Genomic DNA, 144,179 nt, shown 5'->3' with positions numbered 1-144,179 from the left:
TTTTCAATCAAATTTAACTGTCTTCTTCCTTGGATCAAGATTATCTGGGAGTTTGATATAGGCGGATAATGAACCCTGATGTGTTCGGCAATGAAGAACAGGAATCTCTGACTTTCCTGCAAATAAACTGCTTCACAGCTGTTTTAAAATATAATTGTTATATTTTTAACAAAAGACACGATTCCAGAATTATCTATTGGTTATACCCATCGAGATATGATGTAGAAAATAATGTGTTTATAAATGATTATTATCCATTAAAGTAGCATGAACAACCAGTTGGGTAGGAAGGAAGCAAGCAAAACCTTGTCAGGACATTGCTGAACAGAGTTGCTATGATTTCTGAATCCGAACATCATAGCTGTTGTGCCACATTGTTGTACCTTTTAGTGCACTGATTAAACACATCCTAAACTGAAAATGAAGAAAATTTAACAACTTCTGAAAAAGCATATGGATATGAAAGTATCAATTGCTTTGGCTATTGATTTTATCTACTCTGTTTTAACTTCTTGTTTATAATTTAATATGTTTTTTGAATTAGGCATTCGCGCTGAGAGTGCATTTTGGGTTTGTGCATGCTATGTGAGTCATTTGATTATTTAGCAGCATAAAACTGTCTTATAAAAGATCAATTATTTATTTTCACAAGCATTCTGTGTGAATTAGAACACTACATAGATTTGCTTGTTAATCATGTTTTATTTTATTATTCATGACAAAGCCAGTTTAAAATTTTAGTTTCTACTAAGTATTTTTAAATACTAGAAATTTTTAAACCGTCCCTGACACTATATGGTAATTTTAATTAATGTATAATATATATAAAGAAAATCTTCTGGCAGACTTGGTGAGTTTTATGTTTGTTTAAGCCCCTGTTTAGTTAAACCCAGGACAGTTCTAAAAAAAAACTGATTCCATTCTGAGGTTGTTGATGAGTACTGTGCAATGGATTGTTTCCCAAAGCACACGTTTGTTACTAAAAATCGGTTTGAGAATGCCTAAGTGAGCACAAGTTGGCAGATTCAGCAAGAACGTAATAACTTTATAAAAAGACAGCTGCAGGTTGCTTTGTTCTGTCAATATGAAGCATTATGCAACTTTTTTGCATGCTTTGTAATACTATACCAGATTTAGTAGAAGAGTTTGTGCAAATATCTAGGATTAAAAGTAACAAAATCCCTTCAGTGTTTGAAATGACATCCAAACTTGGGACTAAGAATACGATATCTGCTTGCGATGTGCATGTGTGGCTTTAGACAGTCTGGGGAGGGGAAGGCAAAGAAAATCAAATTAAATTCCATGATTAAGCCTTGATTATGCATTAAATAATTTGAAATGTTATATCTGACCTCCTAAATTCAGACTTAACTGAAATGATTGCACAATGAGGCTGCAGGCAGCACATAATGTTGACCTTGCAATTGTGAGATTGCTGTTACAGGTGCTTATGTAATATTTATAAGCATTTTGAAGTTGTGCAGTGGTGTGGCTTATTTGCATAATATTTTCCAGTACAGTATTCATTGCTTTATTTAAATGAAAGAGTCTTTTAGGCTATTTGCCTATGGGCTGCCCAGCACATCAACTAATTTTTTGTGACTGACATTTTTAATAGTTAACGTTTCTTTAGCTGGTTAGTAATCACTTGCTCTTCTGTCATTACTGATAAAAAAAAAAATGACTTTATTTTCTGTTAATCCAAAATGTTGCATATTAACTAAATGCAAGAATTGGATTGCAATAGTAAACTGGTGTAGGGGTGTGTGTGTGTGTGGGGATGTGTGTAGGAGAGCAAACCAAATTGCAGAGAGAAAATGCTTAAATAAATGTAATTGCTGTTCAATTAATATTTTGTTCATGCTAGTGTTTATTTTTCCAGTGGTGGTTATGATTATGAACTGTTTGAGCGGTAGTTTTCTTTTAAATGCTGCAGTTAGGTTAAATTTGTGTCTTGTTTCACATCCATTCCCTATTTTAAGATACCACCTAAAGATAAATTTTAAACTTACATAAAGCATGAATTTAACTGTACTTAATTTAAGAAGTAAAATTCTAAACATTTAACTGATGCACTTAATTCCTAAATAAAAAAATTAATATAGTGAAGGAATTAACCATAGAGAGCATAGGAATTGCTGAGCAACGAAAGACCAAGGTCTGTCTAGTTCATCTTTTACCATCCTGGTAGTTGGGTGATATAACGATAATGGAATTGGTGACTAATCATAGCAATAAATCTCTAACAATTAGTCTGCAACAGGCTCAGGCATGATGCAAAGAAAACACCAGCAGTGGGAAACTTTGGAAACCATAGGTCCAAAGGCATCTGTTGCTGCCAAGCATTCTACACTTACCACCTGTCATGTCTCAAATTACTCACATACTATATCCCAAAATATTATTTTCTGAAGGAAATCTATCTAACTTCCATTTGAATAAATAAATTGCAACTGTTTCGACTGTCTCCCCTTTAAGTGCAGGCTGATAGGGACAAGATTGAATAGGTGCACCTCTCAATAGATTTTTGGAGTTCTACCTACACTGTTTATTTGCTTTTCTGAATTCAGAATTGCTTGTTAACAGTTCAGCATATAGAACACCTCCCTCCTAATCTGGAAGCAGCGTTACTAGTGGAAACTGTTTTGTCACTTCACTGATAGCAGCCTTCCTTTGACAAAAGTCTATTATAAGAATACACAGTTTTTATCTATCTGCATTTTCTGATTGGTCGGTGGTTTGATTTGGTGGACGGAGCCTGTCACACGCACTGCGTTTATTGGTCCCTAGCTCTCTCGCTGCTCACCGGCCTCAAATAATGGGCCCTGGCTTTGTTTACTGGCCCCCGACTCTTGCCACTGCCCAGCCTCAGTTAATGGGCTCCAGCCCCTTGCTCTCGCCGCCACCCGGCCTTGGTTACTGGGCTCCTGTCGACGATGGGGGGCAGGCGGAGGGGGAATGACAGCATGGGAGTAGGGGATGGTAACAGCATGGGAGAGGGGTTAACAGCATGGGGGTGGCATTAGATGGAGGGGGACACCATGGGGGGACAGCATGGGAGGGAGGGGGATGGCATCGAAGGGGAGGGTGAGTCATCCTGGAAAATGTGGAATGGGGTTGGGAAGGGTAACATGGGAAGAAGGGATGGATGGGGATGATATGAGAGATGAAAGGAATGGCGTAGATATGGCTTGAGAGGGATGGAATGGGATGGGGATTTAAAGTAGTACTGTGGCAATAAATACTAATGTCAATGAACTGCAGGTCTCTGCTATTATTACAACATTTTAATAAAAACTGTTTCACCTCTGAAAATATAGTAATTAATAAATGGGGGCAAAAGTAGGTGGCTTTGAAAGGAATTTGTTCCGATGTGCATATGTATGATTTGATCAATGATATGAATTGGTTACAAAGTTTAAAAAATAAGTCAATTCAACTTCAACCAACGATAATTTATTTTATAAGGACAACTGGCATGAATAAGTTAGCAGGGTTAGAGTTCGGAATGAGGCCCCACCTCTTGTGTGCTAGGCTAATTCATAATTCATTTTTCTATGTAGAAAAATATTTCCATAGAGGAGAGGGGCACAAATTGACAGGAAATGTCAACTATACAATTCAATATTTATTTTCTCAACAATTCTTAGAAGGTTCCTTTTAAATCTTTACAACCTATTTTTAACAAAGAATTGTGGACTTGTAGTAAATGTGAAATAAAAAGAAGTTTAATGTTTATGGTAATGGCTACAAGGGCTTTAACCCATAAATAGCTGACCTCGAACCCTGACTGGCAAAGGATCAGGTAAATCATAGATTGTGCCACTAGTGGGATATTATTCCTATTCCTCATAAGTATTTTGCTTATATCCTGTGTTTGTATATTCCCATTATGGTTACCATTACCATCAAGCCAAGGGACCAACCCTAGTTCAATGAGAAGTGTTGGAGAGCATACCAGGAGCAGCATCAAGCATATCTAAAAATGAGGTGCCAGCCTGGTGAGATTACAATAGAGGACTTGCATGCACGCTAAACAGCAATATGCTATAGACAGAGCTAAGCGATCCCACAACCAATGGACCAGATCAAAGCTCTGCAGTCCTGCCAAATCCAGTTGTGAATGGTGGTGGACAATTAAACAACTAACCAGAGCAGGCTCCAAAAGCATCCCCATTGTCAGTGATGGGGGAACCCAACACATCAGCGCAAAAGACAAGGCTGAAGCATTTGCAACCATCTTCAGCTGGAAGTGCTAAGTGGATGATCCATCTCAGTCTCTTCCTGAAGTCCCCACCATTACAAATACCAATCTTCAGCCAATTCAATTCATTCCACGTGAAACCAAGAAACTATTGAAAGCACTGGACACAGCAAAAGCTATGGGCCTGACAACATCCCAGCTGTAGTACTGCAGACTTGTGCTCCAAACCTAGCTGCGCCCTTAGCTAGGCTGTTCTAGTACAGATACAACGCAGGCATTTACCAGACAGTATGGAAAATCATCCAGGTATGCCCTGGGGAGGACAAATCCAATCCAGTCAGTTACCACCACATCTGTCTATTCTCAATCATCAACAAAGTGTGGAAGGTGTTGTCGACAGAGCTATCAAGCGACACTTAATCAGCAATGACCTGTTCACCAATGCTCAGTTTGGGTTCCGCCAGGACCACTCAACTCCAGATGTCATTACAGCCTTGGTCCAAATATGGACAAAAGATCCGAATTCCAGAGGAGACTGATTTCCCTTGACATCAAGGCAGCATTTAACTGAGTGTGACATCAAGGAGCCCTAGCAAAATGCGATCAATGGTAATCGGGGGAACAACTCACCACTGGTTGGAGTCATACCTAGCACAAAGGGAGATGGTTGTGGTTGTTGGAGGCCAATCATCTCAGCCCCAGCACATCACTCCAGGAGTTCCTCAGGGTAGTGTCCTAGACCCAACCATTTTCAGCTGCTTCATCAAATGACCTTCCCTCCATCATAAGGCCAGAAGCGGGGATGTTCGCTGATGCTTTCACAGTGTTCAGTACCATTCGCAACTCCTCAGATAATGAAGCAGTCTGCGCCCGCATGCAGCAAGATCTGGACAACTTTCAGGCTTGGACTGATAAGTGGCAAGTGACATTCGTGCCACACAAGTGCCAGGCAGTGACCAGCTCCAAGAAGAGAATCTAACCATCTCCATTTGGCAGTCAACAACATTACCATCGCTGTTTCCCCAGCATCAACATCCTGGGGGTTGCCATTGACCAGAAATTTAGCTGGACCAGCCGTATTAGTACTGAGGCTGCAACAGCAGGTCAGCGACTGGAAATTGTGGTGAGTAACCCACCTCCTGACTCCCCAAAGCATGTCCACCATCTACAAGGCACAGGTCAGGCGTATGATGGAATACTCTTCACTTGAATGTTGTTGGAGCTTCATTCATCCAGGCAAGAAGCTCAACACCATCTAGGACAAAGCAGCCCACTTTATTGGCACCGGATCCACCAACTTAAACATCCCCCTTCCACCACAGTGGCAGTGTGTTCCATATACAAGAAGCTCTGCAGCAATTCGCCAAGGCTCCTTCAACAGCACCTTCCAAACCCACGACTTCTGGCATCTAGAAGGGCAGCAGATGCATAGGAACACCATCTGCAAGTTCCCCTCCAAGTCACTCACCATCCTGACTTGGAAATTAATTGCCGTTCCTTCACTGTCGCTGGGTCAAAATCCTGGAACTCCTTCCCTTAACAGCACTGTGGGTGTACCTACACCACATAGACTGCAGCGGTTCAAGAAGGCAGTTCACTACCACCTTCTTGAGGACAATTAAGGATAGGCAATATATGCTGGCCTTGCCAGCGATGTCCACATCCCAAGAAGGAATTGAAAAAAGTTATAGTTTGGTTTCAGTGTACAGCTGGATGAGTGTGACTGCTAGTGAGGTTTATTTGTCAGATACTGGTTTAGTGTATTTGTTTTGGGCTGTGCTTTAAAATGAATTTGGAAATGAGAAATGCTTCCTATAGTTATAGTCTGTATTTTACATGAAACGACCTAATGGCAGAGCAGAGAAGAGCTACGAGGTTCATTCATAGCAACAAAGGATTGAGTTATGAAGAAAATCTGTTAAAACATGGGCTTTTTGGCCTTGAGGGAATGGGGCTGAGAGGTGGCCTCAAAAGCTATGAAAGGATATACATATTTGGGTCACTAGAGAGAGGGGCACAGGTACAAGCTGGCAAAAGCCAAATTAAGTATTGATGTCAGGAAAGTCTTTGTTTAAACAAAGAATGATCAATATTGAATGTTCTTTAGGGTAGTGTAGTGAAGATGAAAACCATGGAATAATTTATAATATATGGTTCGATTGATGGTAGTGGGAACTGTATGAATTAATGAACTAGGATAGGGTGAATGATATTCCTCACTCATAACTGTTTTAGGTGATCTAATGAAATGTGATATCATAGAATGCATAACATACTAGTGAACTTAATTAAATATTAATAACAGATACTGTGCCCCTTTCTTGGTTATTGAGTTACCCTGCTTTTGAATTTTCACTTTTTCCTATATGAAGGTGACTTTTTCATTTTCTTAAGGTGAAATGGGTTCTTAGTTACACTTATATCTCAATTACAGGTAACAATCATTTGGATCCTGAAATACTTGTTATAAAAATGGAACAAATGGTTGATTTTAATTATTGATTATTAATTCATGTAATAACTCTTTGTGAATCACTAGTATGTTGGCAAAATTAAAATCACCAGGTCACCTTGCTTACTCAGCTAATACTGTGAATTAATGCACTTCACATAATTAGAAACCTGCAAAGCTAATTGGAGGTAATACATACAGTATGAATTAACAAGTTGAACGTGGAGGGAATCTGTTTTCCAAGAAAGAATGTTCTGCAATTTTCACATCGTCTCCTAAGGCTGCCCATTCATTAGACAGAAGTTTAGGAAGTTTTCCACTTTGGTGCTGTTTGATATTTAATTTTGAAACATATATAAAATGGTGTTTTATAACATTAAAAAAGCTGGGGCAACACACAATATTTAAGTCAGGACAAAGAGAGAGAGAATGGAAACACAACCACATGTTTGAAATTATACCAGGTTCACAGTCCTGCTTTGCACTTGCGGTTAAATCTGACACTGCTTTTGATGATGCTTTTACATTTGGACATTCTGTATTTATTAGCATCTTTTTACCAGAGAGCAAACAACAGAACTTGACTTTAGAACTAGGTTCATAGAATTCTTCAAGCTTAGAGTCATAGAGTCACAGAAGGAAGCCATTCAGCCCATCGAGTCCATGCCAGCTCTGTAGAGCAGTCCAGTCAGTCCGATTTCCCCTGCTCTATCCCTGTAGCCCTGCAAGTTTATTTCCCTCCAGTGCCCATCCAATTTTCTTCAGAAATCATTGGTAGTCTCCACTTCCATCACCCTCATAGACAGTGAGTTCCGGGCCATTACAACTCCTTACGTAAAAAAAGTTCTTCCTCACATCCCCTCCGCATCTATTGCCCAATAGCTTAAATTCATGTCACCTAGTCCTTGTACCATCAGCTAATGGGAACAGCTTTTCTTTGTCTACCTTATCTAAACCTGTTATAATCTTGTGAACCTCTATCAAATATCTCCTCAATCTCCTTTGCCTCAAGGAGAACAACTCCAGCTTCTCCAGCCTAACCTTGTAGCTAAAATCCTTCATCCCAGGAATGATTCTAGTAAATCTCCTCTGCACCCTCTCAAGGACCCTCACATCCTTCCTAAATTTGACTAACATCTAGAGCTTAAAGGCACTGATTAGTGTCACTGCTATTTAACTGGTGTGTACTGATATGTTGAAATAAACAAGCCATGGGGTACATTAACGGTTTCAGATAAGACTACAGCTGTGTGTGGCAATCAGCTGTAGAACTAAACAGCCACAAAAAAGTACAGGAGTCATAGACTTACTTTCTTCCTACAAAAATCAAAAACTAATTTATTTCTTCTGTTCAGACTGACATTTATTTTAAGTGTTCAGATAATTTGCACAGCGTTCAGTACCATTTGAGATTCCTCAGATATTGAAGCAGTCCAGGTCCATGTGCAGCAAGACCTGGACAGTGTTATGGCTTGGGCTAATAAGTGGCGTCACACAAGTACCAGGCAATGACTATCTCCAACAACAGTCTAAACATCTCCCCTTGATGTTCAACAATATTGCCATTGTTGAATACCCTACCATCAACACCCTGGGGGTTGCCATTGACCAGAAACTTAACTGGACCAGCCATATAAACACTGTGGCTGCAGGAGCAGGTTAGAGGTGGGAATTCTGCGGTACTAACCTGCTGACTCCCCAAAACCATCTACACGGCACAAATCAGGAATGTGATGGAACGTCCACTTACCTGGATGAGTGTATCTCCAACAACACTCGAGGCCTGACACCATCCAGGCCAAAGCAGTCCACTTGATTGGCACCCAAAACACCACCTTAAACATTCACTCCTTCCATCACCAGTGCATAGTGACAACAACAGTGTGTACCATCTACAAGATGCAGTGCAACAACTTGCCTCTTTTAACAACACCTGTGACCTCTACTACCTAGAAGAACAAGGGCAGCAGATGCATGGCAACATCACCACCTGCAAGTTCCCCTCCAAGCCACACACCATCCTGACTTGGAGCTATAACATTGTTGGGTCAAAATCCTGGAACTCCCTCCCTATCAGCACTTTGGATGTACCTACACTTACACATGGACTGCAGCGGTTCAAGAAGGCAGCTCACCACCACCTTCTCGAGGGCAATTAGGGTTGGGCAACAAATGCTGGCCTTGCCAGTGACCCTCGCATTCCATGAATGAGTAGGAAAAAAATTAAGTAAAATTACCTGTATACAATTAGTGGAAGTTGAGACCAGTGTGAGAGATGCTTGTGATTGGCATGCTCTTATTAATCCATCAATAAGTGGAGATCTTCTCTTGAACCCTGAATGATCCCTAGCTTCTGCCTGACTGATTAGAATAGCTTGTCCCCTAACTGACCTGACAACTTTTAGGAGTTGATAATGTTATGGAAACTTAATTTAGCTAAATTAAGTGTATTCTAATAGTTTTAAAAATAAATCATGGCCCTTTCAACTGGTGAAAAGAATTTAAGATTGTATATCAATGAGAGTTTAATAGAAATATTTTGCTTCAAAATATGACAAGTACAGAAATATTTGAGAGACTGACCTCGGGAGACTTGAGACAATGGTAGTTTGAGACTATATGCTTCATGCTATGCACATTAAAACCCAGATCTTGCATACACTGCAGTAGTTTAGAAGAAAGACTGGTTGATGTGGATTTATATAGTGGGCACTGAATATGCAGTAGGAGTAGATGTTGCTTTGATGTTGAACAGGAAGAATAATTGGGTTTGTTAGAATAATATGCAATGATAGATCCTTGTTACTTCTCCCCCACCCCCTTCACAATTCAAAATATTTGAAAATTCAATTCCATAGAAGCAACATGTATATAACTTTTTTTTAAAAATGTAACTTTAAGTAATGTTCCTAAATGATACAAAACAGAAAATGTTGGAAATATTTAGGTCCGGCAGCATCTGTGGAGAGAAAAGCAGAGTTAATGTTTCAGGTCGATGACCTTTCATCACTCTGCTTTTCTCTCTACCGATGCTGCCTGCCTGACCTCCTGAGTATTTCCAGCACTTTCCGGTTTTGTTTCAGCTTCCAGCATCCACAGCATTTTGCTTTTCCTAAGTGATAATTTGATATTTTTCCATAGATTTCTTAACCTAATTTAAACCGATTTAAGTGCTTATGAGACTTGCAGGACCAGTAATTTGAGACTAATCCTTGAAAAGTATATTTATAGTTAGAAATTTTGAGGAGTCTCTCGTGAAACTCTGGTGTATAAGGGATAATTCAGTGACTCTGTTGTGCAGGCAGGGTGAGTTGTAGAATCTGAGCACTAACTTGCTGCTCTATCTCAGACCCATGCTCCCTGTGAATAAATCAGTTTGCTGGGATTGCATGAACATGGCAATATCCCTAGGGAAAGAAAATTCTATTGGCACTTTTTCTGCTCAACACTGGTTTAAAACAATCAAGCGCTCTGGTTCATATCAAGCTCTGTAAAGCTGGTCAGGTTACAGAGTAACACAAAATATGTAGTGTTTTGACTGACAATTAAAATAGTTTGTAAGCAACTAACCTGGATAGCATCAAAAATACTGTAATGCAGTAATTCTCCTAAAGTTGTGGCATTTTTCCACTCATTTTACAGCACTGACCTTTTGCCATAATTGAAAAATCCATTGAAAAAACTGGTCGTTTTTGTTTGCTTTTGCTTTTAAAGGTGTCTGGGTTAGACAGCTTTGTGTGCTTTCTTTATTCATTTCTGGTGCTAAGTTTTTGATACATTCGCAATAAAGCAGGTACTGTATTTATGTGGTACCTCAGCACAGAATTAAACCATCTATCAGCTTTATGATTTAATATTTTTATTTTGCACCTACGATATCTCTCCAAGAAATGAAATAACAGCCCTCTTGTATGATATAGTTCAACATCATGCTTGTAATACCCAAGGTATAGCGTTTCCAAATCCAACCAATTAGAAGCTGCGTAGTCCTGTAGTTTTCAGATGCTGATGGGGGTGAAGAAAAGGCAGATGAGTGACTGGCTTTGTGCAATATTTGAACTGACTCGAAGAAACACACTAGCACAATATTTTAACTTTATGGCATTTAACATCATATTTAAAAAAGCAGCTTGTATTTTGAACGGTTATAAGATATCCACTGCACAAAACAGTTGCTTTTAAAATAATAATCCAGAAAAATGAAGTATTTATTGAGCAACAAATAAGTATAAATGAATTTTTAAACTTAAGGAAGCATTTATATAGCAATATTATGAAATGTAAAATACTTGCTCTGTTTTTCTTCCTGTTTTATTTAGCTTATCTATCCTATAAAACCTTGACTTCTATCATTTAATCTTGGTAATATGTTCTGTTTTATTCATTTTTACTGACATATTTAAGGCTGAAAGCCTCAGAAGTACTGCAATCACTTCTTTTAACATTGTATTCACAGTTTTGGTGCTGAAAGAAATTGCTTCTGTTTCATTCAATAAACTATGATATTTAATATATTTTGTTATTTACTGTGTATCTGTGTAACTAATTTTGCTTGTTGGAAATTATTTCTATTTATCTAATGGTTTGAAGGTGTTGGAAAGGCCTGTTCCAGAATATTCTGGTTTTGAGCTCAGTCCTCAGCAAGTGAAGCACTGAAATCCTCAGTGAGAATATAGATTAAACCGAAGGCCAAAATGCAGACAGGTTATATACAAACATATGAGAAAGACAAGCTGGTTTATTGAATGCTCCCCATTCACTTACAGTTACTTAATTTGCTGGAAGAGGCAGAAAAAAATCTTTTCACTGGCCTAGGGCTTCTTTATAAAAGGAAAAAAGAATTCTGGGAACCTCCTCTCCAATCCCAAAGGTGATCAAAAATAAATTCCAGGAGATAAATGGAGGTACGTCACCCAACATACTATCTAACTTTTGTAGGCAGGTGATATCCACCATCTCCAGGAATGCACCCAGCTCCCTTTTGAATATTTGAATCAAATCTACACTTACTGTATAAACTGGCAATTTATTGATTGCAAAAAGGAAAGGTTCTTGATTTCTTATCTAGTTTATGCTTCTGTAACTTGTGTGCATGTCCTTTGGGACTTCCTAACCTATCTAATTCAAATAATCTATCCACTTGAACACACTGTAGTCCCTTCATCATTTTAATTACTTATCAAATTTCCCCAAAGTCTGTGCTTTTCCAGAGGTAAAATCGCTGAGCTCTTCAAACTTAGTGATAACTAAGGGTTTTTAAAGTACGGATTAATCTCGCAGTCCTCTTCTGAACTTTTTCTAGAATGTCTGCATCTTCTACGACATTCGGAGCATTGTTTGCGAGATGTTCACATAAACAATTGGAGAATGAGTTGAAGTGTTATCAAATCATATTGGGCCTGCAGGATAATGTGCGTGATGAACTTTGTTGTCTACACTATATAAATCTTTAAGCAACTTTGAGTAATTCATACACCCTCATTTACAGTAGACCTTAATGCCAAGTAATGTGTGCAGTAAACCTCCAACAGGAATTAACCATAGCATCTCATTGATTCGGATGACAACACACTGTGATACTGACCAGCCTATCCAATTGTTGACGACAATACCTAAAGACAAAAGTACTTTAAATTCATAGTGGCACTGTAACAGCAAGGCTCTGAGCTCGAAAGATTCAAATTCATCTCCCAGATGTGTAATATTTACTCTTTAGACTTCCTTTGATAGATTTGCCAAGGTTAGGAACATAGGAGCAGGAGTAGGCCATTCAGCTGTCGAGCCTGCTCCGCCATTCTATTAGATCTTGATTGATCTACCTCAAGGCCACTTTCCTGCGCTATCTCCATATCCCTTGATGTCATCATAATCCAGATATTTATTGATTGCTGTCTTGAACATGCTCAATGATTGAGCTTCCACAGCCCTCTGGGGTAGAGAATTCCACAGATTCACCATCCTCTGAGTGAAGAAATCCCTCCTCATCTCCGTCTCAGAATAAGAGGTAGGCAATTTAAGACTATGTCCCCTGGTTCTAGACTCACCAGCCAGGGAAAACATCCTATCTGCATCCACTCTATCACACCCTGTAAGAATTTTGTAAGTTTCAATGAGATCACCTCTCATTCTTCTAAACTCTAAAGAATGCAGGCCCAGTTTCCTCAATTTCTCCTCATAAGATAATCCCGCCATCCCAAGGATCCCCATCCATTGCACCCCCTCTATTGGCAAGTATATTCTTCCTTAGATGAGACCAAAACTGTACACAAAACTCCAGCTGCGGTTTCATCAAGGATCTATACAATTGCAGCAAGACTTCTTTATTTCTGTATTCAAAGCCCCTTGCACTGAAGACCAACATACCATTTGCCTTCCTAGGCAGCTGCACCTGCATGTTAGCTTTAAGGGACTTATGAACAAGGACATCCAGGTCCCTTTGGACATCAACATTTCCCAATCTTTCATCATTTAAGAAATACTCTCTGTTTTTGATGGGAAATGATGGAAGAAAACTCAAGTCTCTTCCATGCACCACTCAAGTGCCTCCTGCCAAGTCATCCAAGGTGCGTCATTGATGCTGAATCCAAGACTTTGACCAATTTTTCGTGATTGTGATTTTGCATTTCAAGAACAAATGAGCAGATCAAATAAAGTTAACTTTTCACAATACCAAAAGTGTTTTTTTTAATCATTCATCACTTTTCTTTTTGGGCCTCCTTATCTCGAGAGACAATGGATACGCGCCTGGAGGTGGTCAGTGGTTTGTGAAGCAGCGCCTGGAGTGGCTATAAAGGCCAATTCTGGAGTGACAGGCTCTTCCACAGGTGCTGCAGAGAAATTTGTTTGTTGGGGCTGTTGCACAGTTGGCTCTCCCCTTGCGCCTCTGTCTTTTTTCCTGCCAACTACTAAGTCTCTTCGACTCGCCACAATTTAGCCCTGTCTTTATGGCTGCCCGCCAGCTCTGGCGAATGCTGGCAACTGACTCCCACGACTTGTGATCAATGTCACACGATTTCATGTCGCGTTTGCAGACGTCTTTATAACGGAGACATGGACGGCCGGTGGGTCTGATACCAGTGGCGAGCTCGCTGTACAATGTGTCTTTGGGGATCCTGCCATCTTCCATGCGGCTCACATGGCCAAGCCATCTCAAGCGCCGCTGACTCAGTAGTGTGTATAAGCTGGGGATGTTGGCCGCTTCAAGGACTTCTGTGTTGGAGATATAGTCCTGCCACCTGATGCCAAGTATTCTCCGAAGGCAGCGAAGATGGAATGAATTGAGACGTCGCTCTTGGCTGGCATACGTTGTCCAGGCCTCGCTGCCGTAGAGCAAGGTACTGAGGACACAGGCCTGATACACTCGGACTTTTGTGTTCCGTGTCAGTGCGCCATTTTCCCACACTCTCTTGGCCAGTCTGAACATAGCAGTGGAAGCCTTACCCATGCGCTTGTTGATTTCTGCATCTAGAGACAGGTTACTGGTGATAGTTGAGCCTAGGTAGGTGAACTCTTGAACCACTTACAGAGCATGGTCGCCAATATTGATGGATGGAGCATTTCTGACATCCTGCCCCATGATGTTCGTTTTCTTGAGGCTGATGGTTAGGCCAAATTCATTGCAGGCAGACGCAAACCTGTCGATGAGACTCTGCAGGCATTCTTCAGTGTGAGATGTTAAAGCAGCATCGTCAGCAAAGAGGAGTTCTCTGATGAGGACTTTCCGTACTTTGGACTTCGCTCTTAGACGGGCAAGGTTGAACAACCTGCCCCCTGATCTTGTGTGGAGAAAAATTCCTTCTTCATCACTAATCACACCCAAAAGACATTTTGATATCCAGTTTAAGCCTCGAGTTTTTTTAAGTTTGGCTGTACAAAATTAATTCCATGGCCATTCCATAATACTCCAGTGTCCTAGTCCCAATCATCTTCAGGTGCTTCATCAATGACCTTCCCTCCATCATAAGGTCAGAAGTGTGGATGTTTGTTGATTTTCAATCCCATTCGTAATTCCTCAGATAATGCAGGAGCCATGCAGCAAGACTGGGGCAACATTAAGGCTTGGGCTGATAAGTAGCAAGTAACATTGCCCAGCACTTGTGTGGCACAAATGACAAGAGAATCTAACCATCTCCCCTTGACATTCAATGGCCTTGTGTCATGGTTTCCCTTTTTTCTCAGTTTAAACATTCCCTCATATCCCTTGTTGCCTGCTTTTTCCCCTTTTTCACTTTTTTCTTCTGGGTTATATATATATTCTATATGGTTCTGCTCCTTACTACTTTGCTAGTTTCCAACATTCTATTATTTAGTTAATCTAAATCAAGGATTATTGACTAAATAGCAAAACTATAACAGTGACTAATTCAGATCATATTAAGAATATTATAATGAGGTGCATTGTAGTTGGTACAAGAAGTTATAATGCACAAGCACAGCAAGCTAAAGAAGACAAAGAATTTAGAAAAATATCTGTTAAATAGGCAAAGTATTTAGCAAAATGTTCTAACTTCATATTCATTAAAATCCACATAATTTCAGATGAGAGATTGAAACAATTATTAGTCACATTTTAAATGTGGATAGTGCCGGGTTGTGGAACTTGAGCAGCAGCTGGCGACACTGCGGCGCATCCGTGAGGATGAGAGCTTCATAGATAGCATGTTGATAGATGTGGTCGCCCCACAGCTTGAGAGTAGGCAGGGAGAGAGAGAGAATGGGTGACCGCCAGACAGTCAAGAAGAAACAGGCAGGTAGTGCAGGAGACCCCTGAGTGTGTCTCACTTTCCAACAGGTATTCAGTGCTGAATACTGAGGATGGTGATGATTCATATGGGGAGTGCAGCCAGAGCCAAGTCCATGGCACCACAGGTGGCTCAACTGTACAAGGGGGCACAAGGAAGGCTGGAAGAGCGATAGTGATAGGCGATTCAATAGACAGGAGAACAGACAGGCGTTTCTGTGGCCATAGACGTGAATCCAGGATGGTGTGTTGCCTCCCTGATGCCAGGGTCAAGGATGTCACTCTGCAGCTGCAGAGCATCCTGATTGGGGAGGGTGAACAGCCAGCAGTCGTGGTCCATCATGGTACCATGTGGTTGATGAAGGGAAAGCAGTTGATGTAGTCTACTTGGACTTCAGTAAGGCTTTTGATAAGGTCCTGCATAGGAAATTGGCACAGATAGACACATGGCAGTATGTTCTCATAGCTATTACAGAAACATGGCTTAAGGAGGGACAGGAATGGCAGTTCAACATTCCTGGTTACAGCCGCAATCGAGAGGGGGATAAGAAAGGAGGGGGGGGTTGGCAATTTTGGTCAAATAAACTATTACAGCTGTGAGGAGGGATGATATGTTGGAAGGTTCATCAAATGAGGCCATATGGATTGAGCTGAGGAACAAAACTGTGGCAATCACTGCTAGGAGTGTACTATAGACCCCTAAACAGTCAGAGGGAGATAGAAGAGCAGATATGTAGGCAAATCTCAAAGAAGTGCAAAAACAATAGGGCAGTAATAGGGGATTTTAACTACCCCAATATTAACTGGGATAGTTTTAGTGTGAAAGGGATTGAGGGAGCAGAATTCTCAAGGTGCATTCAAGAGAACCTTTTGGCCAGTATATAGCAAGTCTAACAAGAGAGGCTGCAGTTTTAGACTTGGTTTTAGGAAATGAAGCTGGGCAGGTGGAAGGAGTGGCAGTGGGAGAGCATTTTGGTGGTAGTGATCATAATTCAGTCAGTTTTAACATAATTATGGAAAAAGACAAGAATAGAGCAGGAATGAGAGTTCTCAATTGGGACAAGGCCAATTTTACTAAGCTGAGGAATGATTTAGCGAAAGTGGACTGGAAACAGCTACTTGAAGGTAAATCAGTGTCAGAGCAGTGGGAGGCATTCAAAGGGAAGATTCAAGGGGTGCAGGGTAAACATGTCCCCACAAAGTAAAAGGGTGGCACGGCCAAATCTAAAGCCCCATGGATGACTAGGAGCTTACAGGGTAAGATGAGGCAGGAAAGGAAAGCTTATGTTCGGCACTGAGAACTTAATACTACAGAAAGCTGAGAGGAGTATAGAAAGTGGAGGGGTGAAATCAAAAAGGAAATTAGGAAAGTAAAGAGAGGGCATGAAAGTACATTGGCAAGCAAAATCAAGGTAAACCCAAAGATGTTTTATGAATACATTAGGAGTAAGAGGATAACTAAGGAGAGAGTAGGGCCCATAAAAGACCAAAAAGGTAACCTATGTGAAGGGGCGGAAGATGCTGTATGGTTCTTCATGAATAATTTGTGTCTGTCTTCACAAAAGAGGGGGATGATGCAGATATTGTAGTCAAGGAAGAGGGGTGTGAAGTATTGGATGTGATAAACATAGGGAAGAAGGAAGTATTAATGGGATCTAACCTCAGTAGTGGGCAAATTATTGGAATAAATTCTGAGAGAAAGGATAAACTGTCACTTCGAAGGGCATGGATTAATCAAGGATAGTCAGCATGGATTTGTTAAGGGAAGATCTTGTCTGCCTAACCTGATTGAATTTTTTGAAGAAGTAACAAGGAAGATTGATGAGGGTGGTGCAGTTGATGTGGTCTACATGGATTTTAGCAAGGCTTTTGACAAGGTCCCACATGGCAGACTGGTTAAAAAAATAAAATCACATGGAATCCATGGAAATGCAGCAAGGTGGATACAAAATTGGTTCAGTGGCAGGAAACAAAGGGTAATTGTTGGCAGGTGTTTTTGCAACTGGGAGGTTGTTTCCAGTGGCGTTCCACAGGGCTCAGTACTGGGTCCCCTGCCTTTTGTGGTATATATTAACGATTTGGACATAAATGTAGGGGCATGATCAAGAAGTTTGCAGATGACACAAAAATTGGCCGTGTGGTAGATAGCAAGGAGGATAGCTGCAGGCTGCAGGAAGATATCGATGGACTGGTCAAGTAGCCAGAAAAGTGGCAAATAGAATTCAACCCAGAGAAGTATGAGATGATGCATTTGGGGAGGTCAAATAAGGCAAAGGAATAGATGATTAAAGGGAGAATCCTGAGAGGTGTAGAGGGAATGGGGGACCTTGGAGTGAATGTCCACAGATCCCTGAAGGTAGATGGACAGGTTGATAAGGTGGTTAAGAAGGAACTGTATAAATCATTGATTAGGCCACAACTTGGGTACTGTGTGCAGTTCTGGTCACCTCATTACAGAAAGGATGTAATTGCACCAGAGAGGATACAGAGGAGATTTACAAAGATGTTGCCAGGACTGAAAAATGCAGCTATGAGGAAAGATTGGATAGGCTGGGGTTGTTCTCCTTGGAATAGAGAATGCTGAGGGGAGATGTACAAAATTGTGATGGGCCTGGATGGAATGGATGTGAACGGCTTATTTACCTTGAAAGAGAGGTCAGTGACTAGGGGGAAAACTTTCTATGATGCTACATAAACCTAAATTCTGAAGCCCTACAATTTGTAAAAACATTGAAGGAACTTTATCTGCAATTGGATTTCAATTACAAACAATAAAAACAACTTTTAGAAATCACATTGTAAAAACATACGCATAGAGCATTGAAGAAACACAATAGATTCCTCTCGAATTGCACTAGATGACAAATTCACAATTGATGTTACAATCTTCCTGTTGAAATATTTTTCCTAGACCCAGCTGCAGCTCTATTCCACAAACCTTGGGGAGATAACCTCTGACAAGAACTACTTTATCAGTCTTCATAAATTGAGGTGCAAATAAAAGGTGCAGAAAATTATTCTTGCATAGTACCGTTTGTCTGCATCCCGACGTCTTCTGATGCTCACTCGAAAAATCCGCACAAATGTGAACATCACTATATACAGATGGCAACAACTTGCATTGATAGTGTTTTTTAACTTAGAAAAATACTTCACACCACAACACACAAGCACGAGGTAAAAATTAATGCTGAGCTAAAGAAGGAAAGATTATGAGGGATGAAATAATGCTTGGTTAAAGAGGTGGGTTTTAAGAAGAATCTTAAAGGGGAAAAGACAGAGAGATTTAGGAAAGGAATTCCAGGCTGCTAATGGTGGGGCCAGTCAAAGGAAGAGTATTCGGGGGTGAGGGGCAGGGTACAGTGGCAGATGGACTGAAATAGGCATGGAAACAAATATGGAGGTGGAAGCATGTGATGGAGAGGATATGTGATCAGAAGATCAGCTCAGGGTTGAACAGAATGCTGAGGTGGCAAATGTAATATTACTTGTTCCTTTCGTAGGTTAACATAAGATTCACAGGACTCCAATATCCAAACAAAATGTGGGTTTTTACTGTAACTTAACTAGAACATAGGAGCCACACCAACACGGGTCCTAATCTGTTGGGCTACACCCACAACTCCCTGGTCATGTGTGACATGACATCACTTCTCCAGTTACCTTTACTTACAGCCCCTTAAAGGTGGTCCCTTCTTAAGATGGTTCCACATCCCACAGCATCCCCCTTTTTTCCAAAGATAAAAACATATGTATAATATACAATGAAGCTAACTATACATGATTAGAACAAACCATTTACAAGTAAGCAAGTTTAACACTCTATAAAATGTAGAGGAGGTTTGCTTATTCATTCGATCTTGTTATCACCAGCCTCTTCTGAGACGCTGATGACTCGGAACTCTGGTTAGCATGTTCTTCTGTGCTCGTAGCGTCTATATGTTCATCTTCGGACTTTGTCTTTGAATGTGTCCGCAATGTCACAGGGTTGTCACATGTACTGTTGTCGTACAGCTCTCTGAGTTGACTTCAGTTGTCATTGGGTGTCTGGACCTTGTGCGATCTGGGCTGGTCGCATATCCTAGCAACCTCTGCAGGATACCAAGTTCCCAATGTGTGATTGAGGATTCTGACCTTCTATCCTACTTGCAATTAAGCTAATTCTGGTTCTGCTTGTCTATCATATGATGACTTCATCTTCCCTTATTTAGACAGAAATATATCCTTTACTGTGGAAAACCTAGAGAGATGGTGACCGGGCAGGGTAGTTCTTACCTGCCTTCCTAACATCAACTCTGCAGGCGATGGTAAGCCCATGTCCGATGGACTAGCTCGGAGGTGCAGCTTTACAACCTTGAGATCGTGTCCTGTCTGCCTACACTTCAAAATTAGTGATTTGATGGTGCACACAATGTGTTCAACAATGCCATTGGATTTTGGATAATGGTGTGGCGATGTCACGTGATGGACTCCCCACCTGGCACACATGTATTGGAATGGTCTTCCTGCATATTACGGCTCATTATAGGAGGTAATTTCTTCCAGCCGCCAAATTGGCTGAACGGAGCACTGACCGTATCAGGGACCACTGCACTTGATGTATCTTGTAGCCACCTGATGCTCGGAAACTAGGTGAAGGCATCTGTAACAAGGAGGAAATCATTACCTTAAACATGAAATAAATCTGTGCAGAGCTTCACGCATGGATGTGAAGGTGTTTCATGCGGAATCAAGGGTTACTTCTGTTGATTTGGCTGACAACTTTGACACGCCTCAAAGGATTTCACCATCATCTCAACATCACTGTGGATTCTTAGCCAGTAGACCATCTCTCTAGCAAGACATCTGGTACATTCTATTTCTAAATCCCTTTAATGGAGTTGGGTTAGAATTTCAGAATGCAGAGCTTCGGGTATCAGGACTTGTTTTCCTTTGAAAATCACCCCATGTGATATACCGAGCTCATCTCGATATGGCCAGAAACAGCGTAGACGTTCAGTTACTTCCTGTATGGTGTCAGGCCATCCTTCCACAATCACCTTCCACAGCAACGATAGGGTAGGGTCACGTGCCATTTCGTCTCTTAGTGCTTGCATTTGTGAGGTCCAAAACACAAGGACGATCTTCAGGACATCTTCAATCCCAGTATCCACGCTGTGGACATGCAAATCTAGTGAGACATCTATATCTTTATTTGGGTTAGGCAATCTGCTCAGGGTGTCCGATGTGACCATTTTGCTGCCCAGTTTAAATCGCAGCCCTGGACCTTCAGGAAAAGTCTCTGCAAATGCAGAGGAGCATTTGTCCCCTTGTTTAAGAAGGGTAGCAGGGATAATCCAGGTAATTATAGACCGGTGAGCCTGACGTCAGTGGTAGGGAAGCTGCTGGAGAAGATACTGAGGGATAGGATCTATTCCCATTTGGAAGAAAATGGGCTTATCAGTGATAGGCAACATGGTTTTGTGCAGGGAAGGTCATGTCTTACCAACTTAATAGAATTCTTTGAGGAAGTGACAAAGTTGATTGATGAGGGAAGGGCTGTAGATGTCATATACATGGACTTCAGTAAGGCGTTTGATAAGGTTCCCCATTGTAGGCTGATGGAGAAAGTGAAGTCGCATGGGGTCCAAGGTGTACTAGCTAGATGGATAAAGAACTGGCTGGGCAACAGGAGACAGAGAGTAGCAGTGGAAGGGAGTTTCTCAAAATGGAGACGTGTGACCAGTGGTGTTCCACAGGGATCCGTGCTGGGACCACTGTTGTTTGTGATATACATAAATGATTTGGAGGAAAATATAGGTGGTCTGATTAGCAAGTTTGCAGATGACACTAAGATTGGTGGAGTAGCAGATAGTGAAGGGGACTGTCAGAGAATACAGCAGAATATAGATAGATTGGAGAGTTGGGCAGAGAAATGGCAGATGGAGTTCAATCAGGGTAAATGCGAGGTGATGCATTTTGGAAGATCCAATTCAAGAGTGAACTATACAGTAAATGGAAAAGTCCTGGGGAAAATTGATGTACAGAGAGATTTGGGTGTTCAGGTCCATTGTTCCCTGAAGGTGGCAACGCAGGTCAATAGAGTGGTCAAGAAGGCATACGGCATGCTTTCCTTCATCGGACAGGGTATTGAGTACAAGAATTGGCAGGTCATGTTACAGTTGTATAGGACTTTGGTTCGGCCACATTTGGAATACTGCGTGCAGTTCTGGTCGCCACATTACCAAAAGGATGTGGATGCTTTGGAGAGGGTGCAGAGGAGGATGTTGCCTGGTATGGAGGGTGCTAGCTATGAAGAGAGGTTGAGTAGATTAGGATTATTTTCATTAGAAAGGCGGAGGTTGAGGGGGGACCTGATTGAGGTGTACAAAATCATGAGAGGTATAGACAGGGTGGATAGCAAGAAGCTTTTTCCCAGAGTGGGGGATTCAAATACTAGGGGTCACGAGTTCAAAGTGAGAGGGGAAAAGTTTAGGGGGGATATGCATGGAAAGTTCTTTATGCAGAGGGTGGTGGGTGCCTGGAACGCATTGCCAGCGGAGGTGGTAGATGCGAACACGATAGCGTCTATTAAGATGTATCTAGACAGATACATGAATGGGCAGGAAGCAAAGAGATACAGACCCTTAGAAAATAGGCGACATGTTTAGGTAGAGGATCTGGATCGGTGCAGGCTTGGAGGGCCGAAGGGCCTGTTCCTGTGCTGTAATTTTCTTTGTTCTTTGTTCTTTTTGAGCACTCATGAACAGTTTGCAGCATATGGCTTCAAGTGGCATGTGGTCAGTCTCCACAGTAAAATGTTTTCTGAACAAGTAGGTATGAAACCTAGCGATACTAAAACTAGAGCTAAGGTTTCATGTTCAATGTTGGAGTAATTGGATTGGGTTTGCCACAAACTCTTTGACACAAAGGTAATTGACTTCCCTTCCTGCATGATTCAGGTGCCTAATCCCTTCTGGGACGCGTCGACCTGAAGCGTGGTCTCTTTGGTTCGGTTGTAATATTGTAGAACGCTGTCTTGACTTGACAGAGTTAACTATAAGGACTGCTGGTGGTCTTCCTGCCACAAGTAAGGGGTATCTTTACAGAACAGTTCCCTAAGTGGTGCTGCTTGCTCAGTGAAATTGGGGATGTACGGGTTCAAAAAGTTGAACAGCTCGAGACACCATTGTAGGTCTTCCCGGTCCTGAGGAGTTAGCATGGCTCTGACATCTTCAATCTTATCTGGGTCTGGGGTATTCCTGTGGTGGAATATATCAAACCAAAGAAGTTGATGTGCCCAACGTTGACCTGGCACTTCTTGCTACTAAACACAAGGCCCTCATGACGAGTAGCCAACGTTAGCAAATGCAAGTTCTGGTCATGCTCCATCACCACAATATCATTGGCTGTACAGATACAGCCTGGGACATTTTCCGTTATCCTCTCCATGTACTGTTGGAAAAATTTTATGTGGCTGCCAGTTGCCGTAAAAGATGGTGGCCCACGCATGCGACATTCACTCCACGGAGCCTCCATGATCTTAAATGTGGCGCCTCATTAACATGTCCGAGGTGGCCGCCACCAGATGACATGGAGGGAGCAGGTGAGCCGTCCCCAGCAATGGCGTCTGGCGCCACTGCGCAGGCGCAAGTGCCATCTTTAAAGGGCTTAGAGCCCCAAATGAGCGTTTCAAATATTAAAGGCAAATTTCATTTAAAAGTCTTAAAAAATCTTTTAAAAATCTTTCCATCGCCTCTCCAACCACCTCCCCCAATAGCCTTACATTTAATTCCTTGCCCATTCACCCACCAAAATACTTAACTTGACTACGTGACCTTCTCCCCCACAGTTCACAAACCCTAACCCTCAACCCCTTCCCAATATCCCCCCTAACCAATGTAAAGAGTTTGACCCTGCTCCCTGTCTCCTGCACTGAGAAAAGTACCTCCTCACCCCCTCCTCTCAGGAGTTGTGCCTCATTTCCCCAGACGGGGATCCGAAGGCGCATCGATGCTGGTCACCAGGATGCAAATTTCAACCTGCTGTCTGAATTGCAGCGGCCGGCATGTTGATGAATGGTACGTGCCCATCTGCAAATTGTAATGCGGGTTCCATTGCAGAGCGGCCGGGGGTGGGGGGGTGCCGACACGAGGCCTTGCCTCCACGATCAGGACTGGATCTGCCTGTGGGAGCTCAGTGGCAGGCCTCATCCGGAGCATTCTTTATGTGCACCACCACCAAGCCCCCCCACCCCCCAAACCACCATTCCCAATGTCCAGGACTCTATAAAATTCAGCCCAGTATCTCCCAAATGGTGTTCTAAAAGTTTTGAGTGGCTAGGACCTCTTGGCTAAGTAGACAGATCAGTAGTTATGCTTTGCGTCAAGCTTTGAAAAGTACTTAGCATCAGTAAACTTAAGATTCAGCTCCTCCAAGGTTGGGATTTTATGTGGGCATCTCTTGAGGGCTAAATTCAGCTGTTGCGGGTTTAGTTTAGTTTAGAGATACAGCACTGAAACAGGCCCTTCGGCCCACTGAGTCTGCGCCGACCATCAACCACCCATTTATACTAATCCTGCACTAATTCCATATCCCTACCACATCCCCACCTGTCCCTATATTTCCCTACCACCTACCTATACTAGGGGCAATTTATAATGGCCAATTAACCTATCAACCTGCAAGTCTTTGGCATGTGGGAGGAAACCGGAGCACCCGGAGGAAACCCACGCAGACACAGGGAGAACTTGCAAACTCCACACAGGTATAAGCAAATCCTGAGATTGTCATCTTTCTTCAGCATGCAGGTAATGGAGTTGCATCAATCAGAACGCTGGTGCACTCAGCGGATGACTCTGTTGCACTCCATTCCATCTAGCTCCATTTTAAGCTTCTCTTGAATGTTTACGTTGCATTTATTTGGCGCGTCAATAGTAGGAAATATATGCATGTGCAATATGGCATCACCCTTGAAATCGCTGATTGCATCAAACTTGTCTGGATAGTTTCAGGTCTCTAACCAACTCAGTGTACTCTGTGTTGCAACCTTCCGTACCTTTTGGTGCGGTGCTAACCTCATGTATTGTGAAGATTTGTAAATCTTGGCATACTGGAAGTCCTGTGGCAGCTCATGCATTTGCGTCTACAATTTGTTACAGACAGGTGGTGGATGGTTCCCACTGTTCACCTCCCAACTGACCGCAATTGTATTTTGTTTAAAATGATGAGTTAGTCCCTGAGTGTTTTTAGGGTCAAATAAACAGACAAATGACAGGTTTTCTCATAGGTTAAATAAAAGATAACTATTTTTACACAATTCCCAAAAATGGTCACAATGGCACTCACGCATGCATTTACTGACTCATGCATTCACACGAATAGATAGATAGAGAGGAAAAGGTTAAGTTTAAAGTGAGGTAGATGTTCGTGGTTTACAGTAAACCTATTGAATTTTCTCAGGAGGACAGTCTTTTTTAAAAGGTGCAGACTGGGTGTTTGTAGTCTTGAACTTGTTGAAGTGCTGTAGATTTTTGGTGGTTAAGACTGCAGACTGGAGGTGGTGGTCACTTTCAGTTCGCTGCTGCAGCAAGCTGAAGTGCAGAATTAGCAACAGGGCTTCTTCCTTGCCTGGCTGGACGACTTTCCACAGCCACGAGCTGGACTGCCTTCTGTGATGTTGCTTTATCTCCCCCTCTCTCTCGCCAAAGGGTTGCCTTTTAATGTAAAATTTCATCACATTAGCATTTCTGTTCTTTGATACTTGGCCTTCTCCCTGGTGTGACTACACAATGGACCAGGATATGGAATCCATGGCTAGCTATGGATGTTTGGATGGGTACTATTCTGTTACGATGTGGCTACTTCACACCTTCTTTGTCTCAGAAGAACCCAATCAATTCAAGAATGTCTCTTAATGTTTTCAGGATGGGTGTAGTTAACATCTTAGTCTGGAATGTTTCCTTTTGAGGCAGTGTGTGAATACACAGGCCAGGTCATCTGACCTTTGGTAGCCATCTTTGCAGCACGTTGAAATTTACTTTTCTTCTTTAAAATGTCGACAAAGAGACCACGTTGAATAAAGTTCATATCTTAAAAGTTAGGAATATGATCCATCTTTACTGGGCATGACAAATAAAAAACATTTGCGGTAGCTATTTGGAGCTCCCATAGCTGCACTGCAAGGTTATCAATCCAATATACCTGATTGGACAACCATGGTTGGCAGTCAGCCTAGCCATGGTGGGTTGTACCATAGATTCCCATTTCTTGAAATACATGTCCTTCAGCATACGGATAGGCAGAATATTTGCACTTGCTCTGGTGCCAATCTTTTGAGCTTATGTCTACCACTCTTCTGTGGACATATAATCCCGATTATGGGAAATACCTCAGATTGCGTAATAGCATTGATGTGTTGGTCCAAGTTAACTACGTGAAATGCTTGCTCACTGTTTGCACAAGTGCATTCTTCACCCTTGTCCTCCTGACAATCTGTCACTCTACAGAACTGATGTCCCTGCTTGGGTTTTTGCTTTGTGTTAGTACAACTTTTGTTGTATTTTCCATCCTGTCTTGCAGACATTTTCTCAGAAATAGTGGCAGATATTACATCCAGTGTACAGTATCTGAGCACAGCTTTCTACACTGACCTGCTCAATGTTCTCACATGCCACAAGTTTTGCACTGGTCCTGGTATGCTGGACAACTGCAAGTAGAGTGAGTCAGACCACATTTGCCGCAAGACCTAGCAGACCCCTGAGCCTTGGTTACCATACCAATTGTCGTAGCTGCCCCAATGCTTGTAATTGTTGGCGTCCAGCATGATGGCTTCAAATTTACTTCCATCATTGAGTAGTGCGTCTATGGTGTGCCCTTTCTTCTTTTCTACCATGTCTTTTTGAAAGGCCTATAGTGAGGTCGACAGGATTACTAGCTCTGTAACCCATTCTGACAATTCAATATCTGCGAAGTCTCGGCACCTTGCAACAAACTGGTCAATGGAATTATCTTGTCTTTGCCAGTAGGTCATAAGCTCAGACCTACATACTCAGAAATTGACCTTTACCTTTAGTTGCTCTTCCAGGAATGTAAATAGCTTGCTAGGGTTCTTCTGATCCTCAGCTGACAATCTTGATGTGTTGATCCATTGCAGGCCTTCGTTGCCTAGTGCAATCTTGGTTTTCACAGCCGTCCACATCAGTTTCAGCATCAACAGCAACCATTCCACACCTTGGATGCTCCACTCCACCCTCCCCTGCTCCTCCATGCACCTTATCACCCCAGCCTTTCCTTCCGAGTACCCCTCCCTTGCTCCTCCATGCACCCTATCACCCCACCCTTTCCTTCATGAGTACCCCTCCCTTGCTCCTCCATGCACCCTATCACCCCACCCTTTCCTTCACGAGTACGCTCCCCTGCTCCTCCATCCCTCACCCTGTCCACCCGAGTATCCTCCCCTACACCTCCATGTGGATCCCCCCATGCTTCACCACCATTCTCTGAGAAGAATCACCGGTGCTGGTGCTGATGCTGATGCTGAGCCTGGAGCCAAACATCCATCCCAATGCTGGTGTGGAGGCAAACATTCATCCTAATGCTGGCCTCGAGCCAAATATCCATTCCAATGCTGGCGATCGTTTTGCTGATGAGGTAAAGAGATGAAGTGGAACTAGTAGGGCAACATTAGAAGATCATTTAGCATTAGGATACATTAACAGTCTTAGAAAGAAGATGGAAACACTGTGGTTGTGGGGAACCAGGGCATGATGGGATGTGTGGCAATGGTCATGGGAAATTGTACAACCCAGAGTCTAATTGCCTCCACATCTGTGTAAACATGCTGTCCTTGCTTCACGAATCAAAGAAATAAGTGTGTGACTACAGTAGGTACAGGGTCCCATAAACTATGAGAAATACCAAGCCTCAAGGCTGGGCAGGAGATGGCAGGGGAATGATTAGTGGGGTAATATAATCTAGTTTATTCATCAAGCTGCAGCTTTGGAATGTGTCGGGGGTAGTGTGGACAAATGAGTAATGGTGATTGTTTGGCTGACCAGAGAGCTTCTTCTTGCACTGTGCTTGAAATAAACCTTTATTTACTTTAATCCCATGGACTTGAGACAATTTATTTTCTCCACAACAGAGAGAGAATACAGACCTGAGATTCAACTGCACAAAGCCGACTGCTGCACACCACAGTGAAACAATCGTAAACTGGGTGGCACAGGAATAGCACTCGTGGTTCACTTAATCTGGCAAGTAGGACTGAATTGTAGCTAAGCTTAGAGTAATGAGGATTAATGGCATGTAGATGAATGCAAAGCAACAATCCACCACCAAGCGGAAATCTGAAAGAAGTACTCCTGCCTAATTAAATCACCAAGCATGCCACCAAATCTGCTCTTGCACAGCCCATCAAATTCCACCCATTGAGTTTTATTGGATTAAACATGATAAATGTTATCTTTTGGAAATTGAGGCATCATTTATAAGTAAACCTGTTTCTTCATGCTAAAATTTATTCCCCTCCTTTTCCTTCTCTACACACTGCCCTTGGCAACCTCATCTATTGATATAGGGCCAACATTCACATGTACTCTTGATGATATCGAGCTCTAATGCTTCATCATCTCTCTCAACCCCTCTACTGCCTCTGTAATGTCAGACCAAAGTCATTATCTTCAGCCCCTGCCACAAACTCTGTAACCTTATCACCAACTACATCCTTCTCCGCTACCACTGCCTTGGGCTGAACCAGATTGTTTGCTATTGTGGGATGTGGGACCATCTTAAGGGGCTGTAATTGAAGGATACTGGAGGAAGTGATGTCACGTCACATGATCAGGGAGTTCTGGGTGTAGTCCGACAGAGTGAGACGTGTGTTTGTGTGGCTCCTGTAGTAGCTATTGGATATATAATATATATAGAGAGATATATATATATGTTCTAGTTAAGCTATAATGAAAACCTACATATTATTTTGGATATTAGTTGGTGTCCTGTGAATCTTACAATAGTTCACATACCAAAGGAACAAGTAATATATAGTGGTAGGATACATTTTTCTGAAGAGCGCCAAATACTACATCATGGTAACATCTGATTTTTTTTCTGAAGAACACACCAAGAGAGAGAAGAAAAAGCAGGTTGCTTACCAGGTGTGCAGTCGGCAGGAGACCCCAGAACAGTGCAGTGAGCTAGAACTGCAGACAGGACCCCGAGAGGTGTTGAAACTCTGAGTACAACAGGCAAATTGCCAGAGGATTGGAGCTTTCAACTAATCTGACTGTGGGTTGAAAAATTTGAAAAGATGTAGCTGCTGCCATAACTGCTTTAGCATTCCTGATATGTTTAGCTTTGTAGGTGGGGGCTAAGTCAAAAAGAGAGGGAAGAGCTCAACAGCACAACTGGAGGTCCAGCACAAAGGAAAAGGCTGGCTGTGGCAGCTGCCGGTATTGCAAGCTGCAGCAAATTTTTTATATTAATTACTTACCGGCAGAGCACTTACCGTGTGTGTCTGGCCCAGCCCGAACCAACCCGAGCAGGACCCTGTCCTGCCCAACCTGAGCCCGAAAGCTGGACACGGAAGAGGGGCCTGACCCGACCTGAACCCGACACATGTCGTCGGGTCCTGTCTGGTTCAGACCGGGTAGCAGGCCTTTAATGATGGGTTCAGGCTAGAAGGTTGCAAGGGGAGGTTGGAGGATGGGGAGACTTGCCTGCATTCTACACGCACCATTTTCTCCAATGATAATGCAAACCACATGGCCACTCAAGGAAATCAAGGACAGTGGGAGGAGATAAACGATACTGGGTGTGTCTTCTACCTGACTGCAATTTGAAGGCAGATATAAGGGAACTATTCATTGTCTCGATGTTTCAACTCACTGGCAACAGAAGACTGAATTGCAACGCTCAGCTTATTTTCTGTTCAGAAAAAATGCAGCGTCATGGGTCTCATACACCCAATTTGCTGAGTACCACAGAGGGAGCGACCAAGGAGGGCTCTTTTCCCTCAACTCGTGATGCCGGAATGCCAGCAACAGGCAGAACAAGGTGGTGAGCATGTTCCGAATGATAACATCCAGGATGGGCACTAGCACATCATCACATCCTCAGGACAAGGACAAATTACCTTCAAATGTCTGAGAGGCAGTGCCAGAGATGCCTAAGGAAATGGTCACAGTAATTTGTAGGATCCTGCGGCATGACCTGCAATCGCTTGGCTTTGGTGGGAATCCTCTGCCGGTTGCCCTCAAGGTGACTGCTGCACATTATTTTTTTGCTAATGGGTCCTTCCGGGGATCCATGGGCAACATATGTGGCATCTCACAGTCTGTGACCCATAGGTGCATCAAAGAGGTGACCAATGACCTTTTCCAACGCGTGAATGATTTCATCTACTTACCTGTAGACGAGGACCATCAGGCAGCAAGGTCTGTGCCCTTCGGCGCCATCGCTAGGTTCCCTCAAGTGCAAGGGGTGAGCGATTGTACTCATGTGGCCCTAGGACCAGCATGCTGTATTTGTGAATCACAAAGGCTTCCACTCTTTGGTTTGCGACCACAGGAGAAGAATCATGCATGTTTGCGCAAGTTGCCCAGGGAGCAGTCACGACTTGTACATTATGAGGAACTCACAGCTGCCAGCAGTTTTTGAAGAACCAGCCAAAGTGGACGGCTGGATCCTTGATGACAAAGGTTAACCCCTTTGTACATGGTTGATGACACCAGGGTGGCATCCCCAAAGCGCAGCTGAAGAGCGAGACAATACTCAAGCATCTACCAGAGCCATCATCGAACACACCATTGGCATGTTGAAAATGCAATTCTGGAGAGGCTCTTCAGTACGTGCCAGAGGGCGTCATGAATAATCATTGTCTGCTGTGCTTTGCGCAACCTTGCAATTAGACACAGCAACATTCTGCAGGCGGAGGAATACCAGTCCTCCTCAGATGAGCTAGAATATGAAGAGGATGAGGAGGAGGACAATGCCAATGATGCCATTATTTATATGAGGGCCATGGAGAGACATGCAAGGGACAGCAGGGAGAACCTCAAATTTGCATATTTTGGCCAACAATAAGCCACTTCATCAAGGAACACTGAGAGGAGAAACCCAGAAATTCTTTTGGGCCTCCTTATCTCGAGAGACAATGGATACGCGCCTGGAGGTGGTCAGTGGTTTGTGAAGCAGCGCCTGGAGTGGCTATAAAGGCCAATTCTGGAGTGACAGGCTCTTCCACAGGTGCTGCAGAGAAATTTGTTTGTTGGGGCTGTTGCACAGTTGGCTCTCCCCTTGCGCCTCTGCCTTTTTTCCTGCCAACTACTAAGTCTCTTCGACTCGCCACAATTTAGCCCTGTCTTTATGGCTGCCCGCCAGCTCTGGCGAATGCTGGCAACTGACTCCCACGACTTGTGATCAATGTCACACGATTTCATGTCGCGTTTGCAGACGTCTTTATAACGGAGACATGGACGGCCGGTGGGTCTGATACCAGTGGCGAGCTTGCTGTACAATGTGTCTTTGGGGATCCTGCCATCTTCCATGCGGCTCACATGACCAAAATGCCCTACAAATATTCACATACGTCTGAAGTCTTATTCATTGCTGTTATCTAAAAGAAGCTTTGCTGCACTTTGATGTGAACAGCAGATCAAATCTTCTATAGGCTATGATGGAACCAAAAACACATCGCTGACAAGCAAAGTTAAGTTGTGACCGCACAACCACAACTGTAAGGCATGTCAGCAGTGAAAAAAGTGAATAATCAACAAATGACAAACAGCTATCATTGAAGACTAAAGGCTCAAATAGCAATGAGAAATGGACACTGGACATTTTCTGAGATGCTTTGCAAGCATCAATGTGTTTCTGCCATAGGCCTCTCAATGAACATTTTCCTTTTCATCTGAAACCAAGCAAATAATTTACAAGAGTGCTTCAAGTGTTAAAGTAAATAAAGATGTATTTAAACTTATTGAATAGTTGCACACTATTTACAGTATCCATGCCACCTTCATGTTCAAAACTATTTCTTCTTACGCTTTCTCCCACAACATCTAGCTGCTACCCCGATATTGGCAGCTGAGGTGGAGGTAGTCTGCACAGTGCACTGTCCCGTTGCTGTGGGTGATCATGGCAGGCATCCTCTGGAGGAACGGGGCGTTGATGGCTTCCTCCTACTAGGGGTCTGCAGCTTTTTGTGCTCACCTGCTGGAGGAAAGGGGGTCAATATCGGGGGGGATAGATGAGACGCCGCTTACCTTAGGGGTGTCCTGGGAGGAAGGCCCCGGGGCAGCTGGCACGCACTCCTTCTCCATCTGGGTGCATGATGGCACCTGTCTGTCTCATTGAGGGGAAGGAGCACCCGAAGGGAGGTCCAACTTCCATGCCTCCCTCTCGCTTAGACTCTGCTGCATGGAGCCCATGGCAACAGCGATGGAGCACAGGTCTGATCGCATATGGCTCGAGTGGTCAATCAGACTCACCACGGAGTTCGCCAGACTCTCAACTGAGGAAATCATACGCTCAAATGCCTGGGACATAGCAGACATCATGGCTTGCATGGACTCCTCCATGGCATGTGCAAAGCCACACATGACCTCAGGCATCTCCAACATGGCTTTGCTGCACTTCCAGCAGACGTCTCATTGCAATAAACAGAGGATCAACATCAATGTGGGGATGAGCAGGGACCTGGTCCCCAGCAGTCCTCTGATTGTCAAGGGGATCTGGCTGGCATATGCTCCCTCAGCTGCTGGTATGTGTCTGCATCGTGCACACCAGATTGTGCACATGAGCTCGTACACTTTTATTGGGTGTGCACGCATGTCTGCAAAACTGAAGATGACACTTCATCCTTACACCTTGAGGATTCTGCTTTGCCATCTGATATTGCCCTGCCTCCCTTCTCTCTTGCTATTTGTGCAGCGTCCTCTTCAACCGTTGTCAAGACTCTATTGTCAGCGACACTTTCTCCTGTCTTGGCTCGCTCGCACTGGTTGTGGGTGCGTTTGTCCTGCAGGAGACAGTACAGATTGAATGAGATTATTTTAAGATGCATCACAACTATCACTCATTCAGGACTGGCCTTCGCATGACACATCCAAGCACATCAAAAATGCCAATTGTCAACATTGCGCAAAATAATTTTGTGTATGGAATCAAGGTTTCTCATGCAATCCACTGCATGCCTTGTTTGCCCTCTGTCTTAAAGAGACGGAACCAGGGTGAAAAACACTGGAACAGCTTTGCCAAGACTATTTACCTTCGCCGATCTGAGCAAGTCATTTGCGACACTGTACCCAGGTTCTATGAGTGCCCCCATGGTTTGCAACCTCATGTTACCTCCATCCAGGCCGCCTTGGTCAGGTGGGAGGATCTTCAGACTCCACCTGTAGGGAAGAGGACTCGGCCTTTCCCTGACAGCCTGGATGAGAACCTGCAGGGAAGGATCACTGAACTGTAGGGTGGGATGCTGCCTGCTGGCTGACATTCTTTGGGTGTTGCTGCAGAAATAAGGTAAATGATTTGAAGTTGCTGCTGGATTACAAAAATTAGGGGAGGCAAAAGCATTTTGAATTGATTTCAAGCTTGATTTCAGGCTCCTATGCAGAGACATACATGACAGGAAGGTCTCTAATCCCTGAAGCTGCAAGCACAGAATGCTTTATAGCCGTGTCAATCATGGTGCTTGGCCCAGTGATGGCGGGTTCCACCAATAGGATTGCCGCGGGACTCATACAATCCTGGCCAATGTTTTAAACTTTGAAACAGTGTATGTTGGCATTTAAAATTTACAATGCAGGCCTTGGTATTTTGCTTGGCTCACTCACTTCCACAAAAATCAATTTAGCTCAGTCTACAGTTACTTTATGCACATGGGGCAACAACAGCTATCCTTCCGGTTTTATCAGCGTAGCTTAATTACAAAAAAAGCCTCATTATTGCCAACTTTGCACCAATTTTTATACAGTTTTATATATTCCAAGAAATATTATCTTGTTTTAGCAAGGTGCTCACATTTAGCAGCAAACCATTCATATGTACAAGAAAACAGGAAATCCTAACCAGTGAAACAGAATATCTTAAAAATATGTCTATCAGGGAACATAATGGCAATTATCACTTACAGTTATCCAAGATCATGGATTGTGTGGACTTTTTCAGATGTTACGCTATATACTGCATGATATTTTTACATTGTTTTCAATTTATGGACCTCTCTATTAAATTTTACAGTATTTTTGAAGGCAGTCTTATTCACTTTACCATGGTAAGTGTATTCTTTCAATTTCGGCACAATAAAAATATGGTATCATTACTGGAAAACATAATTAAAAGCACCAACTAAGTTTGTTGGCATTTTCTTCAAACCATATAGAAAATTTCCTCCCTTGTGATGCAATCCAGGCTGTGGTTATGCTAAATGATTTTTTAAAAATAAGTTCTATTTAAAAGTCAGGTGTACAACAACTTGCATTTATATAGTGCCTTTAATGTAGCAAAACATCCCAAGGTGTTTCACAGGAGTGTTATCAAACAAAATTTGACACAGCCACTTAAGGAGATAGTAGGACAGATCACCAAAAGTTTGGTCAAAGTGGTAGGTTTTGAGGGTCGTCTTAATGGCAGAGAGAGAGGCAGAGAGATTTAGGGAGAGAATTGAAGAACTTAGAGCCTTGGCAGCTGGAGGCATTGCCATTGATGGTGGAATGATTGAAATTGGAGATGTTCAAGAAGTCAAAATTGGAGGAGTGCAGATATTTCAGAGGGTTAAAGAACTGGAGTAGTTTACAGAGGTAGGGAGGAGACAGGACATAGAGGGATTTGAAAATTTGGATGAGAATTTTAAAATCGAGGCATTGCTCAACTGGGAGCCATTATACGTCAACAAGCAGAGGGGTGATGGGATTTGATACAAGTTAAGATATGAGCAATTCTTTTCTTTTTCTTTTGGGCCTCCTTATCTCGAGAGACAATGGATACGCGCCTGGAGGTGGTCAGTGGTTTGTGAAGCAGCGCCTGGAGTGGCTATAAAGGCCAATTCTGGAGTGACAGGCTCTTCCACAGGTGCTGCAGAGAAATTTGTTTGTTGGGGCTGTTGCACAGTTGGCTCTCCCCTTGCGCCTCTGTCTTTTTTCCTGCCAACTACTAAGTCTCTTCGACTCGCCACAATTTAGCCCTGTCTTTATGGCTGCCCGCCAGCTCTGGCGAATGCTGGCAACTGACTCCCACGACTTGTGATCAATGTCACACGATTTCATGTCGCGTTTGCAGACGTCTTTATAACGGAGACATGGACGGCCGGTGGGTCTGATACCAGTGGCGAGCTCGCTGTACAATGTGTCTTTGGGGATCCTGCCATCTTCCATGCGGCTCACATGGCCAAGCCATCTCAAGCGCCGCTGACTCAGTAGTGTGTATAAGCTGGGGGTGTTGGCCGCTTCAAGGACTTCTGTGTTGGAGATATAGTCCTGCCACCTGATGCCAAGTATTCTCCGAAGGCAGCGAAGATGGAATGAATTGAGACGTCGCTCTTGGCTGGCATACGTTGTCCAGGCCTCGCTGCCGTAGAGCAAGATACTGAGGACACAGGCCTGATACACTCGGACTTTTGTGTTCCGTGTCAGTGCGCCATTTTCCCACACTCTCTTGGCCAGTCTGAACATAGCAGTGGAAGCCTTACCCATGCGCTTGTTGATTTCTGCATCTAGAGACAGGTTACTGGTGATAGTTGAGCCTAGGTAGGTGAACTCTTGAACCACTTCCAGAGCGTGGTCGCCAATATTGATGGATGGAGCATTTCTGACATCCTGCCCCATGATGTTCGTTTTCTTGAGGCTGATGGTTAGGCCAAATTCATTGCAGGCAGACGCAAACCTGTCGATGAGACTCTGCAGGCATTCTTCAGTGTGAGATGTTAAAGCAGCATCGTCAGCAAAGAGGAGTTCTCTGATGAGGACTTTCCGTACTTTGGACTTCGCTCTTAGACGGGCAAGGTTGAACAACCTGCCCCCTGATCTTGTGTGGAGGAAAATTCCTTCTTCAGAGGATTTGAACGCATGTGAAAGCAGCAGGGAGAAGAAAATCCCAAAAAGTGTGGGTGCGAGAACACAGCCCTGTTTCACACCACTCAGGATAGGAAAGGGCTCTGATGAGGAGCCACCATGTTGAATTGTGCCTTTCATATTGTCATGGAATGAGGTGATGATACTTAGTAGCTTTGGTGGACATCCGATCTTTTCTAGTAGTCTGAAGAGACCACGTCTGCTGACGAGGTCAAAGGCTTTGGTGAGATCAATAAAAGCAATGTAGAGGGGCATCTGTTGTTCACGGCATTTCTCCTGTATCTGACGAAGGGAGAACAGCATGTCAATAGTCGATCTCTCTGCACGAAAGCCACACTGTGCCTCAGGGTAGACGCGCTCGGCCAGCTTCTGGAGCCTGTTCAGAGCGACTCGAGCAAAGACTTTCCCCACTATGCTGAGCAGGGAGATTCCACGGTAGTTGTTGCAGTCACCGCGGTCACCTTTGTTTTTATAGAGGGTGAGCAATGGAGTTTTTAAATGAACTTAAGTTTATAGAGAGTTAAAGATATAGTGTTGTCTCCTCATATAAATGTATACTTTCAAGATTGATCTCAACAACAAAATGTGACAATTTCTTCTGATTATTCAAAATGGCTAAATATTTGTAAAATTTAGCGTAAACAAATGAAATCATTAATTAAATACTGTTTAACCACTGACGTTACATACACTGAAAAGGTTATCTATGTGGTTTATGTTAACTACCATCACATTTTAATTCTGCAAATTATTTTAGAATGACTAATTACCAAGAAAATATCTTTCATTATTAGTCTGCTAGCACTTAATGATTTTATTGAATCTACACAAAAAAAAGTTTCGTATTTTGCTGTAAGCCAAAGCCATGTACTTACAGCTTGGATGTCAACCATGGCTCAGTCGCAACACCTCTGAGCCAGAAGGGCATGGGTTCAGTACCACTCCAGACTTGAGCATTTGAAAAATGAAGTTATCCATGTCAATCAACAGTATAAATTTACCCATTGGTAGCTCTACAGTTGCATGTAAACAAGGCATGCGTAGGTCATGCTCCGCATTACTTAGAATGGCATTTAGATTAGTGATTTATAATGAAGAAAGATATATAAACCAACCGACTTATAACAGGAATTTGAATTCAATCAGGAGGATTGAGCGCAGGAAATGTAAACAGGAGAGAAATTGTTTTCCTAAGTAAGCCTAGTTTGGTTGTAAATACTTTACTTTATTTGAAGCATTAAACTTTTAAGTGAAACTTTACTTGTGAGCATATCATACTATTGTTATTTCATATAACAGCTAGGAGAAGCTAGCTAACTAGCTTACTCAATCAATAAAACCAATTATTTGGTTATTTATCTCACTGCTGTTTGTGGGACCTAACTGCAAACTATCATCTGTGTTTGCCTACATTATCAATCTTGTATTATAATTAGAAACTGCTTATGTAAACTTGCCACAAGTTAATTGTACCTTCCCATCAATGGTGGCACTGCAGAACCTCCACTATGGAAAGTATGACAAGTTTACATTTGCAGTTCCCATTATGAATGTGGAGATAAGGAATTATAATGGAAGTCAACAGGAAAGTACATACAAATTTTTAATTATTTATATTATATACTAATATTTTTGTAGAGTTTGTACAGTCAAAGTGATGACTGGAGATGGAACTCGAGACCTTCCGACTTGTATGAAGTTGCAACTCACTGGATCAACATGATAATCAGGGGAGTGGTGCTGCAAAAGGATTTTCCTTTAAATTCAATTACGCTGATAAGCAATTAGAAAAAAATATTAAGTTAAAGTGGAAGGTTATTTTTATAGTATTAATGTTACTGAAGAAGACCTTGCAAACAACTAAACAGAATATTTATCAATTGAACCTAATTTTACAGGAATTACAAAGTGCAACTCATTACCCCTGATCATTATTGTTATTTTATTGAAAAATCTCACCAGGTTACTTGATCTCTAAGCGCCTTCAGAGGTCCTCCACAATACTGAGCTATCCATTGTTCTTTGTAGAATTAGATTATTCATCCTTCATTTTAAACTATCAGAAATTAAAATATTACTTTTTAATATAAATTAACCAAACAGCAATAGAAGTCTGCAATGTTGCAGTTTTTAATACAGTACAAACAAGTTCTTTTGGCACAAGGGCTTACATGGATTCTAAAATCATAAAATCCAGTTTAAGACACACCATAAGAATATTACAGTATTGCAATAAATCAATGACTCCATATTTGGAAAGACATTAACATATAAAAAGAATTACTGACAGTTTCTGTAAAAAGGACACTGGGTTTGTCAATTTTGGCACAGCTGTTGACCAGCCACATTTTTGAGAAACAATAGTTACACCTAAATAGTGGCATAACAACAGAATAGCCTAGAGCGTTGACCCACCATACCATACATGCTCAGAACAGGAGAGCTCTGTACTATACACTATTAGATTTGTGCCCACTTGTCAACTACAGCATTCAAACACACCTGTTCTGTGCTAGAATAGAGGATTTGAAGCTGATGATATGAGTCAATAACCAAGTACTTCTAATCTCTGTCCTCTTATTCTGGTTCAGAGCCAACATTGTAGAGAATTGTTGAAGCATAATACCATTTAATTCAGAGCTTCAACATGCAACTGTTGCTACATTTAGTAACATGATTAATAGGATGCTACCAAACTAAGACACAGTACCAAATCAAAGATAATTCATGTCTTAAAATGCTTTAACTTCTCCACCCTTCAGAAAATACACTGCATCTCCAGGAAGTTGTCTTGGATGGTACAAATTGATTTTTGTGGATCTATAAAAGCGCAGGCATGTCTGTAGTTTTAATGCTACTGTTTTGATGAGTGTTCTCAAAACATTTACATAAAAGAGGAGGAAAGAAATATGTGTGTAGTTTAATTTAGATCAGACAGGTCAGCAAAGATAGACACAGCCTTTAATTAGCCCTCAATTTCAGCCACCACTGAGCACATTTCTTTTCTTCTGGAATCAACAAATTAGAAAAGAAATGGAACTTGGCAGAATTAAAAATATTACATAGTACATCTCAAAACATCACAGAAACCCTAGTGGCATTACCTTTTGAAAACCAATTGAAAAGGCAAGATGTTCATTTATGTTAATTAATGTAGTAAGATTCATGTTTATTTACCAAGCAATATAATGTCCTAACAAAGTACAGAACATAAAGCTGCAGTTTCCCTTTCCTCTATCAAATCTCATCCAACTTGCCACACAAAACCATTTAGTGCAGTCTAGCTGCACTGTAAACATACTATAGTTATAGTAACTATAAACACAGATTAGCCTCTGTTTCATTAGCATGCAGTATTGGGTCAAGGCTCTATTATATTTCCTGATCCCAGTGTAACAATAAAGTTTAAAAACATGAAAAACAGATCTGACCCCCATATTGAGTGAATGAAAGATGGCACAAATATCCAAAAGTCATTAGGGGGCAGATGAATATTCTGTTGTCCCATTGGAGGGCAAGCCTACATGTGACCAGTTGTATACAAAGCAATAATACTTTTGCTGATCAGGGTACAAGGTTCATAATAGTATGTAGACCAGAAGCTGGCATTGTTCCCAACTGTTGCTTTTTTTAAATGAATGGGTAATCCAGAAGTGAGGACTTTCATGAATCTGTTGCAGGGGCTCCTTATATCCAAAAAATCTTGGTGCTCATCTCCCAAGTTGTTTAGTCTTGCTATAGGAGATAGGACTGCAGTGGTTATTTTTTCACTTGGAGTTAGTGCTCATCTAGCGATAATCAAGCTCCAGTAAGTACCAAATGTTCATTTCTGTTTTGACCAAAGATACTTCTTCACTGAACTATACTAAACCACTATTGGGACTGAGAAAAAAAACTGATTCTCAGAAATTACATTTTACATTGTTTTACTGCAGTGTTAAGAAGTCTGTACAATTGTTCTTCAAACATTTCTTAAATAAACATTCATTTGTTAATAAGTCATACATTTCATCAGCAGTCTGGATCAAGGTCTATTCTAGACTACTATTCTAGCAGCAAGTTCACTTTTTGAAGGTTAAATTTTTGCTTCTGTTCACCAGCTTGGTTCTATGATTCCTCAACTCAATCATTATATAGCCATTGTCACGGTTCTTTTTTCTATTACAGACAGTTTGCAACAATGGCACCTCTTAAATAAACCATGCCAGTGTAGTCTCAACTAGTTTGTCAGTTATTGCAACATCAGTCAATACTTCCAATAGCTTATAGGTTGTGATAGAAAGACAGGTATATATTCTCAGAGAGCCTGATAAACATTTAAATGTGTAACACTCCAAGATTACCATATTATTTCAGATTTATAAGGTACATTGTAAGCCACTTTCACATCTTTTATAGCATGTACAATAAATAGATTTCTCACTTATAATCTGTCCCCCTCCACTTATTTTTTTGATGTCAACTATTTGTTGGAGTCTTCAGTGAGTGAAAATTCACAGACCTTTACAGCACCCACACTGAAACAAGAGTTTCATTTTAAAAATGCAAGTTATTCTCCAAGATTCAAGAAGCTTCATAAACCTTAACCAAAATGTCTGTTCTATTATGCCATGGAAAATAACCAATTAACCATTACTTAGGTCTGCTTACACACCTATAAATTACTTAAATGCACAATAAAAATGATACTCTGAATGAAACACATTTCAATAAATTATACATATTTAAAATTATAGTAGCATTCGATTATTGCTGTATAGTACACATCTTAAAAACTGATGTCTGCCCAATATTACTTTTTTGGATTTTCATAAAGTTACTTCTGGACGTATGTATGGTGAGTGCATCAGCACTACTTTGGAAAACCACAATACATACGTTTTGTAAATAACAAGGTAGCAGTTATATCAAACTTACACTTTCATTAAATTTAAAGAGACATCATCCCCTTTATCAACCTGCACAGAGTGTATCTCAGAATCAAACATTTCTAAGCCTTCTTAAAGAACTATTTAGTGTTCTCAATAAATTGAAAAATCATTCTTATAAAGAATTTATTTGGAGCCCATAAATAAATGCATCAGTGCATCATTTTTCACTGCTATAATGTTTTGACAGCAAAAATTAATGAAACTCGGTTGAGATGCAAACAATATGTGGATGTTACATTAACAGCCTTTACATAACTGTATAAAGATATACTGTCTCTTTGATTCAGTAAAATCCATTTGTTTGCAATTAAAAGGCTTCAATTATCATATCATATAAACCTTTCCAAGTTGCCTAGAGTACATTTTGATGCAGTCTCCTGAAATAATGGGAATTTTAAAAACTGAATGTACAAAATTCTTGACTATAGCAATCAAAGAGAAGAAATAATATGGGGAAATGTCCATTTACAGTTAGGCTTAATGCGCTTACTCCTCCTTAAGTAATGGATATAAAACACTAAATAAAGAGTGCAAAGCATATCTTATGCCGATATAGAATGCTACAGGGAGCCAACAGTATCCCTTCCATTGGGAAGAAATAAAGATTTCAATCTGGCCTTTATATGTACTGTATTTGGATGACAATGCTGATGTTCTCATTTTAGCTACCTTCTATTAACTTTGCCAAATTATCTCGTAATTCTGTTAGTTCAAAAATTTTCCCATCTAGAATTTCTAGAAGTGTTTTTAAGTTATTGCGGAAGACCCCTTGCTCATTCTGGCTCTTCTCTAGACGTTGCTCAAAGTCTGCCAACTGCTCCACCAGGTCTCGATTGCGGGTTTCTACTTCCTATAGGAAAAAAAGATGAAGCAAGAGTTTAATCAAAGTATTCCATGGAGGGTTTATATCATGAGTATTAATAACTGAACTGAAAACAGACAACAAAAATCAAAAAGCCTCTAGGCTGAGAAATGAGACACAACAATAATATTTCCTTGGACTGCTCAATCCAAATGGAAGTTGAATTATATACTTTTTTTTTTACTATAGCTTGAAACGGTTCACTATTACAGTATAAAGAGAAACGGAGGTCAATTGCTAGGTATCCAAATTGAGTAGGTGAGATACAAAGCAACATTATATCTTCTTTCATATGCTATATATATTTAAACACTATGTTTTTTCTGCATATCCTGATTAGAGAACATATTGCCATTACCAGTTTCCACACTGGTAGTTTCTGTAAGCAGATTATACTAGCTGATTAGTTGGTTAGCCTTATGTGGCGGAAAGAATTTAAGGATCCCTTAACTATTAATGGAGGTGGGGGGTGGGGCACACAAACCTACTGGACATACTTCAATTAATGCCCACCCAGAATTTAGGGCCGGAGTTCCAGTCTCCACTCACCAGAGCTGTCTGGAGCAGGGCTTGAACCGCACACCTACTCACTCAAGAGGGGGGAGGGTATACTACAGCAGTACCAAAATGGGTTGCATTAACAGTGACCTAAAGAATTTTTTCCTCAATGTTGAAATATTCTTAAAATCAATAAGGTTGGTGCAGACAATAATCTTTAGTAAAAATGTGAAGCTGTTTCAACATGGTTGTCGAACTGTAGAATAGACCTTAGCATTGACCCGTGGAGTACTATCAGCTTATTTGGCCACATCTAGCCTGCCACTTCATAACAAAGATGCATATTACATCATAACTCATATAGCAATATTGGTTAGTAATGTTATCTTGGCTTTTACTACAACATAAAATGGTCTAGATTCATTCACATACTCTCCGAATGTCTCTCCTAATCTCTGTCATACCTTTGTAACTAGAATTCACTATGTCCATTTGTGTTTGCATTTTGTCTGCTGCACCAGATCCATGCCCAATACTTTTATCTTATTTTATTTTCCTCTTGGCCCCTCTCAGGCCCTTATCTCTTGTCTCCTTTTCTTCCTGCCAGCCAGTCATGCGACTTTATCTTTTCCCCTTTTTGGGTCATTTACTCCCCAATCCATCACTAGTCCACTGCATTCCTACTCACCATGTCACTGCCTAGGATTGAAAGCTCATTGGATAAATCCAATACCCTCTGTGCCTCCTTTGGCATTCTTTGAGGGACCATCAACTCTCTCCTTGCCTCCTCCTCATGAGCTGCAACCTCAATTACCCCATCCTACTCTTTTGACCTTACTGTGGATGATTGGATGGGCATATGGCTTTGACTGAAACTTGGCTAATGGGCGGAGACACCTTACTGAAGCTTTCCCACCAGGCTATACGTTCCACAGCTGTCCAACCCAAACTGCTAAAATAACAGCCTGGTCCTCATCACCAAATTACATCTTGGTTTCTCCCCCTGCTCCTCCGGTACCTGCTCTTCCTTTGAGTATCTTACCTTGACTTAGCCCTCTTGTATCACCTTTAAAATCTTTGTCTACAACCCTCATCCAGTTTCTCCCCAATATATCCTCTCTTTTCCTCCAACAACCTTTGCATTGAGGAATTCTTCTTCTCAATAATTTAAATTTTTATCTCAATTCACCTTGAATTCTCTCTTCATAATTTAATTGCTATCCTGTCCTCCCCATACCTCTTCCTCCGTATAAACTCTCCTATCTATATTCATGGCCAGTCCCTTACCTTGCCATCTCATGTGGTCTTAATTTGAGACATTTCTGACCACTTCCTTGTATCTCTCATCCCCCACGCCCTTCATAACTTACTTCCTTCTAAGTTTGCCTTGGGAAAAGAACCAAGTTACTTTAGAACTGCATTTTCAAACTCCCAACTGCCTAGCCTTTGGTCTTCCATGTCACGATACTTCTGCAACTGTTTATCTGCTCAACTGCTCCCTCACCGCCACTGTTGATGCCCCTGTCTCCAGTGAAACCATTAGTCTGCCAATCCTTTCATTAACCTGGTAAGGGCTTCATCTTCGATCCCTCAAGTCCAAGAGGTACAGACATGAGCATTCATAATGACTCACTTTTCTCTGTGAATACCACCCACCACTCCAGGATCATCCTGATGAGCAAAGATAATTCCCGATTTCTATTCATTAATACCAGTTATCTAGTTAAACCACACTCCCCTGCTCCCTTCATCTTCACCCCCAACAAGTGTGAGGAGTTCATGAACTTCGTTCCCACTAAGACTGATGCCATTAAGCTGCCTCTGCTAGTTCCTCTCTTACACTCGTTCACCAAGAAAAACATGAAACATTTTGAGACATGGGATCAGCTTCCACAAATATGTTGATGAGACCCAGTGCTACCTCTCAGCAACTCTCTTGACACCTGTACTGGCTTTGTGTTGTCAGCCTACTCATACAACATCCAGTCTTGGATGAGTGACATAATTTTTCACCCCCACCACAAATTCTGTACTCATGCTGCTGATTCCATTTCCCACCCTGGACTCTGCCTCCAGTTGAACTAAATCTCAATATCCTATTTGACCCTGGGCTGAGCTTCTGACCATATATTCTTTCCATGGCAAAGACCTTCTACTTCCTCCTCCAATCCATTGCCTGCCTCCACACCTGCCTCAGCACATCTACTGCTACAATGCTCCTCTAAATCTTGGGCACCTCCAGACTTGACTATTCCAATGATTTCCTGGCTGGCTTTCAATCTGCCATATTCTGTAAACTTCAACTCATCCAAGACACTACTAGCCATATCCTATTCAGCATCAAATCCTACTCACCCATCACGCTTCTCCTTAGATGTCATCCTTGGCTCAGCTATAGCACTCTTGTCTCTGAGTCAGGAGGTTGCCACTTCAAGCCCCACTCCAGAGATTTGAGCACATAGTGCAAATTACACTTCAGTGCAGTACTGAGAGAATGCTGAACTGTTGGAAGTGCCGATTTGCATATGAGATGTTAAACCAAGGCTCTGCCTGCCCTGAAAGGTTCATCTAAAAGTTACCATAGCACTAATCCAAAGAGCAAGGGAGTCCCTCTTGTGTACTGACTAGTACTTAGAGCTCAATATTTGAAGTAGGCCCATTGTTCTAGGTTCCCACTGCCCAAGAAACATTTTATCCTCTTCCATGCAAGACTGAACCAAAAGTGACTTCCTTGGTTATTGATCTCCTATCCATTTTTTTTAAAATTGTTGTTTAAGATTCATCCTTTGCTTTCTGCAAGAAAGACATTAAGAACAAGTTTCAAATTAACTCTTCTATTCCCAGCTGTTTTGATCAAAATATTCTTCAAGATGTATGAGGAAAGAAGACAAACCTAGTAAATTTCCACTTAGTTAAAACAATTGTGTTAAATTTCTCACATGTTATAGCACCCTTTGCTCACTTGCAAAGATTCCAAAGAACTTGAATGCTGCTTGCTGGCAGGCATACAGCAGCTAATATAGATCTTGGAGGCAGAATCCAATGAAAATGCCAGCCAATTTTTTAGAATTCTTTTTCAAGTATTTTTCCACTAACAACAAGCTATTGTATTATGATTTCCTTTGGACTCAACAATATTCCTCTACCAAACCAAACAAGCATTTGATGACTTCAATAAAGTCGTTATGACAGATGCACGTAATTGCCCTTTAATTTTTGCACTACATTATGTCTATTTTGTTTATAATCATAAGTTTCTGCCTGTGAGTCATGCATACTTTTATTGTTCTATATATTGTTTTAAGTATCACACATTGCTCTATAACTACTTCTCCTTTAGTAGTCCAGCAGGAAGGCTGTCCAGTGTGTACCTTCCGACAGCTGTTCTGGCTTTAAGCTTTGTAATTATCAACATCTGTCATCTTTCCTGACTGCCGCTGGTAACTGCTACATTGATATTTAGCTAGTCATATGTCAAAGATCTGCACAGTACTCTTTCCATTTTGTTTCATGTACTTCCAGTAGCAACTTTCTATTCTCATCTTTATTAAGATTTCAGTACATAGTCAGTCCTTTGTTTGCATTCTTTCAATTTCTGGCACAAGTTTCTAATATTTCTTTTACTGAGTTCTTCTAACTTAGTGCAAGTATTTTTAGCTACTTCTTTAATTCTATGATGTTCTTAATAGACCTTGTTGAAGAGTTATAGGCAGGGTTAATTCTGCTTGAAGTGCAGTTATTTATTCATCTTCTGTCAGTTAGATCAATTTCAAACTTCATTGCCCAGCCCATAACAGATGGAAGATTGTACTGAGGTTAGACCCTGAAGCAAGATAGATGCATCTCTAGCTAAGGAGAAAGAATCTGGCATCTAATGCAATGGGCACTGGAACCAGAACAGAGGGTATATGCTTTATCAGAAGATGACAAACCTCAAGTTTAATTAATGACACTGATAGAGGGGTGCAGCTTTTTGGGATATATTAATTTCTTTATAACTTTAATCAGCCTGAGTTTGTGATCTCAGCTTAAGAGGCTGTCATCTAGGCTAGGAATCTTGCAATGTTTAGTAAACTATAAAATATCAGGAGCAATACCTCTAGCTTTTTGGATCTAATATAACCTGCCCTCTGAATTAACTGTGTGCTGGTACTGCCTCCGAAGACAGGAACTGCACAAACAACCATTCAGCTAGCTCAATCAACAAGCTTGTTTCTGGGCCCAACCTGATTATTTTTCATCTCTCCACCACTGTAAGCTTTACTGCTCTAAATTTACTAAACTAGAAATTGACCTAATTCCCTTCTGAATCATTAAACATCCAAAAAAACCATTCTAAAATATGTTAAATCTCCACCCTTGGCAATGGTTCAATTTCCCTTCCACTGACCATCCCAGCACTAATGCAGTTCTTTGCTACCCTACAGGACCTTTCTTTCTTTCTTTCTTTCTTAATAACTCAACATTCAACCTTCCAATATCACTGATCATCCTGACATTCATTCGATCTAAATCTTTTCCCTACCTCTAATCCTAACTTTTATACTGTCTTCCCATTTTTAATTCCAATTCTTAGTGTCTTTTGATGACTCTTGCTCCTCTGATTGTTGCAGGAAATCCTGTAACAAATCACACTGTAAACCAGTGCAGTCTTGTTTGGAATTACGTCATATTACAAGGGCGCATTGAAACACCTCCTAATCTCATTACATGCACACTCAACACTTACTTTCTTCTCTGTTTAGTATTAAATTAACCACCTTTTTTTTTGCTACTTTGGTCTACAGTGTAGTTTTATAACAGCTTCTGCTACTGCATTCTCAGTATGCCATTGATAAAGAAGCTATTTGAATAATTTTAATGTCCTTTAATGTGTCAGCTGTGGCTTACTTAGTAGAATTCTTGCCTCTGAATCAAGGTTCTGGGTTCATGTCCCACTCCAGGACTTCAGCACAAAATAAAATCAAGGCTGACACTCCACTGCAGTACTGAGGGACTGCTGCACTGTCAGGGGGCAGTGCAGTGGTTAGCACCACAGCCTCACAGCTCCAGCAACCTGCATTCAGTTCTGGCTACTGCCTGTGTGGAATTTGCAAGTTCTCCCTGTGACCATGTGGGTTTCCTCTGGGTGCTCTGGTTTCCTCCCATATGCCAAAGACTTGTGGGTTGATAGGTAAATTGGCCATTGTAAAAATTGCTCTGAGTGTAGGTAGGTGGTAGGAGAATTGAAGGAAAAGTGGCGATATGAGAGGGGAAAATGGGATTAATGTAGGATTAGTATAAATGGGTGGTTGATGGTTGGCACGGACTCGGTGGGCCAAAGGGCCTGTTTTGGTGCTGTATCTCTCTCTATGACTCTAAGAGATGCTGTCTTTTGGATGAGATATTAAACTGAGGCCCCATCTGCTCTCTCAGGTGGGCATAAAAAGATCCCAGGCACTACTGTCAGGGAGCAGCGCAGTGGTTAGCACCACAGCCTCACAGCTCCAGCGACTTGCGCTCCGTTCTGGGTACTGCCTGTGCGGAGTTTACAAGTTCTCCCTGTGACCACGTGGGTTTCCGCCGGGTGCTCCAGTTTTCTCCCACAGCCAAAAGACTTGCAGGTTGATAGGTAAATTGGCCATTGTAAATTGCCCCTAGTGTAGGTAGGTGGTAGGAGAATGGTGGGGATGTGGTAGGGAATATGGGATTAACGTAGGATTAGTATAAATGGGTGGTTGTTGGTCAGCACAGACTCGAGGGGCCTGTTTCAGTGCTGTATCTCTAAATAAATAAATAAAGAGCAGGGGACATATCCCTGGTGCCCTATTTATCCCTCAATCAGCATCATTAAAAAAGATTTTTTTGTCATTATCATATTGCTGCGTGCAAATTGCCTGTCACATTTCCTACATTACAACAGTGACTACACTTCCAAAGTACTTCATTGGCTGTAAAACACTTTGAGACTTCTGGTGGTTGTGCTATATAAATGCAAGTATTTCTTTCTTTAATGTAGGATTAAGAGAGTAGTGAAGGATGTATCAAGGACTGTTGAGGTGTTCTGCAAGTTCTCAGGTGACTGGAATCGCTGTGAAATGAGCTGATCCTTCACATCTCTTGCTGCAAGGTGTTGAGGTGACTTTTATTTTCTGCTGCTTTCTCATCTTTCTTGCCTGATGGTGAATGCTGCTGCTTTGCCGCCTCCAAATTCTGGCCTCTCTGTATAGCAAGACTCTAAAGTACAAGCACAAAACTATGAGGGATACTCTTGGTGGAGCATTTTGTACAGAGCCCCCACATCTGTTAAGAGCCCAGATCTATTGCTTCAGCATCCCTTTGGTGTGTTCAATAATCCTCCAAGTGGACCGACAGCTTCAATTGTATTTGTGCTGCTTGCGAGTGCAGCAACTGTGGGTGGGCATCCCTCAACTTGCCAGGCTCAAGTATTTGTACTGGGGGTGGGAAGTGGGGGGAAAATAATACAGTGCCTCTGGATAAATGCATTGTGAGAGCTACCTGGGTATCTTGCACAAACTTGCAGGATCCAATTTGTGATCAGCCACTAAGCACATGCTGATAGTAATATTGCTTTCTATTTATGAATGCTGTTGGTTAGTTGTGACACTCTGATGACGATATGACTACAGTTAATAATATTATGGTCATAGGGGAAATCAGTCACAACTGCAAATCCCTGACCTCTCGTGCTGGCTGCCGAGGTCAAAGAGGATAGTTATGTAATAGTTAGCCCAGCCACACAGAGCATTGGTGATCTTCTTAGTACAGCCATGAACTGCAGACTGGGAGATGAAGGGGAAAGTCTCCTATAACAGATGGGAAGGAGCAGTGGCAAAGAAGTTAAGGGCTTTGATAGCCTTGAGAACTAATGGCAACAGGCTAGCTAGTGAAGCACAGTCACCTGAGGCACTGCTCTACAAATAGATCCAATAAACTCAGTTTTTGATCTGTATACCCTGCATGCTGGGTATGGCCTCCCATAAGTAACCCATGACAGCTGAGAGGAGCTACTCTGATTGCTGCTGTGTGTAGAAGGAACCACCAATAATAGCAGCCATGATGAAAAAGAAAGGTTTCAAAGGGTGCAAAATGTTTCAACTAAGTGAACTACAGGTTCACTCTTCTGAGAAAATATAATGATGCACTGAACTGCGGCAGAGTTCTTCAAATTCAGCCTCAGTGCATCTCATCCAATCCCACCTTGTTTTACTGGCAGGTTTACCATTGCACAGCACTCTCATGATTAAGAGTAGGAGGCTGTTACCTTCAAATTTAAATTGTCCCCCCCACCCCCCCCACTTGCTCAGGGTGGGCAATTCCCTCCTGCCTGAAAATAGTGCTGCAAAAATGGCAGCGTGTGCGGGTACATCAGGAACATGGTTTGAATTGCCTGACTGCCATTTTTACCAACTGGTTCATTTAAAATCCAGGCTTTAGCAATAAAAACAAACAAACTTCAATCCACTATTCTTCAGCATTATTCCAGTCCTATAGAGTTGCTTCAATCTTTTACTCCCATTCCATCCTTTTTTCTCCTAAGAAATTTGGTCATGTTCACCCTTTCCTCAAGAAAGTTAATCCCTCTCATTTCAAATCACACTGTAGGCATACCATAAAGACACTATAAAGTTACAAAAGTTCTCAAATTGGCAATCATCTTAAAAATATCAGCCTTATTCTTGATTACCATATGCTTTTTGGCTTGCTCATTCCAGTAGTGACCTTGTTACTTCCTATTATGCACTTCTGCTTCTGAGAACTTTGGAGAGTTATTTGTTCCTGCCTTGGACATCTCCAGAGCCTTTGACAGGGTATGGCACCATGCACACCCAAAACTATTTTCATTATTACATTATCAGACTTACATTCCTGACTCTTCTGATGCCCTCCCCACTTTAACAGTTTTCACTTCTCAACATCTCTATCTCCATTTCTGGGGCACTGACTCCCACAGCTATCTTGATTGCACTGCCTCCAACCTCACTTCTTGTAAAAACTCTATTCCATTCTCCCAGTTTCTCTGTTGCATCAGTTCTAACAATGCCACTTTCCACACCAGGAGTGCCGATACGTCTTTTCCTCAACAGAGGATTCTGTTCCACCAAGGTCCTAACCTACCATCCCAATGCCTCCACATTCAACAGATTATCCACCTCCAATCTAATGCCAAACATATCTTCCCACCCCCTTTCAGCATTCCAAAAAGACCATTCACTGTGCGATACCTTGGCCCTCTCTTCAATCGCCTCCTCTCCTTCCCATGGCTCATTCCTATGCTAGCACAGAAAATACAACACCTGACTTTCCACCTCCTTCCTTCCCACCATACAGAGTCCCAAATATTTCTGCCATGTAAAACAGCAATCTACTTGTACTTTCAATTCCATATACTGTATTCACTGATCATAAGGCAGTCTCCTCTACATAGGTAAGACCAAATGCAGATTGGGTGATCGTTTTGCTGAAGACCTATGTTCAGTCCACTTGTATGACCCTGAGCATCCGGTCGCTTACCATTTTAATTCTCTGCCCCACTCCCATTCTGACCTCTCCTTCCTACACTTTTCCAATGAAGCTCAACAGAAGCTCAATGAACAGCATTTCATCTTTCAATCAAGAACTTTACAACTTTCCATAAACAAAATGGAGTTCAACAATTTTAGATCATAACTGCTGTTCCTATTTTTTTCAGACAACAGCTGTTGATAACGATTCTGCTGTTGCCATTTATAGATCTTGACCCATCTTTTGTTTCTTTCCTTATCCCATTACCACCCCCTTTTTACCTTGCACCAATGTCCCTTTTGTTATTTAATCTCTCCTGCTTGCCACCATATCAAAGACTCTCCCTTTTGTTTCCTCCCATCCCCCTATTTCCTACCTTTGTACTTGCTTAAAAACTGTTGAATCTCTAGCACTGGTCAGTTCTGATGAAAGGTCACCAACCTGAAAAGTCAGCACTGCGTCTGCCTCCACACAAACTGCCTGACCTGATTTTCAGCACCCACAGTACTTGGCTTTTGTTATTTCTTTCCCTCAAATCACTAATTGTGGTTGTTCTGACTTTTTTTGTAACTCAAAAATACCCCAAGGTTCCATCCTACTTCCCCCTCACTTCCTTCTTCACATACATGTCTGCCAATTCTACCCATTTTTTTACTGTCTTCTATATTCATTTTCCTTGAACACTAAATCTCCAGTCCTACCAGTATGCAATGGCTCAATTCACACCTTGATCAGTGGAGTGCTGAACATTGCTGTCCTTTAGACAGCATTTCAATTTTCTCATAAATCTAACCAATAACCATCAACTATGTTTGATAGCTCCAATCTTCAATCTGAGGCTTCATTTCCTCCAACTTTAACTGGAAACCTTACATTTCTTCCTCCATTGCTCAACATGAAGCTTGCTTTCCTCTTATGACAAAAGTTTATTCCCTTCAATAATTCTCATCTTTATATAGAATCCAAGTCTTTCCTTTCTTCTACAAGTTTAGGGCTTTACAAGCCCAAGCTCCACATCACCTAGTCACTAATTCTCAATTCATCTCATCCCTTGGTAGTGTACTGCCCCATAAAGCCTTGACACTTCATCTTGCTTAGCTTCATAAGTTAAAAATACTGCACTAAGTGGCAATTTATTCCCCTAGTTAAGCATGTGTGATGTTATTACTTCATTTTAGCCTGTAGTTCCTTTAGTTCATCAAGACTGATCCAAAGGAACAAGTGACCTCCAGATAGTCTGAGACCTTGGAGTAGGGTTAGTCTTCAGAAACAGACAATAACCTGGCAGAGTAGATCACCTGCATGTTACAGAACCCACCTGATTTTCATTCCACTGAAATGAATGGAATGAAAATCAGGCAAGTTTTGTAATGGGCGGGTGATCTGCTATGCCAGAATATCATCCAAAAGACAACGAAAATGTGTCCCCTTGTGTTCTTCAAATCTGACAAAATGAGATTTAATTCTTTCAAAACATGTCAGAATTCATTGAAACTACTTGGATAATGTTCAGATGTGCATTGGTGATGTTGGGACATGAGCCCCAGAAGCCAGCTTCAAAAACCTTCTACTTTCCAATAATTAAATTCAAATAACCAGCTTTATAATTCAAAATATGGTGCAATAATCAAATTTTGCAGAGAGATCAATGTGTAGCCTAACAAAATTATACACAGTGTCCTTTAGGAGGGCTAGCCAGTTTAATTATCAATTTGTCAAGTTTCAATGAGATCACCTCTCATTCTTTGAAACTTACAAAATTCTTAGAGTGATAGAGTGGATGTAGACAGGATGTTTTCCTCTGGCTGGTGAGTCTAGAACCAGGGGACGTAGTCTCAGAATATGGGGTAAGCCAATTAAGACTGAGAGGAGGAGGAATTTCTTCACTCAGAGGGTGGTGACTCTTTGGAATTCAATCATTGAGCATGTTCAAAACAGAAATCGATAGATAACTGGATACGAATGACATCAAGGGATATGGGGATAGCATGGGAAAGTGGCATTGAGGTAGATGATCAGCCATGATCTAATTGAATGCCAGAGCAGGCTCGATGGACTGAATGGCCTACTCTTGTTCCTACATTGTCAGTCTGGATTGGACAAACTACTTTCTACTGTACACCCTCATTCTTTCTCCCACTTTAATCTGCCTTGTCAATGAAATCCTTGATCCCTCTAAAGCGATTGAAGCAAATATTTGCACAGGTTGGATCAAAATGGTTTCAATCAAATTCTTAGTTGCCAACATCAAGGAAGACCCTCCAGAGTGAATTTACAAATGAAGCATATTCTCCTTCAAGGATTTGAGTGTATTCCAGTTCAAAGGTACAGGAGGATCAACTCAAATCAATGTTTTGACTAATATTCCTTACAAACTGAAGATTTTTTTAAAAATGTGCATTGGGGAAAACAAGAATTCCAATATTACTTCAGTATAAAACAACAAATGCACTGAGCAAAATCTAATATTTCCTGATTGGATAATAAACTTATTCTGGAAAATAAATGAGGAAATATGGGTGAATTTTGGTTATGCTTGGTGCAGCTAGATATAAAATAATGAAACTTTTTAAAAACACCAAAATGTATTCGCTGTCACTTCTTACATCATTGCTGAGTTTCTAGCAGATAAGCAACACAATGGAAGATCACTTTAGACTTTGCTGCCTTTGGATATCTTTAACTGGAAATTGCCCATTTAAGTCATAATGAACACAAATTATTTAGCCTCATTATCTCTAGTTCTATCGTTAGCCACATCTCAGGTTTTTAAAAACTTGCATTAAGTTCCCACTCAATTGTTTTGAGCAAATATTTGAATCATCATTGTGGAATCACATTATTCTTCTCTGACCCTCCTCCTTCAACAGACTGAAGTCTTTTTGAAGGTAGCATGCCTGGAGATAAACACAGCTTTCAACTTTAAGATACAAACCTGGTTGATAACACCTTAGATTAATGGAACTCATTCAATGAGCAATCAAGTCTAAATTGTTTTCTACCACTTCACTTTTTTATTTTAAATACCATCTACCTATACCCAAATAATTCAACAAATTATATTTCACTGGCACTCCTTCCTTCTGTACTATTTATTAGCATTAACTGCAGAGGCTCAGAGGAGACCTCAAGCATAGCACTGCTTAATGCTCCCTAGTGACAAGAATTGCTAAAACAATTGTCAATCAGGTTAAAACAAAATCAAAAGAACTGAAGAGAAGTTAACATTTAAGGTGGAAACTCTTCCTTAGGCTCAATTACGAGTCAATTTGAAACATCAGCTTCATTTTTCTGACAGATTTGTTGTAGTTCCAGAACTTTGATTTTCTTTCAACCTAATTTAGCATCAATCTCATAAGCCTAAGCCTCCTATAAAAGTCTTCTGTGGAATTAGGAATGCCTTCTAAAATTATATTTACCAAACACTCTAATCTACCAATTTAAGTTGCCCTGTCAAAAGAAAACCAGCAATACTGTGAAGCACAATCTAGTACTTTGAAGTCCATGCCGAGTACTCCTTAAGACTTCTATATTCTTCATGCACATGAATATCATCCGACAAAATGCTCTCTCGCAACCCTCCCCTTCCGTAATGCATGCTAGGCTAATCAGTTCAAAATTTCTGGGTTCACGTTCATTGATTTGTTTTCATATCAGTTTTATGTGGCCGTAGGAGTCTACGACCAACACGAGAACACTAGATTTAGAAGGATAATACCTGGAAGTGACTCACTGATGTGGTCTTCAAAAACCTAAATTAAAACCATACTAATAAAAGATGTTAGAATAACTGCTCTTATCTTCAGGCATAACTCAAATATAAACATCACTTTTCAAGAGCTGACAATTTACTTTTAACCCGTGCTGGAATGTCCCATTAGAAATGTTAAAGTTCTGTTAAGCAAGTGTTTTAATCATTACTTGAAGAATATGGGTTACATTGCCGAAGAAGGTAGCAACTCCCATTGAAAACCCATTAGGAGTTTAATTATTGATTACATTCATAATCTTAACACAATTACAGCCTCTCTAACCTTTGACCAGTTGCCGGTGAAGAACAAGAGGCTACTAAAATATGCATCCTGCAATACTATTTTAGTGTTAAATCTGCAGTGGATTATTGACTTTTGCTAAAACAGTAAACACTTGGAAATTGTTAATATTTTCCTACATTTTGCATCGCCAAATACTCAGTGGATTGGAAAGGAATATAGATCTTCCACAAATGAGCTAACCTTGTCCCAAGTTACTCAGCATGGCTTAAGGCTGCAGTTAAAGTGACACTACTGGTGTCACTATAGAAATGCTACAGTTTTTTTTTTATTCATTCATGGGATGTGGGCGTTGCTGGCGAGGCCAGTATTTATTGCCCATCCCTAATTGCCCTTGAGAAGGTGGTAGTAAGCTGCCTTCTTGAACCGCTGCAGTCCATGTGAGGTAGGTACACCCACAGTGCTGTTCAGGAGTTCCAGGATTTTGACCCAGTGACTGAAGGAATGGCGGTATAGTTCCAAGCCAGGATGGTGTGCGACTTCGAGGGAAACTTGCAGGTGGTAATGTTCCCATGCATCTGCTGCTCTTGTGTTTCGAGGTGGTAGAGGTCGCGGGTAGGAAGGTGCTGTCTAAGGAGCCTTGGTGTGTTGCTGCAGTGCATCTTGTAGATGGTACACACTGCTGCCACTGTGCATCGGTGGTGAAGGGAGTGAATGTTTGTGAATGGGGTGCCAATCAAGCGGGCTGCTTTGTCCTGGATGGTGTCGAGCTTCTGGAGTGTTGTTGGAGCTGCACCCATCCAGGCAAGTGGAGAGTATTCCATCACACTCCTGGCTTGTGCCTTGTAGATGATGGACAGGCTTTGGGGAGTCAGGAGACGAGTTACTCGCCATAGGATTCCTAGCCTCTGACTGCTCTTGTAGCCAAGGTATTTATATGGCTACTCCAGTTCAGTTTCTGGTCAATGGTAGCCCCTAGTATGTTGGTAATGGGGAGATGGTTAGATTCTCTCTTGTTGGAGATGGTCATTGTCTTACACTTCTATGGCGAGAATGTTACTTGCCACTTATCAGTCCAAGCCTTGATATTGTTCAGGTCTTGCTGCATTTCTACATGGACTGCTTCAGTATCTGAGGAGTCGCGAATGGTGCTGAACATTGTCCAACCATCAGCGAACATCCCTACTTCTGACCTTATGATTGAAGGAAGGCCATTGATGAAGCAGCTGAAGGCGGTTGGGCTGAGGACACTACCCTGAGGAACTCCTACAGTGATGTCCTGGAGCTCAGATGATTGACCTCCAACAACCACAACCATCTTCCTTTCCTGACTCCAGCCAGCAGAGTTTTCCCCCTGATTCCCATTGGCTTCAGTTTTGCTAGGGCTCATTTAGGCCATACTCGGTCAAATGCTGCCCGATGTCAAGGGCAGTCACTCTCACCTCATGAGTTCAGCTCTTTTGTCTGTGTTTGAACCAAGGCTCTAACGAGGTGAGGAGCTGAGTGGCCCATGTGGAACCCAAACTGAGCGTCACTGAGCAGGTTGTTGCTAAGCAAGTGCTGCTTAATGGCACTGTTGAAGACACCTTCCATCACTTTACTGATGATTGAGAGTAGACTGATGGGGCGGTAATTGGTCGGGTTAGACTTGTCCTGCTTTTTGTGTACAAGACATACTTGGGCAATTTTCTACATTGCCGGGTAGATGCCAGTGTTGTAGCTGTACTGGAACAGCTTGGCTAGGGGTGCGGCAAGTTCTGGAGCACAGGTCTTCAGTACTATTGCCGGAACATTGTCAGGGCCCATAGCCTTTGCAGTATCCAGTGCCTTCAGTCGTTTCTTGATATCACGCGAAGTGAATCAAATTGGCTGAAGTCAGGCATCTGTGATGTTGGGGACTTCAGGAGGAGGCAGAGATGGATCATCAGCTCGGCACTTCTGGCTGAAGATTGTTGCTAATGCTTCTGCCTTATCTTTTGCACTGATTTGCTGGGCTCCCCCATCCTTGATGTTGGGGATATTTGTGGAGCCCCTTCCTCCAGTTAGTTAATTAATTGTCCACCACCATTCACGGCTGGATGTGGCAGGACTGCAGAGCTTAGATCTGATCCGTTGGTTATGGGATCGCCTAGCTCTATCGCATGCTGCTTATGCAGTTTGGCACACAGTAGTCCTCTGTTGTAGCTTCACCAGGTTGACACCTCATTTTGAGGTGTGCCTGGTGCTGCTCCTGGCATGCCCTCCTGCACTCTTCATTGAACCAGGGTTGGTCTCCCGGCTTGATGGTAATGGTAGAGTGGGGGATATGCCGGGCCATAAGGTTACAGATTGTGGATGAGGACAATTCTGCTGCTGCTGATGGCCCACAGCGCCACATGGATGCCCAGTTTTGCATTGCTAGATCTGTTCGAAATCTTTCCCATTTAGCACGGTGATAGTGCTACACAGTATCCTCAATGTGAAGGCAGGATTTCGTCTCCACAACAACTGTGCGGTGGTCACTCCTACCAATACTGTCACGGACAGATGCATCTGCGGCAGGCAGATTTGTGAGGATGAGGTCAAGTATGTTTTTCCCTCTTGTTGGTTCCCTCACCACCTGCCGCAGACCCAGTCTAGTATCTATGTCCTTTGGGACTTGGCCAGCTCAGTCAGTAGTGGTGCTACCGAGCTACTCTTGGTGATGGACATTGAAGTCCCCCACCCAGAGTACATTCTGTGTCCTTGCCACCCTCAGCGCTTCCTCCAAGTCGTGTTCAACATGGAGGAGTATTGACTCATCAGCTGAGGGAGGGCGGTAGGTGACCCATGTTTGACCTGATGCCATGAGACTTCATGGGGTCCAGAGTCGATGTTGAGGACTCAAAGGGAAACTCCCTCCCTACTGTATACCACTGTCCTGCCCATGGGACAGGACATACCCAGGGATAGTGATGGCAGTGTCTGGGACATTGTCTGTAAGGTATGATTCCATGAGTATGACTGTGTCAGGCTGTTGCTTGACTAGTCTGTGGGACAGCTCTCCCAACTTTGGCACAAGCCCCCAGATGTTAGTTAGGAGGACTTTGCAGGGCCTACAGGGCTGGGTTTGCCGTTGTCATTTCTGGTGCCTATGTCGATGCCGGGTGGTCCGTCTGGTTTCATTCCTTTTTATTGACTTCGTAGCGCTTAGATACAACTGAGTGGCTTACTAGACCATTTCAGAGAGCATGCAAGAGTCAATGACATTGCTGTGGGTGTGGATATACATGTAGGCCAGACCAGGTAAGGACAGCAGATTTCCTTCCCTAAAGGACATTAGTAAACTAGATGGGTTTTTACAACAATCCACAATGGTTTTATGGCCATCATTAGATTATCTTTTTAATTCCAGATTTTTTTATTAATTGAATTCAAATTCCACCTTCTGCTGTGGTGGGATTCGAACCCATGTCCCCAGAGCAATACCCTGGCTCTCTGGGTTACTATTCTGTCACCTGCCCCACTGCGATTGGAAAATCAGACTGCTGAAAACAAAAATATTAGCCACCCAGTGAGATTTCCAGGTGCACATCAAAATGGATAGCTAGTGCGCTTGCCTGAAGAAAGGTAGGAACCTTAAAATATTTAAATTGGTTGTAGGACATGGGTGCTATTTTTGTGTAATGTGTGAAGTATCCATGCACACACTTTGCCCATCGGTACCAGGCATTGAGCAGTCTAAAAATTATCCTTAAATTTAAAAAAGGGTCTGATAAAAGGCCAATTAAAAAATGCCCTCCCCGACCAAAAAAAAATTCAGATTTATGTGTGACTAGAAGTAATAAGCTTAGGTCACCCACTCCACAAAAATCTTCAGGGCCGCTGCCAGTTGCTCAATGCCCCCTCTCCCGGGTGCGCCCTTCCCAACTTCTGGGTTAAATCCAATGGCCTCTCCGTGGTGCTGCCTCTTTCCCCCCACTCACACCTACTCCCCCAGCCCTAGGGATAAGCTGCCTCTATTTTTTTTGAGCATTGGCAGGCTGCAATTTAAGACAAGGTCCAACTACAAAAATGGTTTATTCCTCTCGTTAGAGCCATAGGGCAAGAATAGCACACACCCTATCCGCCAATCACCCAACATGAGCTTCAGTTCAAAATTGTATCCTATAATTCAAATGTTGGTTAAAACCAGTCAAGTTTACTACACGCATTTTCCACGGCGAGTGCCACCCCTCTTCCCACAGAGCTAGCCTCACCTCTCTTCTTAGTCTTGACACCACATAGAGTGTAGCTCCAGTGGAATGTTAAGCAGATTTTAAAAAGTGCTTGGGAGATCAGTTGGACCTCTTCGACATTTTGTAAACTGAAGCAGACAAAGATTCTGGATGCTCTCATTGTCAAAATACTTGACCTATATCTACCAGAACTGGAGCTTTATATATGAACCCAAGCTTTCAACAGTTGAATTGGATTTACAGCCAACAATTACCAAGCTCTTAACAAGTCAGTGCATTTCAAGTTCACACTGAGCCAAAGAGTTATTCAGAAGGGACTACCAAAGTCTTGGTTAACAAGTTAGGAATTAAAAAACATGGAAGCATGCAAATAGATAGGCTGAAATATTTGAGTAAGGAAATTCCAAGTACTGTGACCTAGGCAAGTGAAGGCACAGCTCCAAATGGTGCAGCAAACAAAGGAGGGCAGGGGGAAAGGCGAGGGAAAAGAGAATTTGTTATGGCTGGAGAGGAACTTAGAGGTACAGAAGAGCAATGTTTTGGAAACATTTAAAAAAGGACAAGAATTTAAATGAGATGTTGGTGGACTAGAAGTCAAGCAGGAACAAGGATAAGAGTCAATCAGGACTCAGTGTGGAATGGAATACAAGTATGAGTTTTAGACAAGGTGAAGGTTATTGGAGGATGGGGGATTAGCAAAGAAAACATTGGAATAGTCAAGCCTGATAATTGAGTTACGTTAATCTTGTATCGGCCCCAGGTTAGGCCACACCTAAAAGTACTACGCACAGTTTGGGTCTCAATACTATATACAGGACATAGAAACACTGGAGAAAGTGCAAAACTTTTTATAAAGATGGTACCAGGATAAGGACTTTTTTTTTTTTTTAAAACGAGACAAATTAATGAGAAAAGGGAATAGAAAGATATGCTAAAATGCAGAGATGAGAAAATAGGAGATTTGTGGAGTATAGACATCAGCACAGACTGGTTGGGCAAATGGCCTGTTTTGGTGGCGTCTATTTGACGTAATTCTAGGATATAAATGAGGGTTTCACTAGCAGAATGGCTGAACTAGGGGAAGAATTGCTTAGGTTATCAAACTGGAAACAGGTGGTCTTTGTATGGAGACAAAAGGTCAGCTCAGAGTTGAGGACTCAGAGGTTGTGAACAGTCTGATTAAGGCTAGCTGCCTAGGGAGGTTAATGTAGTCTATGCTGGAGGTGGAAGATAATTGCATCAGTCTTCTCAACATTCGTCTAGGAAGTTATGGCCCAATTAAGACTGAATGGCAGGCAACAGTCCGACAGCACTCAAGTATTGGAGAGATTTTTAAAAAGCGGTAAAGCTGGGTGCCACTGTGTATGTGTCTACAGATTATGTTGCCGAGGTGTAGCATAAATTCTACTGGCTACTCATCAATAGAGTGAAATAATATAGGGATTTGTCCACCAGCCTATATTTCAAATTGTACTTCTGAAAGCAAAGCAATTGGACTTATCTACAGGTAAAGTTATCTAACGTTTTCATATACTCATACACAACTTCAAGGAAGTGCACCAAATTCTCATTACCAAATATAGGGGTACACTTTCTTGTTCCCATGACAGTGTACTGGATCACCTGGCTTCAGTGCTTACAGAAGCCACCTAACTCCCTATTCTACAATTTAAAATGAACCAGTTGCCTTTCCAGAATAAAGAATCTCATCAGTGACAATAAAATAATTAATCCATTGTCAACTTCATCCTGTTACTATCCCCAATGTCATAGTCAGTTATACAGCACAGAAACAGGCCCTTCGGCCCATCATGTGTGCCAGCTATCAAGCACCTAACTATTCTAATCCCATTTTCCAGCACTTAGCCCATAGCCTTGCATGCTATGGTGTTTCAAGTACTCAGCTAAATACTTCTTAAATGTTGAGGGTTCCTGCCTCTACCACCTCTTCAGGCAGTGTGTTCCATTTTTAAAAAATAAACCCTCCTGAAGACTCACAGTAAAAACAGCAAGAAACAAAAACTTCAGACCACAGTACAGGTTTGCAAATGTTTATTGAGACAATGCAGCAAGAAAATCCCTCCAGAAATGAGAAGTTGACTTCCCTCATCTGTTCTTTTACCATTAACTGGCTGAAGCTTGAGTTGTTGCCTAATGTCACATTTCTAAAGACTCTCCCACTGAAGAGGGATGCTTTTCTTCTGCATAAACTAGATTCAAATCCAAGGACTATGTTAATGTTTTTGAACTTGGAGGTTTTCCTTCCTAAGGAAAAGCCTTCAAGCTTTCTTTCAAAAAAAAAATCACCACCGTTCAAAATCTCCAGTTTTGTTCAACGTCAAAGTCAACTGCTTTAGTTTCTCTCTTCGGGTCAGAAGGAGCAGAGGCGGACTGTCAGCTGAAAAGGTCAGGCAAGCCATAAACCTTGCAGAAAGCTAACTGCACATTTAAATCTGCTTTTCACATTTTTAAAAATCCATTTTCATTTAATATTGCAAGAACATTTCATATAAAACAAAATCTAATTAAACAAGTTCATTTTGTACAATAACTGCTTAACTGTTCACCGTGGGCTAGATTACATTATGCAGTTTAAACATACATCAAGTATTTAACATTAAGACTTGCAAAAGTACTTGAAGGTTTCAATTTTACACAATTTTATAAAATGCTGCTTAAAAATATTACATGAAGTTCAGCCTATCTTAGTTCCCCCAAGTCAATCATTTTAGCTTTAATATCTTTACTACCCAGTCCATTCGTTCCCAGATGCTTGGTCTTGATGGTAGCAGCAAATGTAGACATCAATGTCCACTGGAGCAATGGATCTCAGAAAAACAACCATTGTAGCCTACCAGGGAACCAGTGCCTAGCAGAAGGATACAATCATTTTGCCTGTAGCCAGCAGCTAGTTGTACAGTTAACCAAAAGTCAATTTCCTCCTCGTTTCAGACCAACCATCAAATTTTAGTCTGTTCTGTGACATGAAAGCAAGGCTTCTTTGTGCAACATGCTAAACAAATCACAATCTTGATCACATTTCACATAGAAGTGAAGTATACCCATGTTGTGTCAATCATGGTGCTGCCGTTCTGTATCCATGCGAATCTTCAAGTTTCTCTCATTAGAAAAAGTACAGTCGCTGTAACGTCACTGGCTTGTAGCATTATGTCCAGCAATCACCATACATCCAGTTAGAAACACTGTCCTCGCAACTCTTTCTGTACTTCAGCTGCAAACAAGTGTCTTTGGGACTTACAATTACAACCTGTTGTTGTAACTTCAATGCAGGAAAGGCTTTGATGTGCTTCTTTTTTAAGCAAGGGTATTTAGTGAGAAGTATGCTCATCTAACACTGAAGTTCAAAAAAAGTACACCAATTTCTTGCACACTATACAGTTGTTATTGCTGAATACATATGGAATTCAAATAACTTGCCATTTACTCCTGTTATCAAACTTGAACTCTTATTTAGCAGAACTGAAGTCCACATCAGCAATTGTTTCCATTCTCTACTTTGGGCATTTCTAGTCCAACCTTCAAGCAACTTCAGGCTTAACACTTAGCAACAACTCCAGTGTTCGCACTTAAGCAACTTCAAACCCACTTGAAACATCCAGCAAGTAGACTGATCATTTCCTGAATGCAAAATGTCTCATCCATTGTGGAACCAAGAAACCTAGATCCAGATTCAAGAAACTATTCAACAGCACAGCAAGACACTGTCTGAATAAATCTCAGAATATGGAGCTATGTTTTCATTAGCTTTGAGACTGGCTTTTTGGATTTTATTTTTCTTCAGTTCATTGTCAACAGCCTTGCACAACATTTAAACAATTTCACTTTAAAATTAGTCAGACTCAGAACTTAAATTAACCAAACTTCAAATCTGCTTTCATATTTCCAGGCAAATTTGGTAGCTGGTGATCTTTCAAAACAAATAGCTTCTGTACTTAGATCAGAAGATAACTACCCTGTAACTTTGGACATGCATTCTGAATATAGAACTGGACCAAAGTTAAAGGAAGATATACAGGTTTCTTGAAGCTTAAGTTACCCAAGCATAGTCTTAATAGCTTAATGAGTTAATATACAAACTAGGTTTCAAGATTTTAAATCTAGAAAAACATTAAAAATCAGAATTGAAATGAAATCTGTAAAACATCAATAGTTACTATAAGTCTCCATTTGCACCACACAGGATCAAAATGTAGTTACATTTAGGAAACCAGAAAACATATGTACTTTGTACACGCTATCTTGTTCTTTTTGGTCCTGAATACAGGGTAAAGAAATGAAATGCACACAACTTAATTTCAGACAACACACAGCGAAATCTACCTTAATTATCCTTTCTCGAAAAGAAAGAGCTCAAATTAGTACTGTTTGAGGTGATGTTTGCTGGGTGGCAAAGGATATTTGGCAACAAAAGCAGTGACCCCTCAAATAGTTCTTCCAATATGAGGGCTTATGAAATCCTCAATAGAAAAGATTTCCACAGGCATTTATTTTCATTAATGGTATATAATTCTTCAAGTAGTAGATTTATGCGACTACATGTTGTCTGATGTGACCTGGCGGGCTTGAGCAGTCAGCCTTTTCCAAGCAGCACAGGTGCTGTGGAGTGCAAGATTCACTTATATTTCATTGAGAATGCCTTCCCTAACTAGAAGGATATAGAGCTGTTACCAACAAATGGAAGAACAAAGATCTATTTATTTGCAATAAGGATTCTGGCCTACTTTAAAATCAAAGCATGAACAAACAATAGCATCCTTTAAAGCAAGGAGAAAAAGTGGAAGTTGCTGAAACCAAACACCCACTAGAACACTGACACTCCTCTAATGGGACTACATTTCAAGTAAATCATTGCTAACAGACATGAACAAAGGGAAGAGGGGAAAATGGATTATAAGCATTCACAATCTTAAATTAGAAAAATGGATATTTTCTCATACTCTTGCAGAGTAATGAAGTCAACACATAGCAAGTCCCAGAGTCAAAATGATGGTTGAAAGCCATCTTGAATTTAAAAAAAGTAAATCCCTGAACGTTAATGGGCCTGAATCCCCTGAATTTTCAGCACTATGAAATGCCAGTATTGCCATGCTTTACTATCTTGAGCCCAGAGGCTATCGCATTCAACACACATGCCATTGCCTGTCCAGTATTCACAAGATTTGTGAACTTTGGAAAGGTTACTTGAAACTGAAGTTTAGCTTTAACTAAATCCCTCAAACTGGCAACTTTATACACTGAATTCCAAGCTGTAGTACATGCTCGGCAACAAAAGTGATCCTTTTCTATAGTAAATTCACCACAGAACACCCTCGATACCTTGCACAGGAAAAACTTTTACCCACCCAAGACTAATTACAGATAGCACCTACTCATGAACCACAGTATGGGTAAATTGTGCCATCAGTTTTCTATAATGATTTCACTAATGTTACAAATACAGTAGGCATACCATGTCTGTAGTCTTTTTTTACCCCTTCTAAAGCTGTTCATATAAAACAAAGAAAAGACATAGGTAGAAAGACTACCAATAGTAGATTATAAACAGATGAATGAGACGTTGCTGATTCTGCCAAGCTCATTCTGCCAAATGCTGCTTTTCTGCTTCAGTTTGCAAATCCCAACCATTTTGCACCCTACTGGAATTTTAAGTTGCAGGCAATTGGAAGTGCCAGTCCTACCCTTTGGAATTATTTAGTGCATTATAAATCTTTCTAAGCAATATGTGCATTACAAAAGCATTAGCAAAGTATGTTGACTTTTGGAAAAAGGGCTCACCCCACTGAGTCATATATGGAGGTATACTTAAGATCAATGTCTGCCATTTAGACAGTGATAAAGTTCCTACACATTGTTAAGAGATGCACTGCAGAATCAAGTATTTTGTCCCCCATTTCTCCCCGTTACCTCAGTCTTCCTTGATTAAGAAAGCACCATCTTCTTGGAATATTACTACATAGTTAACAGAAGGCACTATTGATTGTCTAGAAATTTATATCGAACAATAGAAAAATCTACAATCTAGATTGTGCACACTTCTGGCTAAAGGTGAAATACTGTAGATGGCTGAAGTCAGGACCTATAGGGAAGTTACACACGAATGACCAAGAAATCTGAATGGTGGGGGATCAACTGTAACACTTACCTGTAATTGTTGTGACAGTGTGTCCCTCTGTGCTTCGAGCTTCTTAGCTCCTTCAATATCCTTCTTCAGTCGCTCAATTTCCTAAAAAATGATGTTAGCATCAGTGATCATATTAAAAGTGGTTAAGCCAAGTTATCATACTGCTACCTGTACCATTAATCATTTTCTGAAGATTCAACTTTCCCTGTAAAGAACATTTTTATTCCTTACTGCTTGCAAGAGTCAAATTTTCTAAAATTAGACTGGTAATGGGAGGAATTAATGCGAAGAAAAATTTAATAAGCAAAAATACTTTTGCCAAATAATTTTCAGCAAACTATACCATCCTTTCCTTACAATTTTTGGATTGCACATCCAGATGTTGCATACAAATAGTATTTAACCCATTCTTTTAGTTGGTAGCACTCATGCTTCTGAATGGAATGCTGTAGGTGCCAGCCCACTCCTTGACTTGGATGCACAATAGCACAGTATTCAGGAAGTGTTGTATTGCCGGAGGTGCTATTCTTCGAAGTAGACCGGGGCCCTACATTCCTGTTTGAGTGGTTCAGATGGATTTGAAAGCCCCATGTTCAAGGAGCAGGAAAGAGTTCTCCCAATGTCATGGCCAACATGAGCTTCATCAAAATTGGATTCACCAAGACCTTGCTGTGTGCAAATTGGCTGCCACATTCACTTGTATAACAGCGACGGCACTTCAAAGTAAATTCTGTAATATACAGTGCTATGGGACTTGAGAGATGCTTAAAGTGTTATATAAAAACAAATTATTTCCTTCCTTAATCCCATGGAGTGTTTGTTTTATAACAGATTTGTAATTTTACTTTTATAAGAAATTAAGCTATTAGAACTGGTTTCACATCTGATGAGTGGGAAATGCAAGCAAATAAACATAAAATTTCATACAGAATAAATGCAAACAATTGTTACTCAAGTGAGTACAAAGAGGGAATCCAGCAATTAGTGCATTTCTATTGCATGTTTCAAATGTAGAATGTGACAAGATTCTAAAAACCTGAACATTTTATCTATACTGATTTACCTTTATTTGTTTTCTCAAATATCAGAAAATAAAGGAGGTCGACTGGGATAAAGTAAGCCAAGAACGTGTAGGAGGAAACAATTTCAAAAGCATCAAAAGGTATTTAAAAATATAATGAACACAAAAAAGAGAATGGTTAAAGGCAAGGTGGGATTCCTAACAGGAGAAAAGATTGTCAGTTTGTATAGAATGATCCAAAAATTGCAGAGGTAGTTAATAGTTGCTTTGCATTGGTCTTTGTTAAAGAGAAAGATATGGAAGAAGTGGTGCATCCTGAAACAGTCATGGGCAAGATGAGCAATAGTTTGATGGATAAAAGAAAATTTTTTGGTATGTTAGTTAAGCCAAGGGAAGACAAAGTAAGTATCAGAAACTGACAGATACATCAGAGAATCCAAAAGGAGGAACTTACAAAAATATTTCAGAGTTTTATTGAGTGTAGATGTGTACTAGAGGATTGGAGAGTAATTAATATAGTCCCCATTTTTAAGGAGTGTGTTAAAGCTAATACAGGTTGTCAGTTACCTTACATTTCCTCTACCACAAATGTTAATGAGGAGGAAATTACGACATATTTAGATTAAAGAGAAAATAGTTAGAAGTAGGCAGCCTGGATTTCAAAAGTGACAACTGTTCAACAAATGTCAGAATTCTTTGAGGGCAGACGGCAAGGGGTGGGAGAGGCAATGGATGTAGTGTACATGGACTTTAGGAAAATCTTTTACCAAGGCATTCATTGGAAATTACGAGAGAAGTTTAAGGGTTATGACATTAACATGAAGGTAACAAACTGGATTAGAAATTGGTTAGAAGGGAGAAAGGGGTTAAGAGCAGTTCCCAACCAACTCAAGTGGCTGGAAATGGGTAGTGGTATTCTTCACTCTGTTTACAGTGTACGTCAATGGTTTGGATATAGGCCCGTCAAAGTTACAGAAAACAGGAGGTGTAATTAATTGCTTAAAAGACCAAAAAGGGAACTACAATGAATTGGTTATTGATAAGGAGGAGGAAATGGCTAAGTAGCAGATGGAATTCAATGTTAGTAGGTGACACATTTTGGGGAAACAGCAACAATTAAACGCTGAATGGAATTGGCTTGGCACTGTGAAAGAGGAGGATTTGGAGAAACAGGCTCATAGAAGAATAAAGGCAGCACCTCAGATCAACAAGGTTGTAATAAAAAAAGGGCCAGAATTTTACCGAAAACTTGTACCAACAGCATATGCTATTTATGGTGCAGAAATTCCAGGAAATTATGGAGAGCGCATTATTCCATTGCTTACACCATGCCATAATTTCCTGGCATTTTTGCACTATTCCATAGAAGACACTCACAGAAACAGTTATAATAGTTCTGTCCACCACCCTTCCCCAATCAAAATCAATGGCGATCACAAATCTGCTGAATTAATGCTACGTTGGTCACCACTGCCATTTAGACGGTTATGGAACGGTACTGGTGGATTACAGGATTATCCTAGACGGCTCAGAACCAGTATTGTTTTCAATCAATCATTCAGCAGGTTGCCTACATCAAGGATAATTATTTATTGGTATCTTGATCATAAATTTAAGCAGGTATGGACACACACCAGTTCTATCATTAGACACTAAGGAAATTTAAAGTCTAAATGTTGACTTGACCTTAGGAATCCTAAAATAAAAACATAGGGCTGCATTTTCTAAATATATAAACCTGGACCCATGTCCTTTGAGTAGTTTGCTGAATCATAACTCTATTTACTTCCAAACCATGCATCATTACCAGTTGCATTCCATGCTTAGGCCATGAGCTCAAAAAAAGAAAATCGGTCAGAGATCGCATGGCAATCCAAAAACCTAAAAAAGGTCCAAGTCAAAAATCTTAAATAAACTATTCAGGGTTAAAAACAGATAAAGATAATGGAGAGTGACTTTCATAGAAGCATTAAAATGACCTGTTGTTGCATTCAAAGCCCACTGTGGCACCCTGATTGTGTGTATGCACTGCTTCTGACTTCATTCCTATGCTCAGTATTCTAATCAGTTCTCCAGTAATTTATGCTGTAAGTTTGCTACTGGAAGATCATGGCATTCGCTGCCAATATTGCCACCGCAACAAATTTTGGCTCATAGAATAAATTTTAGGTTTTATTTCAAGGCATAGAATTTAAAAGCCAAGAGATAATGATAAGTCTGTGTTAAACATTATAGTATTGGCTTTAGAGTAGAGAGATAGATGGATAAAGGAAAAGGTGTTGGAGGGATATATGTTAACTTGGTGGGTAAATGTGATTAGGACTATTTGCTTGTGGGGTGGGTAAACACTGACATGGACTGGGTGGGCCGAATAGTTTTTTTCCTGGTTATAATTTCTATGTATTCCTTTGAGTAGTTTACGGAATCAAAGAAAAGTCAAAGAACACAAGGGAAGAATATTGTCATTTTCCCAATCCTGATCTTATTGAAGCAGGTTAGTGATAACTGAACATATGCTAAATTTAATAGAATTGTAATTTACACAGCATTTTGTGAAATGCTTTGAGCTATTTTGACAACAAATTGCATTTTGAAGTACAACATGTAGGTAATATATGCAGTTTTGATTTATATATGTGGTGAAAGTAATTTAAATTTTTTTTAGGTCTTGTTAGATATGCATCATGTATTTCGTTTTACATTTTTACTGCTTGTAAAATGCTCCAAATAGAGTCATTGGTTCAAAGTGATAAGTGTACCACGATATGGTGCTCTAATTGATCAAAGACATCAACCAATTCTTCTGTTCAGATTGAATTCAATTCATAATCATGCACATGTTCCCCAGTGCTTCAACCAATTGGAGGAAGTTGTATTTTGCCCTTACCTCCTCTTTGTCTTTCATTTGTGCCTCTAGTTCTTCTATTGTTCTGTTCAATTCAGTTTTGTGTGTCTTAAGCACGTTTGCCTGTCCACTCAGACATTCAAGTTCAGAAACCTGAATTCAGAAAATCAAAATGAACATAGTTTTCACTGATGGTTATTGTTATTCCAATTGCATTTCTAACTAAATATATAGAACTAACAGTTTGGACCATATTAAGATCACGATTCCCAGTTTTTCTAGGAATCTATAAGAAAAAGTCAGTGTGCACTTTTTAAAAAGAAACTTTTACTGCTACCATTATTGCTGTAAAAATGGTCAAGTGTGAGGACTTTGCAAGTGGAAAACTCAGCCTGGGGACTTCTGCACCTGGGTGTACAATGAGTGTGAAGGGAAATAAGGGGGAAAAAAATGGAACCTGCTCATGCACATTTTTCATTAACCATATGACTTGATTGTGCAAGTTTAGTCACTGATCTCCTTTCTTAGGCATTTCAACATAAACAGGATTTCCTTTACCATTAGTTTGCTATTATTCAACACATTAGAACAAGTGAGTATTGCTCCTTCACTTCAGACTAGCAAGCAACAAACTACAATTCACCAACAGGTTCTGGCATTTTGAGTGTGCACCTTCTATTCTTTGTACTCGCAAAATGCTGAAATACACAGCAGTTATCAACATCTGTAAAAGAAAAAAAGGGAGCTTTTGACATTTTGGGTGTGTATACTTTATTAAAAAAAAAGAATGTTCAAGGTTTCACATCTGAAATGTTAAAAGCAGTCTTTATAAAAAAAAAGACTGATTGACTGCTGCATATTTCCAAAACTTATTTCAGGTTTCCAGTTTTTCCCTCCCTCATTATCATGCTGGCACTCAATTATTTAGTAGCACATAGGAACTATACCCCAGGATGATTTGCAATGAATACACCGCTGAAGCTAAATAGTTAACGGAGCACATTTTTTTGCTCTGAATGCCAAACATCTTTCAGTATAATTACATAACACTAGTTCATTCTAGTGCACTGTAATCAGTACATACAATTCTGATCAATATAGGAAGTGGAATCCCTTCCCTAAACAGTCAGCATATGGTAATCTGCTATACAAACCTAATATAACTAAACATCGCGCTATTGCTAGAATTACTTTGGTTGGGGTGGGGTGCACGGTAATGGTGAAAAACAAGGAGATGCTAAATTTTACTCTGAGTCCAATACTTAAAACATTCATCAATTACTTAAAAGTTTTAAAGATATGAAAGTGAACATTTACAAGTGCTCCAGCTCAACTCAGCTTCTTTTCAATATTCTGTCCTACTTATGACTATAGGTTAAATAAAGAATTCTAGTTAAATATCAGGGTGTGCAAGTGTAAAGAACCAAAGCTGCAAAATGATTCCCCATTCATTGCACTGGAAAAAAGATTTAAACACAAGGGGGCAGACTAACCAAATTGAAAAACATATGCTCCAACTTTGTTTCCTCAGTAGTCTCCAGCAAATGGCTACTTCAGACCAACATATAAAACTCTTCCGAATGACATCAAACATGCAATTTGATACATGTACGTTCCACTCTCTGGAATTAGCTGATGGTACGTAAACAAAGTATTGAATTCTAAATTCCTGCGCTGAGCAAAAACTGTCTCCTGCTGCAAATACTTAGAGCTGATATCCTTAGCAAAGCTGAGCAGCCAGCTCAGTTTATCATGTAGTAATGAAGTGATCATTCCATATTTTTTTTTTAAAAAGCAGAAGGAATTTGAGTTTATTCACAACAGGATTTGCTCCATAAAGATAACAAACATTCCTCCAAACTCTAAACAGCCACAGATTGACTATTCAGATTCTGCAATGGTCAATATATATTAAATCCCTCATTTATTGGCCCTGATCTGGTCACAAGTTTGTATAATTTTTACATTAGTGCAATTAAAAGATTAAAGCTTTTTGACCATGTATATTTGTAATAAGACATCGAAATTCAGAAACAGGATATAAAAAACAGGAACAAACTCTTCCTGTTAACACCTAGTATGCTACACTATGTTGCTATCTTCTAACATCCCATTCTAACTGCAAGTCCAATAATGATTCTTGTATATTTGCATAAAAAGATATGTTCCATTCTTATTATATTGCAGCTTATTTTTGGTTATTGTCACAAAACAATGAATTCAGCAATGAGTTCCTTCACTGTCACTGGGTCAAAATCCTGGAACTCCCTTCCTAAGCAGCACTGTTGGGGTACCTTCACCCCAAGGACTGCAGCGGTTCAAGGCGGCAGCTCACCACCTTCTCAAAAGCAATTAGGGATGAGCAATAAATGGTGGCCTAGCCAGTGACACCCACATGCCCCGAATGAATGAATAAAAAAAAACACATTAGCGCAAAATATTTTGTCCACAGCTGCACTTTACAGGGGCCACAAACAAATTTGATTCAGGGGGCTGGCAATATATTTCAATAAAACAATCTCTGTTGGTAAACAGTTATAAGGAACACAAGTGTACAATCTGCATTTGACCTACATCACCTCTTAAAAAAAAATGATGAAGCCTAAACCACATTTTTATAAAACATGCAAGTGGCTCGCCGACAGCAAATAAAATGCAACTTCTCTGAACAATAATTCCTGGGTAAAGAAAAGATTTGATTAAAATGGTCACATTTTTAAGGATATTACAGTAGCTAAGCAGTTATCCCCTTTTCTATCTTGCAAATCAATTCTTAACTCAACATTCTCAGAAATAGGTGGACATTGCACGGATATCGATTTTTGAATTTTGGTAAGTGTTTAGACATAATTTGCACAAGTATTGACCTCCACTTTCCCAATTTATAAAAGCAAGCTCCACTTGTGTATTATATTTTCCAGTAGACTGTTCTAGGCTTTTATGAGGATGTACTTGTCTTCTTGGACAAAGTCGACAGTAACACAAGCAGATAAATTGCAACCTAGTCTGCCGAAATTGACTGCTAGACAATATATTAGAAAAACCCTGGAGCTAAGCTACCCCCCCCTTCCCTTTGCATGGAGGCAACTGGCCTCACAGCAGTACTGGAAGGGAATAGAACACTGCATTTTTTTTTGCTATATATATTGGGCACCAAATGTACACCACCACTTTACATGTAGTTCCTGCAGGAATGCAGATTTTTCTTTTTAAAATCGAGGTTATGTGTGCATCATTATCAATGGAACAGATTATTGTGCAATAGACACATCGAGTTACAATAAGGGATAGTTGATGGAAATTTTGCATTAAGATAGTATAGTAGTTATTTTTTCAAAAAATTGGTCACAAGGTTTTCAGCTTCAGTTTCAAGTGATATGAAATTTCCAAATAATGTCATCCTAATCTGAAGTCTAATTAATTACTCATCACCTAGATTTCCATACAGATGACTTTGCCTTAAAAAAAAGTTAGAGCTAATGAGAATCTGAAGTTCTACCTTGCGGTACACCAATTCTAACGTCATCTATTAAAGCAGCAATTTTAATTGGCTGTACATTGAACAATCATACTGTACAGCCTCTCTAGTAGAGATGGAAGAATCTTCTAAATGCAGCACTCAACTTTTAGTAGGCAAATGTTTATTTCCTACTCAATTATTTCTGGCAATAGCTTCTGCTAAAGACAGAAACCATCAACTTTAGTCAGACCCAGTGAGGATAAAGAAATTTGCCCTCTGAACTATTCTAAAAAGAGGTGCAGCTATTAACAACATTCTAGACATTGAAGGTAGCAATTGCTATAGAATCTTACTTTTCCAGAACACAAACTCCAATTCTGTCAATGAATTCTTACACTCTCGAGTATTTGTATATCTAATTGAAAAATAACCATTAGTCTCACTCAAATACAGACTGACTTATATAGTCAGATCATGCAATCTTCGCTTATCCTGCAAACCTAAAATCTATACAAAAGGCCCCTTTGAAAAATTGGAGATTCGTTTAAATATTCTAGTTACATTTCTAGGCATTAATAGATTAAGATAGTATGCAAAATATTTTTGAAATAATTGGACTGCAACCTGTCACAGCAGTTAACGTGTAATCACTTCTTTATACAACTAATTGGCAGAAATCCGATGCAGTGTATCAATACATACTCGTTTGTGTAGTCGCTCTGCTTCATCCTGGTAAGCAGTGAGCTGCTGTTTCCACTGTTTAACATTGGCAGTAGATTCCAGTAGTGCTGCTGTAAGTTTAGCATTGTTGTTTTTTAAGGTCGCCAATTCAGACTCCCAATGCTTTCCTATTGTAGTACTATATAAAGAAACACAACTTGTTACTATTAAGCATTGTATGGTATTTTGTCAGTGACTTTTTAAAATCAGTCTATTCACATTTGACATTAATGATATCTTTAGCAGAGTATAAAGTGATTATTGTAAATGCATGGTAAATCTGATCCCAATTTCCCCAGCCCCATCCATCACATGACGACCAACATTCCTTCCTGGCTGCCATGCTACCCAACAGTGTAAACGGTTTCCTCTGCTATGCATCAAATCTCCTATCAACTGCTCCATCCATAAAAAAAAAAAATCACAGTTGGCTCCTCTGTCTTTGCCAAGTACCAGTCTATTGGCACCTTCCCTTGCCTTTTCAACATCCTTGATCATGTTGTTGGCTTCTGAGCACACTGTTTGTAGTTGTCATTATACCCAAGCTCTCCATTCGGCGGATTCTGGCCTTGTGCATTCCTTCCCTCCAAGGTGTCTTCAGCTTAAGTCTCTACTTTCTGGAATTTCCTCCCATACCCCTTCGCATCTCCTTTAAGATACTCCTTAAAATCCAGCTCTTGGTTAACTCAATGGGTCATCCATTTTTCCCCCATACATCTCAGGAATTTGTTCTGCATTGAAGAAACTATAGATACATTCTTAGAGTGGAGAGCATTTGTGACTGTTCTGCATCTCGCTATATCTTTAGTCAGTTCTACAACACATTACAAAGGACATGCACAAATTTTCTGTCACAATAATGATTAGCTTGCAAATTCACCATGGTCATGCGTAATCATTAACATTGCAATTAGGTCAGGTCAGAAAGACCAACGCCAGAAATCTGACCATCTGTGATCTGAATTCAATGCTAGTTTTAAAAAAAAGAGACGTAGAACAAAGTAGGTCAGACAAAAAAAAAACCTGCACAGTTAATGATTGAGTGTATGCTTTACATGACTAGGAGCAGTCACTACACAAAGACTTGAAAGTAAAGCTAGTAAAACTTTGGATGCACTGTGTTAAAAAAGCTTGAACACAACACAGGTTTGATAATGCCATTTGTAACACATCACACCAAGTGTGAAACTTGCTAAAACAAAAAAAACTCTTTGCCATCATACACATCAACTGCAGAAGTCGATCAACTCCACGGTAACCCTTTTATGCTTTGCTCCTCTAAATTATCCTGGATTTTTTTTTTATAGCCACTCACTACTTGGGATAATTGGTGTAGGGGGCCAACGAGGGAGAGAAAGTCTATATTTTTGGAGTTATACAAGCCTGCAGTTAAATTCCTACTCCTGCTCCATAGCAATGCTTCACAGTACAAAAAGTGGCTGTGTAACTGCAGAGACAGGTCCCAATCTGACTCAAACGCAGCTCTCCAAGAGCCCATAGGGAAGGCAGATTTGTTGCACTTCTCAACTTCAGTGTACAAATAAAAACAAGAAATGCTGGAAATACTCAGCAGGTCTGGCAGCATCTGTGGAGAGAGAAGCAGAGTTAACATTCCGAAGAATCCACTGCAAACATGGTTTAAATGAGTGCCTTATCCATTATACTACTGCACAGCTCACTGCATGGTCTGTACTATTAATTCTAGACTGGGCAAATCCTTATTAGTTCACTCATAAATGCAATTTAATTCTAAAATAGTTTTGTTGATGCAGTTATATTTTTAAATCATTTGAAAACAAAATTGCTTTTAATGTTCATCTCTTTTCCAGGTTTATTTACTACTAACATAGAACATACAGCACAGAACAGGCCCTTCGGCCCACAATGTTGTGCCGATCCTTTGTCCTCTGTCAAGGACAATTTAATCTATACCCCATCATTCTCCTTTATCCATATACCTATCCAAAAGCCTTTTGAAAGTCCCTAAAGTTTCTGACTCAACAACTTCCCCGGGCAAGGCATTCCATGCCTCGACCACTCTCTGGGTAAAGAACCTTCCCCTGACATCCCCCTTATATCTCCCACCCTTCACCTTAAATTTATGACCCCTTGTAACGCTTTGCTCCACCCGGGGAAAAAGTTTCTGACTGTCTACCCTATCTATTCCCCTGATCATCTTATAAACCTCTATCATGTCACCCCTCATCCTTCTCCTTTCTAATGAGAAGAGGCCTAGAATGTTCAGCCTTTCCTCGTAAGACTTATTCTCCATTCCAGGCAACATCCTGGTAAATCTCCTCTGCACCCTCTCCAAGGCTTCCACATCCTTCCTAAAATGAGGCGACCAGAACTGCACACAGTACTCCAAATGAGGCCTTACCAAGGTCCTGTACAGCTGCATCATCACCTCACGGCTCTTAAATTCAATCCCTCTGCTAATGAACGCTAACACCCCATATGCCTTCTTCACAGCCCTATCCACTTGAGTTGCAACTTTCAATGATCTATGCACATAGACCCCAAGGTCTCTCTGCTCCTCCACATGCCCAAGAACCCTACCGTTAACCCAGTATTTTGCATTCATGTTTGTCCTTCCAAAATGGACGACCTCACACTTTTCAGGGTTAAACTCCATCTGCCACTTTTCAGCCCAGCACTGCAACCTATCCAAGTCCCTTTGCAGACGACAATAGCCCTCCTCGGTATCCACAACTCCACCAACCTTTGTATCATCTGCAAATTTACTGACCCACCCTTCGACTTCCTCATCCAAGTCGTTAATAAAAATCACAAACAGGAGAGGACCCAGAACTGATCCCTGCGGCACGCCACTGGTAACTGGGCTCCAGGCTGAGTATTTACCATCTAAGACCACTCTCTGCCTTCTATCAGTTAGCCAATTCTTAATCCAACTGGCCACATTCCCCACTATCCCATGCCTCCTGACTTTCTCCATAAGTCTACCATGGGGGACCTTATCAAATGCCTTACTAAAATCCATGTACACCACATCCACTGGTTTACCCTCATCCACTTGCTTGGTCACCTGCTCAAAGAATTCAATCAGGCTTGTGAGGCAAGACCTACCCCTCACAAAACCGTGCTGACTGTCCCGAATCAAGCAGTGTCTTTCCAGATGCTCAGAAATCCTATCCCTCAGCACCTTTTCCATCAACTTGCCTACCACCGAAGTAAGACTAACTGGCCTGTAATTCCCAGGGTTGTTCCTATTCCCTTTCTTGAACAGGGGCACAACATTTGCCACCCTCCAATCACCTGGTACCACCCCCGTCAGCAGAGAAGATGAAAAGATCATTGCCAGCGGCTCTGCAATTTCATCCCTTGCTTCCCATAACATCCTTGGATATACCCCGTCAGGCCCGGGAGACTTGTCTATCTTCAAGTTATTCAAAAACCCCAACACATCTTCCCTCCTAACGAGCACTTCCTCGAGCTTACCAATCTGTTTCACACCGTCCTCTTCAGTAATACACCCCTTCTCATTCGTAAATACCGAAGAGAAGTACTCATTCAAAACCTCACTTATCTCTTCCGGCTCAACACACAGTCTCCCGCTATTGTCCTTGACCGGACCTATGGTCCCCCTAGTCATCCTCATATTTCTGACATACGCGTAAAAGGCCTTGGGGTTTTCTTTTATCCTACCCGCCAAGCATTTTTCATGCCCTCTCTTAGCTCTCCTAATCCCTTTCTTCAGATCCTTCCTGGCCATCTTGTATCCCTCCAGAGCTATGCCTGTGCCCTTTTTCCTCAACTTTATATACGCATCCTTCTTCTTCCTAACAAGACTCTCAACCTCTCTTGTCAACCACGGTTCCCTCACATGACCATCCCTTCCCTGTCTGACAGGGACATGCTTATCAATGGCCCCTACTATCTGCTCCTTGAAAAAGTTCCACATTTCGACCGTGCCCTTCCCTGCCAGCATATGCTCCCAACTTATGCTCCTCAGTTCCTGCCTGACAGCATCATATCTACCCTTCCCCCAATTGTAAACCTTGCCCTGTTGCACATACCTATCCCTCTCCATTACCACAGTGAATGCTACAGAATTGTGATCACTATCTCCAAAGTGCTCGCCCACCAACAGCTCTATCACTTGCCCTGGTTCATTACCTAGTACCAAATCCAATATTGCCTCCCCTCTGGTCGGGCAGTCTACATACTGAGTCAGAAAAGCTTCCTGGACATACTGCACAAACACTACCCCATCCAAACTATTCGATCTAAAGAGTTGCCAATCAATATTTGGGAAGTTGAAATCCCCCATAATTACTACCCTGTGACTTCTGCTCCTTTCCAAAATCTGTTTCCCAATCTGCTCTTCCACCTCCCTGCTGCTATTGGGGGGCCTATAGAAAACTCCCATCAAGGTGACTGCTCCTTTCCTGTTCCTGACCTCAACCCACAGTGCCTCAGTCGGCAGATCCTCCTCGAAAATTCTTTCAGCAGTTGTTACACTATTTCTAACTAACAATGCCACCCCCCCACCTCTTTTACCACCATTCCTAATCTTATGAAAACATCTATAACCAGGTACCTCCAAAAACCATGCCTCCCCCTCACCTATCCACGTTTCAGTGATGGCCACAACATCGTAGTCCCAAGTGCCCATCCACGCCTTCAATTCACTCACCTTATTCCTGATGCTTCTAGCGTTGAAGTATACGCACTTTAACCCTTCTCCGTGCCCATCTGTCCTCTGCGACAGTGCTACCTTCCCCAATACCTCACTACACTCTTTGTCTTTCTGAGTGGACCCACTGGTCCCTGGATTACAAGTCCGGTTCCCATCCCCCTCCCAAACTAGTTTAAACCCTCCCGAACAGTACTAGCAAACCTCCCTCCCAGGATATTGGTGCCCCTCTGGTTCAGATGCAGCCCGTCCTGTTTGAACAGGTCCCATCTTCCCCAGAATGCAGTCCAATTATCCAAGAACTGGAAGCCCTCCCTCCTACACCATTCCTGCAGCCACGTGTTCAGCTGTGCTCTCTCCCTATTCCTAGCCTCACTATCACGTGGCGCCGGCAACAAACCAGAGATAACAACTCTGTCCGTCCGAGCTTTCAGCTTCCAGCCTAACTCCCTAAACTCACTTCTAACATCTGTGCCACCCTTCCTTCCTACGTCGTTGGTGCCAATGTGCACCACGACCTCTGGCTGCTCCCCCTCCCCTTTAAGGATCCTGAAGACGCGATCACAAACATCACGGACCCTGGCACCAGGGAGGCAACAAACCATCCGTGCGTCTCGCCTGCGCCCACAGAACCGCCTGTCCGTACTCCTCACCATCGAGTCCCCGATGACTAGTGCTCTCCCATTCTCCCTCCTTCCCTTCTGAGCCACAGTGCAGGACCCCGTGCCAGAGGCCCGGTCACTGCAGCCTACTAGTACTACTAAATTCGTGAGAACCAGCAGTCTTTGGTAGCAGTGAATGCATGCAAGGTGAAGATGCAAGTTAAAGACCTCACTACACATCACCTCCAATCCTCTCAGCAGAATATCTGAAATCAAAGTTATAAGCTTCTCCACAACTTTTGGTGGGGCAGTAAATATCTCATTACCTTAAATATTTCAAAGACAATTTTTTCTTGACCCTCAAGCCTAACCAACAATTGATTCCATGCTCCACCGAGCTCTTTTGAAAATCCATCTTTGCTAACCTCAAATGGGAGTCACACCTTTTCTATTGTTAAAGTTTTTTTTAATTCATTTGTGGGATGTGGGCGTCATTGGCTAGGCCAGCATTTGTTGCTCATCCCTAATTGCCCTTGAACTGAATGGCTTGCTAGGCTATTTCAGAGGGAATTTTTTTTCTGGTATCACATGTAGGCCAGGTTAGGAAAGGAAATCTCGTCCTTAAGGACATTAGTGAAGCAGATGGGTTTTTACAAAAGAAAATTGACAATGGTCACCATTAGACTAGCTTTTTTAATTCCAGATTTATTAATGGAATTCAGATTTCACCATCTGCTGTGTTGGGATTCCAAACCAATGTCCCCAGAGCATTAGCGTGGGCTCTGGATTACTAATCTAGGGACAATATCACACCACCACCTCCCCCTCAATGCCCCAAAAGGAGCTTGGCTCACCTCGTGTTTCTTCTCTCAAGCTTCTAAAAGGAGTAGAGATCAGTCAATCTAAGACTTAATGCTGCTCCCATATTTGGAAAGCCTCTTCTGAACACTTTCTTTGAAAATCTCAGTTCAGCTTGCTGGAAACATTACTTTCTGATTTGTTATTTTTTCCCTTTTTAAAAAAAAAAACTTATTTCAACCTTAGTAATGGCTTTCATTATGGACCTTGGCGCTTTGCTTTGGTTTCTCCATTTAAAACATTGTCTTGGCAGCCCAATATAAAAAAACTTACACAGCAGCAAAAAGGAAAACTGTTGTGTAATTTAAAGTAGTAAGAAATTTTAGTTAATGGCCACTCCAATGTAAGAGCAGAGTAAAATAGTAATCACCGTGGGCCCAACTAAAACTTTTCACATTTCATGTACTTACCTATGAGTAAAAGGTAGAGAACTCTGGTTAATTTCAGCTCGTGCATCAGAATCTTGTGCCACATCCTGAATAGACCTTTCATCATCTGTCCCATTAATACTCTCTGGTGTCAGAGGTGACTGCAGGTCACCTCCTGCAGACTCCTGAAAAGCAAAAATCTTAAATCATTCTGAAAGATCCACTGCTTGGCTATTAACAGAAAATCATTTAATAAAAGCTTTCAAATTTTTCCTAGTCAGTAGAAATGTAGTTGGAACTGTAGGTTCCAAAGTGGGTCAATCTTTCACCTCTAATTAGGTTTGGATTCACAGACACCATTCCCCCATCCAACCCGCAGCCTCCCCCCACTCCCACCCAAACAAAATTAAGTTTTGCTTTGAGGACGGTTTTGAGTCTGACTCAAAACTGAAGTCTGGGCTGTTCTAACCCACAACACAAGTCACAGGATCAAATGACCTCTAAATAGGCCAGCCCTGCAATTAAGGATAAGTCTATTATAGATTTACTATCTAGCCACCATAGATAAATATGGCATTATATCCATTGTCAAGAAAAATATGTCAAATAAGGAACATTAATTCATTGGTTGGAAACTTACACAAAAAACTTCCAATGGAAAAAATCCTGCAGTTAACTTTTTAAAAACTGGCAGCCAAGATGACCACTGCAATTTGCATCTTAAACATATTTTCATATTTCAAGGTCCAACCAGAGACAGTGGTCTGAGGAGCATGGACCCAGAACAATGGTTTGCTTTAAGTGATTGAATTACCCAAGATTGCTTAATTGGCATAGCATTCAAGGAAATCCTAACACACTGACTTTGAAAGAGCAAAACCCTTCAAGTGTAAATATAGGCATCATGGAGTCTGGGGAGCCTAATTCAAACCTTGAATCTCATTAGAAGATTCCAGAGAATATACTGAGGCAGTCTGTCAGTCTTTGTGAAAACTGGGAGTTTCCTTGAACAAAAGAGTCAAGCCAGTAACTCAGGCTGTGCAGCAGCAGGAAGGCTGTGTGTCTCCCTCCCTCCAGATAACACAACAAGTTTGAAAATGGTCTGTGACTGTGGTCCCTCCAAGCCTACAGGTTGTTACAGACAGAGCAGGGGAACAGAGCCATCTACAAGTCTGCCTCCAAGAAAACCTTGAGCCAAGCGGGCCAGCCACAAAGTGCACTTTGATCAGCCAAAGGCTTCAAGAATACAAGTTCAGCTGGAGGACAACCGAATCATCCAACCTCTCAGACTGTGTATATCATTTCCATTTACTCTGGACTCTAATCCAAACACAAAATGTACGCGTGAGAGAGAGCTGCTCTTGTGTGCAAGCGTTGAGCGTATTTTTTGATCGGATTTAGATCGTTCAGTATAATAAACTCACCTCTTGTTCAAACTTAAGAAAACCTGTCCGATCGGTTCTTTCACAATCACATTAAAGGTAAAAGGTGAAACACTCACCGAGGTGGTAAGCACAACCACAGTTTAAAAAGGAATAAACTCTGTTGCGGTCAAATAAGGGGAAGGACAAGGAAGCCTGTGACCCCCTCCTCACCTGGCCATAATTTCCTTGAGCTATCCAGATTGTAAAATACAACACAAACATTTTTCCATTCTGCAGAAATAATTCTCATCTTGAAAACAGATTACTGGATGCATTAGCCCTCATATTTAGTGTTAGGGTTAGGAATTTTAAGCATTTCACTTACGAGTTAAAGAAATAGAATTTTTTAATCTCTCTTCTCTGCATGGAATTTAGTTCCCTCAGTCAGATTTTACACAATCCCATTTTATTACTTTCTCCCTTTAATATTCAAGTAATTATCCAATACCTAAATTAATAGATTTAATATCAACCATCTGACTGGTAAAGCCTCCCACATTTGGGCAGCTCTTGCACAAAAAAAGTTTCTTCTAATCTCCTTCATGTATCTAGGAGTTTTAGAAGTTGTCTCATCTTTTCACTTGTCAACCAAAAGTAAATAATCTGTTTCCTTTGTCCATTTTTGATCAATTTTCTCAGTTCAAAATGATACGGCACCAGCTGCTCAAGCATTTCCTAATTTTCCAAACGCTTCAGTCATAGTTTTAGCTGAGTAAATCTGCATTGCACTCTCCAGGGATATATATTCATTCTATGGTGAGCAGTTCAAAATTGCAGATTATTCCAGATGAGGCATAATCATCAGTTTGTATAGAGTCATCATGACCACTTTTCTGCTACATTCAATTTCTCAATATAAATACCAAAACCTCATTTATCAATTTTTTGAAAAAATAAATTGCCCACCCACTTATGGATTTATGTGAAGATTAATGGATCTATACATGCCAATCCCTTTGCTCCTTCACTGCCTGAAGATATTTATCATGCTAGGCATACTTAGAGAGTCATTGAAACATTTCCTCCACAGGAGGCAGCCATTTGGCCCATCGAGTCCATGCCAGCTCTCCATGGAGCTACTCAGTCAATTTGACTCCCCCTGTCGATCTCTGTAACCCTGCAAGTTTATTATACTAAATTTCTGTTATTGTTGCCCCAAAAATGCATCACCCCTCATTTTCATATTGTTCGACATCACCTGCAACAGTTTTGCTCATTCTTCTTGTCTGCTTAACATCCATCATTCTTCCCAACAGATTGCTATCCACAGTTTATCAGCAGCAAACTTCAACATTAACACAGATCAGTGAGAAAAGTCCTCTTGCCACAACTGTCTACTTTTCAGCCATTGTTATCCAATCTTCACTCTTCCTTTAATGCCATAGGTCCCAAACATCTCGAACAATTTCTTATGCAGCACTCAAAATAATTTCTGCATTTGGTAGCAAAATGTCAAGCACCAGACTTTGCAAAAATCAAGAATGATGTTTCCCTATGATGAGGTTGCAGGTCTGGATGATGAAACAAACATTCTTAAATGGGCAGGACGTGGAATTTCAGTTTAAACTTCATGTTTAAGGAATTTGGATAAACATTATGGTGTATGCAAATTTTAAAAACCTGATTTGGTTTGGCTATTTACTGCAAAATGGATCAATGCTAGTTTTCAATAAGTGCTCTACATTCCCATTAAGCAGAATTGCATGCTCAACACAGACCACCTGCTCATGGGCTTCTTTCACTTAGAGTCTTAGGATGTGGATGTGCATGCTGCCCATGAATTGCCTGAGCTGCTTAATATCTTGCTGAGACTCCCAAGTGCCTTCTGATAGCATAAATCTGTTTTCGACCTTGGTGACCAATTAGTGCACAATTTACTAAATATTGATCTGTACAAACTGTACCAAAATTTAAAAGCAGACAACATGGCTCTTACTTCATGCATCTCTGCCTATAGCAGAATAATATACAGTAATTCCCACCTGTGAAGGTGTACTGGTTAGTTCCATTTTTTCCTGCATTTTCTCCTTTGCTATCCGTGCTGCATCTTTAAATTCCTGGAACTTTTCAGCAAACTATATTGGTAAGAAAGTTTTTTAATTTAAAAATCGGTTTGTAAGATATGAAAGACTACAAACAACGCATATACAACGTACAGCTGATTGTACATAGATAGCCTCCATGAACAAACAAAACCCAAGCAATGGGTCTGCCTCAGATTTGCTCACCTGCAATATTAAGGGAGTGTTAGAGTGCTAGACTTTTACATAGAATGATTACAGCTGCCATTCGGCCAGTCATGTCCATGTTGGCTCTCCGCTAGAGCAACTCGTTAGTCCCACTCTCCCGCCTATTCTACATAGCCCTGCAAATATTTTCTCTGCAGATAATTATCCAATTCCCTTTTGAAAGCCACGTTTGCATCTGCCTCCATCACACTCTCAGGCAGTGCATTCCAGATCCTAACCGTTTGCTGTGTAAAAAAAAATTCTTCCCACGTCTCTTTTGATTCTTATGCCAGTCACCTTAAATCTGTGTCCTCTGGTTCTCGACCCTTCCACCAATGGCTAGTTTCTCTATCTACTCTGTCCAGACCCCTCACGATTTTGACACCTCTACCAAATCTCCCCTCAAACTTCTCTGCTCAAAAGGAGAACAGCCCCAACTTCTCCAATCTATCCATGCAACTGAAGTCCCTAATCCCTGAAACCATTCTCGTGAATTTTCCCTGCATCCGCTCTAATGCCTTCACATCCTTCTTAAAGTGCAGTGCCCAGAATTGGACTCCAGTTGAGGCCGAACCAGTGCTTTATTAAAAAGGTTCAGCATAATTTCCTTGCTTTTGTACTCTATGCCTCCATTTATAAAGCCCAGGATCCTGTCTGCCTTACTAACCGCTTTCTCAACCTGCTCTGCCACCTTCAATGATTTGTGTACATTTCCCCCAGATTTCTGTATCCTGTCCCCCCCCCACAAGAATTATACCCATTAATTTGTATTGTCTCTCCTCATTCTTCCCATCAAAATGAATCACTTCACACTTTTCTGCATTAAATTTCATCTGCCATTTGTCTGCCCATTTCACCAACCCGTCTATGCCCTCTTGAAGTTACTACTCTCCTCACAATTCACAATAGATCCTATGAAATAGGCGTAGACAATTCAGCCCCTCGAGCCCTCTCCACCATCAATAAGATCAGTTTGGTGTCATCTGCAGATTTTGAAATTGCTCCCTAACCACCCAAGTCTAGGTTATTAATATACATCAAGAACAGCAGTGGTCCTATTACTGACCCCTGGGGAACCTCACTACATACCTTCCTCCAGTCCTAAAAAAGAACCGTTCATCAATACTCGGTTTCTTGCAACTCAGCCAACTTCATATCCATGCTGCCACTGTCCCCTTTATTCCACTGGCTTTAACTTTGCTGACAAGCCTGTTATGTAGCACTTTATCAAATGCCTTTTGGAAGTCCAAGTAGAACACAACAACTGATACTGGTAGCTTGTTTAACTATGCCATTGACATGTGGCATGGATTATGAGAAGAATTGGTGATTCACTATCTAGGCAAACTGTGGTGCAGCCAATTATTATACAAATATGCTGGCAACAGGCTGCATTATGATGTCACATTAACCGGCGAGACAGAATCTCTCTCCAATATTAATCTGAAAATCAGATTTTACCAATTTGCTAGATTGTGGCCATGTTGGCATCAGTTTGTTAATCCCCCGAAGTAAACTAACAAATCACACCAGGCAATTTAACTTACTGGGATATATGGGACTAAACATTCACTTATTATCTAAATAAATGTGAATTTACTTAACCATACAAAATTAGTACCGGATTTGTTTAAATAGGGTTTTTATTGTGCATTATTGGGCTTGTAACATTTAAATTAGTGTGCACTGGAAGTCAGGCATAATTTTGTACAACTTAAATTTAATGCGAGTACAACCAGGATGTGTTCGAGTGCTTATTTGGCTAAGTTTTCCAACAGTACAAATGCAAGAAATTTTACAAAACAAAATTATTTACCACATTACATGGTTATACTCACTTTTGTTAGATGATGCTCGGAGGAAAAACCTAAACCATAGACTGTATTTGCACGGCTATCAGGCCACTGACCAAACTTCTGAGATGTTTTTGTAAATGTCATGTTTGGAGTGATTGTGCTGTTGATTATTGCCTGAAAAAAAAACAACTTTATTTTATTAAATTGGATTTTACAAGTAGAATTCTTCAAAACAGAGCAATGGCCCCAGCATTCTGCAATAATGTTAGACAGGCCATTTAATTCTAAACCACTTGTAATTCAAACAGGTAGCTCAAAATTGGCATTGAAAGATGCTTGGGTTGATTGGATTATTTCTCCAACCTGGAAGAGGTTTGTGACAAACTGCCCACATATCCTTATTTCAGTTGACTACTTATTTTCCATATTTAAAAAAAAAAGGGAAATCCCAAAATCAGTTTGTTGAAGAATGTGTAAAACCTGTCTTAACAGTATCAATTAAGTGGAGTTGGAAAGATTTCCTAAAACAAATCAAATTGCTGGTTCTATGGAAAGCCACATGAAAATGCAGCTTTCAAAAAAATTTCCAAACTTTATAGCTTCCACAAAGGAATTGAAAACAACTTGAATCTAACGCAATTCAAACTATTTTCCAGTAGTCAACAAGCAGATTGGTAGAAATTGCAACTTGACCAAAATTTATCTTGATTTTCTTGAAAAAAGTACCATTGGTCATTTAACTTGAGAAACATCCATGGACCAGGAAATTAATTGGCAGTTTCAAGAAACATTTTCAGTGAGAACTTTAACACTTCCAATCTTGAAACAGTAAAGACGGTCCAGGTGAACTCAGATTAGGTTTTCAAAGTTTTAGCTAAAGACCACTGAAAAAAAGTTGTCACAGACACTGTGGCCGGAATCTTGTTCTGCGGGTGAAGGAAGTGATGCCCAGCCCGCATGTTTGTGAGCCGCCACAATCTTCAGTGTGGCGGTTTATTTGAATGAACGGGGCAGCCCGCCCCCACCCCCCCCAATCACGTGGAAGGGTGGCCTGTCCGTCACTGGTATCAGCTGCCTGTGCGCGGATGCTGACACCATTTTTAAAAGCCTTGGAGCCCTTATGGGATTTTTAAAGAAATCACTAAACACCTTTATAAACAATTAAAACTGGTATTTTGGACCTATCCCACCACCCCTCCCAAAACCCACAATATTAGATACTTTTCCTCCCCAACCCAAAACCCTTATGTTTTCCAACTGATCTTTCCCCCTTCAAAGTGCAAAGACTAATAACCTTACCCCTTCCTACCATCCCCTCCACCAATGAGGGACCTTTAACGCTGCTCCCCACCCCACACATGAAAAAGTACCTGCTCCCCTCTCTCAGCCAGAGTGGCACCTCAATTCCCCAGACAGGAGTGCTGGCCAGCGGCATGAAGAATGCAAAGGGACCAGAGGTGGCGACGGGCTTGCAATTATGCCAGGTATTTAAATATGCAAGTGCTTGGCCCATTGCCAAGTGGCAGGGGGGCCGCCACGAGACCTCTCTGCCTCCGTGAAGATCGGGCCAGGCCTCCTCCAGAGTGATCTTCAGACCCCCCCCCACCGCCACTGGCCCGGATGCCTTGTGGGGGTTCGGGGTGGGGTGGGGGGGTGGAACTAAATTCAGTCCAATAGGTCAGATTCTCTCCTCAAAACGTCTATAATTTTATAAAAGCTACGCAAACATCACAAATAATCAACTAATGCTTAACATTACATAAAGTTAACTACTTAACTTGTGCTCACCGTCCCCTCCATATTTTCTTAATTTTAGCTTCACTCTTTAGAAATTCTGAAGTACTCAAGATGTTCTATTTGGAAAGGTTAAACTATTAACCTTGTAATGCTGCCATTTAATTAACTAGAACTTTTCTCTACGTTCTTCAGCCAAATACCAAAGGTCTGAAGGGAACAAATCTTAAAGGTGTCTTTCTAGATCAAGAGTGGGTCCAATGTAAATAAAAGATTTTCATTTATATAGTGCCTTTCATGACCTCACGATATCTCAAAGCTCTTCACAGCCAAACAAAGTGCTTTTGAAGTGCAGCCAATATTATGTAGGAAACGTGGAAGCCAAATTCTACACAGCAAGTTCTCACAAAAAAAGTGATGAGATAATGATCACATATTCTGTTTTAGTGATGTTGATAGATGGATGAGTATTGGCCAGGACACCAAGGATAATTCCTCCATTCTTCCTTGAAATAGTGACACGGGACCTGAGGGAGCAGACTGGGCCTCAGTTTAACGTTTTGTCCAAGAGATAGTACCTCTGACAGTATAGTACTCCCTCAGCACTGCACTGGAATGTTAGCCTGGGTTTTTGTGTTTAAGTTTCTGGAGTAAGACTTGAACTCAAACTTCTGGATCAGAAATGACAGAGTGCTACCAACTGAACCACGGTTGGCATTAACCTGACATAGCCTGGGAAGAGCACTACTTGACCTCGCCATGTTAAAGGACTAAATTAATTATTTTCTACCTTTCAGTATCTTTTGAGCTACTTAGGTTTTCTCTGCTGAGATGAATAGTAGCTCACTCCTAGAACGCTTTCAAAATTGTTAAGCAGAGACACTCTAATAGCAAAGTTTAGGGCTGCATCATGTGCACCTGCTGCTGCGAGAGAAAAATGGTAGCCCACATGTGAGGTCCATGCAGCAGATCGCGGTGGTCCACATACTGCACCAGTCAGGCCGCCCCCCCCCCCCCTCCCCCCCAATCACCAATCGTGTTGGGCAGTTGGGGGGGGGCAGGCTCGCCAACGCTAGCAATGATGTCAGCTGCCTGCGCGCAGGCACTGGTGCCAATTTTAAAGGGCAGCCAGCCCTGCCAGCTAATTTGCATTTTTAAAGTTATAACCCCCCACTGATCAAAAATTTGTCGCTGTTTTCCCACCCCAACAATTAACTTCAATGTTTTCCCTATTCCTTCCCCGCAAAAATGAACACTTACCCTTCCACCACCCCCCCACACCAAACTGAAGTGCAGGTCATCCTTTCCCACCATCCCCTACTCAAGTACTGTAAATCTGACCCCATTTCCCACTCGCCCCCCACACTAAAAATCAAAAGATCCCCCCCTTCCCCACCACTGTGGCACCTGCTTTCCCTGGACAGAAAAGTGAAGGCGCGTGAATGCCGGATGCTGCTCAGAAGACCGTGGCCCGAAAGTAACATTGGAAGGAATTTAATTTAAATCTATTCATATGCTTAATTTAAATATTCAAAGCAGAGTCCCATTGCCCAGCGGCAGGGGCACCAGAGCCTTGCCACTGCCGGAAGATCAGGCCTGGCACTCCCGCCATTGGACTCCATGGCCAGCCGCTGCCAGAACAATCTCCCGGCACTACCCACCACAGAGCCCAATGGCAGGAGCTCAGTAAAATCCCAGCCCTAGTCGTCTATTACTATGTTACGACCGAGGCTGGAGGAGTACAATGTTTATTCTAGTCCCACTTCTCCACAGGCCCAAACATATATTTAAATTTTCTTACTTACCCAGTCAATCATATACTCTATTTTTCCCCCAGAATAAAGCACACCAACCAGGTTTCTTTAACAAACAATAAAATTATCTGATTATAAACCAAGACTTAACCAATTATAAAGTAAAACAAACACAGAATTGCATTATTAAAGCCCCTTATGAACCACAGCCCTCACACACATATATATACACACCGGTTAACTGGGAACAAAAAAAGGGGGGATTTTTGTTTACAGCTGTTCCAAAGAAATAGAAGGAATAAAAAAAAACACTCAGGCTGAAAAGATATCCTTTGTTTTGGTTAGGCTTCCAAAAGGCATGTCGACAGCTGTTACTGGGATCTTCCTAGAACAGTGCCAGTGCTTTCTGGGGATGTTGAAGATCAGTTTGGGTAGGCTTTCCAACAGGTGCAACTACAGAAGGCTCCAAATAAGTCTTACACCGTGAAGGCAGCAACAAGGTTTCAATGCCCACATATTCAATGCGAGGTACAGGAGGAAATAGGAAACTGACATGCTGGAAATGCAGGGTTTCTTTTCAAGACAGATGAGCTGTTTTTCCTCTGTGCAGGCAGAAACACCAACTTCCTTTAACAGTTCAAATTGACACGAAAACTTTCCAGAAACGCAGTCTCATGACATCTATAAATCTTGGCTTGTCACTTCTTTGTAAACATCTTCCCAAGTCAAAAACAACCCCTGCTGGGTTATTTGATAACAGGTGCCTTCCAGTAACTGTTTACAGTTCACTCAGTCCAAACTTTCTGGTGACCTTTTAAAAAACAATTCAAAGTTCCAGCATCTTGGAATCCATTTTGGTTTTAAAATGGAAACACATAACATTTTCTCTATGAAAGAAATCTATTTATTCAGCACAATCACTCCACAAAATAAAATTGGGAATTTACAGCATTGTCAGTAGACATTGTCAAGAGACATGCAACCCCTGCCCTTTCAATCCCATGGACTTCATTAAGCAAAAGACCAACATATTCAATTATATGCCAAAGGCAAAAGGTATATTTTAAAAGAGATAAAGAGATCCATAGAATGCTACTGCATAGGAGAAGGTCATTTGGCCCATCGTGCCTATGCTGGCTCTTCAGTAGGGCTATCCAACTAGTCCCACTCTCCTCTTTCCCCATGTCCCTCTAAATTTGTTCCGTTACAAGTATTGATCCACTCCCTTTTGAAAGTTACTATTGAACCTGCTGTCACCATCATTTCAGGGAGCACATCGCAGATCACAACTACTCACTGCATTGCATTGTCTGCCTTTATGTTGCCTCTGGTTCTTTTGCCAATCACCTTAAATCCATGATCTCGGTTTACCGGCCCTTTTGGCACTGGATTTACTCTATCAAAATCTTTCAAATTTGAATACCTTTATGAAATTTCCTCTCAATCTTCTCTGCTCCAAGGAGACCTCCTCCACTTAACTGAAGTCCCTCGAACTTGCTACCATTCTAGTAAATTTCTTCTGCATTCTCTCTTAAGGTCTCAACATCCTTCTTAAAGCATGGTGCCTAGAATGGAATACAGTTGAGATCTAACCAGTGTTAGATAAAAGGCTTAGCATAACGTCCTTGCTTTTGTACTCCACTCTTTTTATAAAAGTCAAGGATCCCTTTTTTAATTTAAAAAAAGCCTTCTCAAACTTGTCCTACTAATTTCAAGCTTTGCGCACATGCACCCCCAGGTTTCTTTGTTCCCGCACCCCTTTTAAAATTGCATCATTTAATTAAAGTTGGCTATCCTCAACCTTCCTACCAAAATTTATTACTTCACACGTCTCTATGAAATCTTATCTCCCACGTGTCTGCCCATTTCACCAGTCTATGCCCTCCAGAAGTTAGTTCCTGTCTGCCTCGTTATTACATTTGAGTTTCAAGACATATGCAAACTTTGAAATTATGCCCCGTACATCAATTTCCAGGTCATTAATATACATCAAAAAAGCAATGGCCCCAACACCACAGCACAATTCTCTCCAGTCTGTAAAATAATTAATCACTGCCGTTCTCTGTCTGTTGCCCTATTTCATATCCATGCTGTCACTGTTTCAATTTTACCAATGTCTATTATGTGGCACTTTGTCAATCACCTTTTGAAAGTCCATCTGCACTTTCCTCATCAACCTTCTCCATTAATCTGCTCAAGTTCTTGAAGTAGGTCAAACACAATTTGCCATTAACATAAAAGCAAAATACTGCGGATGCTGGAAATCTGAAACAAAAACAAGAAATGCTGGAATCATTCAGCAGGTCTGGCAGCATCTGTGGAAAGAGAAGCAGAGTTAACGTTTCGGGTCAGTGACCCTTCTTCGGTTCCGAAGAAGGGTCACTGACCCAAAACGTTAACTCTGCTTCTCTTTCCACAGATGCTGCCAGACCTGCTGAGTGATTCCAGCATTTCTTGTTTTTGTTGCCATTAACTTATCTGTGCTGTCTTATTCATTTCATTAGCCCACACTTGTCAAAGTACCAATTAATTTTGTCTCAAATTAATTTCTCAAAGTTTCCCCATCACTGACATTAGGCTGACTGGCCTGTAATTGCTGGGTTTATCCCTCTCTCCTTCTTTCCATTCTCCTATATGGAAGGAAGACTGTGGCTGGAGCCTCTGCAATTTCCACCTTTGCTTCCCTCAGAATCTTAAGATCCATCCTTTCCAGTCTGGGTGATTTTCCTACTTTGAGCACTGCCAACTTTTAAGTGCCTCCTTTTTATTTTTTTCCTATCCAATATCACTACTACCTCCTCCTTTACTGATTGCTTCTGTCTTCTTTAGAGAAGAGGATGCAAAGTACTTATTCAGCATCGCAGTCATGTCTTCTGCCTCCACAAGAACTCCTTTTCGGTCACTAATTGGCCCCACCCTTCCTTTGACTACCTTTTTACGATTTAGATGTTTATAACAGAGACTTTGTATGTTAGCTGTTAATATATTCTCATACTCTGGCCTTTTTTTTTTCCTCGTACTTTCTGTATTCAGCTTGGTTCTCCACTGCATTATGAACCTTACATCTGACAAAAGCCTCTTTTTTCTGTTTCATTTTAATCCCTATATCTTTAGTCATCCAGAGAGCTCTAGTTTTGGATGTTCGTCCTTTCTTCTTTATGGGAAGATGAAAACTTTGTACCCAAATCATCTTCCTTTTGAAGGCCTCCCATTGCTCATTTACTGTTTCACCTGCCAATTTTTGATTCCAATCCAGAGGCTGAGAGGTTTAGGAAGGGAATTCCAAAGCATAGCCAACAAGGATGCAATGATTAAAATCAGGAATTCTAAAAAGGCCAGAATTAGAGGGGTTTGTGGGGCTGGAAGAGATTACTGAGATAGAGAGGGACAAAGATATGGAGGGATTTGAAACCAAGGATGAGAATTTTAAAATCAAAATGTTGCTTAACCGGAAGCCAATATAAGTCAGCAAGCCCAAGGGTGATGGCGCAAGTAAGAACACGAGCTGAGTTCTGGATGAACTCAAGTTTACAAAGGGTAAAATGTGAGAGGCCAGCCAGGAGTGCGTGGGAATAGTCAAGTCTAGAAGTTACAAGAAATGGATGAGGGATTCAATAACAGATGAGTTGATATAGGGGTGGAGTCAGGCCATGTGTGATGTCAGCAATATCACCATGCTAAATGAATTGGCGACAGAACAGATCTAGCAGCTGAAAACTGGGCATCCATGATGTGCTCTGGGTCATCAGTAGTAGCAAAATTGGATTACAACACAATCTGCAACCTCATGGCTTGGCATATCTCTTTACAATTACCATCATGCCAGTGCATCAACCTTGGTTCAATGAGGAATATAGAAGACCATGCCAGGAGCAGCACTAGGTGTACCCAAGAATGAGATGCCAACCTGGTGAAGCTATAAGACTACATACATGTTAAGAATCATGCTATAAACAGAGATAGGCGATCCCACAACCAATGGATCAGCTCAAAGCACAGCAGCAGTCCGGTCACATCCAGTTGTGAATGGTGGTGGGCTATTAAACAACTAAAGGGAGGAGGGGGCTCCACAAAGATCCCCATCCTCAATGATGGTAGAGCCCAGCCCATGAGTGCAAAAGGCAAGGCTAAAGTGTTTACAACCACTTTCAGCAAGTGCCAAGAGAACTAGCCATGCCTCCAGCCAAGCTATTCCAGTACAGTTACAACAATGGAAAATTGCCCGGGTATGTCCTATACCCAAAAAAGCAAGATAAACCCAATTTAGCCAATTAACATCTCATCAGTCAGTGGGCCAAAGAAGATCGCCACCCCCCCCCCCCCACAAGTCTAAATCAGGGGACACGATCCTCCTTTTGGGCCTCCTTATCTCGAGAGACAATGGATACGCGCCTGGAGGTGGTCAGTGGTTTGTGAAGCAGCGCCTGGAGTGGCTATAAAGGCCAATTCTGGAGTGACAGGCTCTTCCACAGGTGCTGCAGAGAAATTTGTTTGTTGGGGCTGTTGCACAGTTGGCTCTCCCCTTGCGCCTCTGTCTTTTTTCCTGCCAACTACTAAGTCTCTTCGACTCGCCACAATTTAGCCCTGTCTTTATGGCTGCCCGCCAGCTCTGGCGAATGCTGGCAACTGACTCCCACGACTTGTGATCAATGTCACACGATTTCATGTCGCGTTTGCAGACGTCTTTATAACGGAGACATGGACGGCCGGTGGGTCTGATACCAGTGGCGAGCTCGCTGTACAATGTGTCTTTGGGGATCCTGCCATCTTCCATGCGGCTCACATGGCCAAGCCATCTCAAGCGCCGCTGACTCAGTAGTGTGTATAAGCTGGGGATGTTGGCCGCTTCAAGGACTTCTGTGTTGGAGATATAGTCCTGCCACCTGATGCCAAGTATTCTCCGAAGGCAGCGAAGATGGAATGAATTGAGACGTCGCTCTTGGCTGGCATACGTTGTCCAGGCCTCGCTGCCGTAGAGCAAGGTACTGAGGACACAGGCCTGATACACTCGGACTTTTGTGTTCCGTGTCAGTGCGCCATTTTCCCACACTCTCTTGGCCAGTCTGAACATCGCAGTGGAAGCCTTACCCATGTGCTTGTTGATTTCTGCATCTAGAGACAGGTTACTGGTGATAGTTGAGCCTAGGTAGGTGAACTCTTGAACCACTTCCAGAGCGTGGTCGCCAATATTGATGGATGGAGCATTTCTGACATCCTGCCCCATGATGTTCGTTTTCTTGAGGCTGATGGTTAGGCCAAATTCATTGCAGGCAGACGCAAACCTGTCGATGAGACTCTGCAGGCATTCTTCAGTGTGAGATGTTAAAGCAGCATCGTCAGCAAAGAGGAGTTCTCTGATGAGGACTTTCCGTACTTTGGACTTCGCTCTTAGACGGGCAAGCAAGCAAGCAAATGGACTGCTGGGTGGAGCACTACCTGTACTCCAGGGAAAATGTTGTCACCGAGACCGCCCTCAATGCAGACCAGCCTCTGCCAGTCATGGATGAGCTGGATGAACAGCCAACAAAATTGGAGCTCAGTGATGCCAAATGATTCTCTAGCCAGTGGAAAAGCCCCCTGGGAAGGAAGGCATTGCTCCTGAAAATAAGAGTGCCAAGACTGCTATATTCTCAGCACTCCATGGACTGCTTTGCTGGTGCTGGGATAAGGGAGCAGTACGACAGGACATGCACGATGCCAATATCATTAACCTCTATAAGAACAAGGGTGACCGCGATGACTAACAACTACCGTGGAATCTACTTGCGCAGCATAGTGGGGAAAATCTTCGCTCTAGTCATTTTAAACAGGCTCCAGAAGCTGGCTGAACGTGTCTATCCTGAGGCACAGTGTGGCTTTCGAGCAGAGAGATCCACCATTGACATGCTGTTCTCCCTTCGCCAGCTACAGGAGAAATGCTGCGAACAGATGCCCTTCTACATTGCTTTCATAGACCTCACCAAAGCCTTTGACCTAGTCAGCAGATGTAGTCTCTTCAGACTACGAGCAAAGGTCGGATGTCCACTGAAGCTACTAAGTATCACCACCTCATTCCATGACAATATGAAAGGCACAATTCAGCACAGCGGTGCCTCATCAGACCCCTTTTCTATCCTGAGTGGTGTGAAACAGGGCTGTGTTCTCGTACCAACACTGTTTGGGATCTTCTTCTCCCTGCTGCTCTCACATGCATTCAAGTCTTCAGAAGGAATTTTCCTCCACACAAGATCAGATGGCAGGTTGTTCAACCTTGCCCGTCTTAGAGCGAAGACCAAAGTCGGGAAGGTCCTCATCAGGGAACTCCTCTTTGCTGACAATGCTGCATTAACATCCCACACAGAAGAGTGTCTGCAGAGACTCATTGACAGGATTGCAGCTGCCTGTAACAAATTTGGCCTAACCATCAGCCTCAAGAAAATGATCAATGGACAGGACGTCAGAAATGCGGCACAGTGGTGCAGTGGTTAGCACCGCAGCCTCACAGCTTCAGCGACCCAGGTTCAATTCTGGGTACTGCCTGTGTGGAGTTTGCAAGTTCTCCCCTGGTCTGCGTGGGTTTCCTCCGGGTGCTCCGGTTTCCTCCCACATGCCAAAGACTTGCAGGTTGATAGGTAAATTGGCCATTATAAATTTCACCTAGTATAGGTAGGTGGTAGGGGAATATAGGGACAGGTGAGGATGTGATAGGAATATGGGATTAGTGTAGGATTAGTATAAATGGGTGGTTAATGGTCGGCACAGACTCAGTGGGCCGAAGGGCCTGTTTCAGTGTTGTATCTCTAAATCTAAAAATCTAAAATGGCGACCACGCTCTGGAAGTGGTTCAAGAGTTCACCTACCTAGGCACAACTATCACCAATAACCTGTCTCTCGACGCAGAAATCATCAAGCGCATGGGAAAGGCTTCCGCTGCTATGTCCAGACTGGCCGAGAGTGTGGGAAAATGGCGCACTGGCACGGAACACAAAAGTCCGAGTGTATCAAGCCTGTGTCCTCAGTACCTTGTTCTACAGCAGCGAGGCCTGGACAACATAGGTCAGCCAAGAGCGACGTCTCAATTCATTCCATCTTCGCTGCCTCCGGAGAATCCTTGGCATCAGATGGCAGGACCGTATCTCCAACGCAGAAGTTCTCGAGGTGGCCAACATCCCCAGCATATACACCCTACTGAGCCAGCGGTGCTTGAGATGGCTTGGCCATGTGAGCCGCATGGAAGACGGCAGGATCCCCAAAGACACATTGTACAGCAAGCTCGTCACTGATATCAGACCCACCGGCTGTCCATGTCTCCACTTTAAAGACGACTGCAAACGCGACAGGAAGTCCTGTGACATTGATTACAAGTCGTGGGAGTCCGTTGCCAGCGATCGCCGGAGCTGGCAACAGACATAAAGGCAGAGCTAAAGAGTGGCGAGTCAAACAGACTTAGCTGTTGGCAGGAAAAAAGACAGAAGCGCAAGGGGAGAGCCAACTGTATAACAGCCCCGACAACCAATTTTATCTGCAGCACCTGTGGAAGAGTCCGTCACTCTAGAATTGGCCTTTATAGCCACTCCAGGCACTGCTTCACAAACCACTGACCACTTCCAGGCACTTACCCATTGTCTCGAGACAAAGAGAGACGGAGACTACTCAATCATCAGCAAAGAGATGGCAAATGTCGTTGACATTGCTCTCGAGCAGGACTTACTCACCAATAACGTGTTCTGCCAGGACCACTGAGCTCCAAGCCTCATTACAGCCTTGGTCCAAACATGGGCAAAAGAGCTGAATTCCAGGAGGTGAGGTGAGAGTGACTACTCTTGACATGAAGGCACCATTTGACCAAGTGTGGCATCTCAGGGCAGCGCCTTAGGCCCAACTATCTTCAGATACTTCAATGACCTCCTTCCGTCACAAGGCCTGATGTGGATGTTCAATGATTGTAGAGTTTCAGTTTCACTTGCAACTGCTCAGGTACTGAAGCAGTCCTTGACTGCATGCAGCAACACCAGGACAACATTCAGGCTTGGGCTGGTAAGCAGCAAGAAACATTTGTGCCACATAAGTGCCAGACATTGACCATCTCCAAGGCAGTCTAACCACCTCCCATTGACATTCAAAGGCATTATCATCACCAAATCTGCTACCAACATTCTTGGGGCCACATAAATACTGTGGCTGTAACAGAAGGTCAGAGGCTTTGTATTCTGCAGGGGGTCCTGACTCCCCAAAAACCTCTCCATATCTACAAACACAATTTGGAGTGTGATGGAATACTGTCCACTTTTCTGGATGAGTGCAACAAGCAAAAAGCTTCACACCATAGAGAACAAAGCAGCCCATCCCATCCACCAGCTTAAATATTCACCCCATCTACCACCAACCCACTGTGGCTGCAGTGTGTACCATCTGCAAGATGCACTGCAGCAACTCACAAAGGCTTCATTACCAGCACCTTCAAAACCCATGCCTTCTACCATCTAGAAAGAGAAGTCCAGCAAGTGCATGAAGAACCATTATCTCCAAGATCTCTGCCTTTGTCACCTTAACATCCTCTGGGTCCGCTCAGACATTTTATAGACTGTTCCAGGGAATTTTGGAACACAAATTCCCAGTGCAAACACTCGTGTGTGTATATTAAGCAAGTCACACAATCCTGACTTGGAATTACATTGGTGTTCCTTCATCATTGCTCGGTCAAAATCCTAAAACTCCCTAACTAACAGCACAGTGGAAATACTTAAACGGTGGAGACTGTGGCAGAGTGGTAATGTCACTGGACTAGTTAATCAAGTCCCACGGCAGCTGGTGGAATTTAAATTCAATTTATTAATAATTGAAAACTAGTCTCTGTAATGGTGTCATGAAACGATCATTTTGTCATAAAATTCCAGTTGGTTCAATAATGTCCTTTAGAGAAGGAAATCTGCTGTCCTTACTTGGTCTGAAGTCACATGTAGGCCAGATCCACAGCAATGTGGAGGCCTTTTAACTGCCCTCTGAAATTGGCGAGCAAGCCACTTAGCTGTCAAGGACCATTAGGGATGGGCAACAAATGCTGGCCTTACCAGCAATACCCACATCCCATGAAAGATTTTAAAAAAGGTTCAAGATAATACTTGTGCAAATTTTGTACTTGTTCTATGTACAGATAAGTTTATTAATGTGAAGGAGACCAACCTCTAGCCCTACACAGAAACTCGAAACAGTTTGTGGATCTTACCCATTTCAGTAGATTGGTTAGGCAATAAAAATTCATGTGTAATGCAGGATTGCAATCTACAGTGTAAAGTTTGAGTATATCCTGACAGTCAATTAGCATAGACACAGTCCTTAGAAAAAGGAGTTATCCACATTGCCCAGAGTTTATACTCAGTGTGCACTGGGATTTATGGCCTGAAGATGGGCATCACTGTGTGCCTAGTTGATTAGGGAGACACAGCAGCAATACTTGAACAAGTCCCTTCGTATCCATGGGCAGGGACAGGTATATACCGCAGGGCAAGAATTATAGCTGGGGGAAAGGAAATTATGACGCGATTAGGCAAGATTTAGGATGTGTAGGATGGGGAAGGAAACTGCAGGGGATGGGCACAAACGAAATGTGGAGCTTATTCAAGGAGCAGCTAATGCGTGTCCTTGATAAGTATGTACCTGTCAGGCAGGGAGGAAGTTGTCGAGCAAGGGAGCCGTGGTTTACTCAAGAAGTTGAAGCGCTTGTCAAGAGGAAGAGGGCGGCTTATGTTAGGATGAGACGTGAAGGCTCAGTTAGGGCGCTTGAGAGTTACAAGCTAGCCAGGAAGGATCTAAAGGGAGGGCTAAGAAGAGCAAGGAGAGGACACGAGAAGTCATTGGCGGATAGGATCAAAGAAAACCCTAAGGCTTTCTATAGGTATATCAGGAATAAACGAATGATAAGAGTTAGAACAGGGCCAATCAAGGATAGTAGTGGGAAGTTGTGTGCGGAATCAGAGGAGATAGGGGAAGCGTTAAATGAATATTTTTCGTCAGTATTTACAGTAGAGAAAGAAAATGTTGCCGAGGAGATTACTGAGATACAGCCTACTAGGCTAGATGGGATTGAGATTCACAAGGAGGAGGTGTTAGCAATTTTGGAAAGAGTGAAAATAGATAAGTCCCCTGGGCCAGATGGGATTTATCCTAGGATTCTCTGGGAAGCCAGGGAGGAGATTGCAGAGCCGTTGTTGTTGATCTTCAAGTCGTCATTGTCGACAGGAGTAGTGCCGGAGGACTGGAGGATAGCAAATGTTGTCCCCTTGTTCAAGAAGGGGAGTAGAGACAGCCCTGGTAATTATAGACCTGTGAGCCTTACTTCGGTTGTGGGTAAAATGTTGGAAAAGGTTATAAGAGACAGGATTTATAATCATCTTGAAAAGAATAAGTTGATTTGCGATAGTCAGCACGGTTTTGTGAAAGGTAGGTCGTGCCTCACAAACCTTATTGAGTTTTTCGAGAAGGTGACCAAACAGGTGGATGAGGGTAAAGCCGTGGATGTGGTGTATATGGATTTCAGTAAGGCGTTTGATAAGGTTCCCCACGGTAGGCTATTGCAGAAAATACGCAAGTATGGGGTTGAAGGTGATTTAGAGCTTTGGATCAGAAATTGGCTAGCTGAAAGAAGACAGAGGGTGGTGGTTGATGGCAAATGTTCATCCTGGAGTTTAGTTACTAGTGGTGTACCGCAAGGTTCTGTTTTGGGGCCACTGCTGTTTGTCATTTTTATAAACGACCTGGATGAGGGTGTAGAAGGGTGGGTTAGTAAATTTGCGGATGACACGAAGGTCGGTGGAGTTGTGGATAGTGTCGAAGGGTGTTGTAGGGTACAGAGGGACATAGATAGGCTGCAGAGCTGGGCTGAGAGATGGCAAATGGAGTTTAATGCGGAGAAGTGTGAGGTGATTCACTTTGGAAGGAGTAACAGCAATGCAGAGTACTGGGCTAATGGGAAGATTCTTGGTAGTGTAGATGAGCAGAGAGATCTTGGTATCCAGGTACATAAATCCCTGAAAGTTGCTACCCAGGTTAATAGGGCTGTTAAGAAGGCATATGGTGTGTTAGCCTTTATTAGTAGGGGGATCGAGTTTCAGAGCCACGGGGTCATGATGCAGCTGTACAAAACTCTGGTGAGGCCGCACCTGGAGTATTGCGTGCAGTTCTGGTCACCGCATTATAGGAAGGATGTCGAAGCTTTGGAAAGGGTGCAGAGGAGATTTACTAGGATGTTGCCTGGTATGGAAGGAAGGTCTTACGAGGAAAGGCTGAGGGACTTGGGGTTGTTTTCGTTAGAGAGAAGGAGGAGGAGAGGTGACTTAATAGAGACATACAAGATAATCAGAGGGTTAGATAGGGTGGATAGTGAGAGTCTTTTTCCTCGGATGAGGATGGCAAACACGAGGGGACATAGCTTTAAGTTGAGGGGTGAAAGATATAGGACAGATGTCAGAGGTAGTTTCTTTACGCAGAGAGTAGTAGGGGCGTGGAACGCCCTGCCTGCAACAGTAGTAGACTCGCCAACTTTAAGGGCATTTAAGTGGTCATTGGATAGACATATGGATGTAAATGGAATAGTGTAGGTCAGATGATCGGCGCAACATCGAGGGCCGAAGGGCCTGTACTGCGCTGTAATATTCTAATTCTAATTCTAATTCATCTCACATTTTAAGCAAAACATTTTACACTTTGGATCAAACAAAGTTTAAAACTATCACACAAAAAGGGTTAGCTAAAACAGTCTCAAGAGGATGGTGTAGGAAGTCCATTTCACTGCCCAGAAAATCTGAAAAGTGCTCAATACTGGATTGCAAGAGCCTCATACAAAACACACCTTAGATCCATTGTCCCAAACATACATCTCAAATTATCCACAGCAGTGGTTCTCAAACTTGGGCCCACTGATAGGGCCTTGGTGAGATCATATCAGGAGTACGGTGTATAGTTTTGATCTCCTTAGCTAAAGGATGGCATAATTTCCTTAGCGAGAATACAATAAAGGTTCGCTAGACGGACTCCTGTGATGAGGGGATCGTCCTACGAGGAGAGATTTAGTAAGCTACACTCCTTAGATTTTAGAAAAATGAGAGGTGATCCCATTGAAATGCATAAAATGAAGAGGCTTGAACAGGTAGATGCTGGCCAGGTGTTCCCCCTGGCTGGAGTGTCTGGAACTAGGGGTCGGCCATTTAGGAGTAAGATGAGGAGAAATTTCTTCACTCAGAGGGTTGTGAATCTTTGGAATTGTCTACCGCAAAGAGTTGTGGGTTCTCAGGTCATTGAACATATTCAAGGCTGAGATCGACAGATTGGTGGATACTAAGGGAATCAAGGGTTATGGGGATAGTGGGGAGGAGATGCAACTGAGGCAGAAGATTAGCCATGATCCTATGGAATGGCAGAGAAGGCTCAAGAGGCTAAATGACCTACTACCAATTCTTATGTTCTTATGACCCCCGGGGGACTGCAGTCTTTCCGGGGGTCCATGAAACAATTTGAAATGCAAGCTGGGAGATGGTAGCAGAGTGCAGCTGTCACTTGTGTACTGCAAATTGGGCTGGCTGTCTCAATTAGTAGAATATCATGCAAGGATAGACAGATTCTGCTAGGAGAAGCAGGCACATCCAGCTCACTGATATTTGTAAGTAAACACCCATTTTCTTAACAGCATTATTAAACAGTTTACATGCAGCACTTTCATATAGCATTATAACTTTGATGGGGGGGGGGGGTGCATGATTATTAATCCATTTGGAAAAGGGATCATTCAAAACAAAAATGTTTTAGAACCACAGATCTACCGTAGCTGTTGAATTATTCCATCACAGTGAACAGGAACAACATTGCTTTGCAGGAATACAAACAAGTGCTGGAAATACTCAGCAGGTCCAGCAACATCTGTGGAGAGAGAAGCAGAGTTAACGTTTCAGGTCAGTGACCCTTCATCACAACTGGCAGATATTAGAAATGTAAAAGGTTTTAAGTGGGGGGGGGGGGTGGGGTGGTGGTGCAAGAGATAACAAAAGAGGTGTTGATGGGACAGAGGGTCACAGAGAATAACTGACCAGAAAGGTCATGGAACAAAGGCAACTGGTACGTTAATGGTGTGCTGAAAGACAAAACGTTAGTACAGAGAAGGTGTGACTAGACTGTAAAGTACAAAGCACGCCAAGCACAAACATAAAAAAAAAAACAAACAGGGGTCGGTATAGTTGAAACAAACTTTAAAAAATGTAAAAAAATAACCAAAGAAAAAATAAACATAAAATCATGCTCCGAAATTATTGAACTCAATGTTCAGTCCGGCAGGCTGTAGTGTGCCTAATCGGTAAATGAGATGCTGTTCCTTGAGCTTGCATTGATGTTCGCTGGAACACTGCAGCAATCCCAGGACGGAGATGTGAGCATGAGAGTGGGGTTAGAGGTGGGTGTTGAAATGGCAAGCAACCAGAAGCTCGGGGTCATGATTACAGACTGAGCAGAGGTGTTCCTCAAAGCGGTCACCCAATCTAAGTTTGGTCTTCCCAATGTAGAGGAGACCACATTGTGAGCAGTGGGTACAGTATACTAAATTGACAGTACAAGTAAATCGCTGCTTCACCTGAAAGCAGTGTTTGGGGCCTTGGATAGTGAGGAGAGGGAGGAGGTAAATGGGCAGGTATTACAACTCCTGTGATTGCAGGAACTATGGGAAGGGGACGAGGTGGTGGGGGTAATGGAGGAGTGGGTGAAGGTGGGCGTCACGGAGGGAACAATCCCTTTGGAATGCTGACAGGGGAAGGGAGGGGAAGATGCATTTGGTAGTGGCATCACACTGGATGTGGTGAAAGTGGCAGAGGATAATCCTTTGGATGTGGAGGCTGGTGGGGTGGAAAGTGAGGACAAGGGGAACCCTGTCGCGGTTCTGGGAGGGAGGGGAAGGGATGAGGGTAGAGGTGTGGGAAATGGGCTGGACATGGTGGAGGGCCCTGTCAACCTCAGTGGGTGGGTGGGGAAATCCTCGGTTGAGGAAAAAGGAAGTGCTTGGAGTGCTTTGTGCTTTACAGTCTATTCACACCCTCTCTGTACTAACGCTTTGTCTTTCAGCATACCATTAACTTACCGTTTGCCTTTGTTCAATGACCTTCTGGTCAGTTACTCTCTGTGACCCTCTGTCCTATCAACACTTTCTCTTGTTATCTCTTGCCCCACCCCCCGCTTTAAAACCTTTTACATTTCTAATATCTGCCAGTTCTGATGACGAGTCACTGACCTGAAACGTTAACTCTGCTTCTCTCTCCACAGATGCTGCCAGACCTGCTGAGTATTTCCAGCATTTCTTGTCTTTATTTCAGATTTCCAGTATCTGCAGTATTTTGCTTTTATTTTATTGCTTTGCAGGAGTCCTGTGCAAATTTTCAGTTCTGAGGCTGGATCTGCTCAGGGCCACGAATTACAACATCACAAGTTGCATGTCTCAACTTCGCCAATGATAGGGAAGAACCATGCAGAAAGAGTATATTAGGTAGAGAGCTAGGCCTACTTGGACTGGCCAATGTTGCCAGTGGCAGCTGGGTAACAGGGACTGGATCCACCCAGGGCTCTGTGCCATTGTATGGATTGCACAGCCTTAACACAGGCCCTGTTAATGAGTTATATACACCCAAATTCAGAATTAATTTATTGCAACAAAAAAATCCTCTTTAAAAACTAAAAAAAAAAAAAATAGTAAACTGTATTTTCTTGTTCCAAGGAGACCTCTCTGCAATCTGGAAATGTACTAGCTTCTGCATTTCTAGGGAAATAAAAAAAAAGGTTCTATCCCAAGAATGCCACTCAACAGCTGATCTACCAACAGTATACATTAACAGCTTTGTGTCTGTTATTCTGTATACGATAGAGATAAAATTCATACCGAAGCCAGGGTATATATTTGCTATTTTACTCAAATATAAACTTGTACTTTGTTCGGAATGTAGTGTTAAAGTAATCTGAAGCGTACACTGTTCAAATCTATATTTCAGCTTGCATTATCAAGACACTCAGTCAAGGCACCTTACGCCAAGTTATACTTTGATTAATCTGAGGTTGAGATCCAGTACCCAACTAATCTGATCAAGACAATGATAGTTTATGAACTAGTTGATTCAAAAGATAGTATATGATTTAGCCATTCTTCATTGTACCATGCAAGTTTGCAAGTTCTCCCTGTGTCTGCGTGGGTTTCCTCCGGGTGCTCCGGTTTCCTCCCACATGCCAAAGACTTGCTGGTTGATAGGTAAATTGGCCATTAGCAATTGCCCCTAGTATAGGTAGATGGTAGGGAAATATAGGGACAGGTGGGGATGTTTGGTAGGAATATGGGATTAGTGTAGGATTAGAATAAATGGGTGGTTGATGGTCGGCACAGACTCCGTGGGCCGAAGGGCCTGTTTCAGTGCTGTATCGCTAAACTAAACCAAAGGGGGTCATTTTTAATTGAAGTATCAGATACAGCATCAATCTTTCTTTTAAAAAAAACTTGTATTTATATAGCTCCTTTCAAGACCGTGGGATGTTCCAAAGTGCTTCAGAGCCAATTAAGTACTTTTGAAGAGTAGTCACGGTTGTATAGAACATAGAACAGTACAGCACAGTACAGGCCCTTCGGCCCACAATGTTGTGCCAAACCTTTAACCTACTCTAGGATCAAACTAACTACATACCCTTCATACTGCTATCATCCATGTGCCTATCTAAGAGTCGCTTAAATGTCCCTAATGTATCTGCTTCTACTACCACCGCTGGCAATGCATTCCACGCACCCACCACTCTCTGTTGTAATGTAGGAAAGATGGCAACGAATTTGCACAGAGCAAGCTCCCACAAACAGCAATGATATTGGCAAGGACACGGGATAACTCCCCCATTCCAATTCAAAATAGTGGATACCTGATAAACCAAGGCCCGTCTACTCTAACGTTGCATTCAAAAGACGGCCCTCAGTACCACAATGGAGTGCCAGCCTAGATCTCCACAGTTGCATTCAAATGCCTGGAATCTTTGTGTTAAAGAACATTTTTTCTATATCTTAAAAATTAGATGTTTAGATGGAAATAGAACTGGCTTGGCAACAGAAGACAGAGCGTGGTGTAAATGCTAAATAGGAGGAAAAAAGTCACCAGTGGAATTTCACAGGAAATTATGGAGAATTCTGCTACAGTGGATCCATAATAGTATTAAATTTATTTTTGATAGGTAAAAATTGGGGGAAAAATTCACTATCCTCAGATAGGCTTGGATCAATTCAATAGATAGGCAGTTATGTAGATATGTGGCAAATGGATTTTAATATGGATAAGTATAGGGCAACACATATTGGAAAAACACCAAAGTGTAACATGAAAGGCCATGGGAAATTATAAAGTATGACAAGCCTACTGGTATCCCTTTATGATGTGGACAAAACCATCATTTCAGTAAGGAGATGGCAACAAACAACACAAGTTTAAAAGAAAAAAAAAAATCAATGGCTCCAAACTAGAGGAAAATATAAACAAAAGTGCCATGCAGGTCCCAGAAAGCATCTTAGCAAATTAAGGCATTGCAAGTTGGTGCTCAAGGGTATTTCAGGCATTCCCTATGGCTTGAAAAGGTGGGCAAGTAGTTGGAAGAAGCCTGCCAGTAAATCCCTCATGCCCTGTGCCTGTGGATAACACCTAAGAATGCAGCTACCAAGAGATCTTTGAATCTGCTGTCATGCTCACAGGGTGGCCAAAAAAACAAGGTGAAGGAAAACATAACCAGAAATTGGAAAGCAAACCCTTCAAAAAATAAGAGTCCCATTTTGTGACCTCTGTTGCTAGAAACCAAAAAGGGAAAGTATTAGAAGCAATCAATTGATCAAACCCTACTTTGGCAGCATCAGAGTGTGAGGCAGTTACTAACAAAGCAAATCAGGTACTTGGGTTGATCGGGAGGGCAGAGGACTGCAATTCAGAACAGGTTAAATGAAAAGGCTCAATTTTAAAAGAAAGAGGCTTTGGAAATAAGTCAGATTTTTTAAAAAGCCTACAATGATTCCAGGTATTGGATAATTATAAAGACAGGTTCAACCACAGTTTTAATATTTTTTTAATTAAACAGAATTCCTAAGCTCTTAATGTTTTTTTAAAAAAAAAAGTCAGACAGCAAAACAGATACAATAGAAAAACCCCAGCCTCTTACGCATTGTACTTTCATGTAGTTCTCACCTTTGACCCATCAAGGCTGATTATCCTGTACACATTGCGTGTATTGTCATAGAAATAGGACACAGTCACAGCATGTTTGCTAGTGGGAACCCAGTTCTTCTTTGTGGTAGGATCAATCTGGAAGACATGGGCTCGGGTGCTGAAGATGGGCTGCTCCCTAGGGGTAGAAAATATAAATTATGAACTTGGTCAGACTATAAAATTGCTTGTGCACAATCATGCTGGGAATGGAGAATAGTCAAATAGTTCAATTCACTTCAGTTTTCATTTGAAGCAATTGAACTGAAAAACTTCGCAATTAGCAGATGTTTTCCCCAATTAGGAAATGCTAGCTATGCAATCTGAACGCTCAGCTACTAAACATACCGACCCAACATGGAAATATCTCTCCTCCCCTTGCATTTGTACAGGCCAACATTTCTCAACATTAATTAGCAATGCTTTGCTTTCACCACTTAAAACCTCTTCCTTACAAAAATATAACATATTGGGGAATAAAGGGAACAACAGAGAAGGAAGAGGAAACAGTCCACTTAAGGCATAACTAACTTTTGCCAAAGCATTTCCGCATTTCCACCCAGGAGCAACAAAAATCTGGTAATTGACTAGCAGTTAAACCTTAGTTGGATGAAAGATTTCAATGTGGCATTATAGGGATTGATCTGCCAATTGAAAATTAAACCCAACAATCTGCTCACTGTCCAGGAGATAAATTAAGTATAAACTATCACAAATGTGAAAGCTTTAATCTGAAAGCCATATACTATTCTAACAAACATATTGCACTAATGTAGAAAGGCTACAATTTTGGAAGCCTGAAACGAAAGTACACATGCAGAGGTCAGTCAGCATCTGACAAACCTTTCCCACAAGTTTGTTTGTTTAAGTTCCAACATGATTGTTGATATTTTGATTGTGCACCTACAAATTATACCAAATCTTTCAATATAAAAGGTGGTCAGCTGTGACAATGCAGAAAAATGAATAAGTAATATACTCAAACTAATTTATCTGTTGTATATCAAAGCGCTGCACACTGGAAAATACTGCACAATGGTGCACTTGGAACTTTGTAGCATTCCTGGGATAACAAAACTAGTGTCTCAATTGGGTTTTCACCTACACACCAAAAAACAATCGTTACGTTGTCACACCCTACCATTATATACAAGGCATCATTCAACATTGAAAAAGTCTTCATTCTTAAATGGAGCTAGAATGAAGCCATTTTGCCTTGATGCAGCATTTTTCAAAATCCATTTTAGAATATGTACAATTCTTTCTGCCTCCCCCAGGAAATTAACAGAACCATAAAACCTGAAGACATTACAACCACTTCAACACAGTCAATTCCAAAATATCTTTACCACCTTCCTTTATTCATTCATTTCATTGTGGAAATTACATCTGAAGTTTCAAAAATAAAACTCGAAGCAAGACTTTGAAAACCTAAAAAGGCTCATCTTGTTCTGGTTGCACAAAAACCATTGGTCAAAATTATTAGCTTTCCCACACCAGGAACAGGAGAGAGCAGGCCAACATAGGATTATAGTTCAAAATCTGTTCAAAAAAATTAAACTAATGCAGCATACATGATTTCACTGCATTACTGCGATCAAAGCGAAGCAAGCACAGATGAGAGGTCACATTTTACAAGCCCAATTCACTTAAAACACTTCAGAATTTTTTTTTTTACTATGTGCTTTTAAGCACATCCTGGCGCATGGCAAGTTAGTGATCCTATTTTACTGTACCCTCTTTCAATTAGAAAATACAATTCTGGTTTCATAAGTTTACAAAACTACTTATCTGGCAAGTGTGATTGTTCACACTTCAGCAGCTACATGAAGCTGCTCCTTTCTGGACCTTCCAATTCTATTTCTGCAAGCTGAAATTCTAAACGTTACAGTCACAGTGCAGCTGAATCCACTTAATAGTTAATACCTCAAGGATTACTGTTGGGCTGCATGAAACAAATATTTCAACTTTAAAGAGCAGTAATTCAAATCAAGATTTTGAAGTTCTACAAGTAAAATACTCAATTTAAAAGTCACGGCTGTTGCTTCTACTATTTAATAATTAATCATTCAGCTGCAGTGAATGCCATGAGACAAATAAGAAAGTGCATGATTTTAGGGGTTGGGTGAGAAATGGCAGAGGGGGAAGCAGAGATAGAAACAAAAGTGCAATGAAGGGATATACAAAGTTTTAAAATGCAGGATCATTAATTGGAGATCTGAAGACTCTTAGTATAAAGTTGATGCAATAACTGAGGAACATTCTGAAAGGAATTTAAAATGGGGATAAAGCGTACACCTATCCTTCACTGCTCAAGACCAGATTCTGAGCTCTTACTACCAATGTCCTCCCTTCAGCCAGAGGCCCAACATATGCTCTCCTTTAGAGAATAGAGTGCAGGCTGTTCCTGCACTCCAAGGAATTGTAATGACCGATAAAGGGACTCTGGATTCCAGCATTTTCAATCCTTCAATTTTAATGCTGCTGATGACAACATCCTCACCTTTTGAAGGATGTGAATGGCTTTTGACACTGACTAGATGAAATGTAAACAAGCAACCTTGCTTGTACACCATAGCTAGATTGTCTTTTGTTGTTATTTTGTACCTAAAAGTAGAAATCATGATTTGTCCATTCTTCTAGCACAATCCATTAAACAGCAGCGGTTATATCGCCTGCTAAATTAATTAGTATTACAACTCTTGGTTTAAACAACTTTTAGCGTTTAAGTTCTGATATTAAATTACTCTTTTCAAAATGTAATTTTAAAATCAAAATAGGACAGCCAAATCAAATGAGCAAAGCAGCAGGTACGAGTAACCAAATATTTGTGTAATGGAAGGACAGCCGAGAAGGCTGCAAAGTGGAGTACACAGTCACTAGTCCTCGGGTTAACCAATTGAAAGCTTTGGTTGACAGACATGGGTGAAGTCGACAGCTGAAGCAGGGCCGGGGTTAATCTGGGCTCCGCAATGTTACATTAAAACAGCAAGTGTTGGCTCAGTAAAGTTGGAAATGGCACTGGTTGTTGCCAAGCAGCTACTGAATTTCTACCTTACAATTTGCATATTAATTGGTGACTGCAATACATGCCTCACTTAAACAAGAGCGTAAAAGCAAGATTCGACAGGCACAGTAGACATGTCCCCACAAAGATAAAGGGTGGAACGGCCAAATCTAGAGCCCCCGGTTATCTTGAAGCATACAAGGTACGATAAAGCAGAAAAAGAAAGCTTGTGATGGTCACAAAAAAAAACTTAATACTTCAGAAAGTCTACAGGAGTATGGAAAGTGCAGGGGTGAAGTAAAAAAAGAAATTAGGAAAGCAAAGAGAGGACATGAATTATTTGCAGGTAAAAATCAAGGAAAACTGAGGTTTTATCAGTACATTAAGGGCAAGAGGATAACTAAGGAAAGGGTAGGGCCTATCAGAGATGTACAAGGGAACTTATGCGTGGATGAAGATGTAGGCAGGGTTCTTGAGTTTTTTGTCTCGGCCTTCACAAAGGAGAGGGATGACGCAGACATTGTAGTAAAAGAGGAGTGTGAAATATTAGATACAATAAGCATAATGAGAGGTCGTACTAGAGGGTCTGACATCCTGGAAAGTGGATAAATCGCCAGGGCTGGATGGATTGTATCCCTGGCTGTTAAAGGAAGCCAAGAAGGAAATAGCAGATGCTTTGAGGATCATCTTCAAATCCTCAGGCAAGGTACCAAAGGATTGGAAGTCTGCGAACGTTATACCATTGTTTAAAAAAGGGTACAAAGGATAGGCCAAATAATGATCGAGAGCATGATCAGTCTGACCTCAGTGGTGGGTAAATTATTAGAATCAATTCTGAGAGACAGGATAAACTGCCACTTAGAAAGGCACAGATTAAATCAGGGATAGTCAGCATGGATTTGTTAAGGTCATGTCTTACTAACTTGATTGAATTCTTTGAGGAAGTAACAAGGAGGATTGATGAGGGTAGTGCAGTGGATGTGGTCTACATGGATTTTAGTAAGGCATTTGACAAGGTCCCGCATGGCAGACTGGTCAGTAAAATGAAAACCCATGGGATACTGAGGAGTGTGGCAAGTTGGATCCAAAATTGGCTCAGTGACCGAAAACAAAGGGTAGTGGTTGATGGACGTTTTTGCAAATGGAAAGCTATTTCCAGTGGTGTTCCACAGAGCTCAGTGTTGGGTTCCTTGCTGTTTGTGGTACATATTAATGATTTGGACTTAAATGTGGGAGGCATGATTGGGAAATTTGCAGATTACACAAAAATTGGCCGTGTAGTTGATAGTGAAGAGGATAGCTGACAACTCCAGAATGATATCAATGGTTTGGTTGAGTGGGTGGAAAAGTAGCAAATGGAATTCAATCCACAGAAGTGAGAGGTCATGCATTTGGGGAGGGCAAAAAAAGCAAGGGAATACACAATAGACGGGAGGATATTAAGGGGTAGAGGAAATGAGACACCTTGGAGTGCATATCCACAGGTCCCTGAAAGGTGGCAGGACAGGTAGATAGAGTAGTGAAGGCATATGGAATGTTATCCTTTATTGGCCAAGGTATAGCATACAAAAACAGGGATGTAATGCTGTAACTGTATAAAATACTGGTTAGTTCTGGTCACCACATTACAGGAAAGACACAATTGCTCTGGAGAGAGTACAGAGGAGATTTACAAGCAGGTTGCCAGGGCTTGAAAGTTGCAGCTATGAGGAAAGATTGGATCGGCTAGGGTGGCTTTCCTTAGAACAGGGGAGGCTGAGGGGTGACTTGATTGAGGTGTACAAAATTATAAAAAGGGGCATAGATAGAGTAGACATGAAGGACCTGTTTCCCCTAGTGGAGAGGTTAATTACCAGGGAGCAGAGATTTAAGGTGATTGGTAGAAGGATTAGAGGGACATGAGGAAAACCATTTCCATTCAGAGGGTGGTGGGTGTCTGGAATTCACAGCCCGGATCGGTGGTGGAGGCAGAACCCTCAACTCTTTTTAAAAGTTACCTGGACATGCACCTGAAGTGCAGTAACCCACAAGGCTATGGACCAGGTGCTGGAAGGTGGGATTAGATTGGGTGGCTAGTTTTTTTCAACTGGCAAAGACACGATGGGCTGAATGGCCTCCTTCTGTGCTGTAACCTATGGTTCTAAAATTAGAATTAGTATTTTAAGATTTCTTCTTTGACCTCCTTGTCTTGAGACAATGGGTAAGCGCCTGGAGGTGGTCAGTAGTTTGTGAAGCAGTGCCTGGAGTGGCTATAAAGGCCAATTCTAGAGTAGCAGACTCTTCCACGGGTGCTGCAGATAAAATTGGTTGACAGGCTGTTACGCAGTTGGCGTTCTCCTTGTGCTTCTGTCTTTTTCCTGCCAACTGCCTTCGACTCACCACACTTTAGCCCCGCCTTTATGGTTGCCCGCCAGCTCTGGCGATCAATGGCAACTGACTCCCACGACTTGTGATCAATGTCACAGGACTTCATGTCACGTTTGCAGACGTCTTTAAAGCTGAGACAAAGACGGCCGGTGGGTCTAATACCAGTGACAAGCTCGCTGTACAATGTGTCCTTGGGGATCCTGCCATCTTCCATATGGCTCACATGGCCAAGCCGTCTCAAGCGCCGCTGGCTTAGTAGGGTGTATATGCTGGGGATGTTGGCCACCTCGAGGACTTCAGTGTTGGAGATACGGTCCTGCCACCTGATGCCAAGGATTCTCCGGAGGCAGCAAAGATGGAATGAATTGAGACGTCGCTCTTGGCTGACGTACGTTGTCCAGGCCTCGCTGCCGTAGAGCAAGGTACTGAAGACACAGGCTTGATACACTTGGACTTTTGTATTCTGTGTCACTGCCCCATTTTCCCACTCTCTTGGCCAGTCTGGACATAGCAGTGGAAGCCTTTCCCATGTGCTTGTTGATTTCTGCATTGAGAGACAGGTTACTGGTGATAGTTGAGCCTAGGTAGGTGAACTCTTGAACCACTTCCAGAGCGTGGTCACCGATATTTATGGATGGGGCATTTCGGACGTCCTGTCCCATGATGTTCGTTTTCTTGAGGCTGATGGTTAGGCCAAATTCGGTGTAGGCAGCCGCAAACCTGTCGATGAGTCTCTGCAGACACTCTTCTGTGTGAGATGTTAATGCAGCATCGTCAAAGAGGAGTTCCCTGATGAGGACTTTCCGTACTTTGGTCTTTGCTTTTAGACGGGCAAGGTTGAACAATCTGCCACCTGATCTCGTGTGGAGGAAAATTCCTTCTTCTGTACAAATTACAAGGTGCATAACACTATTGGTCGTTAATTTGGGTGGGGTGAGTGGTAAAAGGATAAAGACTTTATTCTCTCCTCTCCCATCCTGTTTGATAAATTGCAATGTAGGACCCTGAATTAATCAAACCTTATTCCCTATTCAAATTGCCTCCTGTGCTGGTTACCTAGGAATTTAAGTTGCACTCTAATACATAGAAATTAAAGTTGTACACTAAGATGAACAGTCAAAAAATAAAGAAAAAGCCATTCAGCTCATTATGCTTGCTGCTTCCTCAGGCCATGCATTACTACATTAAATCGTGGACTTCTGTTATAGTCCTCTATTCCTCAAATGCAAAAACAATGAAAAAACTGTATTAAATGAGAAAGTTAAAGTAAATAGTCAATTATTCTTTCAAGAGGCAATGTTATACTTGACTCTAAGTTGATGCTTTAGTCACGACAAAGTCTTTAGAATCATAGGGACAGGTTGTCGATCACTTTTGTCCCCAGAGTTACCATTTTAATTCGTAAAATGAGACTTATGAAACTTGGATGCAAATATATTTCTTTTAGCAGTAAAAGTTGCAGTAACAAGAATGCTCCAACAGGATGACAGCCACCCTAATTAGGACAGAACCATCCAATGAGAAATAACCTTCTCAAAACAGGAAGAGTCATGGCACCTTAAATGCTGCAGGTTAAATAGGTTGAATCTTGCTGGACCAGTGCACTTCACAGCATACACTATTAAACATTTTCCTGTACACTTCAGCTTGAATGTAATTTTGCGCCACAACTTGCTGGAAGTACGAGTTGATAACAGCATGGCAGATGTTGTCAGGGCCAATGAATGACAAGACCTGTGTATCTCCTTAACTAATGAGATTTAAGGATTTAAGAAAGAGGAATGATGGAGAAGGAGTATGAATTAAAGTCAGATCAAGTACAAAAAGAGGGGGGAAAAAAGAGATTGGATTAAGAGGAAAAAGAGAAAAAGTAAAAAAAGGAATTTTTAATTTACATTTTTAAAATCTCCAAGATCAACTTACTACATGCAAGCATGAGACACCAGTTTAAATGGTTCCCTTTCTGTGCTGGGGGAAGGGATTGGATCATTGCATTAACAATTAAAATGTTACTTCTGCAGTTATTTAGGAGCCCCAACTTTCTGCTGAGCATTTAATGGGCAATTAATAAGCAAATCCAGAAAGTGCTTCAAAAAAAACATGTTGCGGCTAAGGCAGAGATTTGTGCAAGGCAAATGGCATAAATTAACCAGCAAGTTCTGGAGATCCGCAACTCACGGCATATCTTTTCCCCTGAAGTTGCTGCCAATTTGCTCAGTAATAATGGCATGCATTGCACACTTGTCCTTTCTTTCCCCCTTGACCCCCACCACCCCCAAAGGAAGGTTTGGCCCAATGAAAGCAATCTGCCAAGTATCAACTGTCAGACGAAAACTGTGAAATGCAATGAAAGGACTGACTTCAGTTCCTTGAAAATGTATTCATTGAATACATTATACATTTATAAGCTGCAATTGAATGCAATGCAAGTGCAAAAGTATCTTAGTCCTCAAAAGAGGCAAGTTTTTCATAGGATGTGAAATTCTGAATAGATTGCATTTTGAAGAGTTAGATATTTGAAAAAATGTGTTTTTGGGACATGATCAATGGCAAGGCCAGCATTTGTTGTCCATCCCCAATTGACCTTGAGAAGATGGCAGTGAGCCATTTATTTGAACTGCTGCAGTCCAATGGTACACCCACAATGCTGTTCGGAAAGGAGTTCCAGGTTTTTGACTTAGTGACAGAAGGAACAGTGATATAGGTCCCAGTCATAGTAGTGTGCAACTTGGAGGGGAACTTGAGGTGGTGGAGTTTCCATCTGTCTGCTGCCTTTGTCCTTCTAGGTAGTCAAGGTGCATGCAAATTGAGAAGTGATACCCACATTGTTTTAACTGTCTTTGAAATACACAGGTGGAAACTAGACAGATGAATAACTGGGTTGAAATTTTGCTAATGAGAGACACTACCCCAACTTTAGATTCCCCAACAGCATGCAAGTTCATTCTCTTCAGCAAGACATACAGTAACTCCTCCAAGAGACCACCTGCTGATTTATAGTCTGAACATTAACTTCTGGGCAAAAAGCAGAGTCCCTTGATTCCTGCTCAAAAAGGAGCCTAAAGCTCGATCATACTGGCAACTGAAATGGGTTCATTCAACATTTTCTCTTTCCCAATGTCAATAGAAGCACAACTCATGGCCTAGGTAAAATGCAACTCATTTCCTAGATTACAGTGACTACACTTCAAAAGTATTCACTTTGCTATAAAGGGCTTTGGATGTCCTGAGGTCATGAAAGGTGCTATACAAATGTGTTACGGCCAAGTAAGGAGGTAGTCTCAGGCTCCCCTCTTGTCCTTCCTCTTTTGACTGCAACAGGGTTTATTCCCTTTTTAAACCGTGGTTGTGCTTACCACCTCTGAGTGTTTTAGCTTTTACCTTTAATGTGATCGTGAAAGGACCAATTGGACAGGTTTTCTTGAGTTTAAACAAGAAAGAGGTGAGTTTATTATATTTAATCTAAAACCAATCTAGATAAAATAAATTTATGCTACACATTCACACAAGAATCACACATACGCAAATAGATTAGAGGGGAAAGTAGAGTTGGTGGTTGGATTAGAGTTTAGAATAAATGGAACATAAATACACGGTTGGTGAAGTGGATGATTCGGTGGTTTTCCAGCTGAAGCTGTTTTCCTGAAGTCCTTGGCTGGTCCAGGTGCACTTTGTGGCTGGCCCACTTGGCTCCAGGCTTTCTTGGAGGCAGACATGTCGTTGGTTCTCTTCCCCTGGTCTCTGCCTGTAGCAATCTGTAGGCTTGGAGGGATTCACAGTCGCAGACGGTTTTCAAACTTGTGGGAGACAGGGAGAACGCCTTCTCTGCTGCTGCACACTCTAACTGGTGTGTCTTTGCCCAAGGGGGAAAAAAAGCAGCTTCCACCCAAATGGACAGTCACATGACTGCCTCAGGTTTTCTTGAATCTTCTAATGAAATTCAAGGTTAGGGATTAACTCCACGGGCCCCAGGATGCTATGCTAATGAAGTAATTTTAGATAATTCAATCACTTAAAGCAAGCCATTGTCCTGGGTCCATGTTTCTCAAACCTCTGTCTCTGGGTGGATCTTTTGGAATACAAGAAGGTGTTTCAGGTGCAAGTTGAGGTGGCCATCTTGACTGCCATTATTTCTTTTTTTTTTAAAGTTAACTACAGGGGTTTTCCCATTAAAAGTTTAATGCAAGTTTTCAACCGATTAATTAAAAATTCCTCATTTAGCATACAAGGTTTTCTTGACAAATCTAAGTCTTTTATGTTAAACTGGAAAACCTTTTTTTTTTTAAGGCAATATAATCCTGAATTACAGGTTTCTAGATTCTGGCTTTCTCACACTTACTAATCTAGTGACAGTACAGTATTCCCTACTCCCATTCATTTTCTGTATACAAGATCAGAGTTCACAATTGGCTGCAAATTACATGAGCTATCGGATGCTTATTTGGCACACAACCCGAGCATTCCACATCACCTAATCTAACTCCCAATTTAAATTGGCCATTGGTGGCAACAAGGCCATGGAAAACAATTTTATTCAATCAATCATTCTCATTAAGTAACCATTTAAAGTCTGTGTATTGATTGCTAATGTCAGTGTCCAAGAATTAGTAATTAGCTACTTCGCGCTGCAATTTTGCCGAGTAATAAGTTGTCAAACCAACCCAAGCTCTTGAGGAGTCAGATGCACTGTACAGCAAGAGACTATAGAAAATTGACAAGACAACTGGTAAAGTAGAATTGAGCAACTAAGACAGCTGATTATCCACAAGAGACTGGTCCCTGTGGTACTCAAGGTTAGAAGAATCTAGTACCTTAATACAGAATAAGGACACTAGATAAATAAATCCAGAAATATTAGACTTCATTAATTTCTTGTCTCAAAAAAAAAAAAATTGCCCTAGAACAACCTCAAATTTGAACCAGACCAATTCAATGGAGAAGTTCTGTGGACACCCAAATTCTGTAAAAGAATCATTAATTTCTTATGCAGCAGCTCGATCCTTACCCATTATTAGTACAGGAGCAAGGATGTCTTGCTGCAATTGTTGGGAGTGCAGCAAAGGTTCACCAGACTGATTCCTGGGATGGCAGGACTAACGTATAAAGAGAGATTGGGTCAATTGGGCTTGTATTCGCTAGAGTTTAGAAGAATGAGAGGGGATAAGAACAAACAAAGAACAAAGAACAGTACAGCACAGGAACAGGCCATTCGGCCCTCCAAGCCTGCGCCGATCTTGATGCCTGCCTAAATTAAAACCTTCTGCACTTCCAGGGACCATATCCCTCTATTCCCATCCTATTCATGTATTTGGCAAGATGCCTCTTAAACGTCATTATCGTACCTGCTTCCACCACCTCCCCCGGCAGCAAGTTCCAGGCACTCACCACCCTCTGTGTAAAGAACTTGCCTCGCACATCCCCTCTAAACTTTGCCCCTATCACCTTAAACCTATGTCCCCTAGTAACTGACTCTTCCACCCTGGGAAAAAGCTTCTGACTATCCACTCTGTCCATGCCGCTCATAACTTTGTAAACCTCTATCATGTCGCCCCTCCACCTCCGTCGTTCGTGAAAACAATCAGTTTATCCAACCTCTCCTCATAGCCTATGCCCTCCAGACCAGGCAACATCCTGGTAAACCTCTTCTGTACCCTCTCCAAAGCCTCCACGTCCTTCTGGTAGTGTGGCGACCCAGAGTTGCACGCAATATTTTAAGTGTGGCCTAACTAAGGTTCTGTACAGCTGCAGCAGGACTTGCCAATTTTTATACTCTATGCCCCGACCGATGAAGGCAAGCATGCCGTATGCCTTCTTGACTACCTCATCCACCTGCATTGCCACTTTCAGTGACCTGTGGACCTGTACGCCCAGATCTCTCTGCCTGTCAATACTCCTAAGGGCTCTGCCATTTACTGTATACTTCCCACCTGCATTAGACCTTCCAAAATGCATTACCTCACATTTGTTCGGATTAAACTCCATCTGCCATTTCTCCATCCAAGTCTCCAACCGATCTATATCCTGCTGTATCCTCTGACAATCCTCATCATTATCCGCAACTCCACCAACCTTTGTGTCGTCTGCAAACTTATTAATCAGACCAGCTACATTTTCCTCCAAATAATTTATATATACCACAAAGAGCAAAGGTCCCAGCACTGATCCCTGCGGACCACCACTAGTCACATCCCTCCATTCAGAAAAGCACCCTTGCACTGCTACCCTCTGTCTTATGACTGAGCCAGTTATGTATCCATCTTGCCAGCTCACCTCTGATCCCATGTGACTTCACCTTTTGTCCCAGGAGGTTATAGAAACCTACAAAACTCTAACAGGACTGGACAGACTAGATGCAGGAAGGATGTTCCTGATGGCGGGGGAGTCCAGGACCAGGGGTCACAGTCTAAGGATAAGGGGTAAGCCATTCAGGACCGAGATGAGGGGGGATTTCTTCACCCAGAAAGTGGTGAACCTCTGGAATTCTTTACCATGGAAAACATTTGAGTCCAAATCATTAAATACATGAAAGAAAGTTATATATAGTTCTTAGGGCTAAAGGGATCAAGGGATATGGGGAGAAAGTGGGAACAGGGTACTGAGTTTGGATGATCAGCCATGATCGTATTGGAATGGCCTACTCCTTGTTGGCCAGCGGCTGCAAGAAGTACAGAGTCTGTTACAAACTGTTGCATTGCTTGTGAACTAAAGTAACCCAAGCTCAGACACTGGCCTGTGCTGGTAAAAACCAGTTTGAAGTAATTAATCTATGTGAAAGACAAGGGAGAGATCACAGGAATAGAGCCTTACTTGGACACGGAGTGATACCGGGGTCTTTGGGCCTGGGCCAATAAGGAGAAGATACGAATGAGGTGAGCAGGCCTAAACCAACCGGAAAGAAAAAGCACAGCTCAAAGAGATAAGAAAGAGAATAAGTATGGAGAATCTCGGGCATGCAGCCAGCAAGAAACTCCGGAGACCAACCATCGCGGAAGTGGAAGACCCTGCGTGAGCAAAGCGGCGACGACGTAAAAGAGAGAGAATGGAACGCCTGGCCAGCGTCAGCTCTCCCCTTTTTCGGGTATTATCCTTTGTTTTCTGTGACTAGGTCAGGGAAAGGTCAGAGGAACCTAGTGGGTGTGCTTATCGATTCTAGCGAGCTTTGTTATTAACTGTATAACCCAGTTTGAGTTGCATGCTTTTGTCTAACCAAGTATATAAGCCTTATTCTTACATTGTACAACAACGTGAATAAAGTAAATTGATAGTTAAAGAAAGGACTGAGTTTCTTCCTCTTTGTACTAAGCCATTAACTGTAGCTAGTGGATTAGGTGGAGGGTGGCTCTCCTGTAACCCCGATATGCCAAACACCCAGCCTGAGCCTGAATCAAGAGGACTTAGTCCCACGTGACGGCCAGGATCAAGTGGGTGAAGGGAATAAAGGGGCCAAGGGGGAGTTGACTCCATGCCATGGTTTACATCCTGCTCCTATTTTTTTCTATAGCCAAAACTGAAAAAAATTATAGTGACGAGGGAAAATTGAGCCAATTTTCTAATGTCAAATTAAATAAAATTGCCCTTGTAATACTAGAGGCAGTTACAAGAGATTAGATATAAATGCGAGTTGAGGAGCTATTTTACAAATCAAGTTAAAATGGAACTTGAGATTGTCATCTAGTGCAGTTAACCTCGACCCTGTTAAGGCATTCAAGAACAAATTTGACAGATTTCATATTCAGCAGACATAGAAGGAGGAAGGCAATAAATAAAACCTAATGGAACTCCCAAAAAGAGGGCCTGAATGATGATGCAAGTCAAATTACTTCATTTAACTTGTGCTAATTCTATTGTCTCAGTTTATGATCAAAACCCTAAATATCACGAGCGATATACAAGCTGCCAAGTTAATCTATAGGATTTTACTGGAAAAAAAAATTAAAAATTAGGATCTAGCTATGCATGTTTCTAAAAATATGCACAATAGTGATAAAGTAAACTTTATTAAGCTTTTTATTTAACCTTAAGTAAGGGCAATTATGAGGGCACGAAAGCAGAGCTAGCTAAAATGCACTGGAAATTCAACTTAAGGGATAGGTCAATAGACAAGCAGTGGCAGACATTTAAGGGGATATTTCAGAGTACGAATAGATACATTTCAACAAGAAAGAAAAATTCCAAGGGTGGGACCCACCATCCGTGGTTAACTAAAACAGATAAAGATCTCAAACTTAAAGAAAAAACACATAATTTCACAAAGATGTGAGGCAGGTCAGAAGACTGGACAGATAATAAAAAAAGCAAAGAATGACTAAAAGATTGATAAGGAAGGTAAAATTAGAGTATGAGGGAAAGCTAGCTAGAAATATAAAGACAGATAGCGAGAGAAATTTGAGATATTTAGAAAAAGAGTTAAAGTGAGCATTGGCCCTACAGAAAGGTGAGTCTGGGGAATTAATAATGGATAAAGAGATGGTAGATGAATTGAAGATATTTTGCATCCGTCTTCACTATTTAGGATACAAGTAACATCCCAGTATTAGCTGTATGTCAGGAAATGGAAGGGAGGGAGGAACTCAAGAAAATTATAACCACAGGGAAGTGGTACTGAGCAAATCATTGGAGCTGCGGGCTGACAAGTCCCCGGGTCCTGATGGACTTCATCCTAGGGTCTTAAAAAGTGGAAAGAGAGAGATAGTTGATGCATTTCCTTTAATTTTCCAAAATTCCCTAGATTCAGGGAAGGTTCCATTAGATTGGAAAATAGCGAATGTAACTCCTTTATTCAAAAAGGGAGGGAGACAGAAAGCAGGAAACTCCAAGCCAGTTAGCTTAACATCTGTCTTAGGGAAAATGTTAGAAGCGGCACAGTGGCGCAGTGGTTAGCACCGCAGCCTCACAGCTCCAGCGACCCAGGTTCAATTCTGGGTACTGCCTGTGTGGAGTTTGCAAGTTCTCCCTGTGTCTGCGTGGGTTTCCTCCAGGTGCTCCAGTTTCCTCCCACATGCCAAAGACTTGCAGGTTGATAGGTTAATTGGCCATTATAAATTGCCCCTAGTATAGGTAGGTGGTAGGGAAATATAGGGCAGGTGGGGATGTGGTAGGGATATGGGATTAGTGTAGGATTAGTATAAATGGGCGGTTGATGGTCGGAACAGACTCGGTGGGCCGAAGGACCTGTTTCAGTGCTGTATCTCTAAACTAAACTAAAATTAAAGACGTTATAGCAGAGCATTTACAAAAATTTAAGGTAATCAGGCAGAGTCAGAGTTTGTGAAAGGAAAATCACGTTTAACCAATTTATTGGAATTCTTTGAGACAGTTACATGTGCTGTGGATAAAGGGGAACCGGTGGAGGTATTGTACTTAGATTTCCAGAAGGCATTTGATAAGGTGCCACATCAAAGGTTATTGCAGAAAATAAAAGCGCAGTGCAGGGGGCAACATATTGGCATGGAAAGATTGGCTTGCTAACAAGAAAGAGAGAGTAGGCATAAATGGGTCATTTTCTGGTTAGCAAGATGTAGCGAGTGGTTCGCCACATGGATCTGTGCTGGGGCCTCAACTTTTTACAATTTATATAAATGACTTAGATGAAGGGATGGAAAGTGTGCTTGCTAAATTTGCTGATGACACAAAGATAGGTAGAAAAGTTGTGAAGAGGACAGAAGGAGGCTACAAAGGGATATAGATAGGTTAAGTGAGCGGGCAAAGATCTGGCAAATGGAGTATAATATGGGAAAGTGTGAACCTGTCCACTTTGGCAGGAAGAATTTAAAAAAGCATACTATCTAAATGGTGAGAGATTGCAGAGCTCTGAGATGCAGAAGGATCTGGGTGTCCTAGTGCATGAATCTCAAAAGGTTAGTATGCAGGTACAGCATGTAATTAGGAAAGCTAATAGAATGGTATCATTTATTGCAAGGGGAATTAAATACAAAAAGGTAGGGAGGTTATGCTTCAGCTATACAGGGCATTGGTGAGACCACCTCTGGAGTACTGTGTACAGTATTGGTCTCCTTATTTAAGGAAGGATGTAAATGTGTTGGAGCAGTACAGAGAAGGTTTACTAGATGAATAACAGCAATAGGCAGGCTGTCTTGAGGAAAGATTGGACAGGCTAGGCTTGTAACTGTTGGAGTTTAGAAGAGGAAGAGGTCACTTGATTGAAACACAAGATCCTGAGGGGTCGTGACAGGGTGGATGTGGAAAAAATGTTTCCCCTTGTGGGAGAATCTGGAACTGGGGAGGGGGTGGGGGGGTGGGTTCACTGTTTAAAAATAAGGGGTTGAGATGAGGAGAAATTTTTTTCTGAGGGTCCTGAGTCTTTGGAATTCTCTTCCTCAAAAAGGTGATGGAAGCAGAATCTTTGAATATTTTTAAGTAGAGGCAGATGGATTCTTGATAAGCAAGGGGGTGGAAGGTTATCAGGGGTAGATGGAAATGTGGAGTAATCAGTTCAGCCATGAACTTATTGAATGGCGGAGCAGGCTCGAAGAGCCGAGTGGCCTACTCCTGCTCCTAATTTATATGTTCATAAGTAGTGCTCAAGGCTATATTTGACTGGAATCAAATCTTTCTGCAAGTTGTAACCTTTAATACTTCAGATTAGTTTTAGTTATACAATGTAATTTTTATTAAGAAATCACTAAATGTGTGTTGGTTTTTCCTTCTATGAAATCTCCCATGCCATCCTTGGTTAAGTTGGGAGGAGTAGGGGTTGAAGGGCAGGTGGCTGGTAACTTCTCAATGGCCCTCTTGAACCTGCATAACCTGTTAGGAAGGGTGCATCTTGGTCCTTTCACCTCCACCACTGCCCCCACTCAAATGATGTTGCAGCTGACCTGCACCAAGAAATTGTATATAATAGCAAAGCAGAGATGCATCTGAAGAATTTGGGGGAAATTAAACCATGCCTTATTCATCCACAGCAAAACATATTAGCTGCATGATCATGCAACCTAGAATTTTTGTTTTCTTGTCTGAGGTATTAACTTGGGCATGAGGAATGGCAACCGGGGCAAGTTACTGATTGCAGCTGGAGTTAAGAGTAATTAAATGTTAGAGCATGAGAATAGGCCAGTTGGACCACTAAATCTGTGTTCCTACTTTTCTCCACAAGCCACCTGGTCAAATCCCACTATCCTGCTAAATTCCCCATATCTTTTAATATTCCTCCTCATAATCAAGTGTCAGCAAGCTACACAATCATGCAAGTGGGGTGGCAAGACCAGCCCAGTTCAACCAGTCTTCATCCAATATCTACATACAGTAGTGTCCAGCGGGGGTTACTGGATTGTTTTTCTTCTTCCATAATCCAAGAACTGAGGCTAACTATAGTATCCCCCTTCACTGTGCACAGGAGATCAGCTAACTCAACCACAGGCTTGAATCAAACCCAAAAACTTTGATATGTATGGCTCAAAATCATATGGTGCAATTTCCAAGAAACTGAATTCACTGGCCAACTCAGCCACAATGCCCAACCCTAAAACTAAATTTAAGCTTTGGACAATTTTAAGTTTAAAAAAAAAACACAATTAATTATGGTTTTCAAGTAAAGCTATTCCCCAAATGCTTTTGAATTAAGGCAATATAATAGTACTATAAAGCAATTATTTTAAAAAATTGTCTTTTGAATTGTTACTAGCAATACATCTACCTGTTCCTTAATTACGTTTCAGTTGAGGGTCATTGAAAAAAAAATGCTACTGTGGCATGCAATTTATCAAGTCAAAGTGTCAGCATTCTCACTATAAAGCCCAGAAATAGATCCTGAATTCATGACCTTGAGCACACAAGCGAGACTGATGGAGTGCAGTACTGCATTGTTGGAGGTGCCACATTATACCAAAGCCAGCTCAGCCAACACCAAAACAGGTCAGTTGTGTTATTTTTGGGGCCTTGCTGCATGCAAATTGACTGCTGGGTTTGTATACATAAGTTACTGAAATTCTTTGAACATCCTACAGTTATTATAATGAAGTTATATAAATGCCAGTTCTTTCTATTGCTACTACAGTGTATCCACAGAGTCATTTAGCTACTAGCCCCAGGTTGGATTCAGTATACAGTAGGATCAACAACTAGGATCCTGGCCAAATAACCAGTTTCAGGATAGATACTGGCTGACCTCTCAAAAATAATGTAACCACAGCTTTGGGTATATTTTAAAACTATACATAATCCCAAACCCTAACTGTTGCCGATTAGGCACAATTTTCACTCAACCATTTACGAAGAAAAAAAAATTATGGATCATGAAGTTGTATCCACTCAATGGATTGATTATTCCCAGGAATTGCCAACCCATGATACCATTGGATTAATGCTATTAAAATATAATTCCATAATCTGCAGCGAAATCAAAATTAAACATTATTAATGTTCAACCTTTACAACATACTTATGCTTCACATCCATCTCAATGATTTGATTCTACTGTGGACAGCCACTTAAACAGATACTCCCTCTCTCTCATATTTGTCTGTATTTCACTTTTCTTTCCATGAAAAGTTCTACAGGTCACAGAGATAGAAATAAAAATCTGAGAGTTGACTTGGTACAGAACTTCCATTATCAGATGGGTCATCTTTGTGTCACTTTGACCCCCCAAAAAAACAAACTACCACCAGCCCCTCAAAAGCAGCAGGTACGAGTTGGTCATTAGACAACTGACAAGAGTCCTCACTAGATGGGCAGCGGGTATCAGCACCTCACAGGCAATTGCTGAGCAGCACAACTGACCAGGGCATCAATACATCATATCTAAGGCCCTACCAATGCTTCACGGACTGTGAAATCTCTGGTCCTCTGTGAAATCGAACTATGTTTTATTGATCAACACAAGGCTTGCCTTGCTGATTGGTAGATGAGGGAATGCTTCCAGTGGAGTTTTGAGTGCAGCATTCTCAAGTGTTGGCAGACAGGAGAATGCCAGAATGAGCAAATCCAAAATGGCCACAACCATTACTGTTGCACATCAAATGAAAGAATTGGGAAGCCACTGAGTAAAGAATGTGACCTGTTTATAGTCAGCTATTTACAATAGTTTGAGCATACAATAAATGCCATTTGAAACCTCCCTTGTCTTTTTGTTTTAAGGGGGCGGCACAGTGGTTAGCACCACAGCCCCTCAGCTCCAGCGAACTGGGTTCGGTTCTGGATACTGCCTGCCGGTGCGGAGTTTGCAAGTTCTCCCTGTGACCGCGTGGGTTTCCTCCCACTGCCAAAGACTTGCAGGTTGATAGGTAAATTGGCCATTGTAAATTGCCCCTAGTGTAGGTAGGTGGTAGGAGAATGGTGGGGATGTGGTAGGGAATATGGGATTAAATGTAGGATTAGTATAAATGGGTGGTTGTTGGTTGGCACAGACTCGGTGGGCCGAAGGGTCTGTTTCAGTGCTGTATCTCTCTATGACTATGACTCTAGATCATTTTCATGGTTTGCTGCGACACAGTGAAATTTACAATTCTTAAAATAGCCTGACCGTGAAACTTATAAAATTTGACAGTGAATTTGGTAGGGCCCTAATCATATCCAACAGAAAGTTGATTCCACCAACTGGAGTTGGAGCTTCAATAGCAGCAGCTTGTCTCTCTAACTCAATTACAGTGCATATAGAGCCTTGGATATAAAAGCCTGTATCTTGTACTTTCCTTCCAGGTAACACTTTCCTACAGCAGCCACCCTACTAATTTCAGTTTCCTCATTCAGCCTGGCAGAAACCCCCCCCCCCCCCCACAGGGAAGCTTGTGTCATGGCAACCTCCTTGATATTCTAGGCCACCAACTCCAATTTTTGAGAGTGTGCAACCAGTTTCTGGAAATCCTCCTCCACTTGAAGATTTCAAAGTCACTGGAAGGCAAATATTGATTAACTTTTTCTCATCCTGGAGCTTCAATTATGCCAGTTTCTATTCATCGTAAAGTTGGCTTCCATCATTATGGAAGTCAATATTATGGTACATTGTTGTTCCAGATTAAACTAACCATTTAATATTGATTCTTTCAATACCTAGCCATCTTTCATCTAACCACCTCCCATTGACATTGTTGGCCAGGGGCTGCAAGAAGTACAGAATCTGTTACAAACTGCTGGATAGTTCATGAACTAAAGTAACCTGAGCTCAGACACTGGCCTGTGCTGGTAAAAACCAGTTGGAACTAATTAATTTATGTGACGGACAAGGGAGAGATCACAGGAATAGAGCCTTATTTGGACACTGAGATACCGGGGTCTTTGGGCCTGGGCCAATAAGGAGAAGATACGAACGAGGTGAGCAGGCCTAAACCAACTGGAAAGAAACAGCACAGCTCAAAGAGATAAGAAAGAGAATAAGTATGGAGAATCTTGGGCATAGAGCCAGCAAGAAACTCCGGAGACCAACCATCGCGGAAGTGGAAGACCCTGCGTGAGCAACGCGGCGACGACGCAAAAGAGAACGGAACGCCTGGCCAGCGTCAGCTCTCCCCTTTTTCGGGTATTATCCTTTGTTTTCTGTGACTAGGTCAGGGAAAGGTCAGAGGAACCTAGTGGGTGTGCTTATCGATTCTAGTTAGCTTTGTTATTAACTGTATAACCCAGTTTGAGTTGCATGCTTTTGTCTAACCAAGTATATAAGCCTTATTCTTACATTGTACAACAACGTGAATAAAGTAAATTGATAGTTAAAGAAAGGACTGAGTTTCCTCCTCTTTGTACTAAGCCATTAACTGTAGCCGGTGGATTAGGTGGAGGGTGGCTCTCCTGTAACCCCGATATCCCAAACACCCAGCCTGAGCCTGAATCAAGAGGACTTAGTCCCACGTGATGGCCAGGATCAAGTGGGTGAAGGAAATAAAGGGGCCAAGGGGGAATTGACTCCGCGTCACGGTTTACAACATTCAAAGGCATTACCATCTTTTCCATTCTAAATGATCCTAATGCTACTTTTTCAAAGCATTAAAAAAAAAAAAAAAAGAGCATTTAGAATTAGAACATTACAGCGCTGTATAGGCCCTTCGGCCCTCGATGTTGCGCCGACCTGTGAAACCATCTGACCTACACTATTCCATTTTCATCCATATGTCTATCCAATGACCACTTAAATGCCCTTAAAGTTGGCGAGTCTACGACTGTTGCAGGCAGGGCGTTCCACGCCCCTACTTCTGAGTAAAGAAACTACCTCTGACATCTGTCCTATATCTATCACCCCTCAACTTAAAGCTATGCCCCCTCGTGTTTGCCATCACCATCCGAGGAAAAAGACTCTCACTATCCACCCTATCTAACCCTCTGATTATCTTATATGTCTCTATTAAGTCACCTCTCCTCCTCCTTCTCTCCAACGAAAACAACCTCAAGTCCCTCAGCCTTTCCTCGTAAGACCTTCCCTCCATACCAGGCAACATCCTAGTAAATCTCCTCTGCACCCTTTCCATTGCTTCCACATCCTTCCTATAATGCGGTGACCAGAACTGCACGCAATACTCCAGGTGCGGTCTCACCAGAGTTTTGTACAGCTGCAGCATGACATCGTGGCTCCGAAACTCGATCCCCCTACTAATTAAAGCTAACACACCATATGCCTTCTTTACAGCCCTATTAACCTGGGTAGCAACCTTCAGGGATTTATGCACCTGGACACCAAGATCTCTCTGTTCATCTACACTACCAAGAATCTTCCCATTAGCCCAGTAACTCTGCATTCCTGTTACTCCTTCCAAAGTGAATCACCTCACACTTTTCCGCATTAAACTCCATTTGCCATCTCTCAGCCCAGCTCTGCAGCCTATGTCCCTCTGTACCCTACAACATCCTTCGGCACTATCCACAACTCCACCAACCTTCGTGTCATCCGCAAATTTACTAACCCACCCTTCTACACCCTCTTCCAGGTCATTTATAAAAATGACAAGCAGCAGTGGCCCCAAAACAGATCCTTGCGGTACACCACTAGTAACTAAACTCCAGGATGAACATTTGCCATCAACCACCACCCTCTGTCTTCTTTCAGCTAGCCAATTTCTGATCCAAAGCTCTAAATCACCTTCAACCCCATACTTCCGTATTTTCTGCAATAGCCTACCATGGGGAACCTTATCAAACGCCTTACTGAAATCCATATACACCACATCCACTGCTTTACCCTCATCCACTTGTTTGGTCACCTTCTCGAAAAACTCAATAAGGTTTGTGAGGCACGACCTACCCGTCACAAAACCGTGCTGACTATCACTAATGAATTCATAAACTTGTTAGTTCAAAAACAGGATTATTGCAGTAACATTTACTGAGTTAACCAATTTTCACAATTCGGTTTGAATTTTAGTAAACAGACAATTGTGCAAAGAATCTACAAAGACAACAAATAGTGTCAAGAGCACAAATACTATTCAAGTAGCAGCTAGAGCAATCATGGCTGTTAACTTGCACTCTTTTTTAGAGATGTCTTTCCCTCTCTTCTGCAGATACCAGCAAACTCGAACAGTTTCCAGAATCCCACACTTTAAACAAAACTGACACGTGAATGAACATGTAACAGCCATTCTATTTTTAACCACGGGCAACCAGGTTTCCCAAGCTTTGGGAAATTTGGCAGCTTAAAAGGAGGCAAGAGGAGCTGAATCCATGACATAAATACCTCTGCAGCATTGCTTGGAGGCCAGGAGAAACAAGAGTGCTTCTTTCAGGGCCAGTAAACTAATATCCAGGTTACTATACTCTTTGTACTGAATAAAGGTAGTAGTCTGCGGGTTAAGGTAACTGGAGTTTATTTACGAATGCCCATCATCCACGGCTGCCACTCCAATACTCCTCATAGAAGGCTCTGTACAATCCGTGACATCACATCCTGTAATGATGCTTACACTCAATTTATCTACCTATATATCTACCTAGCAACAACCTATATCACATTATACCACATAAACCACCCCACAGCAATCTGTCAACTGGTTCCCCACCCACCTCCAACCACATGACCATCACGACTGGGATCCTCCCGACCATCCCGCTACCTCACGGAGTTTAGTTTCCACAAACTTAAAATTTTAGATTTTTAAAAAAGTTGAGAATTTTTCCTGCATTAAATACTCAAAGCTGGAACAGATTTAATGAAATAACCGTGTATTAATCTGAGATTTTTATGCTTCAAGATCAGCTCCAGGGGAATTAAATACTTTTTTCTTTTTAAACACTACACAATATTTGATACTTCCAAACCAACAATCTTTTTCCACCCAAGTTCAATCTCTTTGCAACTTATTGTCCATTGTGTGCCAGGGACTTGCACCCATAAGAAAATTAATTAATAGGACAAGTTTAGAATTCACCGTCAACTGATTTCAACTTTGCAGAGACATCAAACATATTGTGTAAAGCTGCAATCTTACTTTGCCTACCTGAGTTAAATAAAAGACTGTCTATTGCAAATATTTAAGTATGTCACTGCTACTTATTCAGTTATTCATTTGCGTAAATTAATTTCATATTTTAAACTTTACAACACAATAGTGGACGCTATTTCGGTCACCAGCAAAACGACATGTTACAGAGGCACAAGATAGTCCAATACATAATAAATTACCAAACACTGTTAACTGTTAGTTTTCCAGACATTACTAAAACCTTTAAGACTGCAAGGCAAGCATTGACCCCCTCAGACTTAGGGAATTGGAACACAACCATAACAATCTGAGCTGAAACAATCTGGGATAAATAGTTCAAAAACTAGCACGCTGCTTAATATAGAAGGTCCAGTATTGAAACTTTTAATTCATATTGTACAACTGAGGTGGGGTCCTGCGACATGTGAACCCAAAAAGGAGTGAATTATTTAAGCCTCATTCTGGTTAATATTTCATTGAGTTATTGAACACTTTATTCACCTTAGACATAACTGCATGAAAATTGTATTTATGGCAGAAAACTTGCACCCAGTGACAATTCAGTGAGGTTGTCACATGTTGGCAGCTGTTGTAGACCAGACAACTGGTGTAATTGTGCAGATTTACAATCAAAAAGATATGGGTTGAAAGGCTGAGAGATTAGAGAAATGGGATTGTTCTCATTAGAGAAGAGAAAGTTAAGGGAAGATTTAATTCGAAATATTCAAAATTATGAGGGGTTTTGATAGAGTAACTGTTTCACTGGCTGGTTCGTTGGTAACTAGGGGACACGATTTAAGATAATTGACAAAAGAACTGGAGAGGAGACGATAATTTTTAAACCTGAAAATTATAATCTGGAATGCACTGCCTGAAAGCATGGTGAAAGCAGATTCAATAGTAACTTTCAAAAGGGAATTGGATATTTAATTGAAAAAGAAAAATTTGCACGGCTACGGGGAAAAAGCAGGGAAGTGGGAGTAATGGATAACACTTTCAAAAATGCACAATGGACAGAATAGCATCCTTCTGTACAAGTATGTGTGATTGGCACTGAACTATACTAATGCACTTCAACTGATGTACTGCAGAATTTTGGCATTCACAGTGTTGGTGAAAACCATCAGTTTAGATATTAGACTAGGTGAAAGACAGTCATATTGAGTTTGAAACTAAATACAGTAAACAAAACTAGAGTAAATCAGCTTGTTGTGCAGTCTAAATCAGGGCTGTAACACATCAAATTAACAGCCATGAAAGCTTCCATTAACAAATCTTGAGCAATTTCAGAATTGCTACAGCACTGGAAAAATCTCCTGTAACACCCCACCTCGTCACTCAAAATAATTTTCTTTATCTTGTTTTCCTGTTTAATGCCACTGCCATCAACAACTCAAACTGTGCTTAGTGTTTAGTGGGTGATATACAGAAGTAACCAATGGCTTATAGAAATAATTTGACCAGCCACCATGAGGTCAACTTCTGAAATAGTTTTCCCTTTAATTTTCCCTTTTCTACATTGGCAAAGCATCTGAGTGTAAGTACTCACCATCAGTAAGAAATAGCTCCCACATAGAAGTATACTGAATTAAATTGCTTTTGGCACTTTTATACGAGTTCAAACGTGTCTTTGAAGGTCATATTGCCTGCAAATCTTAATATCTAAAGTGCTTCATGAAAATTCACTCCACATATTGTACATTGAAAATTTCAACTCTAGCTCATGCACACCATCTTCAACACAGTAAACTGTTTCAGGTGTCAATCTTGGCTCAGTGCTAGCACTCAGACCCAGAGACAAAAGGTCTCGAGTTCAAGCCACACTGTAGAACCTTGAGCACACAATTCAGGCTGATGGTTCAGTCTAGGTACTAAGAGACTGCCGTACTGTCGGAGGTGTAGTCTTTCTGATGAGACGCTAAACAGATATCCTGTCACCCATGTCAGGTGGTTGCTAGAGATCACTTGGCACTATTTGAACAGCAGGGACGTTCTCCCAGTGTCCCAATTAATATTTATCACTGTCAACATCACTAAAATGGATTATGGCCATTTATGTCTTTGCAGTTTTCACACTGCTGTACACAAATTGGATGTTATGTTTCCTTATGTTACAACAATAACTGCATTTCAGAAATACTTAACTGGCTGTAAAGCTTTTTGGGTCAGAGGTTTTGAAAGTTGCTATATAAAATGAAAGCTCTTTCAGTCAGATCAGACCTTAAGAGTTAATCACCACCTGAGAAGTACCATGCACTAGTTTTGTAACCAGAGTCAATTTGCTTCTAAAATTAAAACTTGATCAACTTCCACTACATTTTCTTCGAGATACTTATTATACAATTAGACACACATCGCCAAGCAATGGGAACCATTAACATGATACAACAAATCAAAACAATTTCATTTAGGCTTTCCATAATGAACTGACTTGCCCAGGTGAGTCATGCTGAACATGAATGAAAATACTTTGCACACTGCATCAGTTTACAAAGGAAATGCACAATTAATAAGCTTAAGTCTTGCATTTACGAGAAACAATACTGATACAGTAGCGAGAAAGCAAAGAGTATACATCAGCATTGTTCTCACCAATTTGTGCAGAACAGTTATTAATTCAAATTTGTAGAGGCTATGAAAAGTATGTCAAATGACAAAGTCCAGGAAAAAATGCTTACAGCAATGAGTCAACAATATGCAAATGTAACACCCTTATTCAAGAAAGGGTGTCCTCGGACAGTCCTAGCAACTACAGGCCTGTTAGTTTATCAGTGGTGGGTAAGGTTTCAGAAATAATAAACAGGAAAAAAATAAATCAACACACACTTGGAGAGGTTCAAGTTAATTAAGGACGGATTTGTAAAAGGCAATCAGACTTGACTAATCTAACTGAATTTTCTGATGAAGTAACAGAGAAGGTTGATGAAGGGAATGCAGTGGATGGTTTTTATATGGATTTGAAGAGGTAGCACATTAAAGGCTGGTTAACAAAATTGAGATTCATGAAATAGGAGGGTCAGTGTACAATTCGATAAAAATTGGCTTAAGGACAGAAAACAGTGAGTAAATGGGTGTTTTTCTAGACTGGAAGATGGTAAACAGTGGTGTTTCTGTCCATCTGCTCTGTCCAGACCCCTCATGATTTTGAATACCTCTATCAAATCACTTCTCAGCCTTCTCTTCGCCAAGGAAAACAGTCCTAACTTCTCCAATCTATCTTCATAACTGAAATTCCTCATCCCTGGAACCATTCTTGTGAATCATTTCTGTACTCTCTGTAATGCCCTCAAGTCTTTCCTAAAGTGCGGCACCCAGAACTGGACAAACTAGTGTCTTATACAAGTTCAATACAACTTCCTTGCTCTTGTACTCTAATTCCCAAAGACAATGGCTTTGATCCTTCTAATATTTAATTGGGGAAAATTTCTGTTCATCCAATATTGGATGTCAGAAAAGCAGCGTGACACATCAAGGGCAGTGGAGGAGTCGAGAGGGGTTGTGGTCAGGTAGAGTTGGGTGTTGTCAGCATACATGTGGATCATCTGAAAATGGTCATATCGCCAAAAATGTAGTTTCATGTTGGCGAAAAATATCACCATTCACAAGAGTGCCTGGTAAGTCAACTAAATATGGCAGATGAGCTTTTTATTTACCAAGATAAAATGAATTGCATTTACACAGCCAATTATCCCCAAGTAAAAGTATAAATGCATACAAGATAGAATTTATTCCCTAAACCTCTCTGCATCTCCCTTTAAGACACCACTTAAAAAAGGTACCTCACACCCATCCTAATATCTCGACATGGCTCAGTAATTGACCATAGCTCTTGTGAACTGCTTCAGGGAATTTTATTATGTTAAAGGATCTACCTAAATACGAATTGTTATAGTAGAAATAGACCATTGCACCATGAGCTGCAGAGCCAAAAAAATTACTGAAATGGAAATGAGAAAATAACCATTGGGGGGAGGGGGGGGGGGGGGGTGAAAAGAGAAGGGGATGGCAATCAGTAGAGCTGTTGTGTTTCAGCATTCCAAAGCACAGAAATATATTTTATTGACTGTACAGTGAGTGTGTGAGTGGGTGCAATTTCAGCTACAGGGCAGCAATTAAGGTGGATACAATGTTGATAAGTTTTCCAGTTTAAGCTTCTTCTCATATTCCCACAGCAGTATCACTACAGTAGTTCAGGCACCATCCAAACCCTCTGAATTAAGTAATGACAGATTCTCTCATTAAAAACAAAGTGACAAGAACTATCCTTCTTGCCCTCATTATACAATAAAATAAAATGAATTGGAAAACACGATAAGTAGTCCTAGAGACGGTGAGGCTGTGGGAAATTATAAAAAAAAAAGGAAAGAGCAGTTTTAAAAGGGAAAAAATGAAGATTAAAGTTGTATTTAGATTACAAATGAAACAAAGATCTTTAGTTAAGGATTGCTACAACCAGGTGAAAAGGGGTCTAGGGGTTCTCTCTCAGCCTTTGCCTGGTTTACCTACAACAGGGATTCATTTTAAAACACTGTTTTAGCTCCCCCTCAGTGAATCCTTGTTCACTGCTCCAATTGTAAGGCAAAGAAATCAAACAGGTTTCCTTGGATTTAAGCAGGAAAGGTAGAAGTTTATTAATCTTCAACTCTAATCCGGTTAATAGCTATGAATATGCAACACGACCATGCTAGCATGCACATGCGATAAACAAACGCAGATAGAGACAGAAAAAGTACAAGGAATAAAGGGAAATGTTTGTGGCAATATCTGGCAGTTACAGTCCTTTAAGTTCAATGTGGAATCTTCAGTTACCAGTAAGTCTTGCAATTCATTGGGGCCCAGTTCACGCTTCAACTTGTTCTGATGTAGGAGTCGTTTCTCTCGAAGTTTACATGTCTTCCGAAGGTCCAGTGGCTAGGGAGAAAGAGAGAGAGACAGCCAGGCAAGAGACTTGCTCGTTTCAGCTTCAGTTGTACACTGCCTTCTGGGTCTTTCTCTGTGGCACAATTAAAAAAAAAAAACCCAGGTTGCCCAGATAAGTCATGTGACTAGCGCCTTATTTGGAAGTCTCTCTTGTAGTTTATGGATTGAATTACCTTAGCAGTCTCTGGAACGTGCTTCCTTACACCTTCAATGTCTGGTGATCAAAATCCATTTGGGTTAACTGGAGCATGGAATAGCCCTTTGTCTCCACAAGCAGCATCTCTTCCTATGTAAATGTCCTTCCAGCCCAGTGTCTGGTGATTTTCAAACAAGTCATTTCTTCACTCCAGCAACAGTTTAAAATCAATGTTCATATGACAAAATTAATATGCCTCATTCTTGGCAGGTGGGGGTCTGCATGACCGGATGTTCAATCTTGCACCACTTGTCAAATTAAAACATATTAAAAGCTTTTCTTTTTAACAATGATTTACAATTGTAAATTGCCCCTAGTGTAGGTAGGTGGTAGGGAATATGGGATTACTGTAGGGTTAGTATAAATGGGTGGTTGTTGGTCAGCACAGACTCGGTGGGCCAAAGGGCCTGTTTCAGTGCTGTATCTCTAAATAAAAAAATAATGCTAAGCCTACTGTCTGTTGCAGTGCACCAGGAAATGATTCAAATGAATATACATTCCAATTTAGAAATTAAGCTCATTGTATATTGTTAGTCTTCATATTAGATTTTGCACTATTAGAGTTCAAATTACTGTACCTTAATCATCTTAAATGCTGAATATACTGAGTGTACAATATAAGTTTCAGTTGGATACTCATAAGAGCACAAGAAATAGGAGCAGGAGTGCATTGGTCAATATGTTCAATCGCTGATCTTCCATTCCACCTTCCCACACTATCTCCATATTCCTTAATATCCAAAAATCTATCATCTCTATCTTGAATATGTTCAGCAACTATATGTGCATCTACAACCCTCTTGGGTAGAGAATTCCAAAGGTTCACAACCCTTTTCAGTGAAGAAATTTCTCCTCATCTCAATCCCCTGATCCCAGCAACCAGTCCAGGAATTCTTTGTTGCATTCCTTCCAAGGCAAGTATATCCTTCTTTAGGTAAGAAGAAACGTCTTCACAGAAATCCAGTTGTGGTCTCACCAATGCCATAAACAACTGCAATTAAGACTTCTTCACTCTTAGCCTGTTACAAAAGGATTAGAATACAAAATACGATTTGTTTTCCTAATTGCTCGATACATCTGCAAGCTTTGTTATTTATGTAGAAGGACATCCAAGTCCCTTTGAATACCAACATTTCCCAGTTTCTCACCATTTAAAAAGAGTTCTGCTTTTCTATTTTCTTTCCAAAGTGGATAACTTCACACTTCCCCACATTATATTCCATCTGCCATGTTCTTGCCCATTCACTCAACTTGTCTATATCCCTTTAAAACCTCTTTGCCTTCTCCTCAGTTACTTTCCCACCCAACTTCATATCAGCAAACTTGCATACAATACACTGATCAACACCCACCCCCATCCCCCCCCCCCCCAATCTAAGTAAAAACAGAAAATGCTGGACATACTCAGCAGGCCAGGGAGCATCTGTGGAGAGAGAAACAAAGTTAATGCTTCAGGTCAATAACCTATCAGAACTGAGAAAACAGAAATGTAATAGGTTTTAAGCAAGGGGTGGGGGTGGGGGAAGAGAACAAAAAAGGGAAGGACTGTGATAGAGTGGAAGACAGGGGAGATTAAATGACGGCCCACAGCGCCTCATGGATGCCCAGTTTTGGGGAGGTGGTGGCATAGTGATATTGTCACTGGACTAGTAACCCCGGGGTACTGCTCTGGGGACATGGGTTCGAAACCCACCTCAGCAGAAGGTGGAATTTGAATTCAATTGATAAATCTGGAATTAAAAAAGCTAATCTAATGATGGCTGTGAAACCATTGTTGATTGTTGTAAAAACCCATCTGGTTCACTAATGTCCTTTAGGGATGGGAATCTGCTGTCCTTACTTGGTCTGGCCTACATGTGCCTCCAGACCCACAGCAATCCGGTTGACTCTTACATGCCCTCTGAAATAGCCTAGCAAGCCACTCAGTTGTATCTAACCGCTACAAAGTCAATAAGGATTGAAACTGGACGGACCACTCGGCATCAACTGAGACACTGGAAACAGCAACTGCAACCCCAGCCCCGTCAACCCTGCAAAGTCCTCCTTCCTAACATCTGGGGGCATGTGCCAAAGTTGGGAGAGCTGTCGCATAGACTAGTCAAGCAGAAGTCTGACAATCAAACTCTCAGAAATCATACCTCACAATGTATCAGACACCACAGTCACCATCCCAGTCCCACTGACAGGACAGTCCCACCAGAGGTGGTGATACAGGGGCATACAGTCAGGAGGGAGTTGCCCTCAAGATCAACTCTGGACCCCAAGTAGTCTCATGGCATCAGGTCAAACATGGGCAAGGAAGTCTCCTGCTGATTACCACCTACCTTCCCCCTTCAGCTGATGAAGCAGTACTGCATGTTGAGCACCACTTGGATGAAGCACTGAGGGTGGCAAGGGAGCAGAATGGACTCTGGGTGGGGGACTTCAATGTCCATCAAGAGTGGCTCAGTAGCACCATTACTGACCGAGCCCTAAATGACAGCAGCTAGACTGGGTCTGTGACAGGTGGTGAGGGAACCAATAAGAGGGAAAAACCTACTTGACCTTGTCCTCACCAATCTGCCTGTCGCAGATGCATCTGTCCATGACGGTACTGGCAGGACTGACCACCGCACAGTCCTTGTAGAGCCCAAGTCCTGTCTTCATATTTTAAGCATACCCTGAATCGTATTGTGTGGCAGTACCACCGTGCTAAATGGGATAGATCTAGCAATGCAAAACTGTGCATCCATGAGGTGCTGTGGGCTTCAGCAGCCATAGAATTGTACTCAACCACGATCTGTAACCTCATGGCCCTCCATATCCCCCACTCTACCATTATCAAGCCAGGGATCAACCCTGGTTCAAAGAAGAGTGCAGGAGGGCATGCCAGGAGCAGCATCAGGCAGACCTCAAAATGGAGGTGTCAACCTGGTGAAGCTGCAACCCAGGACTACTTATGTGCCAAACAGCATAAGCAGCATGCAATAGTCAGGGCTAAGCGAACCCACAATCAACAGATCAGATCTAAACTCTGCAGTCCTGTCACATCTAGAGTTGAATGGTGGACAGTTAAACAATTAATTGGAGGAGGTGGCTCCACAAATAACCCCATCCTCAATGATGGGGGAGACCAGAACAAGTGTAAAAGATGAGGCTGAAGCATTTGCAACAATCTTCATCCAGAAGTGCTAAGTGGATGATCCACCTCAGCCTCCTCCTGAAGTCCCCAGCATCACAGATGCCAATCTTCAGCCAATTCGATTCACTCCACATGATATCAAGAAACTGAAGGTGCTGCATACCGCAAAGGCTATGGGCGCTGACAACATTCCAGCAATAGTACTGAAGACCTGTGCTCCAGAACTTGCTGCACTCCTAGCCAAGCTGTTCCATTACAGCTACAACACTGGCATCTACCCAATAATGTGGAAAGTTGCCCAGGTGTGTCCTGTACACAAAAAGCAGGACAAATCTAACCCAGCCAATTATCTCTCGATCAGTAAAGCGATGGAAGGAGTCATTGACAGTGCTATCAAGCGGCACTTGCTTACCAACAACCTGCTGGCACAGTGACGCTCAGTTTGGGTTCTGCCAGGGCCACTCAGCCCCTGACCTCGGTCCTGCCTTGGTTCAAACATGAACAAGAGAGCTGAACTCAAGAGGTGAGGTGAGAGTGAGTGCCCTTGACATTAAGGCAGAATTTGACTGAGTATGACATCAAGCAACCCTAGCAAAACTGGAGTCAATGGGAATCAGGGGGAAAACTCTCTGCTAGTTGGAGTCATAGTGCAAAGGAAGATGGTTGTGGTTGTTGGAGGTCAATCATCTCAGCTCCAGGACATTACTGCAAGAGTTCCTCAGGGTAGTGTCCTAGGCCCAATCATCTTCAGCTGCTTCATCGTAACGTCAGAAGTGGGGATGTTTGCGCAACGTTCAGCGCCATTTGCAACTCCTCAGAAAGCAAAGCAGTCCGTGTAGAAATGTAGCAAGACCTGGACAATATCCAGGCTTGGGCTGATAAGTGGCAAGTAACATTCATGCCATACAAGTGCCAGACAAAGACCATCTCCAACAAGAGAGAATCTAACCATCTCCCCTTGACATTCAATGGCATTACAATTGCTGAAATGCCCATGATCAACATCCTGGGGAGTTACCATTGACCAGAAACTGAACTGGAGTAGCCATATAAATACAATGTCTACAAGAGCAGGTCAGAAGCTAGGAATAGTATGGAGAGTAACTGACCTCCTGATTCCCCAAAGCCTGTCCACCATCTACAAGGCACAAGTCAGGAGTGAGATAGAATGCTCTCCACTTGCCTGGATGGGTGCAGCTCCAACAGCACTCAAGAAGCTAGACCATCCAGGACAAAGCAGCCCACTTGATTGGCACCCCATCCACAAACATTCACTCCCTCCACCACCAACATACAGTGGCAGCAGTGGGTACTATCTACAAGATGCACTGCAGCAACGCACAAAGGCTCCTTAGACAGCACCTTCCAAAACCACCCCTACCACCTCGAAGGACAATGGCAGCAGATGCATGGGAACACCACTACTTGCAAGTTCCCCTCCCAACCACACATCATCCTGACTTGGAACTATAATCGCTGTTCCTTCACTGTTGCTGGGTCAAAATCCTGGAACTCCCTATCCCACATTGACCACAGTGGTTCAAGGCAGCAGCTCACCACCACCTTCTCAAGGGCAATAAGAGATCAGCAATAAATGCTGACCTAGCCAGTGACGCCCACATCCCATGAATGAATTAAAATGTTCATGGTGTAATGCCATAGGAAGTTTTAATGGGACTGTCGTGCAGGCCCCCACCTGCCAAGAATGAGGCACATATATTTCACCACATGGGCATTAAATTTTAAAATTACTAGGAAGAAAAGAAGGCCTATTACAAGGGGTTGCCAAGCCCCTGGCTGGAAAAACATTTTTGTCATACTAGCAGTGTTGGACCAAAGGAACCAGTCCCTGCTCCAATACACAGAAGAGACCTGGTCAAACCAGTCAGTCACGTGACCACAAGCTGGCCAACTAGGGGAGTTTTAAATTGGAGAAACAGTGTTAGAGAGAAAGCAGTTTGCTCCTGGACTGAAAAGACCTCTCGTAGCTGGCTTGCTGCCGCCTCTCCAGTCTGCTTCCATCTCTTTCTCACGGAACTGAAGACCCATTGAAGACACATGACCCCCAAGAGAAAAGATTCCTAGTGAACAAGGTTTAACAAGAATACTGGGCCCCAACAAAAAGCAAGGTTACCTACAAGCAAGGACTCTACAACAAGCTCAAAGCACAGTAACAAACCCCCTTCAGAGATTGCCTCAAACTTTTTCACTTTATTTTTCTTCTGCTCTTTTCTTTCTCTATTTGCATGTGCGTATCGTGTATGCATGCTAGTGGACGCGGTGTGTATCCATAGGCATTAACTGAATTAGAGTTTAAGTTTAATAAATTTCACTTTTCTTCTTTAAACTTCAGAAAGCCTGCTTGTGCTCATTTCTTTGCCTTATAATTGGAAAGCTGGAAACAAGGATTCACCAAGGGGGAGCTAAAATACAGTGTGTTTAAAATTAAACCCTGTTACAATAAGACCAGATGAAGGCTAACAGGGACCCCTAGACACCTTTCTCACCTGATCATAACAGGGACAAGTAAAGAAACAAAAAGATGTGTCCAGTGGAGGTGTGAATGGCAAAATGATAGCTCCTGTTCAAAAGCAAAAGGGAAAAATGAAAGGAAAACCTAAACCTGCAAAGGAGGATACAAAAATGGGATCAGAGATTATGGTCTGATGCTGATGAGGCCAAATGGCTGCAAAGTGCCTAATTGAAAGCTGTTCATGGAGTTTACATTGAGCTTCACTGGAACACTGCATGAGGCAGGGGACAGAGAGGTCAGCGTGAGAGCAAGGTGGAGAATGAAAACGACAGGTGACGAAGCTCAGGTCACGCTTGCGGACTGAATGGAGGCATTCCACAAAGTGGTCACCCAATCTGCTTTTAGTCTTTTATAATCTGCCTGACCTGCTGAGCATTTCCGGCATTTATTTCAGATTTTCAGCCTCTGCAGTATTTTGCTTTTGCGTCTTTAGCTCCTCATCCAAGTCATTGATATAGATTGTAAATAGCTGAGGCCTAAGAATTGATCCTTGCGGTACCCCACTATTCACAGCCTATCAACCCAAAAATAGCCTGTTTATTCCTATCCTTATGTTTTCAGTCCATTGTCCAAACCTCAATCCATGCTAATATACTTTCCCCCTATCCCATGAGCCCTAATTTTGTGTATAACCTTAACGAATGAGTTTCGCAAATCCAAATACGCCACATCCACTGGTTCTCCCTCATCTACCCTGCTAGATAAATCAATGTAAATAAATACAACTAAGACAGCTGATTTTGTGAACAATCCAAGTAACAGATTTGAAGTCTTAGTTTCAAGACCTTTAAACCACTTCCTTTAAAGCGCTAAAATTTTAAAAGCACACAGACAAGTTGATGTGCTGGAGATGAGTTCTTCAGTTAGGCACTAGAGAATTTGATGACTTATTTGCTAAGAAACAAAAACATTCCGCTGCAGCAAACAAAACAGTTAAACTGTAAAACATGTACATTGTTCACTATGTTTTTAGTAAAAGCCTGACTTACATCTGCAAGTGTTGATTGCACATTAACGAATTAAATGGAAAATAAAAGTCTGCACAAAGTATACTCTTCAAAATAACAAGATGCTTAACAACCACCACCACCTTGGGTCCTGTACCTTCCACAAGAAAATATGCAGCTGTCTCCATACATATCAATTCCATTAGGATTATTAATCTATACATGACTTCCTAACTCATATGTATTTCATAACTAGGCAGCCTACAGCAGAACTACAAAGGAGATCTCATCATAAATAAAAACAGAAACTCTTGAAAAAATACACCTGCTAATATCTGAACAGAAAATACAAGATAATGTTTCAGACCTGGAAACAGGAAGATCAGCGATCTCCTTTCTAAGATCGAACAAAAAGATTCTGTAAAGAGTTTACATACCTTACAGCACCTAGTAAGAAGCAAGACCTGACATATTTAACTTACTTCAAAAGCTGACAGACCAGTCATGCATTTCTAGCATTTTCTGTTTACCTTGGCAATTTTTTTTTTGCTTCATTTCCCAAGGAGTTCTCAGCTGTTGAGTGATTTCCATCACCAGGCAGAGTCGATTGATTTTCACAGAAAGTGGCAACTTTATGGATGCTATTGTCCAGAGGATAGCATAGATAACACAAGCAGAATGCATGTTAATTTCGATGATCAGAAGATTTCATCCAACTGTGGGATGATCTGAAGACACTGGACAGAAGGATGACTAATAGCAGCCTCCCTACCTGAAGCACATCAGAATAGCACACCAGTCATCTCCTTATAGTTTAAGGGACTGTGAACATTGAATGACTGTCTCTTTCCTCCACCACCCAGTTACCTTATGGGAGCAATGCCATTATGTACAACCATTTGGCAAATCCATAAATGTGATGGCCAAAACTTGTGAAGATAGAACCCATCTAACCTGTAGTCACCAGAAGTCTTTGAGTAAGTAGTGCGGCAAGACTTAGCACAAAATACATTGGATTAATTATCAGATAGGGGTAAAGATTAGTCCATTTATCCAACAAAATGCATTCCTCCACTGCATAAAGCAGGTTGGTTTTAGCTCCACAGAAAACAATAGAAAGATTATTGCTCTTACAAAATAGAGAGAGGAAAATAAATTGATACACAAAAAAAATCCACTGGTGTGAAAAATTTCTTCACCAGTCCTGAAAACTTATCTTAAAAGCAATGTTGGAGAATGTGCCATTTTGATGGCAAACACAAAAATGTAGTCTGCTCATTGAGAAAGCCTCAGGTGGTGACACAGAAAAAGGTAAAAAGTCCACTTGGAACTTTTAACCTGCCCACATATATTCCCAGCACAAGTATAATTTGTGCAGACCATTCAATGACAAATTGCAGAAGAGCTTAATAATTCATGGGTGGAGTTGTGATTTAACTCATGCTCACTCACTAAGCCACACTTCTCACTACAGTAGAAGTTATGCAAAAAAATTCAACAGTTGTAACTATGTCGCATTAAGAAAAACAAACCACTTCACAAGTTTCAAAACCAGTGTGATTTGTTATGACAAATAGCAGTTATTAACTGGTACGAAGACACACAGAATGACCATGAGAATTTCAAACGCAGAGATTATAAAATCTGGAATACAAACATGTGCACACTAAATTTCACAAGTCATGCTCGTTGTCTTGAATGTTTCCTTTATTTTGGCTTTCAAGCTTCAGAAATTAGTCATAGAACCTATTCCAGAGCTACTAACCTAAAATTAATGCAGAATTTGAGCTCTATAAACACACAAAAATGTTCATCGACTCAGATTATGACCAAATATTTAAAACATAATCTAATTTGGTTTTATGACAACAAATCTTTCATCTAGATTTAAATTAAATGCCAGGTGATAAAAAAAATTTTAAATAAAATTACTTAAGTTTTACTGAGAATTTAGGAAAATCAACACACTAAATCCAAACATCATTGAATTATAAGATGTTACAGTACCTTTTCATCCTTGACTGAAAATTAAAGTCAAAAAATGTTTTCAGAAAGTGCTTCCTTTTGAAAAATATGACATAAATGTACTGAGTAGCTAGCATTCATAATGCTGCTTGACAGACTGTTATTACATAATAAAGGCAGCAGGAGTCTAGCTGATTTTTGCCATGTAGGGTCCCAGATCTCTAGAACAATACAAGGGTCTCAAACGAAGAGGATTTGGGATTTTTTAAAAAATAAAAATATTTTGATATTTAGGTTCTGCTTAAGCACAATGTTTTAACTCAAGTCTTTACCAGAGAACAATTATACATCCATTATTTTAAAGAAACCGTCACCATAGTCTTGATTCAGTGCAGCGAATACTTAGAACACACAAGTTTTAAAGAGCTCCGGACCCTCACATCACGCAAGGGCTGTTGTACACGGTCACAATTTAAGGAGGAAATTCAGGCCTGATCAAATTACGGGAATGCAGTTTTTAAAGTTTCTCAGGTCAAAGTCCAGCTAATTTTCAAACTTCAAATTATTTTAATGTCACATCTTAAATGTGCACTATGACTTCGCAGGATTAACGCCGCTAAACACAGCTCATTGCTTCCTCTGACTTTTGTAGCAAGACTGTACGACCAATATTTAAAATTGTATTAATTTAAAGCAGGGGAAAGCAGCTATCAGCTTGAGAGGGTTCTGTAACTGATCCTCGTCCATAGCAGTAGTGTCAAGCACTCGAAACACTCGCGTCAGCAACCTGATATTAACCTGAAAGCAACATTAGATATTGAAACTCAATCGCGGGGGGGAACAGAGAAACGGGGCTGACTCGACCCACCACAAGTGCAAAGTGCCGCTTTTTATCTTCGATACGTTAGACAGCAGTAGGGAACGGAATGTCTCACCCCATTTTTTTTCCTCCTGATGAAGACACACCAATTCTCCGCCTGCTGGGAACGCTTCTCGTTTTATTGCGTTAATGATGGAGATGATACCGAGACCCAGGCTCTCTAGACTAGCTCAGAAAGACATCGAAGTCGTTAATTTCGTTCCCATACGAGAGGGAGCGGGAGCAAGAGCTGCGACCACGGCTAACCTCGTTAGTCCTCCAGACCCCTTTCGCTGCGAGTGCCTGGAGGTGGAAGAGGGAATGGGGGAGGGAGGGGGGCGGTCGCCGATTGCGGCCAGCGGCTGTAAAAGCAAAGCAGAGGGAAGGAGCGACGACGCGAGGTTGCCGCAGCAGCCGGGTCAAGATTCCAATCACACCACGTTCCAACCGCTACGTTCCATTGCTTTGTCGGTGAAGCTCCAGCTCCAATCCCATTCACCTCATCACACTCCAGCACTTATGTCCGTCCATCCTCCGTGCGCCGGACCTTTAAATAAACGTCAGCGCGTCACGGCGTAACGCCGTCACCCACCTCTGACTCGCCCGCCTCGTTCCGGGCTCGGCCTGACGTCAAAGCACAGCAATTATACGATGACGTGAGGATTGTTCCCCACACTTACAGCTAATTATACACACAGCATCCTGTAATTTAAAATGCCCTAGTTTGGTTGAAGAGCCACCCACCACAGCATCCTCGGTGGTTTAGACGGCACAACAGGAAGTTAGGACATTGGCAAGGATAATGAAGTTTCAAATAGAAAACTAACTGTTTTTATCTACTCACAAATCTTTGAATGGGGAACATTAGAATGTGCAATGGTCGCTGGATTATATTGGTTTATCTTGGACTGCACGTACAACTTTAATTTCCATAAACAGTACAAAAAATGCAGCTCAAATTTATTTATTTCCAGTACATTTGTCACACTTTTTTGCTAACCTATACAAAACAAACCAGAATTACACTCTGGTTACATCCTTGCGGATCAATGTTCTTATTTCCCTTAATCCGTGTATCTTCTCTCTGCCCATTTTGGTCTCCTGACATACAGATTGGTTCAACCCCTCATTTTTTTTTATTCATTCATGGGATGTGGGCATTGCTGGTTAAGCCAGCATTTATTGCCCATCCCTAAGTGCTGTTAGGAAGAGTTTTTTTATTGACTTTGGAGTAGTTAAATACAACTGAGTGGCTTGCTAGGCCATTTCAGAGGGCATGTAAGAGTTAACCACATTGCTGTGGGTCTGGAGTCACGTAGGCCAGACCAGGTAAGGACAGCAGATTTCCTTCCCTAAAGGACATTAGTGAACCAGATGGGTTTTTACAACAATCGACAATGGTTTAATGGTCATCAGTGGACTAGCTTTTAATTCCAGATTTATTAATTGAATTCACATTCCACCTTCTGCTGTGGTGGGATTCAAACCCATGTTCCCAGAGCAATACCCTGTGGATTTCTGGGTTGCTAGTCCAGTGACAATACCACTACGCCACCGCCATACATCTACCCATTCTATCACACCATCTGGCACATTCTTCTCTGGCTGGCTCTTGACGTATCATCTTTAACTTTTC

At 41.7% G+C, this 144,179-nt stretch overlaps 2 protein-coding genes across 3 annotated transcripts in view; one reads left to right on the top strand and one right to left on the bottom strand.

The window, feature by feature from the left end:
- The window catches only part of jmy (junction mediating and regulatory protein, p53 cofactor), a 213,561-nt gene extending 210,583 nt beyond the window's left edge, over positions 1-2,978 (top strand). The window contains exon 10 of the mRNA XM_068029461.1: positions 1-2,978. This exon is cut by the window's left edge and continues 2,233 nt beyond it. The gene's annotated coding sequence lies outside the window, so the exon portion shown is untranslated.
- Positions 2,979-37,561: 34,583 nt separating this feature from the next.
- homer1b (homer scaffold protein 1b) lies at positions 37,562-143,089 on the bottom strand. 2 transcript variants are annotated; one of them, XM_068029459.1, is made up of 9 exons: positions 142,620-143,089; positions 105,248-105,404; positions 84,598-84,729; positions 82,514-82,606; positions 79,150-79,292; positions 72,605-72,761; positions 68,485-68,595; positions 64,598-64,678; positions 37,562-41,231 (listed from the first exon to the last, which is right to left on the bottom strand). In XM_068029459.1, exons 1-9 carry the CDS (start codon positions 142,622-142,624, stop codon positions 41,043-41,045), a joined length of 1,068 nt encoding a protein of 355 aa, XP_067885560.1. In that variant the 5' UTR covers positions 142,625-143,089; the 3' UTR covers positions 37,562-41,042. The 2 variants fall into 2 exon arrangements, with proteins under 2 accessions (XP_067885560.1, XP_067885561.1); XM_068029460.1 differs by lacking the exon at positions 142,620-143,089 and adding an exon at positions 89,467-89,608 and having other exon boundaries at positions 105,248-105,332.
- Between the last annotated feature and the right edge of the window lie 1,090 nt (positions 143,090-144,179).

Source organism: Heterodontus francisci, chromosome 4 (genome assembly GCF_036365525.1).
Source record: "Heterodontus francisci isolate sHetFra1 chromosome 4, sHetFra1.hap1, whole genome shotgun sequence".
NCBI lineage: Eukaryota > Metazoa > Chordata > Chondrichthyes > Heterodontiformes > Heterodontidae > Heterodontus > Heterodontus francisci.
This window is presented reverse-complemented; position numbering and strand designations above follow the sequence as displayed.

What these genes read in the sequence shown, in the direction of transcription:
- homer1b (XM_068029459.1), bottom strand. An exon ending in CCGAGCATCATCTAACAAAA is followed by an intron (nt 82,607 to 84,597) that starts GTGAGTATAACC and finishes TTACCAATATAG; the next exon opens with TTTGCTGAAAAGTTCCAGGA. An exon ending in AAATGAAAGACAAAGAGGAG is followed by an intron (nt 64,679 to 68,484) that starts GTAAGGGCAAAA and finishes ATCATTTTTTAG; the next exon opens with GAAATTGAGCGACTGAAGAA.